Here is a 143886-nt window from a genome sequence, read left to right on the forward strand (position 1 = left end):
TTGCTAGAGTGGCCCTGGCTCACACAAACACGTGGTTTGTTAAGAGAAAGGATAAAGGGTGAGGGATGAAGGACGTTTAACCCCTGGAATGGCTACCTGGTCACGCATGGTATGAAGCTGCCATCAGTTACTAATCCAGTAAGTAAGTGGGTTCCCTGAGCTCTGGGAGCTGCTCTAGCAAGTTAGTGGAACCCACAGAGAGAATGTCCGTGTCCAATCTGTAGCCAGTCAGTCAGAAGCACAGTTAAAAACCTGGGCTTGTGCTTGCCGTCTGAAGTGGAGGGCAGTCTCGTGGGTCTGAGCCCCGACCTGTGGGATCTGATGCCGTCTCCAGGTGGATAGTGTCAGAGTTGAGCTGAATTGTAGGACACCCAGCTGCTCCTTGGTGGTGTGGGAACTTCCCCCAAAAAACACACATTGGAATTGGGTCCAAAACTTTATAATGTGTTATCTAAGAATGGTTAATGCAACTTGTAAAAAGCTGTTGCCTGTCTTTTTTTAAATCCCTGGAAAAAAATTTCACATAAAGGGCTAATTCACAGAGTTGTAAAGGGCATTGAGAATAAATAGAAGGAAAAGTTATTTACTCACAATAACACGCATTCCACTCTGCTATGCTGGGAATTCCATTTACATATGCAAAGTTTACATGAACTTCTTTGGGATGCAGCAAAAACCTTTGATTGTATTTAGAAAAAAGAAGAAAAAAACACCATGAAATAGCAAAAAGGAAAGAGAGGATTCAAAGATTCAAAGTGAATGGAAACTCTTGGCCAACTAAAAAATTTCACACACACCCCAACTCTTTCTCTGCCTCCTGAGGCAAAGCTCTAAGGCATGTAAACACTAGAAATTAGTGTTTCATGCAAAAGCCTTCTCAGAGTATATAAAACCAGAACAGAGTTCTTAATGAATTAAGAAACTATTGAGAGAGCCCAGCACCTTTGGAGTTACTAGCTCCTCAAAAGAAGGACTGTGTATTTTATTTCTTTCAACCTGCCCAGAGCACAATGGAAAGATATTCAATAAATGCTAACTGAATTGAATCTTGATAAGAAGCAGACGACGCCATTCTTCGAACTATTAGTTCTATTTTATGGGGCTAGCTTAAAAATTAATCCATGTAGATGGTGACATTAAGGTCAAGAATATTCTCCTTCCTCTTCCTCACTCGATTTGTGATGCCTTCGCAGCTTATTGTGTTCACTGTTCTTCCCTAAAATACAGAGACTGGTTATCCGAATTATCATAAAAAATTACAAACAAAATTGCAAAATTACAAAGTGCTCCTATTAAAAGTTTTAAAAAGTCATTTCATCAAGAGAAAAGACTTTGGTGTTCTCTTCAAGTCCAATAAAGGGCTTTGAGAAAAATACTGAGCAGTTTTCTTTGCTAAGGTCCAAGAAAGACAAAAGGGACCTAAAGTGAAACTCAGCTTGAACATTTTACTTATTCAACCTTCATCAGAAAATATTTCTAAGTGCCGACTGCATACCAGGCGATGTGACAACTAATTGTTCACACTGGGTTATCTGGGAAGTAGTATAATGTGAATCATTACAGATCTTTGATCTGCAGAAGCAAGATAGCTCTCTATCTTGGGGGGCTAACTGGAAAATAGCACATGGAAGTAGGAAAAACTCAAGGTGCCTCTGTCACTCTAACTCTCACTCCATGTTTATCATAAACCAAGAGGGAAAAATCTCAGACATTCTGACTTAGGAGGTGTTAACAGATCACAGTCTGATAGGGTGAAACAAGCCTTGGCACAGCTCTGTTACCTGAACTTCCAGTAATGAAATTAAGTGAAATGAAACTAAGCATTAGTGAATAACTTAATTCGGTTCAGTGAATCAGCTATTACAGTTACTCCAAAATCATAATGAACCAAATGGCGAAATTTTTCTGTCACTTGAAAACCCGTGATGTACAAAACTAGATCAAGTGCATTGCATTCTTAAGCAACACTGAAAGTCTGGATGAAAGACATTTCTAGACCCACTGGCTTCCCTAAGGATCTCTAGATGTTTAGACTCTTTCAGAGCTGCCGTGTGGGCCACCAGGGCAGACCTGGAGGACCATATTCTCAGGAATGAATCTAGGAGTTATACTAGGTAGGTGTAAATGGTTCCTTATCCTTTTTGCTACTCTGAATTTAATCTGGAATGACAGAATTAGGATCTAAAAGCAAACAGGCAAAATGGCATCCAAAGGTTAAACAAGGGATTGAACCTAACAAGGCAAGTTTGAAATGAGATTGGAGAAGAAAGCTGAAAATAGGCAGAAATGGGTCTTATTCGCTCCTATAAGGAGCCAGACAGTTACTGACATTTTGGGAGGGACAGTTCATCATTAGGGCATTCAGGTTAGGGTTTTTAATGACAGTGTTAGGGATGAAGGCCGCAGGGGGCCCGATAAGCTTGTGGACCTTCTTCTGATTGGCTGGTGGAGGGGTAACAGGGTGATGTCTCAGGAATCTCAGTCATCAACCTTCTGGTTCCAACCAGTCTGGGGTCTAGATGCTCGTGGTCAGCATGTGGTCACCATCCTCCACTAGGTGGGAATGGTGGGAGGGTCTTAGTTTCTAAAGAACAACCCAAGATCTGCGTCAGATTACTATCTCTATCCCTTCAGGAGGCACTAGGGGTCCTGTGACTCTACTGTTCCATTCACTAGTGGAGTCTGCTCTTTGGAACTGGGGAACACCTAGGATATGAAAGCCTTTCTTCTACAAGCAAGAAACGGGGGGACACAGAGGGGCATTTGTACCCAGGAAGACCCCTCAGTGTCCTGCTTGGTTTCAAGCCAAGTTCAATTTTCTCTTTAAAATTTTTAATCAGATTTTTTTTGGGAATTTTAAACAGATTCAATATTTAACATTTTCCTGAATACTTATCATTTTATTTTTCTTTTAATTGTCCAATGCAGAGAAAATGCAGTGGTGTTTTCACCAAGTCCATCCGGACGCCGTCTCCTCGTCCCCTGCAGGTGACCCGTGTGTAGATGACTATGCTACTTTCCATGACCACCGACCGGGACGTGAAAGGGCTGAGGAGCACAGATTTCCTTTGGTTGCTAGATAGAAACTTGACTGACGCATTCTGCTCCCAACCCTTCCATAAGGCAGGCCCCAGCTCTACGCTGGAGATGCAACATGTGGATGTCTTCTGCTCATGTATTTTTCAAGGGTTGATGGTTATTTTTGCCTGCAGACCCTTTACCCCTGCCCTCCTGGTCACTTCCCATGTGACTGAGCTGCCTCACCCCAGGGCCCCTCCCTGGGACAGCCTGAAGCAATGGGGTTTTGTATGAACCTCACTGTGGACGTGATCCCTGCCTGGAAGCTGCTGACCTGCTCTTCTTCCAGCCCTGAAAGCAAGGGCCCAGGTTTCTGAGAACCTGCAGCTGTTGGGAAAATTAACTCCTCTTTTCCATGGTGCACACATGCCCTTACTGTGCCAGGAGTGGTAAAAAACTAATTCCCCTAATTCTCCTCTTTGGCTAGGAATTTTCTCTTTCCTTTCCCACTGGGTCTCTGAAGGGAGGGGAGGTGGCAATGAATTTGCTTGTGTATTTATCACCAGTTGCAAGGCTGAGCTCTGTGAACCATTCATCTGGCAGGATGACTACACGTTAGGATCACCTGGAGAGCTTTAAAACCTTACCAATGCCTGGGCCAAACCCCAGACAAATGGGACTGGAATCGCTGAGGGTGGAGTTGGGGCATCGGGAGATTTTAACAGCTCTCCTGGTGTTTCTAGTTTTCAGCCAAGGTTGAGATCCCCTGCTCTTGGGGGATCTCAAGAACTAACTTAGAAAGATCTAAATTTCAATCTCCATATCAGTGGCGTAAGATTACACTTTAGAACCCTTGTCAAAAATGTTTACAGAGGGACTTCCCTGGTGGCGTAGTGGTTGAGAGTCCGCCTGCCGATGCAGGGGACACGGTTCGTGCCCCGGTCTGGGAAGATCCCACATGCCGCAGAGTGGCTGGGCCTGTGAGCCATGGCTGCTGGGCCTGCACGTCCGGAGCCTGTGCTCCGCAACGGGAGAGGCCACAACAGTGAGAGGCCCGGTGTACTGCAAAAAAAAAAAAAAAAATGTTTAGAGAATTCCCCTTCTTGAGCACCGTGTCTTTTTTTTAAATTAATTACTTAATTAATATTTATTTTTTGGCTGTGTTGGATCTCCATTGCTGCATGCGGGCTTTCTCTAGTTGCGGTGAGCGGGGGCTACTCTTCGCTGCAGTGCGCGGGCTTCTCGTTGCGGTGGCTTCTCTTGTTGCAGAGCACGGGCTCTAGGTGCACAGGCTTCAGTAGTTGCGGCTCGTGGGCTCTAGAGTGCAGGCTCAGTACTTGTGGCACATGGGCTTAGTTGCTCTGCGGCATGTGGGATCTTCCCAGACCAGGGCTCGAACCCGTGTCCCCTGCATTGGCAGGAGGATTCATTAACCGCTGCATCACCAGGGAAGTCCTAACTGTGTCTTTTTCTTGTCTCTAAACCTTGTAGGGGATTTTTGCACGCCTCCCTTACCTTGCAGGCCTAGTCTTCTGAGATAGACACAAGGAGTATAACTAACCTAAGTTAATGCCAGGGCAGTGTCAGACGGGTAAGACATTCCCTTTTTCAATTCATTCATTCCCTTTTCCAATTTCACTCATTCCCCTTTTCAAATTTGTTATCAGTTTATTCCACGAATATCAAATTATGTGCAAGGAAGTATTCTCATCTAGTGTGGGATAAAAAAGATCCTTGGGACACTTCTGTGGTCTTCAAGGGTGCTTTTGGTCCAGCTTTCTACAACTAGCTAAACCCACAGCGGTGTGTGATGGCTTGAGTGAGGTTCAAAAATTTTCTACTTTAGGAGTGGTGGAGTGAAGATAATAAGTAGAATTATGACTGATAACATTATACGAGGACATCAAAATTTCAGGAATTTTATAGTTTCTAGAAAATTTATATTAAAAAAGTCACCCTTATACTATGACCTAAGAAGGTTTATCATTATTTATTTTACAATACTTCCCATGTAATTCAATATACCAAGTAAGCTAGTTTAACATCTCTTCCCCTCCCCCCTCCTTTTTTTTTTTTTTTTAAATAAGGCAGGAGAACAAATCCTTTAAGATGTTCCAAGGGCCTTCTGGAAATCTCAAATTAGTTCAAGGGCAGAAAGACTTCATTTAGAATTTGAATTTGGGGAATTTTATCAAAAATATCAAAAAGGTTTGCACACTTGACTAAATAGGATCACAGACTATTATGAAACAATAATTACCCATTTAACCAAACTGACAATAAAAGATTTCAAAGGCAAATGCAGAAGGTTACCTAATTATGAGTAAAACCAATCAAAGACCTGATAAAGCACAGAAAATAATTTTGATAAGACACAAAATCTTTGCTTTCTAGGCAGATCACTTAAGAGGTAAAGAAAAACTTTTAATAATCTCTTATCAGGATCAGACCAATAATCTAAAAAAACTTTGTCCTTTTACAGAGAAAGAAACTAATTTTAATTTTGTACCACCTTACTTTTGATATTAAACTCATTTTTTAACTTAAATACATTAATTCCAATCTTAGCCAGCTTGACCACACATAAAATTCCTATCCCAAGATTTCAAAAAATAAGCCTTCTGTAATTTTCTATGTCTATTTTAGTTTGTTCTTCATTTTCTTCCTTCTCATTCTGAAATAACTGGCTTTTAGGACAAAATCACTTTTATTTCCTCAACAAAAATACGTCTCCATTCCTTACACATTTTCTTGCCGAAAACACGTACCCTACTTTTCTTGCATACAGAGATATTTCCCTTATTATTTCTAGTAGTTTTGATTACATATATTAATTAGAATTTTTAACCCTTAGAAACCTTAATTTCTAGTGAAAACTAAGAAGTAAGCAATTGTGTACTGTCTGTTATACCAGCATTCTTTAGGTGGACAAATTTATAAATATCTTTCATAATTTCTAGAAACATATGCCTTTTCATGCTGTGGGCTTTCAGTGTAGCACAAGACATGTTTACTAATAAACCCATATATCTTTAGTTCCTCTGTAATAAGACAAGAGCAGGTAATTAATGCTTCATTATTTTATCTTATTTGGAAATGATCTAGATATTTAATTACTATTCATCATTTACTCTAAATTAGCAAAAATTCTAAGGTTTCAAATTACCAAAGAGATGTGGAAAACTATTAAGTACGCGTACCGTAAAACATAATTACTATTAAAAACTTCACCTAAAAACTCTTATCCCACTTACATTTATCTAAATTATTTGCTCCCAGCAGTTATGTTTAAACTACTCATGAAAACTTCATGAGTCATTAGAAAGAGTCATCTATCATCCTAAGCTATTTTTCCTGCAGACAAATTTTTGCAACGGAAATAACGTGAACTTATTTGCCTAACAAACCCAGGTAGACTGTAAGTTGTTTATCTGCATTATATTGAATGCTGATAACTTTGAAAACATGTTTAATTAAACCAACAAACTTAAACTAGCTTTTACTTACCAAAGATTACTAGGGTTAAGTTGTTTCTGTTTTTTTAATTTAATTTTTATTTTTTTGGCTGCGTTGGGTCTTTGTTGCTCTGTGTGGGCTTTCTCTAGTTGTGGAAGGACCTGGGGGTGGTTTCCAGCTTTTGGCTATTAGAAGTAAGCCCGTGTGAACATTTAATTGTTTGCTGAATTATTTTTATGGTCGATGCTTTACAATCATGGTCAGATCATTCTGACACCTAATTCACTTTGGAGTTAGTGTCACTTGATTGTCTTTTCTCATTCAGGCTGTGAATTTCCTGGTTCTTTGTATGAAGGATGATCTTCCATTCTGTCCTGGACATTTTGGTGTCGTGTCAGGAGACACTGGGTTCTGTTGGAGCTGGGTACTGTAGCACAGGGGTCCCCAAACCCCAGGCCGAGGACCGATCCTGGTCGGAGGCCTGTTAGGAACCGGGCCGCACAGCAGGAGGTGAGGGGCGGGCGAGGGAGCGAAGCTTTGTCTGCGGCTTCCCACGGCTCCCATTACCGCCTGGACCACCCCCGCTCCCCCGTCCGTGGGAAAATTGTCTTCCATGGAAACCGGACCCTGGAGCCAAGAAGGTTGGGGACCGCTGCTCTAGCTTGCAGTCCCCCTGTTGAGGTTTGGCGAGCAGGCCCTGGCCTCCTGCCGTGGGCTGTGCTTGGGAGGACAGCATGAATTTCCAAGCCTCTGCGGTGCTGTTTCGGTTTGCTTGGTTTACCGCAGGCTGCTGGGGATGCTGCCTGGGGAAATGGAAGGAGCTTCCCCAGGCCGGGCCACCTTGGGATTCTAGGCGGGGGAAGGGATTCCACCTGCTGCCTCCGAGAAAGGGATGCTTCTGGAGGCAGGAGCCCCCGCCAGTGGGCAATGGGGGATGTTTCCTGGGCCTGGGCTCTTTGTGGCCGGTGCCTCCCAGCAGTAGAGTGTCTCTTGGGGTCGGAGAGGGCAGTTTCAGGGCCAGCAGAGAAGCAGTGTGCTTGCTTGGCAGGCACTTTATTGTGGTCCAATCCCCCCTTTGTGTGTCTTTGCACGGAGGAATGGAGTCTCAGCTGTGAAGGAAAGAATTTCCCAGGTTGGGTGCTCCTTTTGGTGACCCGTCCCTTGCCAGTGCCCCCAGTTACAAGATTTCTCTGTGTGAGGGAGGGGAGCCTCAGACCGGGTGGGGAGGGGAGTCCTGTTCAATGTGGAGGGAGGGCCCCTGGATGACAGGAGCCCTACAGCCAGCAGGGAAGGATGGCCGCTATTCCTTTACTGTGACCTCACCATTTGGGATATTATTAAGCCCCAGCTGCCTTCTCTTTTTAGAGTGTTTAGTCCTAAGGAGCAGGGACTGGGTTTGGGCAATGCTGTTGTCATTGTGATTTCCGTCGCCTTCAGCATTTTCTGTCCCCAGACTTCCTCTCCTTCCTCCTGAGGGAACCATGGAAGACAAAGTCATGATGGCCGCGGGTGGTGTGACAGATGCTACTGTCTCCCCGCAGTGCCCTTCCCCCTCCTGAGTGCTCCTCTTGGGGGGCCCTTCCTGCCACTTGCAGAGGGTCCTTCTTCTGTCACCCACACGTGTCACCCCACCCTCCTTGTTTGTCTCCCCCCATCTCAAATGCAGGCCTGCTCCCCTTCTCCCCCCATGAAACCTGTTCTCGGCCCGACCATTTTGTCCCTTTACCCCCTGCCTCTTTTATAGAACTGTTCTTGATGGATCTGGAGCTGAAGGGGACCTTGTGCTCTTTCCGGTGACTATGTACTTCTCCCAGGAGCCATGGGGTGTCAGGGTCCCAGCAATAGGGTCCTCTCCAGGGACACGGTACAGGAGATTAATGGGAATGTGGACTCAGTGGGTGAGGACTTCTTTTCCAGGGATGAAGACTGGGCTGTTTCTGACCAGGATCCTGTCCCTTAGACACCCACCTCCTGACATCAGCTCTGAGTTGGGCCAAGAAAGCTCCACAGGAGGTGTCCCTTGATGTGATGTCCCCTTGACTAGGATCAGTTCAGCATCAGCTAAGCAGCACAGTAGCCTCAGACTCAAGCCCCAGCCACCAGAGCTTCCAGAAGGGAGGTTGCACCATAGTGGACGTCCTAGGGCAGAACAAGGAGACTCCAGTGACGCCCTCACCCCACACACACTCACGGTGTCTCAGGGTACTGCGCCTGCTTGAAGTTTTTGACTCCTTGCAATTTCAAGGAACTTGTGCTTCTGAATCTCTCGTACTTTCTATTCTCCATTGGTATATTTAGGGTCCTTCCCAAAGACAAATATTTCAGGGGCACTCACTCAGTGTTTCAGTTTATCAGCTGTCAAGGGCCTTAAAAATTCAGGAAGGAGGATCTGTGTGCTCAGAGATTTTCAGCAAGCAGTACTTATAATTGTGGAAATTTGGAACCAAGGATTATGTCCAAAATAAGAGGCTGTCTAAATAAATAATATGCATGGATATGATGAACTATTACACAGAAATGTACAATGATGCCCATAAAGCATGACAAAAAGCTAATCATTGGATTTTGCTGGAGGGTATAGAGGTGTTCATGGTCCAATTTTTCCAACTCTTCTATACGTAGGAAAATCCTCATGGGAGGAAATTTGGGAAAGCCTTAAAAAACAACATTGTGGTTCATGCCCACCCAGGGACCTCAAAAAAGAAAAGAAGAACATAAAACAAGATCCATATACATTATGATGACCACCACGATGAGGCACACACCAGGCAGTATTCTAGGAGTAGGGAACTGCGATGCCAGGAAAGTATCTCAGGATATGGCTCTGAAGGAAGACACCTAACAACTATTATTTGGGAGAAAGAGCAGGTGAGAAAATTCTACTGGCAACAGGCCATCCAAAATAGCAATTCAAGTGATGGAAACACCCTTGCTTCCCTTTCCTTAACAGCCTTGTCTTAGCCCTGCCCCAGTTTAGTATGAGTTTTTCCTTGGTTTTCTTAGCCAATTAAGAAAACGAATGTTGGGCTTCCCTGGTGGCGCAGTGGTTGAGAGTCCGCCTGCCGATGCAGGGGACACGGGTTCGTGCCCCGGTCTGGGAGGATCCCACATGCCGCGGAGCTGGTGGGCCTATGAGCCATGGCGTCCGGAGCCTGTGCTCCGCAACAGGAGAGGCCACAACAGTGAGGCCTGCATACTGCAAAAAAACCCAACCAAACAAACAAACAAAATAAAACACGAATGTTCTCTTACTTTCTCCCTTTCTTTGATCCATATTGTTCACAGGAGGAAATCAGTGTGGGGGACAGGGAGGCAGGGATTAGGAAGATTAGGAAGGGCAAGGGGAGGGGTATTAGAGAGAGATTGATATATGATCACCAATGGCGGGACCAGGGCCAAAGTCAAATACAGCAGGGCAGGGCTGGTATATGTGTTGAAGACATGAAATGTGTTGGGGGGAGTAAAGTTGACGTTATTACTAAGCATTCTCTCTGGTTAAGATGGCAATTTATGTGGATGGTAAACCTCATAAGGATGTAGCCTCTCCTCACCACCATGGCCACTGTAATAGCCCCCATGCAGATCTTATGATGTCACCAAACTGCTGTTGCTCCTACTTAGAGCATTGTGCCTGGAGCTGGAGCAACGAGAAGGCCCAGATAATTGCCCTTAGGCACTAGAGAAAGGTATTCCAATAGGGGTCTTCACCCAGTCCCTAATTTAGTTCCCCTTCTGGCAAACTTTACAGGCACTGCTGTTCTCTGTTTTGTTTTAATGAGATGATGTTATACAAAATATTACGTGTAAAACACTTAGCACAGTGCCTGGTGCACACATGTATTTGTGTCAACTGTGGGCAGATAAAACTAGCAGATTTCCTTTCTTCTAAGTCCCTGGCACTGGGGTCAATGTAAGACAACGTTGGAAGGAATTTCAAAGAGTAATCTGCTGTTGATCAGCAGGACTAATGACCTTCTATCCACTTGTAGTCATATTTCAAACAGCAGTATCAGTGCTTTACTGGAGGCTCCTATGAGGTCACTACAAAGGATGGCTAAGTTCATACTTTTTACATTCACATTTGTACATCACATGCCTACTTTTACGTTTATACTTTTACTCTCAAGTCCTCTCATAAAAGAAGCCAGAACAGATTTCACTGTCTTTTATATCAAAGGAAGACTAAAAGTGGGGTCATAAGGATCCCTGGCCCCCAAATCCAAGTGGGTACAAAAGGAGACCTGGGAAATGTGGACTTACCTTGAGCAAGAACCACAACTCCCTGTAACAAAGGTAGCACGTGAGACTGGCAGAAGTCTCGTGGGTGGAGCTTCAGTACCACGCTAAATCAAAGTGAAAGGCTCGGCAGAGCCACGTTCAAAGGTAAAATGAGATGCCCAGCCTAACAGTGAAAACAAAGCCTGTGGTACCAGGGGTGGCGGGGGGAGCGGACAGGGAGTATGGAAGAAGTTTTATAGCAATGACAACAGAATCACTATATTGTTTTCACTTTTTTTTTTTTTCGGGAAAATCCCTTAGAAATCACTTTATCTAAAGTTTTTTTTACTGAAGTCATAAAGGAACTTATGGGTCTAAACATCATAATCAGAAATTTGAGGTTTTATACTCAGCACCTTTTTAAGAAGAATTTAGAAGCTTACTGTTGAATCACTCCAACCGCTTATATAATTTTGGAATGTGCAAAATCACCACCACTACTTAACAGCTGGAATTTATCTAAATGTTTTACAAGTGGTTGAAACAGTTGAGTCTTCATATGTGTTATAAGAAAACCAACTAGCACTAAGAGAATTTCTAACTTTTCTTTCTCCCCAAGAGCTCAGGAATATGAAGATCAGTGAAAGGAAAAATGGGTTTGTTTTGAAACATTTTCTTTTACCCTTCAAGCTATCTTACAAGCACTTTTGAATAAAAATTGACTTCCATTCTTGAAAAGAAAACTCATTTCATTATGGTCATATAATTTCTTACAAAGAAGGGATTATGTGTGTTTCTTCTACAGGAGGAAATGTTTAAGAGTGCCTCTTGCTTGCAGTAGGTACAAAGAAAAGAGGCAGTAGGAATGACCCAGGAAAATCTTAAAATATTAGACAATGTCTATTGATATCACACCCTCAAAGTGTTTGATAAATCTTGCAGTTGATATTAATATCCTTATACAAATGGCCAATAAGCACATGAAAATATGCTCAATATCATTAACTATCAAGGAAAGGCAAATCAAAACCACAATGAGATACCATGTCACATGTACTATGATGGAGATAACAAAAGAGACAGATCATAACAAGTGTTAACAAGAATGTGGAGTAATTAGAACCCTTATACACTTCTGGTGGGACTATAAAGTGGTGTAGCTTATTTGGAAAATAGTCTGGCAGTTCCTCAAACAGTTAAACATAGAGTTACCATATGATCCAGCAATTACACCTCTAGGTATATATGCAAAAGAAATGAAAACATATGTCCACACAAAGATGTGTACATGAATATTCATAGCAGCATTAGTCATAATAGCCAAACAACCCTAATATCCATTAACTGATCCATCTTGTTTATCCATACGACGGTAATATACGTTTATCCATACAATGGTAAAAATGTAATCCATACATTTTGAAACACTAAGAATAGAAACTATGTAAAATCTAAAAGGCATATTTTGGGCTTTCCTGGTGGCGCAGTGGTTAAGAATCCACCTGCCAATGCAAGAGACATGGGTTCGAGCCCTGGTCCGGGAAGATCCCACCTGCCGCGGACCAACTAAGCCCGAGCACCACAACTACTGAGCCTGCGACCTAGAGCCCGTGCTCTAGAGCCCGCGAGCCACAGCTACTGAGCCTGCGTGCCACAACTACTGAAGCCTGCGCGCCTAGAGCCCATGCTCCGCAACAAGAGAAGCCACCGCAATGAGAAGCCCACACACCCCAACAAAGAGTAGTCCCACTCGCTGCAACTAGAGGAAACCCTGCACGCAGCAACGAAGACCCAACGCAGCCAATAAATAAAAATAAAAGCCATATTTTTCCCCTAAACACTTCAATATGTATATCCATACAAAACAAAATGTGGTCTATCCATACAATGGAAAATTATTCAGCAGTAAAATAGAAATGAAGTACCGATACATGCTACAACATAGATGAAGCTTGAAAACATCAGGCTTAATAAAAGAAACCAGACACAAAAGATCACATATTGTATGATTCCATTTATATGATATGTCCTGAATAGGCAAATGTATAGAGAAGAAAGTAGATCAGTGGTTGCTTAGGGTTGATGGGGGGAATTATAGGAAATGAGGAGTTACAGCTAAAGGGTTTGGTGTTTGTTTTGGGGGTGATGTGAAAATTTTATAATGGATTGCCATAATAGTAGTACAACTCTACATATATACTAAAAACTACTGACTTTTGGCATTCTACAAATGGGTGAATTGTATGATTTGTGAGTTATATCACAATAAAGCTGTTTTAAAAATCTGATTACTAGAACCAGAAGTCAAAGTCATGTTTAACAACTCCTTAATATTATGAGGCCTCAGTTTCAAAAGCTACCACTTTTACAATGGAATCTGCACTGGAACTGTTCTTTGATTACTACCTGTTGCATCTCCTTCAGCACGAAATAAAACTTTTAAAATTCCTTTGTAGCATCAACAGAATCATGGAGGGAGTCCAAACTCTGTCTTACAGCAGAGATAATTTCAATTCAGCAGCCTGCTGTTATTCTCCACCCGTCTTTCCTCTTTTCCAAACGACTCCCTTTGTCATCACAACTTTGGTTTTTGGAGGCAATCCTTTTCTTTCTCATTCTCATTTAACCACATCCTTTCTCTTCCAAGTTGGTTTCCAATTCTCTGTATTTCTCAAGAATTTATCTACAATTGCCCTCTGCTAAGCCTTCCAGAACATCTTCAGATTCCTTTCTGTAAAGGTTTCCTATGCAGTTGCTAAACAAATTCCTCTATCCCAACTCTTGGCCCAGTTAGAAATTACAACATTTTTGTGTTGTAGGTTTTAATTTTAGAAATTCCTTCTCCTTCTTTGTCCTGCTCATATGACCTTATTCAAAAATTGGAGATCTTCTTCAAGTTGCTTCCACCTATAAAGTTGTTTGCTGCCCAGGATCACATCTTGATTCCTTGGGTGAATCGAGGTTGAAGTGTTTAGGGGAAAGAAAATGCCCTTTAGATTTTACATAGTTTCTCTTCTTTATTTTGTGTTTCAAACATATTAGCCAAGACATTACTGTGGATGGGATCTGGGTGTTATGGGTTTAAATTATAAACCTTTAATTTTGTAGAGTTTTATAAAAGAAAACATGACTCAGTGCATGCTTTTACCACTAACCATATTAATATGTGATGAAATTTGTTTTAAGTGAATTACAACTTGTCTTCCTGGAACCTCTAGTCCTTTTCAAGAATTTTCTCTTTTCTTTGAAGCGTAAAAGCCATAGTAGGCTATAAGAAAAATTGAAGAGATCGTTATATTTATGTCCATATTCGTTCTAAATGGCTAACTATATAATCTATAGATAATTTCTATTGAAGACAATTACAAGGGATAACTGGCAGATTAATATTAAACTCCACACGGTTTAAAAACCTTACTATTTCAAATAAAAAGGAAAAAGAAAAGAAAAAGAAAATGCCTTTATCCCACCGTCCTCATTGGTTAGTGACTCAGCTGAAAGGTAAGCCTGGGAATTGTCCAGAAGCAACAGTGCTCTGACTTCCCCTTCATTGTCCTAAAACATTCGGTTGACAATGCCTGACCTCAGGAACAGAGCTTTGAAGGAATCATTCTGAAAATGATTCTCTGGTGAAGCAAACATCTTTACTAGGTTTACAATCACAGACAACGCAGTGTCCTCTCGCACACTTCTGGGCAGCTTTACTTTGCAAATATGGATTGACCTTATCTTCTGAGAGTAATCTTCATTTGCATGTAAAAAGGTGGACAGGTGATCCTTGTTTATTTTCCTCCCAGGCATGCAGAGCTCTGGTTCCCTAGCCTGAGTGGTTTCTCACACTGACTTACAAAAGACGTCAATTTCATCCCCACTGTACAATTGAGCTACATACAGTTTCTCCTCTTTGATTCATATGGATAACTTCTGTCCAAATGGCACTGACAACCCGAGATATTCGGGTTCTTAGAAAGAGGCCTTCTCCAGAGGACTATGCTAAGCATTACAGAAGATATAAGACGAAACAAGGTTCCTCTCCTTCAGGGAAGCATAATGTAGTAGCAGAAACACGGGGTATGCCAACAGGAGACCAAAATTGGTCTAAAATCTGCCACCGGTAATCCAAGTGACCCTGCGGACGTCGCGTCCTACATCTCAATTTTTTTATATGTCAAGGAGAAATATAAGTGGAACCCACACCATACGGTTAAAACCTACCTAACAAGAATAAAATAATAATAGCTGGGAAGGAAGTGCCAGCGAACCAGACAAGGGTTTTAAAAATATAAGGGACTGTTATTCCTGATCTAGCGAGGGGTCTGACCAGGAGGACCAAAGGCCTCTTAACTTAAGGAGTCCCGGGACGAGCCTAGGGATGATTTTCGGGGTTGGTGGCCCTAACCAGGCGAACTTCCCGGTAGAAAGGGACACCGACTGCCAGAACGCGACGCAGGAGTAATCTGGACGCCACCCCGCAAGTCGGGGGTCCGAGATCACGGCGTCGCGCGTCAGCAGGCTGCGTCGTTCCCAAGAGACGAGACGCCTTTGTGGCATAGCTAGGCCTCCCGCGGGCCCGAGACGCGGTGACCAGAACTCTTTTTTTTGCATCTGGGGCTAAACCCGGGATGGGAAGGACCCGCAGGCCGCTCCGGACTCGCTAGGCTGCGACTCCCCAGACTGAGGGAGGGCGAGGTTGGGCGTGGCTGTCACGGAGCCACCGGAAACGCATTCTTCCTTTTCCGGTTGGGGCCAGTCCACAGCCCGCGACCCCAAAATGGCGGGTTGCGGAATGTTCTCGGGCCGCTAGTGGGATTGGGCTGGGGACTGAGCTGCCAAGGCCCCGCGCTCCCGGACCCCGGCGTCTTGGCGCGCCGCTCGCGGGGCCTCGCGCTTTCCCGACATCGCCCCCGGGAGCGCGGGAACCCGGACCTTCCTTCCTCCCCGCGGGGGCGAGAGGCGTGGCGACTTCATAGCCGAGCCCAGAAAGAGGGAAGTGGCGTCCACGGAAGCCGGAGCTGGGTGGAGGTAATTTGATTTTTCTTCTGGGTTTGGTCAGGAGGGCCCCCGAGAGATGCCGGCCGCACGCATCAGCTGCGTGGTGGCGAGCTGGGGTGCGGGCGCGCAGCCTTTTCCTTTTCGCGGTGGCGTCGCTGCCGGGCGGCGGGTCGGCCTGAGAGCCGGCGGGACCTGTTCTCAGCGAGGCCGGCACTCAGTCTCCTACAGCCACATCTAATCTCTGGAAGCAACCTCTTTGTACCCTGTGTGCAGATATAACCCAGGGCTGCTGCTGAAGCACGCTCGGAGGCTGCCGGTGTGCTGAGTGCACGCGGGCGCCCTCGCGGTCGGTCCCCACATGTAGGTGTAGATGGGGGATGGGACGTAAGGCCTACCAATGAGCCCAGCGAAACTTGCCCGTTTCCGCTGGCTTATGAGCATATCCCTGGAGAAAGGGTCATTTCAGCCTCCTAGACATTAGTTTTGGCTGACAAAGAAAAACAGGACGTGTCCCTGTACCTCCTGAGCCTGTACAGGCATCAAGGAACCAGCCAAATTATTTCTTTGAATACCGGTGGCATCCTTGAAAGAACTTTGTTGTTGTTTCTGCTGGATCACCTCCGAGAAAATCAGACTCTCAAGGCCGTCCTCAGCCTTGCTTAAAGATCTCTATGACCCTGAGGAAGTGTAAAGTCAAGAGGAGGCTTACGTTTACAAGGACCCTTCCTGTCTCTGAAGAACCTTAATCGTCACCGTTTCTCCTTTCCTTTTTTATAGTTTGACGTTTGGGTATCTTGTAAACAAAGCGAACTGTCAGTTTTAACAGTAAAGTAAGCAAAAAATTTCAGACACAGGTACAAAGCCGCTCAGTGCCCTTTATAAGTCTTCCCCCCAAAAAACAATGTTGACGCCATCTGATTGCTTAGTGGGGGGATACTTGCTGAGAGAAATAAGGTTACTTTTTCTCTAATTACTTCTTTTCTGATCTGGCCACCTCAGTTTCCTTTCCAATATTAATATGATGGAAAAGAGAATATCAAATGTTCCATGAAGCAAAGGCATCAGTCTCCATAATAGGATGAAGGGGCAGAGAAGTTGTTTTCACCCTGACTAAAGACAAAAAACTGGGGTGATCTATTACAATTTAGAGAAAGTCAGATGTGCCCCGTTTGTAAAGGTGGGACAGGAAGCACACAGATTAAGTATTGGATAATATCAAAGCTCGTTTTAGTGAATGGGTGCCAGTTTTTTCACCCATCAACCTTAAAAAATAAAAAGTGATCAACTGACTTTTGTCTTCCCTGAGCTGTGCTTTGTTTCAGAGTTGGGTAACAAAGGAAAGGGGAAAAACATGTCCAGAAGTAGTCTTGAGTCATCCTGAATGGCAGTTGATTTTAAAGACGAGGCAGGACAGGAACTTTTCTGTTCTTTCTTCTCTGATAACTATAAATAGCAAGTAAATATGTGTCATGTGGCTTTCTTCTTGACGTGTACTTTTTTTTTCTGCCCTCCCTCAGTGACCTTGGGGAGAAGATCCACTCATTGGTTTTGTACCAAGCCTGACAAGGCCTCAGTTGTCAAAGGTGGCACCAGGAGGATGTCACACATAGGAGTAAAACTATTCCTAGAGCAAATGATGATGAGACATCTGAAGGTGAATGCATGCTTGTACCCACACGTGGAGGCTTTGTGGGAGACTAAGGGGTCTGTGAAAGAGAGCTCCAGTCAGAGTAAGAAATCCAGCCCACAGATGGACAGTCTTGGTCCTGAGAGCGCTCGCCAGCACTTCCGGAGCTTCTATTATCATGAAGCACCTGGACCGCTTGAGGCTGTCAGCCAACTGCAGGAATTATGCCATCAGTGGCTGAGGCCAGAGATCCACTCAAAAGAGCAGATCTTGGAATTGCTGGTGCTAGAGCAGTTCCTGACCATTCTGCCCAGGGATATCCAGAACTGGGTGCAGAAGTATCATCCACAGAGCATCAGAGAGGCTGTGGCCCTGGTAGACCGTTTTCAGAAAGAACATGGTGGAATAAGTAATGAGGTGAGCAGAAAGATTCCTTACGTGTACACTGAAATAGGGTAAAGGTCCGGGGCGGGGGCTGCTAATTGGATAATGGGATGAATTAGGTCACTCTTCTGTTGTTGCTTTAGAACAGCTAAGTGCGATCTGAAATCACAGACTGGCAGCGACAGTCAGCCTCCAGGTTTCGGAGTTCCTGGGAGTCTTTCCTGGCCTTCGAGAAAAGAAATGCATTTCGCCCTCTTCAGGGCCAGGGTGAATTGAGGGTGATGGGCCTGGTCTAGCATGGCCGAGGAGACAGGACTTAGCAACAGAGAAATAAAAGGCAAGAAAGACTTGGGGAAGGAGAAAAAAACCTGAAAGCATGGACAGCAGTTAGAGGTCAAAGGCAAGAGAGGGTAGCAACCGAAGTATAAATCAAACATCTCTGGGGAGACTGCAAAGGAAGAGATAGAAAGAAAAAAGGGAAACAGGGATATGGAAAGAAGAAAAGTGCCAACAGAAAAATAGAAAGTGCTGAGGGGTGGTGCCCTCTGTGGTGGGAACACACATCTCAGGGCCAGGGGGAAAGAGCCCTGTGGCCTCCCTTAGTGCTCGGCCTTGGCCTTGCTGGTGAGTGGGGAACCAAGGTCTGTCCTTGGGAGATGGCAGCACACTTCCTTTCCTCGAGAGTCCACCTTGAGGAACACAGGTGTCTTATTACAACTGAAGCATATGGAGGAAAGTTAGAGTCCCAACTCTTCCCTCATTTTTTCCCTCCACTGCATCCCCTTTCTCCATGAAATCGTTCCCTGGACATGGGAGGATTGGAAAATCTGACTGACAGGAAAACCTTTTTTCTTTGCATCCTTATTGTTTTAGAGAAAACTAGAAGATACAAATCCACTAGGTCAAGGATCCAAGTCTAGAAAGCAAGAGAGTGGAGGCAGCGAAAGGACAGGCATCCTACCCCACCCTGCTCGTGGCCTGAGCTGTGACCATCTGTTGAGGGGTGGAGGCCAGCAGCAGTCACAGCTTCTCTCATTTTATCCTAATCTTCCCAGATCACGTGTATAGTTCCTTGTGAGGAAGCCATGGTGCAGTATCTCTTTTAAAAAATGACTTCCTGGGCTTCCCTGGTGGCGCAGTGGTTGAGAATCTGCCTGCTAATGCAGGGGACATGGGTCGAGCCCTGGTCTGGGAGGATCCCACATGCCGCAGAGCGACTAGGCCCGTGAGCCACAACTACTGAGCCTGCGCGTCTGGAGCCTGTGCTCCGCAACAAGAGAGGCCGCGATGGTGAGAGGCCCGCGCACCGCGATGAAGAGTGGCCCCCGCTTGCCACAACTAGAGAAAGCCCTCGCACAGAAACAAAGACCCAACACAGCAAAAATAAATAAATTAATTAAAAAATGACTTCCTTTAACGTTACATGCTCCCCAAACCTGGGCTCTAGTCTTGTTTGTTCCTCCACCACCACCCCAAGACCAAAAGTTCTTTGCTAATGAGGATGGGGATTATTTCTAGGTCACAGCCCATGAGCTGGGAAAGGAGGCATTGCTCTTGGGAGGAACAGCAGTGGCCCCAGGCTTTAAGTGGAAGCCAGCAGAGCCCCAACCAATGGGTGTGTTCCAGAAAGAATGTTGGAATACATACCGGGTACTGCAAGAACAGCTGGGCTGGAATACTCAGAAAGAAACCCAGCCTTTATATGGAAGAGGTGAGGAGCTTCATAATAATTCTCTTCTCCTGGGAGCTGTGATAGTAATTGGTTCAGCTAGAATGTCACGGGAATTTTCCAGCTGCCCAGCCCTGCTGGCACTTAGGATGTCTCTCTGGTGGGAGTATAGTAGGCCAGTGGTGGGTGAAGGTGAGGGTCATTCTGTGGTACAGAAACATCGCAACCACAGAACCCTGGTATTTACAATGTGGACCTTGCTCCTTAGAAATCTGAGAGGAGAGAGGAAGATACAGCAGGGACAGGCGGGGTCATCTCACCCTTACAAGTTAAAGGAGAAATTGGGATCAGAAATGGGCTGTCATTGGCAGAATGGGAAGATAATTGTACACCAGGAAAAAAGTAATAAATCTCCCACATTTCCTACCGTACACTGGAGGACCTGAGGCTTTCATTTTCAAACACCTCTAATTCTTGCCCAGCTCACCGAACAATTTATTTTATGAGAGGAAAACATAATGGATTTCCTTTTATTTCATGAAATCTGTGGAAAGAGTCAACTGGGAACCAATTCTGCGGAGTGGTGGATATTTGGTTCTTGTTTGCAAGGAGAAGGCCACTTCTGGCACAGCACATCACACACGCACGCACACACACGTGCGCGAAGATGAGCCATCTTTACCGAAGGAGTCCTATATTGTAGAAATTGCCTCAGGGTATTCATAAATAGAAAAGAGAAAGTTTTTCTGGCTCTTTTCCCCCCACAGCTGTGCCTGCTCAACAGATTCTAGCCTTTTCTGAGCAGGAAAGCACCCCAAGCTGGAAGATGGCATCTGAGCTCATCCTGCCTGAGTCCCAGGTGAGCTGTACTTTCCAGCTTTTCCAGGCAGCCTGAACGTGGCCTTGCCTGCTTTTCTCTGCTACCCATGACCCACCGTACCTGGCAGGTGCTCTGAGGTGCGTTAGCCCCAGGTGTTCGCTAGGCAACGAGGCTTGGCCCTGTGGGAATTGGGCACCTCCCAAGCTGTGTACTGATCTCTTTGGTGCCTTCCTTTTCTGCCATCTCACTTCTTTTCCCTTAAATATTATACTCTTAAGGTCTTCAGTGACTGGCCTCCCGTGTCATTCGGAGATGAGTGATAGGATGGCTTTTGTCGTGGCAAGTACTGAACTACAACTTATTCTCTTCTTTAGAGTCTGTTGACATTTGAAGATGTGGCCTTGTTTTTTACCGAGGAAGAATGGCAATTACTGGACCCTGCTCAGAAGATCCTCTACAATAATGTAATGCAGGAGAACTATGAGACTGTCATCTCTCTAGGTAAAGATTCTTCCTTTCCTTTGTGTAGAACTTGTGTAATCTGTCCCATCCTCAGTTCATGAAAAATGAACTCCTGTGAGAAAGTCCCAGTGTTCCAGTGGCGGGTTGGTTCTCAGCTTGATGGTGTGGGGAAAAGGAAAGGCATATCCAGACCACCCGGAGAGCTTTTTACGAATACACATCTCACTTCTTTATTCTAGGTAGAGTTCTTGATCTCTCATACTCCTGCCCCACCCTGCAAACCCACTCTTCCCATATCTTTTCCATGTCAGTAGCAGGCACCACGACTTACCCAGTTGCTCAGGCCCAAAACCTCTCAGTTATCCTTCTTTCTGGTCTTTTTGTTACACCCCCCAGCCGATCCGTCAGCAAGTGCCCTGAGCTCTGTCTTCAAAATAGGTCCTGCAACACCGTTAATCAACTATACTCCAGTATAAGATAAAAAAGTTTTTAACAAAAGGTGCTGAATACAACCATGTCTCAACCTCTTCTGCTCTCACCATCTGGTCTAAGCCACCTCATCTCTAAGCAGGTCTGCTGGAATACCACTGGACTCCCCGCCCCCTCCACGTCGTTTCCATCTGTCCTCCTTATAGGTTTAGTTCTTCGCTTCCTCATTGCATATCCACCTACAACCACAGCAGAGTATAAAGAAGATGTGGAATCTAAGATTCTGCCCGTTTAAATGTTGGGAGTAAATAAAAGTATAAAAGAGTCATTCACTTTTCCTGAAAATAGTCTGGAATTAAGATGGCAGTCCATGACCTCAAAGTTTTATTCTCAGAACATTATCATTGCACCCTAAACTTAAAGCGATCTGTTTAGCACAAGGGCAAGAACCATAGACCCGAGGTCCCCAAGAGTTCAAGGACAGTCTTAGAGAGTCTCCTTGAGGTAAGTGTATACATAGGAAGAGGAGAAGATTCCTTGATAGGAACCTTTATAGGAGCTTAACATTTTTAAGGTTCTGTTCCTGTATTTTTTTAATTAAACTTTTAATTGAGTTAATTGTAGATTCATATGCATATTTAAAATGTAATACAAAGAGAACCCATGTACACTTTACCCATTTTCCCTCGATAACTTTTGCAAAAGTATATAATATCACAACCAGGATATTAATACTGATATAGTCCACTGACCTTATTCATGTTTCCGTTTTCCCTTGTATGTGTGTGTGTTTAGATCTATAAAGTTTTATCACATGTTGAGGTTTGTGTATTCACCCCCACAATCAAGATACTGGACAGTTACATAACCACAAGGAGCCCTCCTGTTGCCCTTTTATAACCACACACACTTCCCTCCCACATCCCACCCCATCACCAACCTATGCCAACCACTGATCTGTTCTACAGTTTTTTAATTTTGCCATTTCAAAAATGTTATACGAATAGAGTCATGCAGTATGTAGCTTTGGGGGATTAACTTTTCTCATTCAGAATAAGTCCCTGGAAATTCATCTTAGCTATTGCGTGTATCGGTAGTTCAGATGAACTGCTGAGAAGCATTCCATGATATTGATATACCACAATTTGTTTAACCATTCACCCATCGAAAGGTATTTTTGCTGTCTTCAGTTTTTGGCTATTGCGAATAAAGCTGCCGTGAACATTCACGTACAGGATTTTGTGTAGAGATAAGTTTTGGTTTCTCTGGGATAAATGCCTTTAAGGGTGCAATTGCTGGTTCATATGGTAATTACGTGTTTAATGCCAAACTGTTTTTCAAAGTTGCTGTACCATTTTACATTCTCAGCCAGCAATGGATGTGATCCAGTTTTTCTACATTCTTGCCGTTGCTTAGTAGTATCACCATTTTTAAAAAATACTTTTTTGCCTTTCTGCTAAGTATGTAGTGTTATCTCATTGTGGTTTGGATTTGCATTTCCCTAATAGCTAATGATGTTTTGTAGCTTTTCATGTGCTTATTTGCTATCTCTACGTTCAGTGAAATGGCTTTTGCCCATATTTTAATTAAGTTGTTTTTTAACTGTTGAGTTTTGAGAGTTCTTTATAGATTCTAGATTCTAGTGCTTTCATGGATATGTGGTTTGCAAGGAGTTTCCCCAAGGCTGTGTATTTTTCTTTTTATCCTCTTCCCATGGGCTTCCACAGAGTAAAAGTTTTGAATTGTGATAACCAATTTTTTATTTTTTCCTTTTACAGATTGTATTTTTGTTATCAAGGCTAGCAGTCTGACTAGCTATAGATCCCTAAAATTTTCTATGTTTTTCCTAAAAGTTTTATAATTTTACATTTAAGTCCACGATTCTTATTGAGTTGATTATTATATAAGGTATGAAGTTTAGGTTGAAGTTCATTTTTTTTGCCTATGGAGGTCCAATTGCTTCAGCCTCGTTTGTTGAAGAGACTGGCCTTCCTCCACTGAAATGCTTTTGCACTTTTGTCAAAGATCAGTTGGGCATATTTGTGTACATCTATTTTGTTCCATCGAGCTATGTGTCTATCCTTCTGCCAGTATTGCACTGTCTTGATTACTGTAGCTATACAATTTAGGAAGCCTTAATATCTATCAGGTAGAGTGATTCTTCCCACTTTATTCTTTTGTCAAGATAAAATTTTATTTTAGCTATTCTAGGGCCTGTTCCTTTCCATGTAAATTGTAGAATAAGCTTATCTATGTCTACAATAAACTTTGTTGGAATTTTGCTAGAAATTACATTAAACCTATATGTTAATTTGAGGGGGAGTGATATCTTTACTATGTTGATCTTTCTAATCAGTGAACACAGTATGTCTATTTATTCGGGTCTTCTTTGACTTCTTTGATCAGCTTTTTGTAATTTTCAGTGTACAGATCTTTTGCATGTTTGTTACGTGTATGTAGAAGCTAATTTTCATTGGAGCAATTGTAAATGGTATTATTTTAAATTTGGTTTCTGCATGTTTATTGTTTTTGTATAGGTGTGCCACTAATTTTGTTTTGTTCTCTTATCCTGTGACCCTACTGAATTCACTTATTAGTTCTAAGAAGTTTTTTAAGTCTTTCACTATTACCTGTGATGTTAGTACAGGTTTTTTTGTTGATACTCTTATCAGGTCGATATAATTCCTTATTTTCTGAGTGTTTTTTTATCGTGAATGGATGTGGGGGTTGTCAAATACTTTTCTGTGTCAGTTAATGGGATTATGCTCTTTCAAAGCTCGTTGATATGGTGGGTTATGTTGATTGATTTCAAATGTTGAACCAGCTTTGCATACCTGCAGTAAATCCTACTTGACCATGGTATATAATTCTTAATTATTGTTACATTCAGTTTGCCAGTATTTTGTTGAGCATTGTTGTATTTAAGTTCATGGGAGATGTTAGTCTGTAGTTTTCTTTTTTAGTACTGTCTTTGTATGATTTTGCTATCAGGGTAATTACTGGCCTTATAAAATGACTTGGGTAGTATTTCTTCCTCTTGTCTTTTCTGGAAGAGATTATATAAAAGTGGTGTTAATTCTATAAATATTTGGTAGAATTCTCCAGTAACACTATATGAACCTGGAGATGTCTTTTTTAGCAGCTTTTAAATTATGAATTCAGTTTCTCTAATGGTCAGAGTGCTATTCAGATTATCTATTTCATATTGGTTGAATTATGGTAGTTTGTGGATTTTGAGAAATTGGCCCATTTTTCCTAACTTTTAAAATCCATGAACATAAGTTGTCTATAGTATTCCCTTATTATCTTTTTTTTTTTTTTTTTTTTTTTTTTTTTGGTTCCCGGGCCTCTCTCTCTGTTTTGGCCTCTCCCGCTGCGGAGCACAGGCTCTGGACGAGCAGGCTCAGCGGCCATGGCTCACGGGCCCAGCCGCTCCGCGGCATGTGGGATCTTCCTGGACCGGGGCACGAACCCGCGTCCCCTGCATCGGCAGGCGGGCTCTCAACCACTGCGCCACCAGGGAAGCCCCCTTATTATCTTTTTAATTGCTTCAGAATGTGTAGAGATATACCCAATTTCCTTCTTGACACTGATGGTTTATATCTTCTCTCCTATTATTTTTGTCAGTGTTGATATAGGTTTATCAATTTTATTTTCTTTAAGAATAAGCTTTTTGTTTGATTGTGATTTCTTTTGTGATCTTTATTATTCCTTTCTTCAACTTTTTAAAATTTTATTTTGCTTTTTTTCTAGTTTCTTGAGTTAGGAACTTAGATTATTTGAGACCTTTCCTCTTTTTTATTGTAAGCATTTAGGGCTATACATTTTCCTCTGAGCATTCCCTTAGCTGCATTCCACATACTTTGATATATTTTCATTTAACTATGTATTTTTAAATTACCCTTGAGACTTTCTGTTTGAATCATGGATTATTTAGAAGTATACTGTTTCATTTCCATATATTTTTAGATTTTTCTGTTGTCTTTCTGGTTTTGACTTCCAGTCTGATTCCATTTTTGTCAGATTGCCTTTTCTCACTCAAGCTGTGATTTTTTTTTTTTGGTTCTAGGTGTGATGTGTTATTTTCTTTATTGCATCCTGATCATTTTGTCTATTATGTTAGGAGAGTCTGGGTCCTATTTAAATATTTTATTTTAATGGGCAGTCACTCTGTTTTAATTTAGCACACAGGTTCTTTCCTACTTTTGTGGAGTATGTGTCTAGTGACAGTTTAGTTTTCAGAGCCTTTATAGTGTTATTGTGGTCTCCTTGGTTTATATGGTACTGCTAGGGTTCCCTTGCATCCCCGCTTGTGCTGCCTGATGGTGAGGAAGATATTTACCTAGGCCAGAGTGTCTCTCAGTGGGAATCTCTGACCTGTAGGGATGAAGAGGCTTCCTGGGCCCGGCCACTTGTGGCTAGGTCCCTCTTGCTAGTTCTGCATGCCTAATTTGGTGTCTCCTCACTGGAGTTCTAGTGTTGTCAGAAGGTTTCCCATTCAGATTTGGGAAGGAATAAGCCTATCCAGATAGCCTTCTGTTGCTAGGTTGCGGTTTGGAAAACACTAGATCTGGTTTGCCGCCTTTTTTGGGTGTGGGGATGTAAGACACCTGCTGTGTTACTCTTGTAGTTCTGGGGTCCCAAACCATTTTGCCTTCTTTTTACCACTTTTTAGAATTCTCTGTTCATTGTGTCTTGCATTCTTGAATGGGTTTGTTGTTGTGCCTAGCAAGGAGGATCAGGGAAAAATGGGTCTATGCCATTTTGTCCAGATTGGACCAGAAATCACTTGTTCTTGTATTTTTTAAAAGCTGTCATCGTTGATTTTTCTTTTCATTCCTGTAGTTTTCTTGTTCTGGGATCAGATGTCTGATTCTTCTGTTTATTTCAACAGGGTTAAAGCTCAAAAATGACACTGGAAATGACCAACCTATGTCTCTTTCTACATTAGAAATACAAGCATCAGGATGCAAAGTATTAAGAAAGGCCAGAATGAAAGTTGTCCAGAAAACAACGGGCAAAGAAAATCATGGTGGTACACACAGGGTACGGAAACGGCATCGAGCTTTTCCAGGGAAGAAAAGAAAGAAACTTACAACTTGCAGACAAGAGCTTCCAAAACGTATGGATCTTCATGGGAAAGGCCATGCAGGAGAGAAACCTTTTAAATGTCAGGAATGTGGGAAAAGCTTCAGGGTTAGCTCTGACCTAATTAAGCACCAGAGAATTCACACTGAAGAGAAACCCTATAAATGTCAACAATGTGATAAGAGGTTTAGGTGGAGTTCAGATCTTAATAAGCACTTACTGGCACACCAAGGAATAAAACCATATAGATGCTCATGGTGTGGGAAAAGCTTCAGTCATAACACAAATCTACACACCCACCTAAGAATTCACACAGGAGAAAAACCCTTTAAATGTTATGAATGTGGGAAAAGATTCATTCAGAACTCCCACCTTATTAAACACCAGAGAACCCACACAGGTGAGCAGCCTTATACTTGTAGCATATGCAGGAGAAATTTTAGCAGGCGGTCAAGCCTTCTTAGACACCAGAAACTCCACAGGAGAAGGGAATCGTGTCCAGTGTCTCCAGTCTGAAGAAAGCCAGCAGCTAGAGCTTGACCCTAGAGGTGATAAAAGAATACAAAATGATGAGGCACCCAGTGATAGGAATCTATCATCAACAAAATTTGGGAGGGGCACATGTCATGTTTCATAAAAAGGAATCTAAACTCTCTTTTATTCAGCATTGTATCCTCAGTGCCTCCTAGCACAAGACTGATCCATAATGACTTCTTTATAAATAAAAGAGTGAAATAGTTCTCATATATCTAAAGTTACCTATCTATCTATTTCTAACTATCTGTATCTGTCTGGTTACTCAGCTTCCCCACCCTCCGTGATCTAAATTCTTCAGGTATCAGGTGCTCAGCAAATATGTGATGGCCATGAGTCCTACTCCCATTCTTTCTCAGGAGAGACGGAAAATAAGTATTCAGGTCCTCTGAAGGGAGCTCAGAGAGAATTACTAAGTTTGAGGCAGTTTCTGTGGCTACCATTCTGGCTACATGAACAACCAAACCAGGGTTCAGGGAACTTCATTCTGGAATAGGAAGAGAGGGTTCAGTGTTTGCCCTGGGAGAAGTACCCCCATTCTAGTTGCCTCTCTCCTGAGCAGCCACTACTGCTGCAGTGTTTTCTGTCAAAGGAATTCCAAGCAGCATGCAGAGGCCTGAATGCCAGCACAGACCTAGGGACCCTGGAAGCACTTGATATCGTTCTTCCTGCTGGTCCTCTCAACACTGAGGTATTCAGAATGAAATGATGAAGGAGGTAATCGGGGCCCTCATCCAGGTATCTGTAGAAGGCAGAGGGCAGTGGTGAATGGCCTTTTTTTGACTTTCACTATGTGGACTGGAAGGCTTTCAAGTTGATGCCACCCTGCTCCAGGACCTAACAGGAGGCCCATTTTTATGGCTGTTCAGCCACAGCCCCATATACATGGATGCTTTGCAGGAAGGTCTGGAGATTTTGCAAACTGATTTACTAGAGTGGTAAGGAGAGCCACGTGGCCTCATGGCCTCGTAGCCTCGGTGAACATTGGATATGAGGAGGGAGTGTCCAGTCAGAGCAGGGTGAGGCCTGTGACTTAGAGTGATGGCTCAGTGAGAGCCAGGTCAGACAGAAACTGGTTTGTTCATGGTTCCTCTTCCTTCCCCATTGGCCTGAGGTTGCGCAGTTGGCCCTCTATATCCACAGGTTCCATGTGCACAGATTCAACCAACCGCGGATCAAAAAAATTCCAGAGCTTAGGAAAGGTAAAACATGAATTTGCTGCATGCTGGCAACTGTTTACGTAGCATTTACATTGTACTAGGTATTGTAAGTAATCTAGAGGTGACTTAAAGTATATGGGAAGATGTGTGTAGGTTATATGTAAATACTGCACCATTTTACATAAGGGACTTAAGCATCCTCAGATTTTGGTAGCTGCAGGGGGTCCTAGAACCAATCCCCTGCGGGAGAGACAACTATCTCCTGAGAAGACGACGTGATGTCAAGGGAAGGGCAGGGAAGTTGGAAGACATGGGTTTATACCTGTGTCAGATCCTAGTTTAGGATGTTGGTCAAGCCTTCTATATACTTATTATTTCATAAAATTTTACTTTTTAAATGAAAACGGCATTTTGTTTCATATGAGATTTAAACATCAGACAAAATTCCATTGTTTCCATATTACCCAGAGATGACCAACGTTCACTTTTTTAGAATAGGTGTCTTCAGATAATTTTTCTTTTTTTCTTCTTTTTTTTTTTTGGCCACACCGCACGGCATGCGTGATCTTAGTTCCCCAACCAGGGGTGGAACCCGGGCCCCGGCAGTGAGAGCGCTGAGTCTTAACCACTGGACCACCAGGGAATTCCCCAGATAATTTTTCCATGAAGAGTCCTTTCTAAGCTTGTTTACATGTTTATAAAATGGAGATAGTGATTCCTTCCTATCAGGGCTGCTGTGAGAATTAAGAGAGACTGGTGAGCATGCCTAACATTGATTGGTTACAGAAGATGGTCCATAAACATTTGGAACAGTCTATGTTCATGGTCCATAAACCATGTTACAGAAGATGGTCCATAAACATTTGGAACATGTTTCATCTTGTTTTAAAAAATCAACTCTGTCTACTTATTCAGCTTTTAAGCATCCTTACTGAGTTTTCCATCATTTCCAGCTGTTTCTTTTTTTATAAATTTATTTATTTATTTTTGCTGTATGCGGGTCTCTCACTGTTGTGGCCTCTCCCGTTGCGGAGCACAGGCTCCAGACGCGCAGGCTCAGCGGCCATGGCTCACAGGCCCAGCCGCTCTGGGGCATGTGGGATCCTCCCAGACCGGGGCATGAACCCGTGTCCCCTGCATCGGCAGGCGGACTCTCAACCACTGCGCCACCAGGGAAGCCCTGTTTGTTTATTTTTGCCTGTGTTTGGGTCTTCGTTTCTGTGCGAGGGCTTTCTCCAGTTGCGGTGAGTGGGGGCCACTCTTCATCACAGTGCGCGGGCTTCTCACTGTCGCGGCCTCTCCCGCTGCAGAGCACAGGCTCCAGACGCGCAGGCTCAGTAGTTGTGGTGCACGGGCCTAGACGCTCCGCGGCACGTGGGATCTTCCCGGACCGGGGCTCGAACCCGTGTCCCCTGCATTGGCAGGCGGATTCTTAACCACTGCGCCAGCAGGGAAGCCCCTCCAGCTCTTTTTAAAGCTGGCTCATGATGGTCAGAAGGGTAGCCTTCTGGTGTGACATTCCTTTCTAGAGATGCTCCTCTCTAGTCAGTGGTAAACAATAAGCTAATGTCCCCATTCAGCTAGATACACTGCTAATGAGTAACAACCACAATATATTAGATTCCTTAAACTTGAGATGCTTGAAAAAGGAGGGCAAGTGATGGCTAGGGGTGGAAATTTTGTGGACAGTATTTACACTATTAGGTGTATCCTCAAACTCATGAGAGGTGACTGTAGAACGGCCACTAAAAAGAATGAAAGAGTTAATCTCACAGGAGGAAGTGACCCGGAAGGAAAGGAGACCATTATACTGCAAAAGGCTTGGAGAAGGACTGCCCCACCATCCCTTCCAGGTCTCTCTGTGATTGTGCCCTTGGAACTAAGGGGAAGTTCAGCTTCCTGCAGAGGGCACTTTCTGTGTGAATCCATGTTTGGTAGCACCCTAGATAGCTGGTATCATGCTGCCACGCAAAGGACATTTATTTGTGTAGCTTTTTTTTTTTTTTTTAGCCGCGACACGTGGCTTGCGGGATCTTAATTCCCCGACCAGGGATCGAACCTGCGTCCCCCTGCAGTGGAAGCACGGAGTCCTAACAACTGGACCGCCAGGGAATTCCCTGTTTAGCATTTAGAAAGAAGAGATGGATTCAAAAGTTGAAGGAAGTACCGCGTGGATGGAGCCCGCAGATACTGCCCCTTCATGAGATTCAGCAAAGTTCCTGAAAACGGGTCAGCAAAAGGGCACTCTTTTCCCAAAGCTGCCATCCCGTTACAACACCTTTTAGCTTCAGAGCTCATCTTCCAGGTCCTCGTCTATGCTGACCTTCCCAGGAGAGGTCAGAAGCATGGAACATGGGTCCTGTTTTAGAGATTTTTTTTTTAAGGCAAGTGGCAGGAAGACCTTTAGATGTGAATGGGCAGAAACAGGAAAAGAATCGAGGATTCCTGGTTCCAAGTTCAGATACTCCAGCACCCTTTGAACACAGGGGCTCCAGGAAGAATGGACATTCTTGTCCCAGCTGTTGTGGCACAGGATGTAGAAGTTGGGGCTCCTAGCTGACTCATTAGTACCTCTTCTTCCCTATCAACCCTCTGCCACAGCCTCGCAGGGGCGCCTTGCTCATGCATCCTGACCACTCACATCAGCCCTCATCATCTCAGACAAAGAAGAGACGTGGGCACTAAGGAAGGAAATGGCAGGAGGGAATGGAGGGGAGATGTCATTCTGCTTCATACTCACCTGCCACCTCCCCAGCGTGTGGCTGAAAGACGAGAACTCTGATGCTTTTCTGAGGACACAACAGGAAGACATCACACAAAAGCCCGGGGGCTGGAGACACAGGCCGGATATTCACTCGGGATAGAATGGAGAGGCAGAACACTCCAACTTCAGATCCCACAGGCGGAGATGGCACTGAGGAGACGAAAGCTGACCTGAGCCAGGTGTGAGGGGTGTGGGCTCCTATCCCCACCCCTGTGCTCCGGCCCTCAGCAACTGAGGGACATCAGGGAAAAGATGGGCTGAGCAAAGAGGATGAGAAAGGAGCCAGGAGAGCAGAGGCCAGCGGTCCTCTTGCACTCTGATCGGTCTGCATTTGTGATGCCTGAGGTTGGGAGTCAAGGAGTCGGGGAGCAGGGGACCGCTGCCCGCTGTGGCCGAAACGCTAGGGCGTGTCCGCGTGTCCAGGCCAGATCTGTCCAGCTGCGTGCAGGGCCTGGCTCTTCAGCTTCTCCCTCCCAGAAAACAGCGAGGTGACTGCTACTCAAGAGCCTGTTGTGTGTGTGGGGGGGTCCGTTCCAGCCCTTCCCCCACTCCAGCGGCTTCTTCCTCCTTCATTGCCTGGCTCCCTCTGCCATGGCCACTGCCAATAGTGAGTGTAAACTGTCCCACTGTTCCCAGAGGAACGGCCACGGTGACTGAGAATGGGCAGGCAGGGCGGGAGAGAGAAGAAAAAAGGAATCATGGTCTCATCTTTGTCAGGAGATTTAAATGCTCTCCTTGCTACCTTCTCTCTGTGTCCTTTGAAAATCATTAAATGTTAGGTTGTCGGTCACGTAAAGGAGGGGACTCCCTGCCAAAGTCTGTCCCAGGCTCGGCAGCCGGACGTAGTCGCTTCTAAGCCCTTCCATTCCCGTGGCCGTCTTCGCCTCTCTTCCCTCCCTCTGTGCCCCCTGCTTCTTACTACCATCGTGGTGCCAGGCAAGGGATGCAGCTGTGGACAAAGTGACAGGGAGTCAGGGAAGCCCTCCCGAGGGTCGACAATCATGAGCGTGTGAGGGGGAGAGGGCGGGAGGCGAGGTGAGAGGAGTGGTGGTGAGCACCCTTCACCCTCAGATCTGGACAACCCGGGGGAAGGAGGGAGGGAGGTGGCCAGGCCAGCTTCCGGAGGGAGCTCTGCTCCAGGGTTGGGATTTAGGGGGGAAGTGGAGAGGAAGAGCCACGAAACACCAAGAAACATTTCCCTCGTCCCTCCTTAGGCTCTGGTATGGCCGTGTGCGACTTGGGGTGACAAGAAGGAACTGACTCCGACCCAAGGGCTGCAGACACCTCAGAGGAACTCGAGTTTGGTAGCAGAAGATGTCATGGCTGAGAGCATTCTCTCTTCAGGTAGTACCCATATATCTGCCATCCCCAGGCCTCCCTTGGGGAGGCTCTCAGCTTTCCTAAAGGGTGTTATTCTGGGTTTTCTTCTTCACCTTGTGCCCCATTCACTGGAGTGTCAGCACCTTATTTTTTGGGCATTCCCCCTGTTGGAGCTGGTGCAGGATCTCACACAGAGTAGAGGTAGTATGGGCGTAAGCTGTCTGCAGATTTTTGTGTGTGAGAGAAATAAACCTAAAGGGATAAATGTAACCCCCTGCCAAGATTGAAAAATAATCATCTCAACTCTATACATTGTTTGCTTTTAAAATCCTTGCTACAACAGGGAAGCGGGAATGTGAGCTGAGAAAAATACAGCAGCATAGGGCAGTCTATATGGATTATACTCTGCTTTGTCCAGTCCCCACTCCCACAGATCCTGACACAGTGGGTGAAATCTTCCTGAAAATTCTCAAGTATGGAGAAAATTCTCAAGTCTTCAGGCTCAGTGGACATAGGCCTACCCAGGGCCAGGCTCCTAATGGTCCTTGTGCAAAGACTCTCCCCCTCCCCTGCCAAAGGGATCCAAAGCCTTTTCCACCCATTTTGCTGGCAAGGGCCCCTCTGGGAGCTGGGCATACCCACGGGATAGATCAGCACACAAAAAAACATTGGATTGGCCAAAAAGTTCGTTCGGGTTTTTCGTAGCATCCTATGGAAAACCCGAACGAACTTTTGGGCCAACCCAGTATATCAGTATCTTTCCTTCAGTGGTCTTTGACCAACCTGGGAAGCAAGGCTTCCTCATCTGGGGGTCCGTGGATGACTTCAAAGGGCCTTCAAAGTTTTGAGTATGCGGGCAATTGTCCAAAAAGCTAGCCCATACCTTTTTGGGATTATCAAAAGTCTTCGTGACCCCCAAACATTTAGGCACAATTACAGCTGCAGTTACTTAAAGCTGTATCCCCGACTCCCTCAAGTCTTGTAGTGCATTAGGGTTGAAAGAGCCCTTGGAGAAGCCGTGGAGACCATGCCCCTGGTTTTACAGAAGAGGCAACTGGAGCTTAGGGGGTTTCCTTTCCAGGACCTTGAGGCAGAGGGGGGATTGGAATAGAGTCTCCCAAGCCCCAGGCCTGGAGACTAAGGTCCCTCTTTCTACACATCACAATACCTTCACCTCCTGGCAGTGGCATCTCAGGAAATGTTATCACTCTCAAATTATGATCTCTTGCCTGTCTCTCAGGGGCTAGGAATTCCTTTTTAGTGATGGTCTGTTCTGTTCTAGGAGGGCTCCAAACTCTATTCTTTCAGGATAACCACTCAGGCAGGGATTCCACTCCTGAGCTCTTTAAGAAAGGGCTTCCCTGTTAACGGGTTACTGTGTCCTTCAAAAGTACGTCTTGTCCCTGTACACAGACTGTGACCAGATAATCATCCCCATTCTAACGCCCGAAGGGGTCTGGGACTTGTGGGAGAGTCACAGGAAAAGCTGGACAAGAGGGGCATGTCCCTGGAGAGGCAGACTCTCCTCCAAATACCCCCTCCTCATTTTTTTTTTTGGCTGTGCCACGCGGCATGTGGGATCTTAGCTCCCCGATCAGGGATCGAACCCGTGCCCCCTGCAATGGAAGTGTGGAGTGTTAACCACTGGACCGCCAGGGAAGTCCCCCACCTCCTCGTTTCTGTGCTACATATTCATTAATTGTCCTCAAGCACCATGGTCACCAAGTCAACTCTTCCACTCAATTTTCAACAGCTCCCATATCGTTTAAGTCCCACTCCCTGCTTTGGCTCAGTAGATCACGTGGCTTCACATGATCGCCAACCCTCTCTCCTCTCTCCCAGCTCACATATTGTTGCTGCTGAACCAGGCTGTTAGTCTGTCTTCAATTATTCTTTGCATTTAGTCCCCAGTGTTGCCTCCTGGCCTGTCCAAATCCTTCTTTCAACATCGCATCCCCCCTTCCTCCTTCTACCTCCGCCCCAAACTCACTCCATACTGACTGTCCTTTCCACTAGAACAGTATTTAAAACCCAGATTTTGCTAAAACACTGATTGCTGGGCCTCACCCCCAGAGTTTATGCTCCAGTTAGCTGGGGGTAGGGCCAGAAAACTGGCATTTCCAGCAAGTTCCCCCGTAATGCTGATGTGCCAGCAACCCCACTTTGAGAACCTCTGCCTTAGAACCTGTCTCATGTACTTTCTCCTGAGGGCAGAGGTTGTCTTAGAAGCTTAGTAACTCTATCAGAGGCTGGCCCAGGGCTGCATAGCAATCGAAACTCCCTGAACATATGGGCCTGACCACTTTAGGGTTAAATGTGATCTTAATCTGCGCTTTATTTCTTTCTTTTATAAATTTATTTATTTTTATTTATTTATTTTTGGCTGTGTTGGGTCTTCGTTGCTGTGCATGGGCTTTCTCTAGTTGCAGCGAGTGAGGGCTACTCTTCGTTGCAGTGCACGGGCTTCTCATTGCGGTGGCTTCTCTTGTTGCGGAGCACAGGCTCTAGGCGCGCGGCCTTCAGTAGTTGTCGTGCGTGGGCCCAGTAGTTGTTATGCATGGGCTTAGTTGCTCTGTGGCATGTGGGATCTTCCCAGACCAGGGCTCGAACCTGTGTCCCCTGCATTGGCAGGTGGATTCTTAACCGCTGAGCCACCAGGGAAGCCCTGTATTTTTAAAAGTTATTTTCTAAGTGTTTACCCTGGGGACTACACTTGACATATTAAACTTTTAACAATCTAGTTTGAATTAATAGCAACCTAGTCTCAATAGTATACAAAAGCTTTGTTCCTATACAGCTCAGTCCCCACTCTTGTCGTTATTATTACAAGTTAAATTTCTATTTATTGTTTCCATTAACATAGATTTATAAGTATTGTTTTATGTGTTTGCATCTTAAATAATGTAGGAGAAACAGAGGTATTACAAACCGTAAATATGATAAAAGTGGCTTTTATATTTACCTGTATTGTTATCTTTACCACTGTTCTTTATTTCTTCATATGACTTACATTTACTGCCTAGTATCCTTTCATTTCAGCTGGAAGAATTAACTTTAGCATTTCTTCTAGGGTAGGTCTACTAGCGATGACTTTTCTCAGCTTTTTTAAAATATGGGGATGTCTTAATTTCTCTTTCCATTTTTTTTTTTCGGTACGGGGGACTCTCACTGTTGTGGCCTCTCCCGTTGCGGAGCACAGGCTCCGGACGTGCAGGCTCAGCGGCCATGGCTCACGGGCCCAGCCGCTCTACGGCATGTGGGATCCTCCCGGACCGGGGCACGAACCCGTGTCCCCTGCATCGGCAGGCAGACTCTCAACCACTGCACCACCAGGGAAGCCCTCTCTTTCCATTTTGAAGCATAGTTTTGCCAGATATAGAATTCTTGGTTGAGAGATTGACAGATTTTTTTTTCTGTCAGCACTTTAAATATGTTATCCCATTACCTTCTGGTCTCCATGGTTTCTTCTGAGAAATTGACTGCTAATCTTATTGAAGATTCCTTTCACTTGATGAGTCACTTCTTTCTTGCTGCTTTCAAGATTCTGTCTTTGTCTTTTTACAGCCACTGTGTCACCATGAGAGAGTTCTGAGTTGGGTGAGAAAAAACCTGCACCTTGTATCTGTCCTCAGGGAAACCCTAGACGGGTCAAAATAGACAAATATAATTCCTTGGGAACAAGGTCTACGCTGTTCCTCCAGAACAAGATACCTACACCAGGAATGAGGGCTACTGTCTTCAAGACTATCACCATGGAGGGGAGGGGAAGGGGGCAAGGCTCAGTTAAAACACCACAAAGCCCTCCTGTCGAAGGCTTCTTTTTGTTGATTCAGCATTCATTTGGTTGCTTCAAACCTTTATTTCCTAGAGTCTGACCAATTTAGTTCTGACAGTGTTTGCTCATTTTGGTGTTTCTGTGGAAGGACAGGCCCTTCAAATTCCCTACTCTACTACTTTTGTTGATGCCACTCCTCTGTATTCTACCTGTCTATTCTTGCCTGTTGTCTATTTTTTTTCCATTATAGCCCTTAACATATTAATCATAGCCATTTTTTTATTTTTAAAATTTTTTACTTTATTTTTTTATTTTTGCTGTACGCGGGCCTCTCACTGTTGTGGCCTCTCCCGTTGGGGAGCGCAGGCTCCGGACGCGCAGGCTCAGTGGCCAAGGCTCACGGGCATAGCCGCTCCGCGGCATGTGGGATCTTCCTGGACCGGGGCACGAACCCGTGTCCCCTAGCATCGGCAGGTGGACTCTCAACCACTGCGCCACCAGGGAAGCCCAATCATAGCCATTTTTTTTTCCTTTTGCAGTATGTGGACCTCTCACTGTTGTGGCCTCTCCCGTTTTGGAGCACAGGCTCCGGACGCGCAGGCTCAGCGGCCATGGTTCACGGGCCCAGCCGCTCCGCGGCATGTGGGATCTTCCCGGACCAGGGCACGAACCCACGTCCCCTGCATCGGCAGGCGGACTCTCAACCACTGCGCCACCAGGGAAGCCCGATAGCCATTTTTAATTCCCTGTTTGACCATTCTAAACTCTGTGCCATATCTGAATGTTGTTCTGATGTTTGCTTTGTCTCTTCAGACTCTGAATATTATTTCATTCTAACATGGATTGTAATTCTTTGTTGAAAGCTGTAATGATATATTAGATAACAGGAACTAAGGTAAATAGGCCTTCAGAGTGAGGTTTTATGTTAATCTGCCTAGGAGTTGGGCTTTGTTTAGTGCTTGCTCTAGCTGTAAGTGTCAGACACATCAATTTCCTCTAGCATCCTTATTTTTATCTCCCTTGTTGGCTTGGTTGTCCCTAAAAACTCCTTCTTAGAGTCTGGACCTTGCAGCCTTTTCCACTGCAGTGTAACAGTATAATAATCCCCTGTTCTTATACTAGATCCTGTTACTGTGGTGTCATTATGTGGGGGGAAGCGAAGTATTATGTTATCAATCACCAGATCCTATGGATTCTGCTTCCTTATGTTTTCCTTATCTCTTTTCCCTCTTCATCTGCTGTAGCACTATTTTCTTTTTTTTTGTGGTACGCGGGCCTCTCACTGTCGCGGCCTCTCCCGTTGTGGAGCACAGGCTCCGGACGCGCAGGCCCAGTGGCCATGGCTCACGGGCCCAGCCGCTCCACGGCATGTGGGATCTTCCCGGACTGGGGTACGAACTCGTGTCCCCTGCATCGGGAGGCGGACTCTCAACCACTGCGCCACCAGGGAAGCCCTGCAGCACTATTTTAATTCAGGCTTTCACTCTATTTTCTGTCTAGATTAATGTAGTGGACCTTATCTTAATCAGAACTCCATGCTTTTAGTCTAAGAAATCAGACTGTGCATATTAGTGCACAGAAATCAACCACCTTGTTTTCAATGGCTGCAGTGTAGTTCATGGAATGAACTCACCATGACTCATTCAGACAGGCCCCTATCGAGAGACATTGTATCAATCCCAATTTATATCTCGCTGGCAAGAGGGACAGGCAGGTTCCAGGAGGATGGCAAGAATGAAAAAAGAGAAAGTGAACACAGTCTAGTTTTTTCATTGAAGAAAGTAAACAAGGAAAAAGCATCTCGAAGGGTAGAATTCTTACTAATGTTTTGTTGAAAGAGATAACACAGAGAGATCCTCTAACTTGGTGTTTCTAAACTATTTTCTGGGAGAGTGGGGCCCACAACACACTTGGATCAAATAAAATCTTTCTTGAAGGTCCAATATGCAAAAATAGTGGACAATAGGAGCTGCTCTGGCAGAAGGATAGGCTAAGCTTAGAGCCACCCCTACCAGCTTCCTGCAGATAGACTTCAGGTAATCTATGAAACCTAAGAGAGAGATAGGAAGTTATTGGTGCATGTGCTTTTTCACTAAGGAAATCCATAATCCCCATGGCCTATAATTTTCATTTGATTTTAACAAGGAACACTGATATGCTAAAGTTTAAGAATCTGTTCTCTAGGGGTTCAAGGGGCATATTTTGAAAACCAATACTCTAGTCCAAATCTCTACCCATTTATAAATTAGAAGGCTAATAATGCTTGCATTTGGGTTGAATGGCTTATTTCGTTCATAGCTCTTGCTGTAATTGGAAATTGCTGTCTCTTTATGTATGGTGTGTGACCCCCCGCCTCGCCCTAGCCTGTGTGTTAAGCTCACTGGAGCAGGGATCTTGCCTATCATGTTCACTGTTAAACTCATGGAACATACAACTGGCAGTGTGAGGGGTACATAGGAGACTTTCAATAAATATTTGAGGTAAACGTGAATGAATAAAGGGCATTATCAAGAAAGTGAAAGAGCAACCCACAGAATGAGAGAATATATTTGCAAATCATATCTATTAATAGAAGCAAGGGTCTAGTATTCATAGCATTATTATTTGACGAGATTGGGGTGTTCCCTGGAAGGTTCCATTTGCAAACCTGATTTTATTTGTCCTGACTTGGAGTTAACCCAGGGTGAAAAGCCTTTCCTGAGGCCATTTGTCGAAAAGAAAGTTACTGGCAATTGGCTAATTTTATGGCTGCCTGAGGCTATGGTACACTTGAGAAGGCTGATGCTTTTGCTCTGGCTGATCTTGAGTTTCTGTGTAAGCAAGAATTGAGACTAAAGTAGACTTGTAACCTGTCTACATGTGCATTGAAGGTATGACCTAACATGAACACAAAAGTTGGGAGACTTATTGATTCAAGATATTTAATAAAATCTATTTCCAGTTGTTGGTTCACCACAAAGGTAACTGAGAAGAAACTTCAGTGACCGCAAGTGACAAAGAATACAAACAGTAAAAATTCATTCGGGAAAGTCACTAAACAAACAGCAACAACAAAAACGATAAAACAAACAAACTCCCAACAACAACAAACCTGGAAGAAGGGGAAAATGTGACTTCCAGAGTTGGCACATTATAGTATTTGAAATGTATAATTTAAGCAAAATGATCGAGGCATGCAAAGAAGCAGAAATGTGTAACCAATACAGAGGGGAGCAAAGCAGTTCATGGGAACTGTCCCTGACAAGGCCCAGATGTTGCCTTACTAGATAAAGCCTTTCAAGAGCTGTATTGAATGTGTCCAAAGGTATAAATTAAAACATGCTTAAAAATGAAAGGAAAGTAGGAGAGCAATATCTCACCAAACAGAGAATATTAATGAAGACGGGGAAATTATAAAAAAAAAAAAGAACCGAGTGAAAATTCTGAAGTTGAACAATACAGTATTGGAAATGAAAAGTCCCTAGAGAATCTCAAAAGCAGATTTTTGCAGGCTGAAGAGAGAATCAGCAAGTGTGAAGACAGCCTAATGGAGACTATCCGGTTTGAGGAATGGAAAGAAGAAAGGATGAAGAAAAATGAATAGACCCTCAGAGCACAGCAGAAGTGATGCTTTATGAATTCCAAGGTGAGGTCATGTAAGACCATGGAGTGTGCATTTTATTTTTCACTAGGTATACAGTGGAGAGATTTTGTGCCCCAATTAAAGAGTCTGTGGCTACATTAACTTAATGCTTGTTCTTAATCTGTATGTTTATATTTACTTTGGAGGTAGAACCACACTGTTTTGATTACTGTAGCTTCGTAGTAAGTTCTGAAATCAGAAAGTGTGAGCCCTCCAACTTTTCTTCTTTTCAAGATTGCTTTGGCTATTCAGGGTCCCTTGAGATTCTATAGGAATCTTAGGATGACTTTTTCTATTTCTGCCAAAAAAAAATGTATTTAGGGTTTTGATAGGGAGTGCCTTGAACGTGTAGATCACTTTGGGGAGTACTGACATCTGAACAATATTAAGTCATCCAGCCCATTTACATGGAATGTCCTTCCATTTATTTCTTTAATTTCAGCAATGTTTTATAGCTTTCTGTGTACAAGTCCTTTGCCTTCTTGGTTCAGTTTATTCCTAAGTATTTTATTCTTTCTGATGATGTTGTAAGTGGAATTGTTTTCCTGATTTCCTTTCGGACTGTCCATTGTTAGTGTATAGAAACACAATAGACTTTTGTGCTTTGGTTTTGTATCCCGCAACTTGGTGAACTCAGTTATTTGTTCTAACTGTTTTGTGGGGGAATCGTTAGAGGCCTCTGCTTTTTAACTGTCTTCATATACTATACCTTCAAGAGAGATTTCTTTGACCCAAGTGAACTGCAGCCTTTACCCATCCAAAAAGTAGCTTAGAAATACCCACCTAGATATATACCCACCTATCCGTCTCTACTTATAGTTCCAACATTCCATTTGTGAAACTCCTATGCAGCAAGATATTTTCTCTATTTACTTTCTTCTTTAAAAAAAAAAGATTGTGTTCACCTGCACTTTTTCAATGGCCTAATGGCAGTCTCACTGGCACTATTTCTCTCAGATCACTCATCCTGCTAGAACATGCAGCTGCCCACCACCCTGGCCAATGTGTTACAAATTGGAAACACTTAAGTGAATATCAACAGAGGCCTCCCTGAATAAACTATAGTGAATCCATTCCACAGACTACACTGAAGACACTGCAAACAATGTGATGGATTTCTGTGCACTAATGTGCAAAGATGGCCATATATATTAATGAATGAGAAAGCAAGTTTGGAAGACAATGTACATAAAATAATACCATTTTTCTTATGCTGGAAAAATATTTTTATGTTGAAATATCTGCATGGATACCCAAGATATAAAAAGGGCCCCTCTAGAGAGTAGAATTGGCGGGGGTGGGGTTCAGCTTGTACTTTTCACTCTGTTCGCTGCACATTTGATATTTTTCAGAGCTACTAAAAGTTTTATGTCATGCTAAACATAGCCCATGAATATACATATATTCAGTGTGAACCAAAAAATATAGTCAACTAAATGTCAGAGGGGACCTTTGATGTTTTTCTCTGTAGCTCATATAGCCTTAACTTGTTAAAATCTCATTACTGAGATATTTGCTGCACTGGGATGCAGAGGATTCAGAAAGTGATTGTGAAAAGCAGACAGTGCCCATTGAGAAACAAATTTGTGAAGTTTTCAAACTAGGATGGAACTGCGTCTCAAGCTCAAATAAGTGACTTTGAGCCATATGGAAGTAAACAGAGCACAGACCTACCTCCAGATTGTCAAAGACTCTCCTGTGTCTTTCCGTTGGTAAAAAGGGAGGGTGGCAATTCGTGGACGCTGCAGTGAGAGATGTCAGCTAACAGCTCCGCAGCAGCCTCGCGTCGCAAACTTCACTAAGCCTCAGCCACCTCTGCGGGGCTCCAACTCCTCGAGCTCTGCTGGCAGAGAAGCTGCAGGGAGATTCCGGCACCTGGAAGCCGGGGCCCTGCTGAGGGAATAATGCTGCTCAAAAGCCGTCTCTGGGGGCTTCCCTGGTGGCGGAGTGGTTGAGAGTCCGTCTGCCGATGCAGGGGACACGGGTTCGTGCCCCGGTCCGGGAAGATCCCACATGCCGTGGAGCGGCTGGGCCCGTGAACCATGGCCGCTGAGCCTGCGCGTCTGGAGCCTGTGCTCCACAACGGGAGAGGCCACAACAGTGAGAGGCCCGCGTACCGCAAAAAAAAAAAAAAAGCCGTCTCTGGCAAACTGCCATCCTGAGCAAACGCCCGGCGCACGGACTCCCGCGCAGTAGGCGCCCGGGGCGAAGCGCAGAGGTCAGGAAGCGGCCGTGGGGCTTCGGGGCCGCGTGAGACTGGCCTGTGCCTGCCCTTCCCTGCCTGCGTCTCCCGACCCCGCCGCCGAATGGACTCGGAAACACTGCGACTTGTCTCCGGGAGTTGCTTGAGGGTTAAAGGACGTGGATGCCTCTCAGGCTCTGAGCCCAGTGGTTGGCACAGACGAGCGCTCAGCACCCACGGAATCAATGCAACCAGAGCACGGACGCCACCCTCCCTAGCAAACCTCAATTTAACAGATGCCCGCCAAGAAAATGACGTCTTCTCAGTGTCCCCCGAGTCATCCCCTCGGTGCCAGACTCTGGGGCAGGTTTCTAGGGCACAAAGGTGAGCAAGTTAAACACGGCCCCTGCCCTCCGATGGGGACAGATATATGATTCCTCCACTTGGCTTCAAATACGCGCGCGTTTGTCAAGTAAAATCAGGGTCACCCTCAGATGGGGCCGATGCACCGTAGGGGAAATCTGGAAAGTCATCTGCTGCAGGAGCAGCTGGGGAAATGCAGGGTCGGGAAGCGCCCCCATGGGCCTTCTCTGCGAGGGTGCTGTGGGGGGACAAGGGGACTGAGAGGTACCTGGTGGGAGCGCTGGCTGCCCTGGGCATTCCCCCTCCGCGGGGTCCCCCTCCTCCGGAAAACGGGCACCGCCCTGGTCAGAGGCCTGAGCCTGGTCACCACAGCCTGGGCACGCGCCACACGAGATGATGCACGAGGCTGACGCCGCTGCCTCGCGGATGCCCTCTGGCCACAGCGACCTCTCGGGGCCTGAGCCTCCTGCTGTCTGTCCTCAGCCTCGGTGCCCCCAAGGGACCCAGCTTCCACCCTAGTAGGTGACACGGGCCCCATGCTCCAGTGTGTGGGTTCATCACATGCAAGGCCCACCCCTGTGGCCGTCCAGCCAATGAGGGTGCAGCTGGCGGGCTCCTGTGGCAGCTCTCTGGAGCTATCCAGATGCGGGAGCAGCCTGTGCAAAGCTTCTGAGGCCAGAGTGTGCCTGATGTATTCAAGGAAAAGCCAAGTGCTTGGAGCAGTGTAGGTGAGAGATAGAATAGTAGGAAGTGTGATCAGAAAGAGAATAAGGATTCAGGCTTCTACTGTACATGAGATCTGAAGTCCCTGGAGGGTTTGGATCCTTAGAGAGGATTCTGTCTTATGTTTTGGAAGGACGCCTGTGGCTGCTTGACTGTGAACATGTTATAATGGGCTGAAGAGTGAAGCAGGAAGGCCAAGTAGAAAGGTACTGCTTCATGCCTGGGCACTGTGGCGGAAACTGTGCGCCCTTCATGCCCTGCAGAGGGAGACGGCAGAAGAGCTGCAAAGAGGATCATCTGATGGAGGAGATGGAAAGGGAGATGCCCGAGAACCAGGGGAGAGCAGTGTTCGGACAACGAGGGGAGGTCTATAGGGCGTGGGGGGCATGGTGTTGAGTGCAGGGGGCTAGAAATGTCTACTGGGCTTAGGTGATCACCAGTGGCTGTGGGATGGATTTGGGCAGCAACAAGTCACAAGGGGAGAATAGAGAGTGTGGTCTGTCCTTTCAGCAAGTGGCAGCATGAAAAAAAATGAGAGAGATGGGGAAGAATAAAGGCAAGGTTTTTCCTTAACGTACTCGTCATGGTTGAGCCTTTAGAGCGTGTGCTCTGTGCTGGTACTGTGCTGAGCGCTTGACTTGCGGCAACTGATTTCATCCGCCAAGTTTTTCATGGTAGGTGTTATTATTATTATCCCCACTTTATAGATGAGGGTCCTGAGGCTAAAGGAAGTGGAACAACTTGCCTGACGGTGCCAGCCAGGGGGAAATGGGATGTGGGCCTGAGCAGTCTGGCTCCATCATTGGTGCCCGTGAGCACAGGGTCACGCTCAGCGGCCAGAGCCTGGAGACACCCATCCTTCTACTCCTTCCCCCTTCGTTCCAGAAACACCCCCCAAGAGAGTGGTGAAGACCCAGCGGAGAGGGGTTGGTTGACAGATCAGGAGGAGGTCTGGGGTGTGTGCTAGCATCTTTCCCTGGCTTTCTGATCCTTGTAAGCTGTGAGTCGGTGTATTTGCTTCTTGCTCCAACTTTAGGGGCAGTGGTTTTCCTAAATTTAACACCTGATGTATCTGAAAAGAGTTGTTGATTTTCAATTTGTTCATCTTTTTTCTTGTTATGAGGATGAGAGTCATGACTTCCAAGCTCCTTACTTGCTGGGCAGGAAACCTGGTTTTATTTTTATGTCGGAGAATGTTCTGGTTTTTAGGATATATGTGCTAAAAAAAATTTAGGAATGAGGTGTCATGAGATTAGAAAATGTCTTTGAAAAGGTTCAGCATGTTGGGGAGGAAGAGATTTTCCTCTACCCTTCTAGCTTTTTCTGGCTGGTCTAAGAATTAAACTTTTTAAAATTTTAATTTTATTGGAGTATAGTTGATTTACAATGTTGTGTTAGTTTCAGAAGTAATAAGACTTAAATTGACATGAGACTGATTAACAGGAGAAAATCACAGAAAAGTTTAATAATGTGTATACATGGGAGAGACCCCAGGAGAACTGAGTAATTCCCCCAAATGGACAAAACCTTCATCTTAAATACCAACTTCAGCTAAAGATAGGAAAGGATGTTGGCGGTAGGGGTTTGGAATGTAAAAGGGGAGGAAGGCATTCCACATGAAGATGGAAAAGCAAATGTTCGGTAAACAAATGTTTGCTGGGCCCTGCAGAGACAATGGGACCCGGGGTGGACTCTGATCTCTAAGAGTTGCCCCCCCCCAGACCTAGCCCATATTCTTACAGATGTCTCTGGTGATAGTTCTATTCTGAGAACAAGCCCTGTATCTAAATTCTTTAGGTGGTTAGGGGGAAAGTCAAAGTTTCTTCTTGAGTCTTTTGGACCTAAGAGACATTTTGGAGTGGCAAATTTTGCTCTCCTATGTGCACAGTGTTCATGGCAAGAATGTTAATGATAGTTGTGTTTAGATGGTGAGTATTTGGGTGTTCATGGTGCTATTCTTTCAATTTCTCTGTATATTTAAAATTTTACATATCATTTTGAATTTAAAAATCAAAAGGAAAATAGGAATCTAATCATGTGAAGGAGCATGGAAGTGACTATTTCCCTAAGGGAAATTGTCAGCCTGGTGAGGTTTGACTTCCTTAACTGACAAGGTGAAAGAAACCAGAGGCACACAACATGGGGATTCTAACTCTGCCAGAAATGATCTGGGCCCCCAAGTTGTTATGATCTAACGGCTGGGAGGAACAGGAAGTGGACTTAATATTGGGTGGAATTATAGATTACTTTCAAATACCCTGGTTTGTGTAGGGGCCTCAAGTTTTGCACTTGGTTTTCTTGGACCCCATCTAGAATGACCCCAGGCATCTGGCAGAAGCAAATAAAAATCCTCTCTGGAGTAAGCTGCTAGCATTCTAGGTCTCAAGTTATTCTTACCAATATATTTGAAACACAGTGGACAGCAGGAGTGCAAAAACACGTAGGCACAGATAGAAACAAGTCTCTGTGAATGCAAAACCAGCAGAAACGGAGTCACTCTACCCAGTTTGACAGGCACTTGCCAATAGGTTTTGTTTTAGTCTGTTCAGGCTGCTCTAACAGAATATCATAAACTGGGTGTCTTATAAACAACAGAAATTTATTTTTCATAGTTCTGGAGGTTGGGAAGCCCAAGATCAAGATGCTGACAGATTCAGTGTCTGGTGAATGCTCACTTCCTGGTTCTTACACAGAGGTTTTCTTGCAGTGTCCTCACATGGCAGAAGAGAACTCTGGTCTTTTCAGCTCCTTATATGGGCACTAATCCCATTCGTGAGGGCTCTACCCTCATGACCCAATCACATCCCAAAGGCCTCACCTCTAAATACCATCACACTGGGGGTTAGGATTTCAACATCTGAATTGGGAAGAGGGGGAACACAAACATTCAGTCCATAAGTTTGTTTTGTTTACTCTGTGAAGGTCTCTTTGCCACTAATATTTTATTTTCTCATTATCATATTCTGCTTCACAGGAAATAGTTTGCATAGTCAAAGAAGGAATTACTTTGGTGATTAAAGGCTGTTTAAAAATGCAGATTTTAAGTAGGTAAACATCAGGTAGATCTGGGTGGGCCATATTCCAAGTCTGGCAAAATCCACTATTAGACAAATTGTAAAAGAGGCAGAGAAGAAAAAGACATTAGGTAATAAACTTCTAATTGCATATTAATTACATGTTGATCATGTAATATTTACTATGCCTGGAAAGCATCTCCAAACGACTTATTCTGTAATGACTGAATAATAGTGATGTGGTTAGTGCTTTCATTTGCAAGAGTGTATCTCCAATACTGAATAAGATAAGCCTGTTCTAAAATTTTAAGGTATAAGTAATATTTTAAAAATATTATACTTGATTATACTTACCAAAGGAACATTAATTTTTTTATAATTCTTTTTTGAATTTTAGAATTTTATTTTTTTATACAGCAGGTTCTCATTAGTCATCCATGTTATACATATTAGCGTATAAGTGTCAATCCCAATCTCCCAATTCGTCCCACCACCGCCACCATCCGCCACCGCCGCTTTCCCCCCTCGGTGTCCATACGTTTGAGGAATGTTGTTTTTTTCCCTTTGTATTAAGTATGGATTTAGTCTTTTACCTAAAAAGGAATTAATGTGATCAAAGTGATTAACTCCCGGGACTTCCCTGGAGGTCCAGTGGTTAAGACTCCGCACTTCCACTGCAGGGGGCGCAGGTCCTATCCGGGGTCGGGGAACTGCAATCCCTCATGCCATGCTGCAAAAAAAAAAAAAAAGAAAAAAGAAAGAAAGATTAATTCCAGCCATCACTGTTGATTCATACCTAGTATCCAATCAGTCGCTGAAACTTTTGCTTCTGTCCTCCTCATTGCACGGTTGCCGGAGTCAATGCGTTCAGGTGAATTTGGGGGAAGACCAGTAGGAGGCTCCACAAGAGCTACAGGAGGTCCTTTCCTCAGGCTGCCCTGGTGTTCCAGAACCTCTGGGTCTGCATAATGGCTCATGGCTGGTAATTGTGTGTAAGGATGATTCCAGGGCAAGGTACACTTACGTCCTTGTACAGTTGACTTATAATTTGCACCTGACTATGCTCAGCTGGCAGAAAAACACGGACACAGTGGGTTAATACTTCCACATATTTGGGGGGGGGAAGTCAACCCATAACCCCCTGTTTTAATTTATATTGGGCTGTATTAACTATTTTATGTGGGATTGAAGGTCCAAGGGCTTCCATTTTGTAAAACCAATTGTGCCAAAGACTTTATCTTTCATTGAATCAGAGCATAGTTTTGGGTAATTTGACTATGGGGGAATTTATGCAAGGCAACAGTTCTGATGGTTAGGGTGAGGCATATTTTTGTCCTTTATTTTGTGTTTGATAACTCTCTCCTAAAAGTATAATTGGTACCTTTTTAAGATTTAGTGAAAATCTCCAGGTATAACTGTGTTCGTGTCCTAAGTCTGATGCTGATTAAGGCTATGAAGCTTTGCCAATTGGTACATACTGAGATGCTAAAGTTAATTCAGAACCTCTCTTGTAGAAGTACAAAAGCCAGTTAGCATAATTTAATCTTTTGTTGCATAAATTCTTTTAGTAAATTTTGGATTTCCAATTGGGTAAAACTATGAACCTCTGTTTTAGTTTTTTGTCCCCCTCACCATCCAGTGTTTTGCTTTTTGAGTAGTTACTGGATACTTCCAGTGTCCTCTCTGTTCTGCTTAACCCCGAATTTGGTTTAGATATCAAGACAGGTTACGCCTTACATGCATTAAAGCACTAGTAACAGGATCACTACTCACATATTGAGGCTTTCTTGGGAGACCAGGGCAGCCTCCCCAAGTAGGTCTGAAAATGGCTTGAGTGAACAGGGAAAGGAAATTGACTTTGGGGCTTTATTATGCTTAGGAGATGGAGCTGGGGTGAGGGATTTTGCTTCCACTGGGTGGGGCTGGCATGGTTTGAACTTCTGGCTTGCATCAAAGGAGGGAATATATGTACCACATCTTCTTTAAAATGATGTGGTCCATATATACAATGGAATATTACTCAGCCATTAAAAAGAGTGAAATAATGCCATCTGTAGCAATATGGATGGACTTAGAGATTGTCACACTGAGTGAAGTAAGTCGGACGGAGAAAGACAAATATCGTATGATATTACTTACATGTGGAATCTAAAAAAAATGGTACAAATGAACTTATTTAGAAAACAGAAACAGACTGATACACTTAGAGAACTGAACTTATGGTTACCAGGGGGAAAGGGTGGGGGGAGGAATTGGCTGGGAGTTTGGGATGTACACACTGCTATATTTAAAATAGATAACCAACAAGGACCTGCTGTATAGCACAGGAAACTCTGCTCAATATTATGTTTCTAAGTGGGAAAAGAATTTGAAAAAAAGTTGTAATAAGAGGGAGAAATTGGGAAATGTATTCCACAATGAATGCATAATCCATGTACACAAAATGCTAAATAAAAACTAAGAAAAAACAGAGACATATAAAAAAAGGAGGGAGTACTCAGGCTCTCTTATCAGCTTGCCCACATGTAGGGGAGAAGGGGAAGGGGTAGTAGTAGGGCTTAAAATCTCTCAGCAAACATTCAAACCGAAGTAGAACACGTTACTACAGACGTTTCCTTGACAAACTCTGGGGTAGGAGCAATTATGACCTTCACTTTACAGATGAAGAAATGTGGCTTAGATAAATCATATTGTCACAGTGATGGGATTTGAGCACACATTTATTTTATGTCAGTCAGTGCTTGTGTCTTTAACTGATATAAGGTAAAGTGGGGAACATTTGCATTAACAACAAGTTGATTTCCAAAGCACGTGAGCAGAGTGTTCTTATTATGTCTGGATTCCTGTAAATTAATGAAAAATGTTGCACCAGTTATGTACAGTATACAATTACCCTTTAAATTTCAGGATGTTACTGCTGGTATATGAATCCTTATTCCAGTTGGACATGAAGTTCACCTTTACCTCAGTGCCTCGTACTGCATTAATGAAAATGTTCTGGCCTGAGGACACACATGTCCCTCGCTGCCACCAGCAATGCTGTAGACAGAGGCTGTAGGTTGGTGTGTCTGTAGGCTATGGAACTTCACAGTCTTGTGCCTGACTTGGGGCAATGACTCCCTGATCACCATTAGTATCACCAGCAGCAGTGCTTCTGGCCTAGATGCCCATACTGGCACCCATCCTGGTCACAGGCATACCTCGGGATCCCCAGCGCCAGCGAGAACTGGAATTGAGGTCATGCATGGCTGCAAGAGTAGTTGTCCTAGCTCTCTGGGAATATGGCACATGCCGAGTTATTCCAGCAATGCTTCTCAACAGCAGATGCTAGCAGAACTTTCAGGGATACAAATGGAATGTTCTCTCCTGAGAGAATACAAGTAATTGCATAGCCAAGGACTTGACCATCAGCGTGATGTGGAGACCAGCTCAAGACTCGGGAGCCCCAGCCCTTCTGATACTGCAAGGAGCATGAGCTTTGCCTCACTCCAAGACCTCTTCTTTGGAAATGGGCTGGAGAGGAGGGGAACAGTGCCACTGGGGAGATGAACTTTGAAGGGATTGGATATACAGTAGATCCAACCAAGACTGAGCCAAATCAAAGAGGTTGGCTGAGATGAGCACAGTGATGAATGCTAAGGTCATCTGAGCACTCCCTGCATGCCAGACACTGTTCTGAGCACTTTAGTAGTATCGTCTCATTCAATCTTCACAAACTCTTAAGGAAGGAAGTGTTGTCCTCTCCGTTTTACAGAGGGGGAACTTGTGGATCAGAGAGTTTAAGGGACTTGCCCGAGATCCCACAGAACCGGGATTGGAAATTAAACAGTCTGTCTCCTGAGCTTGTACTCCTAACACTTCTGTGTGCAGCATCATTTTCCTAATGTGGACAAATGGTACTCACATAACTATTACCCAGCAGGGCTGGAGTTTATCAAGCCAATTCATTTTGTGATGGCAGATAAAGATGCTACGTTAGCTAGATGTATCTGAGTGTTTTATCCCAGGAGTTGTTCTGATAAGCCACATTTCTCACAGCAGTAACAATTGGTCTGGAAGAGAGAGCAAAAAAGGGGAGAAAAATTCTTTTGCCCCTTCTCCCACTACCTTTCTCTAGGTCCCAGGACCTGATTCATTAGGCACCAAGAGGAGTCATGGTGACGCACAATGGCTCAGAACACTGTGGCCACGTGCAATGGCAAGATCTGACAGTGGCTGCCACCACCTGAGTTACTCCATGTTCAGGGCTGAATACACTGAATTAGAGGTGCTGGAAGGCAGGGCAGACATTACCTATGTTTGGGTACCACCTGTGTATCTGTTGCCTGGACACTCAGCTCTCTTCTCTCAGGCTTTTCCTTGACTTGAGCAAAATCTCTCCATTAAAACTTCTCCCATGGGAGGAATTACAAAAAGTGTCCTAACAGTGTTCATTGCATTTCAACAGGTCCACTGGGTACTGTCAGCGATTGTGGTCTCAAGATCCAATTACCCCGTGAAAGCTGCAAGGCAATTCAGTCCCAGGTAGGATTCTCTACACTTCCTTGATCTCTGGATCCAGCCTTGGCAATGACTCTCAAATGACTGCTTTTTGTTAAACACCAATTCACATAAATGGGGTGTTTAATTGTAGAAGATATGGTTGTGAGTGGTCAGACTTCTCACGCCGTATTACCTTGTGAGTGTCTGATATAGAACAAGTATATAGTTAACATTAAAGTGTGTGACCCATGTGGATATTGTCTAGAAGTAGGACATGGATTTTTACAGGATGTTTTTACTAACAGTGAGGACAGGGCTTTGTGTTTCTTACAGTGCTGCTGTTTAAGGAACTAAAATGACTATTATGATGAAATGTGCCTTGCCCCCATATTGGCTGTCCTACTCAGTCTCACATAACAACTGAGGAAATTGAGACACATATGTGGAAGAGGGATCCAGGTCACACACACCCTTCCTAGAGTGCAGGGAAGGCTCAGTCATCCAGGTTTCTTCTCACCCATGTAGAACCATGTAAAGGCACTAAGATACTGTTTTCAGTGTTCAAAACAAATAGAAGGAGGGGAATTGTTTCTTTGTCTTCCACAAGGATCAAGAGGAGGCAAAATGAAGGGGTGGAAGGTGGGGGCTCTGAAGCCAAACAAATTGGGTTTACACCCTGGTTCTGCTACGCACTAGCTATGTGACCTTGGGCCAATTACATGCCTTTCCCGTACCCCAGTGCCCTGCTCTGGGTAAATGGGCATGACAGTGGCACTCACCAAACCTGTTAAGACATGAAATGAGCCAGTGTATGTTAAGCCCCTTGGAGAAGTGCCTGGCGGGCAGACTCCCTGAGCAGACGTCTGCTGCTGCTGCTGTTGCTATTCTTATCATGAGTGTATTCCTGGTAAAATGGGGAGGACAAGGAAGCCTAATAGACTGGAGAATGGGTGTCATCACCTCCACTTTCCCTCCTGAATGAGAACCTCTTAAAGCCACAGACAGGTAGAGAGTCTTCCCTGGCTAAGTCTGTGCTCTTGCCTTCAACTCCAGTTACAGGTTGGTTGACTCTTTGTTTGGGGGTTTTGATGTCATTCTTCTGAGCCCCAGTGCCCTTCCCATGGAGAAAACAGGCTGAATCTGCGTCAGTCTGCCTTGGTGTTTGCACCTGTCTGCGTCTCAAATGTATGCTTCTGAGGAATCTTGTTTTATTTAAATAATTTTACAGAATTGACTTATATTTTTACATTCCTATAGAAAATACAAGTAAGAATTACATTTATAGAGATCAACTAATAATCCATCTCCCCACTCCTTTCTTATATTCCCCCATCTTACACACCTACACCAGAAGAACTGCCATTAGCAGTTTGCTGTAAAATTTTCAGATCCTATTCTTTGCATTTACTTTTATTGATATAGATGACTCTGAAGAAAGACAAATGGGATGATAAGACACATTGTTTTTCGAGTTTCTTTCTTCAACTACCATTTCTTGGAGATCTTTCCAGGTCAGTACATAGAGGACCCCTTTATCATTTTCAATAGCTGTAATTTATATCATATTATTGATATACTATAATTTATGTACATAAGGAAATTGAAAAAATTGCCTTTGTCTTCTTGAGTGTCTCTTTAGAATAACAAGTCATTCAACCAGATATTTTGCAAAAAAGTAAGATTGGATACAAGTTAAACACAGAAGATATTACATACTTGAAGAATAAAATATGAAATAACAGAAATGATATGTCCATTTCACACTGGCCACAAAACACATGTGAATATCATTTTTTAAACTAGAGGGAAATATGCTTGAAACGTTTTTATGTTTCCTGTTTTGAGACTAAAAATACCATTTCTTGCAGGATAGGAAAACTAATTATTGTCATCGTATCAATTCTTCCCAAAATACATCTATGAATTCAGTGTAAATATAGTCATGAACCTCAACAGGATCTTGCCATGAAATGAGCCGACTGAAGAGACTCTATGTGGAAACAGCCACGATAGTGAGCTGTTTCAAGATATGAAAATCTACATTATAGATTTAGCAATTAAAACAGGAATCAAAAATTTGTCCATGGAACAGAACAGAGATTCTCGACACAGACCCATGTATATGACAGAATGAAGGAAATGATAAGGTTGACATTTCAAATCAGACTATGCCCCAAAGCAAGGTCTTATGACCACTGCTGGAAACAAGTGTGTGTGGTGGGGAGGTGGCCGGGGGGCGGGGCAAGAGGCCCCAGGGTCCACTGGATTAAGTGGGTTTCATCATCTCTTTCAGGCCACCTCGGTCGGTTGTGCTCTCTTCCTGAAGCTGCCTGTGGCGTCAACCAGTCATGGATAAGGGAGCCTCTGAAGTCACTCCCAGGACGCCCCACCCATCGTCAGAAGGATGACAGATGAATACCTAAAACCCTCCCTGGCCTCCAAAAACATAATGAGTTTTTTACTCGGTAGGCAACTGGGGAGGCACAGAAATGATGTGGATTTGTCCAAATGGCTATGGATGCTGACACGAGCTGCACCAGGATGGAGTTGGCCATTGCCAAAAAGTCGTATAACCTACCCGCTTATGCCTATCTGTAATTTTGGAAAATGAAAAAAAAATGTAGAGGACTTCCCTGGTGGCACAGTGGTTGAGAATCCGCCTGCCAATGCAGGGGACACGGGTTCGAGCCCTGGTCCAGGAAGATCCCACATCTGTGGAGCAGCTAAGCCCGTGCACCACAACTACTGAGCCTGAGCTCTAGAGCCCGCGAGGCACAACTACTGAGCACGCGTGCCACAACTTCTGAAGCCCGTGCACCTAGAGCCCGTGCTCCACAATAAGAGAAGCCACCGCAATGAGAAGTCCGTGCACCGCAACGAAGAGTAGCCCCCGCTCGCTGCAACTAGAGAAAGCCCGTGTGCAGCAACGAAGATCCAACACAGCCATAAATCAATAAATAATTGTAGAATAACAAACTCCTCCCTTGTTTCACCTGTTAAAATAAAAGGTGCCTGTCACTCCTTTTCATTTGATATGTTGTTATGTCGATACAGTTTTCCTGGGTTACACTGGAGAGGGGATTCTATTCCTCCTAACAGTCTATGCAGGGGCTCTCAGACACAGCGGAGATGGTGAGATCACACTGCATGTCAGATTTCTTCAATCTTAAATCTGAAAAAAAATGTAATAGTTATGTAGTTCTAGGTCACTCAAGGAAGACATCCACTGCGAAGCAAGCACACTGCTTCTCTGCTGGCCCTGAAACTGCCCTCTCCGACCCCAAGAGACACTCTACTGCTGGGAGGCACCGGCCACAAAGAGCCCAGGCCCAGGAAACATCCCCCATTGCCCACTGGCGGGGGCTCCTGCCTCCAGAAGCATCCCTTTCTCGGAGGCAGCAGGTGGAATCCCTTCCCCCGCCTAGAATCCCAAGGTGGCCCGGCCTGGGGAAGCTCCTTCCATTTCCCCAGGCAGCATCCCCAGCAGCCTGCGGTAAACCAAGCAAACTGAAACAGCACCGCAGAGGCTTGGAAATTCATGCTGTCCTCCCTAGCACAGCCCACGGCAGGAGGCCAGGGCCTGCTCGCCAAACCTCAACAGGGGGACTGCAAGCTAGAGCAGCGGTCCCCAACCTTCTTGGCTCCAGGGTCCGGTTTCCATGGAAGACAATTTTCCCACGGACGGGGGAGCGGGGGTGGTCCAGGCGGTAATGGGAGCCGTGGGAAGCCGCAGACAAAGCTTCGCTCCCTCGCCCGCCCCTCACCTCCTGCTGTGCGGCCCGGTTCCTAACAGGCCTCCGACCAGGATCGGTCCTCGGCCTGGGGTTTGGGGACCCCTGTGCTACAGTACCCAGCTCCAACAGAACCCAGTGTCTCCTGACACGACACCAAAATGTCCAGGACAGAATGGAAGATCATCCTTCATACAAAGAACCAGGAAATTCACAGCCTGAATGAGAAAAGACAATCAAGTGACACTAACTCCAAAGTGAATTAGGTGTCAGAATGATCTGACCATGATTGTAAAGCATCGACCATAAAAATAATTCAGCAAACAAATGTTCACACGGGCTTACTTCTAATAGCCAAAAGCTGGAAACCACCCCCAGGTCCTTCAGTGGGTGACTGGTTCAACAAACTGTGGTACATCCATACCATGGGATGCTACCCAGCAATAAAAAGGAACAAATAATTGTTACACAGAAGGATGTGGATAAATCTCCAGTGAATTATGCTGAGTGGGACAAAAAAAGCCAATCTCAAAAGGTTACAGACTATATGATTTCATTTATAAAACATTCTTGAAATGACAAACTTCTAGAAAAGGAGAACAGATTCGTGGTTGCCAGGGGTGAGGGGTCTGGGAATGGGCAGGAGAGGAGTGGATGGGAAGGACAAGATGTGGCTGTGTCTACAAAGGGGCAGCAGGAGGGCCCCTTGCAGTGATGAACTGTTCTGTATCCAGACTGTATTCATGTCAATATCCTGGTTGTGCCTTGTGCTATAGTTTTGCAAGATGTTACCTACCACTGGGGAAAGGAGGGAGAGGGGAAAGGAGACCTCTCTATTTCTTTCAACTGCCTTCCACTCTACAATAATGTCAAGATTAAAAGTTTAATTTAAAAGAGGGACTCTACTAAGAGATATTCCCCAGCCCCCTTCCAGAAAAACCCCAAACCACCATTTCTGAGGTCTTTCTCTCCGCACTGAGGAACCTTGACTTCAGAAACTCTTTCTTGTTAGCATCCATGCTCCACCCTCCCGGTGTCAGTGAGGCCATTCCACAGCCGTGACTGCTGACCCTAATATGCAGCTAACAGATTTGGCCACGTGGCTGTGGGATTTTGGTTCCCTGACCAGGGATCGAACCCGGGCTCTCGGCAGTGAGAGCGCAGAGTCCTAACCACTGGACTGCCAGGGAACTCGACGGCTAAGAGTTTTGTTTGTTTGTCAGGGCGGGGGTCTTGCTCTGTTGCCCAGGCTGGAGGGCAGTGGCTAGTCACAGGCGCCATGTGGCTACTGATCAGCAGGGCAGTTTTGACCTGCTCCATTTCAGACCTGGGCCTGTTCACCCCTCCATAGGAAAGCTGGTGGTCCCCCGCTTCCTGGAGGTTCCCAGATTGAAGCTGAACTTAGTGCAGACACGCGATCACAGAGCGCCCTACAGCCCGGAAGTCCAGGGCTCAAGCGGTTCTCCCGCCTCAACCACCGGAGTAGCTGGGACCACCGGCGTGTGCCGCCGCACCCGGCCAGCTCACAGTTTTAAGCACTGACTACGTGCCAGCAGTGTGATCAAAATGTACGCGCTGCTCTCCCTTTAATCCTCAAAACAACACCAGAAGCCATTTTACCAAAGGGGAAACTGAGGCGCAAAGAGGAAAGTAACTTGTCCCAAGCCACGGAGCCAGTGGGCAGAGGGCAGAGCCAAGATTCGAACCCCTGTGATCCAAGCTGACACTGGCTATTGCAGCAGTGACCTGCCTCCCTGTGGAAACAGGCCCTCTTCACTGTTCCCTCTGTGCGCTTGGGGGGAAATCTGGAGGATGGAAGTTCCAGACTAAACTACAAAGTCACTTGCCCGTGTAGTTCTACTCAGGGCAATCAAGAGACTCCGGGTGGGGAAGTACGACACCGTGATGTCCCAGTCGCGGCCACCAAACCGCACATAAAACATCTCTGTCTCACTCACTCACCTATTCCCTCCCCTCCGTCTCGCAACCTCTGTCTGCATGCATTTTAAAAGACTCACAGCTTCTTGGCAAGCTGTGCGGGTGCAGCTTCTGCACGCTGTTGTGGATCTCCTGGGACAGGATAGTCGGCAGCTGCTCCAACACCAGCAGCGCCAGGACCTGCTTCATGGTGCACATCTCAAGCCAAAGCCACCCAGCCATGGCAAAGCTCCAGAAGCCGCCTGAGGGTTTCTGGGGGACCAGCGGCAGAACACATAGAAGCGCAGATGACATGCTTCCAAGCTGGGCCTCGCATGGCTCCAGGCGCAGAAACTACTCTGCTATCACAATGAGGACTACTTTTTACTCCTGGGAGTTGGGGTCAAACGCAGACCATCTTGGTCCGGAAACCAGCTGCGACAGCTGGCGAAGGCGCCTGGCGCCTCACCCAACAATACACGGAATCCGCAGGAGTCGGCGTACCCCTGGGGCCACCCAGTCCATGAGCCCAACTCCAGCCCAGGCGGAGCAGATTCAAGTGCCTTGGCCTCTGTAGGCTCGCGACAGCGGGGCGCCTGCCCCAGGTCTCGCTTCCACCAGAGCCTCTGGGAGGCACAATCGCAGGCAGCTCTTTCTTCTCTGTCTTGGACCAACACTAAACTTTGGCGTCCAGAGACACACACACTCACAAACTAGCTCGGGACGAATGTGAGGACTACATCTCCAGAATGACATCATCGCCTCTGGCCTGGCCACAACTCACGGCTGACCACCCAGAAGGGAAAATTTGACTCCAGGGGCGGGACCTGCGGACGACCAATTGGAAGACAAGAGGAGGGGCCATTTGGGCTAACCTAAAGACCCAAGAGCCCTCTGGTGGCGGCCGAAAGCAGAGAGGAATGCACGGGGTAGTTTCGTCGAAGCTCGGTTCTTTACGAGAAGAAAATAGAAAGGTAGCTAGGCCACTGTGACCCGGGAGCGGAAGATCAGAGTCATTATCCCCAGAAAAGTTTATTGAAATGCAAATTCTCGAGTTCATGCGAGATCCAATGAGTATGGGTGTCGGGGTAGAGCGCAGAAATCTGAATTTTTAAGATTCTCGCAAAAAAATTCTTCCTAAAAAGAGAGGTTTGAGAATCACTGATACAGTCATAACAGATTTAAGGATGTCCCCAGTCGCTCCGGTTACTCTAGGGCTGACGGGAGAGAAGCCCTCACTAGGATCTGGAGCACGCCCCACCCAGTCCCCGGGAATCTAGAGTCGCTTAAGACCGGAAATGGGATCGCTTCCAAAAGCGGCCTCAGGCCGAGGGGAGACCAAGGAAACTCCCAGCCTCTCCCGCGTCAGCATCCTTAGGGGCCGAGATCTTTAGGCGAGTGGCGTGTAGCCTGCCGGGGGTTGTAGTCCGCAGCCTGGCCGCGCGCCTGCGCCCTGGGCAGCTGCCCCCGGTGAGCCTGGGAGAGCCGTGGGCGCTGAGGCGGTGAGTCCCGGAGCGGTCAGAGGGCGTGGCCGTCCCTGGGGCGCGGGCGCGGGGAGCGGGGCTCCCTTCCCGCTCGGGCTGCGCTAACCGGCCGCTTCCAGCCCCGGTCCGGGTGCGGGCACGGGAAGGAGCGACGGGCGGCGGGCCCCTGTCCGGCCCGGATCCCCGCCGCCGCTCCCTGCGACCCGGCCGGGCCTTCCCGGGCTTCTCCTGGGCGGGGAGCGCCCCTCCGGGCGGCGGGACATCCTCCCCGGGGAGCTCGCTCGGGCCGCGCCGCGGCCCCCCGATTTTAAGCCGGCTTTTAGGCTTGTCCCCCTATCCTTTCCCCGAGTGCCCTCTCTTTACACCCTTCTTCATCCACGGGCCCTGTGGGCCGGCTTCATTCAGGAGGCTTTGAGGAGAAGCCATCAGCCCCGGGGTGGAGTGAAGTTTTCATCCGGAAGGGCCGACGGGGAGAAAGGCGGAGGGTCAAGTCCCTGGTCGGCGTGGTGGAAGGTTGGGGACCGTCCGCGGAGGGCTGCCCAGCTGTGAGGCTGGAGCGCATTCAAGGCGGGTCCATAGCACAAACCAGCACGGTCCCTGGATGCCCTCCAGCGACGGTTAGGTGCCTTGGCGGGGTGGGGTGGGAGGAAATAGAAGCTTCCTAGGAAATGAGCTTTCCTGAGCGCTTCCTCTGTGCCAGGCACACTGCTGTTCCTTTCCCTGCGCTGGGATCCGCCTCAGGAACTTCTATGAAAGAGATGCCGTGATTATCTCGTGTTAGCGACAGAAGCCCTGGGCGTCAGGGACTCAGAGCTAGCATGTTATCACGAGATGGGTCTGCCGCTGAAGCCCAGGCTGCCATCAAGATAACGGTGCTATGGGGGCAGTAACCATCTGGCATGACTGGGTGGGATCATGAGCATATTTTTCCTTGTCCCACCACTCCAAGGAAGAGGACAGGTACATGAGGCGTCCTGGCAAATGCAGACAGAGTGCAGCCACAGCACACGGGGCGGTGGGGGGAGTGGGCACCGGTGCTGAGACCTGTGGGGACATGTACGTGACGGCCTCTGTGACCTCAGAGGCTGCACTCAGAGAACATGTGGATGTTTGGGACGTGAGCAGTGCGGGAGTCTGTAGATTCCAACCTCCTCCCCACTTCCCTCTGACGTTTACTGTGTGACTTGGGACAAAGTTATTCCGTCCTCCTCAGGTTCACCTCAGTCCCCTCATCTGTATTCAGGGCACAGTACTAGAACCCACCTCCTAACGTTGGGTGAGGGCTAAATGAACCGATGCGTGTGGGAGGCTTAGAACAGTAGCTGGCACAAGGCGTGATGAATGTGACAGATGTTCTTGGTTATTAATGTAGAACTGATTCCTGCTGGCCTGCCCTGTTGCCATGTGTTTTGCTCATGAGAAAGTCACTTAGAATACTGTTTCAGGATGAGGGTCACAATGATGTTGCCTGAACTATGCATAACCTCCAGTGGAGAGGAATGAGGGACTGATTGGTGGTTTGCTGTCTTTGCAAGGCATGGCCCTAGCCAAGATGCCCATGGTTGAAGGTGACTAAGGGTTACTCAAAGGTAGATGGACTTTCATGGTTCTTCACCATTGTAAGTATTGCTCCTCCATTTCTTCTGTGGCCTAGCTATATTCAGAAACACAAGACATTTGAAATTAGGCTGGGACTGGGTTTAAAGGCCACTAAATCTGTAGGGGTTCACTGGGTCCATGGAATTCTAGAGCAGAGCTGTCCAATAGAACTTTCTGCAAAGATGTCTCTTTTTTAAAATTTTTATTGGAGTATAGTCGATTAACCATGTTGTGTTAGTTTCATGTGTACAGCAAAGTGAATCTGTTATACATATACGTATATCCACTCTTTCTTTAGATTCTTTTCCCACATAGACCATTACAGAGTACTGAGTAGAGTTCTCTGTGCTATACAGTAGGTCCTTATTAGTTATCTATTTTATATATAGTAGTGTGTATGTGTCAATCCCAATCTTCCAGTTTATTCCTCCCCCACCCCTTACCCCCCGGTAACCATAAGTTTATCTTCTACATCTGTAACTGTATTTCTGTTTTGTCCATAAGTTCATTTGTCGCCTTTTCTTAGATTCCACATATAAGCGATATCATATATTTGTCTTTGTCTGACTTACTTCACTAAGTATGACAACCTCTAGGTCCATCAATGTTGCTGCAAATGGCATTATTTCATCCTTTTTTATAGCTGAGTAATATTCCATTGTATATATGTACCACACAAAGATGTCTCTTGAGCACTTGAAGTGTGGCTAGTATGAATGAGAAATTGAATTTTTAGTTTTAATTAATTTAAACTTCCACATGGGACTATTTTATTTTTACTGAGGTGTAGTTAATTTACAATGTTGTATTAGTTTCAAATATACAGCAAAGTGGTTCAGATATATATGTATTGGGTCAGCCAAAAAGTTTGTTCGGTTTTAAGTGAAAATAAAGGACACATTTTTCATTTTCACGAGAAACCTTATGGAACAACGTATTCACTAACCAAACGAACTTTTTGGCCAACCCAATATGTACATATATGTGTGTGTGTGTGTATATATATATATATATATATATATATATATATATGTTCTTTTGCAGATTCTTTTTCCATTATAGGTTATTATAAGATATTGAGTATAGTTCCCTGTGCTGTACAGTAGGTCCTTGTTGTCTACTTATTTTATATATAGTAGTGTGTATCTGTTAATCCCAAACTCCTAATTTATCTCTCCCCCGACCCACATGGGACTATCGAATACCATATTGGATAGCACAGTTCTAGAGAATCCGTGGATGGTCTTGAAGATTTTGTAAACTTTTTGAAATTGAATGCAGAATTTGCTGTGTAGTGTATCTTTCTGGAAATTGTCCATGACTTTCATCAGATTCTCAAAATCCCCCAAAAGATTATGATCTGCTTCTTTAGGGCTTTGGAGAAAAGTAAGCAAGTTAAGGGAGGTTAGTCTGCCCTCTGGTAACCACTGCTGTTTCTCCTTCCTCATTTTGTCCCGTCCTCAGCTTGTAGGTGGCTCTGCCCGGAGGATAACACAAAGAAAGAAATTGGAATCTGCCGCTTCGGGACCCAGATAAATTGTACAGTGCTGGAAGTTGGCGATGGCTGTGGCCCTGGGTTGTGCAATCCAGGCCTCCTTGAATCAGGGCTCGGTGTTTCAAGAGTATGATACCGACTGTGAGGTCTTCCGCCAGCGCTTCCGGCAGTTCCAGTACAAAGAAGCATCTGGGCCTCATGAAGCTTTCAACAAACTCTGGGAGCTCTGCTGTCAATGGCTGAAGCCAAAGATGCGTTCTAAGGAGCAAATCTTGGAGCTGCTGGTGTTGGAGCAATTCCTAACGATTCTGCCCACAGAGATAGAGACCTGGGTGAGGGAACATTGCCCGGAGAACAGAGAAAGAGTTGTGTCACTGATAGAAGACTTACAGAGAGAACTTGAGATACCAGAGCAGCAGGTGAGAAAAGAGGTTGGGATCTTGGGAATTAGACCAAAAGAAGTAGCAGAGGCAGCTGGGACCAGATCAGACATTCTGTCTGGTGCCTCAGGATTTCCCTGCAGGGCTTTCCATTTTTTCCTTCTGCTGGAATTGGCATATGTTTCAGTGATTCTCAACTATTAAACCCAACTCCACTTCTATAACAGATATTTGGTAATGTCCCCTTTACTGTGCTAAAATGAAATTTATAGATAATATAACCTCCTTATATACACCGAATTAGAAAAAAATCAATATAATAAGTGCTCTATGGGCCAAATATTGGACAAAGCCTGTTTTTATACAACCCATGAGCTAGTAATGGTTATTACCTTTTTGAAGAGTGGTTTAAAAAAAAAGAAGAGGCAACAGACCAATACTACCCACAAAGCCTAGATATTTCCTGTCTGTCTCTTTACAAGAAAATTTTGCCAACCCTGAGTCAGGTAGAGTCTAGAAGGAATATAAAGGAAAAGGAATGTGATTTCTTATGAATTAATAAGCATGTGAGCGTGCACATATTTGGACTTGACTGCACCAAAACTTCAGGAGGTTGTCATTTGCTTGAATCTATGCACAGATACATTGGGAAGGCGACAGGCAGAACTTCTGACTGATGTGATACAGCTCAAACACTGTGAGCGGTGTTGCTGTTGGTCATATTATTTCTCAAAGTGGCAAACAACTCTTGGTCAGTCCAAACAATAAGTAGTATAGTCTTCATTTGATTTCCAAAGTAATGCTTTCCTAGAGCATTCAAGTCATGCTAAAATATGCAAAAATATTTTGTGTTTATATGACCAACAGGGTGAGGTCCTTGAAAGGTTCTTTTTACCTACATGAATGTTTGAGGGAACATTCCTAAATTGTTTGGGAGGTGGAACAATTCTGCCCTGTGAATTGTTGGGTTGGCCAAAGAGTTTGTTCTGGTTTTTCCATAAGACGTTACAGCAAAACCCGAACGAACATTTTGGTCAGCCAAGTACATAGACTCCCACCTCTGGCTCGTTACATTCTGATAGCCACCACCTGCCATCATAGGTAAAATGCCCCATGGGGGCGGTGGCGCTGGCCTCTGTTCAGAACCATCCAGTGAAAGCCATAGCTGAGCACGGACAGAATCTTTGGGAGAAGAAAGTGTTTGTTGGTGGGCATTAGGGGCACTTCTGCCTGGTGTGTTGATGGGGTCAACTCTCCTTGGAGTCATCCAAGGGTCCCTGTCCCCCTAGGATAGAATGAATTTATGGTTTCCCTTCCTTTCTCCATCTTCTCGGTTTAGCTTACCACATAGATTTTATCTTTGTATGGTCTAGTCGCGCACCACCCAGAACAGTAGCCACTAGCCAGGGGTGGCTCTGGGGCACTTGCAATGTGGCTAGTCCAAATCGAGATGTGCTGTAAGTGTAACATGCACAGCACATTCCAAAAACTTAGTGTGAAACAAAAGTCGGTGTAATATCTCGTAACAATTGTTTATATTGATTACATTCTGAAATTATGATATTTTAGATATTTTGGGTTAAATACTGTGTGTTATTAAGATCAACTTTACCTATTTCATTTTTTGTTTCATATGGCTGCTGGTACATTTAAAAGGACATGGGTGGCTTGCATTATATTGCTACTGGGCAGGGCTGGTCTGGACTTCAGTGACGGTTCTGGCATTTCCCCCAGCTCGATAGGCAGGAAATGCTCTTGGAAGAACTGGCACCAGTGGGAATGGCACACATACCGCCAAACATCCACCTGGAGTCACCCCCACTCCAAGTAATGGGACCTGCCCCGGAGGTCCCAGTGGCAGAGGCGTGGATCCCACAGGCAGGGCCGCAGGAGCTGAGCTTCGGTGCTGCTGGGGAAGGCCAGCCCTTTCTGGACCCTGGTAAGGCAAGGGTTTTATTTCCTTTCTTTGGTTTCCATTTTGAGAGCTCAAGAGCTCTCCAGGGTTGAGGTTGCTTAGAATACCGATAACCTGATGGAAACAGGCCACTCTGATCAAGAGTAGAAGGAGGAGGGACTTCCCTGGCTGTCCAGTGGTTAAGACTTTGCCTTCCAAATGCAGGGAGTGTGGGTTTGATCCCTGGTCAGGGAGCTAAGATCCAAATGCAGGGAGTGTGGGTTCGATCCCTGGTCAGGGAGCTAAGATTTCACTGGCCCCGTGGACAAAAACACCAAAACATAAAACAGAAGCAACATTGTAACAAATTCAGTAAAGACTTTAAAAATGGTCCACATCAAAAAAATCAAAAAATAAAAAAAGAGCAGAAGGAGGAAATATCTCTCTGAGAATAGCTGGGCACAAAGCACCTTCAATCGAATGGGATTGAAAACCCCTTAAGCTAATGACCCTGCTCAGGAAGCCTATTTTTCTCTTTTCAATTTTTTTTATTGTGGTAAAATACCCACGACCTAAGATTTGCCACCTTAACCATTTTTATGTGTACAGTTCAGTGGTATTGAATACATTTATAATTTTGTGGAGCCATTACCAATATCCATCTCCATAACTATTTTCATCTTGTAAAACTGAAACTCTAGATCCATTTAAACAATAACTCCCCATTTTTACATTCCACCACCGCCCCCAACCCCCGGCAACCACCATTCACCTTTCTGGCTTATTTCACTTAGCGTAATGTCCTCAGGGTTCAGAATTTCCATCCTTTTAATGGCTGAATAGTAATCCTTTGTATGTATATATCACATTTAGCTTATCCATTTTCCATAAACGTATACTTGGGTTGCTTCTACATCTTAGCTATTGTGAATAATGCTTCTGTGAACATGGGTGTAAAAATATCTGTTTGAGACCCTGCTTTTACTTCTTTTGGGTATATAACCAGAAGTGAAATTGCTGGATCATACGGCATTTCTAGTTTTAATTTCTTGAGGTACTTCCATTCTGTTTTCCACAGAGACTGTACCATTTTATGTTCCCACCAACTGTGCACAAGGTTTCCAATTTCTCCACATCTTCACCAACACCTGTTTTGTTTTTTTTTTGATAGTAGCATTCCTAATGGGTGTGAGGTGGTATCTCATTGTAGTTTTGACTTGCATTTTCCAAATGATTAGTGATATTGAGCATCTTTTCATGTGCTTATTGACCATTTGTAAATCTTCCTTGGAGAATGTCTAATCAGGTCCTTTGCACATTTTTGATTTTTTTTTTTGGTGTTGTTGAATTTTAGAGTTCTCTATATATGCTGGATATCCATCCTTTATCAGGTATATGATTTGCAAATATTTTCCTCATTCAGTGGGTTGCCACCCTGGGGTCTCTAGTACACAAGACAAAAAATCAGTCCCAGGCACCTTGGAGCTTCAGCTCCTATGGATGATTCAGATATGAAAATAGGATGGTTAAATGATGTATTGGAGGGAGTAGGATGTTATGGGAGCTCATAGGATTGCCACCTAACCAGCTTTTTGGCAGAGAGGGAAGGCATCCCTGAGGAAGGGGGATCTGGGTAGACACCTACAAGATGAATTGCAGTAAGCCTGCTGAGTGGTGGAAGTGGGGAGGGGAGAGGGCTTTGGACAGAATGGGCAGCCTATGCAAAGGCTCAGAGGGGTAGAGAGCATGGCATATCTGAAGACTTCCTGCTGCAGTGTGAGGGCGCAGAGGATAAGCAGAGGAGCCAGAGTTCCACTGAAGAGGCTGGAGAGAGAAGCAGGGTCCTGGATCTTGAAGAACTTTGTCAGCCTTGTTGAGAAGATATACTTTATTACCAGGACAGTGGGGAACCACTGGATGTTCTTAAGTAAGGCAGGGATATACACAGATTTGCATTTAGAAGGTCACTCTGGCTACAATAAGAGAGGGAAGACTGGAAACAGCTATCCTGCAATCATCCACCTTAGAGAGCATGATTTTCTGGTCTAAGATTGTGTCGGTGGTGGTAGAGAGAAAAAGACCAATTTGAAAGATAGGTAGGAAATAGAAATTATGGGACTTGGTGATTGACTGGGTGTTGGATGAAGAAGAAAAAGAGGTTAAGGATGGTATCCAGGATTCTGGCCAATGAACTGGGAAGATTGATAATATTATTCACTGACACAGGGAACAGAAGAGAGGATCAGATTTGGTGGGTCAATGTGAGTTTAGATTTGACCATGTTGACCATGTGGAGTTTGAGGTGTTTGTGGGTCTCTAGATATTTTAAAATAAAGGTGACAAAAAAGAAAAACCGACAACTACATATGTATGTATATTATGGTCAAAGCAGAACTATATAATATTGTCATTTACGTTCCAATCTTTACATTACCTATAGTCTATAGTCTGTTTAAAAGTTCTAAAAAATCTGTAATTTTGTATGTATGCCAGCAACAAGTAGTGAAACTTAGCTAGAAATATTTAATGATAAATGTTTTTGCACATGCACTCTCATTCCCCATGTTAATTTGCTCCTCTTAGCAACAGTCCCAGGTACAAAGATCACAGGTGATGCAGAACAGCAATGTTGCTCTTGATTGTAATACTTTACTCTTTAAAGCACGGGAATGTCCAGTGTGTTCAACAAGGAAGAGATAGAATGAATTAAACAAGTAAAATATACCAATTTGGAGGAGAGGAAACTACCCCTTTTTCATCACTGTTAAAGTGATATATTATGCTTTGCAAAATGATGCAAGACTTATTGTTCTATAATTTAAAGGTTGCTTATACTTTTACTGGTTTTTTTTTAAATGAAAACATCTTCGGTATATTACATGAAGCACATCATATTGTAGGCTGAGTGAGTGAAAAGCACAGGATGCTGGCAGAATAGAAGAAATTTCAAAGTAATGGAAGAGGTCAGTTGATTTTATATTAAAGTTTGGAATGTATTCCCTGTTAGCAAAACATTAAGTTGTTGGGTATATATAAAATGGAAAAAATTATATGTATATACACACATATATTCACCTAATGATATTCATTTAATGTGAATACAGAGGGGGGTGGGAAGAGAGAATAAGAGGGAAAAGAACTTAAGTAGAAAATATAAAGAGATCTAAGAAATACATAAGCTTTAAAAAATCCCTTATTTAAAAAAAAATCCCTTATTTGAATTTAAGCCAGACACGCCAGATGTTAAGAGATAGGCAAAAATATTAGAATGTCTGCAATAAGAAAGAAAAGATGTGCTGGTCCTAAAAATATAAAGTATACCATGCTTATCTTTGAAAGTCTGGAGTTCAAAATTAGTACACCAAATTTGGAACAATTTTCATTTGCCGAAGCCTCAGGTTTTTAAAATTTAAGTGCATGAGCTTACACTAGGAAATTGTATACAAAATGTCAAAGGTCACATCTTTTTGGTGATGCAGGATATGAGAGATGAAAATTTAAAGTAAAATGTAGGGCAAAAAATGCTGTCTGTAAAGCAACAAAAGAGTCTTGTAACTTAAATTTCTTCAGATTATTCTTATACTAAATGATGTATCATTAGCTAATATCCAGCCCTAACAATAGTAATGATATTTCTTGGTACAGTGGAGACTTTATGACACAATGTTTGATAATGGGGCTTAATGAAGTCATTCCCTGAGCCTGGGATGGGGGGAACATTCATCAATCAAGCACCTTCTTTGTTAACCTCAAGTTGCTTTTTCCCTCTTTGTATTAGATAGCTTTTGCTGAATAACAAATTACCCCCCAAAATTTAGTAGCTTAAAAGAAAAAGCACTTATCACTTCACAGTTTCTGAGAGTCAGGAATTTGGGAGTGGTTGACAGGGTGTTTCTGGCTCAGAGCTGCTCATGTAGTTGCTGTCAAGATGTCAGCAGGGGCTGGCAGGAGACCTCAGTTCCCTGCTAAGCAATCTTCTCCATAGGCTGCCTGAGTGTCCTCACAACACAGCAGCAGATTTCCCCCAGAGCAAACGAATCAAGAGAAAGCAAGGAGGATGCCACAATGTTTTTGATGAACTAGTCACACACCATCACTTCTACCATATTCTATTCATTAGAAGAAAGTCACTAAATCCAACCCACACTTAAGGGGAAGAAAATTAAACTCCACCACTTGAAGGGAAAAATATCAAAGAATTTGGAGCTATATTTTAAAACAAGTATGCACCTATGCTTCCCTGTCCCTACTAGCCTTTTACTTTATACTTCAGTTTTTTTAGGTCAGAAAGTAGTTTTTAAATTGAAGTGTAGTTGATTTACAATATTGTGTTAGTTTCAGGTGTACAACATAGTGATTCAGTATTTTTATAGACTATACTCCATTTAAAGTTATTATAAAATATTGGCTGTATTCCCTGTGCTGTACATTATATCCTCGTATCTTTTTTTTTCTTTTTCTGCAGTCAATTTTTCTTGAGTAAATTTCTTCAGTTAATTAGGTCAAATAAAATATACCCATGATGAGTCTCTTGGCTATAACCATGAGGTGAGTTTAACATCCTGGACAACACATTATCATCACTTGGAAACTAAGGTCTAAGGTTCTAGACTATAGTCTAAAAGACAGAAGCAATGGTTGAATTTAAGGTAATAGGCTTTGGTTTCTATTTGTAGGACCCTCTTATTTTATACCAACTGAATAGCAATTGATGTTTCTTCTATTGCTGTAAAACCACTCATCCAATGGTAATAGCAGCTACACAGACTAGTCTGCATTGAGGGTGAAGAGAAGAGCCCCCTGACAGAAGTAGAAATTAGAGCCTGCTTTCTGACTGCCATTCAACATTGATTCAAAGCCCTGGAGCCAAGCTGTAAAATATACAGTGAGCATCCTTGTGTATATGCAGGTGTCAATAGGCTAAATTTCTAGAAGTGGGGTTGATTGGTTAATGGGTATTTAAAACTTTAATAGATATTGTCAAATTGTCCTCCAAAATTGTTGTACCAATTTATTTTCCCATCACAGCATATGAGAGTGCCAAATTCTCCTTGCCTTCACTTATTCTGTATCATCAAAGTGTTTGATCTTTGCTGTGTAAAAGTCATAACTGTTATCACCATGTTAGCAAATAGAAGGAGGGCTGATATCTGTGAAAACCTTTTCAATAAGCGTCCAATTCATTCAGCATCTGTGATGGTATACTATGGAGTGTGTAAGAGTAGAGGACAGGAACTAACATCAGAAGGGTGGAAGATGGGTCAAGGAATGGTCAGTAGCCTCCGCTGACATGGGTCATGAGCATAGGTTGGGAAATGCAAACTGGTTATAGTGTCAGGAGCAGGGCTCTGAGAGTCCAGGAAGTGGAGGCTGAGTGCACCAGAGGCACAAGGATCTGAATGTTATGTAGGATGTAGGACGACAAGGTGAGTGGGGGGCGAGGTTGGTAGATAATTAAGAAGTTCATCCAAGAAGAAGCTCAAGTATGAGCACATGTTCTCTGTATCCAGAGATGGTGTAAGGTGCAAAGTTAGGTTATTGAGATTTTTCTTCCTTTCTAATATAGGCATTCATAGCTATAAATTTCCCTCTAAGCACTGGTTTTACAGTCCTAAGTTTTCATTTTCATTTCATTTCCATTTACTTCAAAATACTTCTAATTTCCCTTTTGATTTCTTCTTTGACTGATTGGTTACTTAGGAGTATGTTGTTCAATTTTGAAATATTTGTGAAGTTCCCAGTTTTCTTTCTGTTATTTATTTATAATTTCATTCCATTTTGGTGGGAGAATATACTTTGTAATTGTGATCCTTTAACATTTTTTATAAATTTTTATTCATTTATTTATTTTTATCTTGGGGCTGCATTGGGTCTTTGCTGCGCGCGGGCTTTCTCTAGTTGTGGCAAGCGGGGGCAACTCTTCATTGTGGTGTGCGGACTTACTGCGGTGGTTTCTCTTGTTGTGGAGCATGGGCTCTAGGTGTATGGGCTTCAGTAGTTGTGGCACGTGGGCTTCAGTAGTGGTGGCACGCAGGCTCAGTAGTTGTGGCGCACAGGCTTAGTTGCTCTGCAGCATGTGCGGTCTTCCCGGACCAGGGCTTGAACCCGTGTCCCCTGCACTGGCAGGCGGATTCTTAACCACTGCGCCACCAAAGAAGTCCCCTTTAACATTTTTGAACATTTGTTTTACGGTATAGTATCTCAACTGTCCTGTAGAATTTTCTCTGTGCACTTGAGAAGCATGTATATTCTGCTGTTGTTGGTTGGAGTGTTCTATAAATGTCTGTGATGTTTAGTTGGTTTATGGTAATTTTTAAGTCTTCTGTTGTTGATCATCTGCCTAAATTTCCTATCCAATAGTGCAAGGAGATATTGAAGTCTCCAACTATTACTATTCAATTGCCTATTTCTTTTACTATTTCTGTCCATTTTTTCTTCATGTATTTTGGTATTCTCTTATTAAGTGCACGTATGGTTATAATTGTTACATCTTCCTGATGGATTGATTCTTTTATCATTATAAAATGATTCTATTTATCTCTAATAACTTTTTTGTTTTAATGTCTATTTTGTATGATATTAATATAGTCATTCTAGCTGTCTTGTGGTTACTACTTGCATGATATATCTTTTTCCATTCTTTTACACTCAATCTGTTTGTATCTTTGAATCTGAAATGTGTCTCCTTAGACAGCATATAGTTGGATTTTTAAAAATCCAGTCTGACAATCTCTGCCTTTTGATCGAGTTGTTTAATTCATACCATTTAACCTTATTTTTGATATGGTTGGATTTATATCTGCTATTTCACTTTTTGTATGTGTCTCATATCTGTTTTGCTCCTCTATCCCTCACTTACTGCTTTCTTTGACACTAAGTAAATATTTTCAATGTAAAATTTATGTACTTTAATGAATTTTCACTATTGTTAAAGTTATTTCCTTAGTGGTTACTCTAGGATTTATTATGTACATCTTAACTTATCATAATCAGCTTCGGATTTATACTAACAATGTCAGTGAGCTATAGAAATATTTCTCCTATGTAACTCTATTCCCTTTTTCCCCTTTTGGGCTGTTACTGTCATACATATTATATCAAAAATGTTACAAACTCAACAATATCTTGTTATAGTTATTACTTTATATAATTTTAAGACTTTTAAAGGAGCTGGGAGAAGAAAGGAAAACAAGTATATGTTATAGCTTTTGTTATATTAACATTATTTATCATTTCTGATTTTCTTCATTTTTCCTGTGGATTCAAGTTACTAACTGAAGTCATTTCTTTAGCCCAGTACAGCTTTCTCCTACCCACTTCATTTGTGCTGTTATTGGCAAATAGAATACATTTCTATATGTTATTTGCCCAACAATATACTACATACATACTGTTTTACATAATTGCTTTTAAAATCTTTTAAGACAAGAAACAGAAATTTGTATTTGTACTATCTTTTATAATTAAATAATTACCCTTACTTGTGCCCTTTGTTTTTCCATGTAGATTCAGGTACTGTTTGGGATCACTTGCTTTCAGACTAAGGAACTTCCTTTAGTGTTTCATGTTAGGCAAGTCTGCTACCAATGAATTCTCATCAGTTTTTGTTTATCAGAAATGTTATTTCATATTCATTTTCGAAAGATAGCATTTCTGGATATAAGATTCTTGGTTGACAGTTTTTATTTTTCTTTGAACACTTTGAATCTATTATCCCACTGTCTTCTGGCCTCTGTTGTTTCTGATGAGAACTCAGCTTTTAATCTTGCTAGGGTTCCCTTGTAAGTGGCAAGTCATTTTTCATTTGCTGTCTTTCAAGGTTTTTTCTTCTTATTTGGCTTTTAGGATTTTTACTCTGATATGTCTGTTTGTAGATCTCTTTGTAGTTATTGTACATGGAATTTATTGAGCTTCCTAGGTGTGTATATTGATATTTTTAAATACATTTGGGGAGTTTGGGGCCATTATTTCTTCAAATATTTTTTTGGCTCCTTTCTCTCACTCCTCTCCTTCTGGTTCTCTCATTATATATCTGTTGGTGCACTTAATGGTGCCCCACTTTTCTCTGAGACTCCATTCATGTTTCTTCATTCTTTTCTGCCTCTGTTCTTTTCATAGCATAACCTCTATTGATCTGTCTTCGAGTTCAGCAATTCTTCTGACAGTTCAGATGTACTCTTGAGCCACTGTAGTGAATTTTTCATTTCAGTCATTGTACTTTTCAACTCCAGAATTACCACTTGATTCTGTTGTCAGACCCAAGTTTTTGTGCCTGGCACACAGTGAGGCCAAACAAACAGAAGTGTCGGAGTTTGGAGGAAGGAAAGGTTTATTGCAGGGCCAAGCAAGGAGAACAGATGGCTCATACCTAAAAGACCTGAACTCCCTGATGGGTTTCAGGGAAGAGTTTTTAAAGGCAGCATTCGGAGTGAGGGCTGCAGGGTGCATGACTTTCTTCTGATTGGTTGATAGTGAGGTAGCAGAGTGATGTTTCAGGAATCTCAGTCATCAAGTTTCTGACCAGTCTGGGGTCTCAGAAGGTAGTTACCATCCTCCACCTGGGTGGGGAACCTTAGCTCCTGCAGAACAACTCAAAGATATGTATCAGATTATTTTATACACACACACACACACACACACACACACACACGTATATCTCCCTCCCTTGAGGAGGAACTAGGACTCTGTTTACTGAACTATTGTTTCTTGACTGCTTTTCCTTTGTTTCTGCATTCCCTCACTTCCCTAATTAGTAACCGCTTGAATTTGCTCTTTGGAAGTCAGGGAAGGCCTAGGAGACTAAAGCCTTTTTCTACAAACAAGAAATGGAGGACACAGAGAGTCCTGCTTGGTTCCAATCCCCCCTTTGCATTGATACTCCTCAATCCTGAGGGGAGCAGGTGCCAGACAAGAAAGGGAATAAAATTTTGGATAGAGGGGTTAATCATAAACTCAGCAGAGGAACTCAGTTTTAGGGCGACTCAATTTCAATTATTTTTTTAAATAATTTCTATTTATCAATATTTTTAAAATTTAATTATTTATTTACCTTTGGGCTGCGTTGGGTCTTCATTGCTGCGCACGGGCTTTCTCTAGTTGTAGCGAGCAGGGCCTACTCTTTGTTGCGGTGTGCAGGCTTCTCATTGCACTGGCTTCTCTTGTTGTGGAGCATGGGCTCTAGGCGCACAGGCTTCAGTAGTTGTGGCACGCAGGCTCAGTAGTTGTGGCTCACGGGCTCTAGAGCACAGGCTCAGTAGTTGTGGCGCACGGGCTTAGTTGCTCCACAGCATGTGGGATCTTCCTGGACCAGGGCTTGAACCCGTGTCCCCTGCATTAGCAGGCGGATTCTTAACTACTGCGCCACCAGGGAAGTCCCTGTTTATCAATATTCTCTATTTGATGTGATGTAATGCCATCATAATTTACTGTACTTCTTTAATCATGGTTTCCTTTAGTCCTTGAAACATATTCATAATGCCTACTTTGAAGTCTGTTAAATTAGATAGCTAGTCAATTTCATAGGCAGATTCTGTTGCCTGCTCTTTTTTTTTTTTTTTTCAGTGTAGGGGTCATACTTTCCTGTTCACATACATGTCTTGTTTTTTGTTGGAAACTGGACATTTTAGATTACATACTGTAGCAACTGTGTGTCCTTCTTCCCACTCTCCAGAGTTTATTTATTTGTTTGGTGAGTGGCTGGATTATTTTAGTGAACTCTAGTTCACCCTGCAATATTAAGCATTTGATATTGCCCTCGTGGAGCACAGCCTTGGGTGTGCGCATAGTCACCCTGGAATGACAGTAGTTTTTGCAGGGCTTTCTTTGGCTGTCTCTTGCCGTGACCAGCCCCAGCTATTAATTGTCAGCTAATTGCTCTATTGCATTCAACAATGCCCTGGAGCATAAATTGCTCTGTAGACTAATTCAATCAAATTCAGACACCTTAGATGGGCTAGTTCCTGAGGTCAGTTTTTGAGATTTGTTCTGATCCCAGGAGGGCTCCTCCCAGCTGTCTCTTTCCCCAGTTCTCTTCTGCAAACTAGTCAGCCTACAGTTTAGTGTGTATATGCAATAAATCTATCACTCTTTCCAATTGCCTTTCATTACAGCCTCCACTCTTTTTGAGAGTATCCTTAGGCTTGAACGTCTCCTCTCTCTCTTGGAAATGAAGTCAGTTTCTTTGAGAAGACTTTAGGAGCTACCTCTTTTAAGGCCTGCTTGTCCTCTCAGGCCAAATCTCAGATGCATTGCTCTGGAGCTGGAGGTGGGGACAATAATGTGCTTATCCCTGAGTCACATTGCCACTTTAGGAGCTGAGCACTAAGTCTGAGCCTCAGGTCTCCTTGACTTGCCTTTCCAGGCAAGAAACCACTGCCTTACAATCACAGTTGCCTTACAAAACCACAACTGCCTTGCAAGGGCAATCAGGGCCCTAGTATTCTCAGCAGTACTACACCCAAGGTAGATAGATCCTCTATCCCACCAGTGGAGACTGGGTAGATGAAAGGAGCCCTCACCTCTCAGCCACAGTGGCCTGGAATTTAGACTCAACTGTAGATAGCTAAGGGTAGGGTGACAAATGCTGGGGTCCTGCCCCTCCCAGGAAGATATCCCTCTGAATGGGAGCTGGGGGAAAGAGTGCCCCAGGCTCTTGGCTATGCCAGTCTGTAGTGGAGCTGCGAGAGGGACCAAAGAGAACAGTTTTGGTTTAAATGTGTAAGACTCTTGCTGTTCTCTGTAAATTTTAGCAGATTTTTTAAAATATTGGGCTGGCCAAGAAGTTTGTTCAGGTTCTTCTAGAACATCTTATGGAAAAACCCGAACGAACTTTTTGGCCAACCCAATAGATGTTTCCTAATTTTCTAGACCTTGAACGTTTCTTTGTTATTTTTAGTAATTTTCACCAGTTTCACTAGGAAATAGGTCTGCAAAGCTCCTCATGGTATCGTGTTGGAAGTCTGTCTCCCTCCCTGCATTTAGATTATAAATTAGTGTTTCACACCTAGGACTTTGCTACTCTCTCTGCTTATTTCAAGTTTCAGTTTGCTCCTACTTTTTTGTAATTGCAGCTTTCCTTTGATCTATGACCTCCATTTTTATTTGACCTCGGTCTCATTACCCTCTCATCCTATTCTTAGCTTTGAAACCCAAACAAAAACAATATAGTGAATTTAAAAAGAATTTTATTTGCAACGCATTTTTGCTTCTTAATCTTAAAAGGTCCTTTTTTCCATGAAAATATAAAATAAGGTATTTTAGTCCACTTCCTCTGTTTTGACATGTTTTAAATTTTAAAGTTTCATCAAATTAACTTGCTGATATTATTTTAATGATGCTAATATTTAAACATCATGCCGCATTTTGATCTCAGATGAGCCACTTGCAACCCAAACTTGATGGCGGACCGGTTAACTTGGCCAGAGCAGAGGAAGGCGAGGAAGGGGCATGGAGAGAGGATGGGAGTCAGAGTGGCTCTCCTCAGTGAGGAGGGGGTGGTAGGACACAGCAGAGCACTGAATGTAGAAACTTCTCTGGTTGTCCTTAGCTTGACAGTGAGAAACACCCTTTGATGGTTACTTGGGTTTATTTCAAGAGGATCCACTTCTAGTCTTCAGCTGAAACAAGCATAAAGACTGCTTTTCTGGTTGCTAACCCAGTCCGTTTCCATTATAATTTGAAAATCTCAACTGAAATTATTCCAGGAAGCAGTTGTATAACTTCTGGCTTTACCTCTCTCTCCTTACGTAGTACTCAACGTCAGCATTTCTCAGTTTTAATGTGCCAAAACTTTATGAAGATTTACTTCATATTTTGGCTCTAACCTAAATAAATCTATTATCAAAATAGATACAGTAGCAGTTTATTGTATTGATTTCTGCACATAATTGATTTACTCTCTTTCCATAGGTTAGAAGAGAATAGCCTTGTTTTGTTCTTGTCTTAAAGAAAAATAAGACTCTTGCAAGAGATTCCAGATGACATAATAGTAGTTGAGGAGGACGTAGATATTAAGGGCCATATGTCCAAGATATCAGCCTCAACTCTGGAAAAATCTTTGGTGACCTAAACTATTATGCTTCTCATCTTTCTTCTGGCCAGGATATCCAATACCAAAACTCGACGTGAGCTTTCCATTGGAGCATAGAGAAGAGGCATGGGTGAAGGAACTACAGGATTCCAAAGAAATTAAGCAATTACTCGATTCCAAGTTAGGTAAGTAATCATTCGTTGATAACACAGAAGAAAGAAAAGAAAAAACTCAACTTTGAACAAGGTAAAGAGTTTTGGATTCTATTGTACTTAAGAATGTCTCTATTTCTACCAGTGGTTTAATATAACTCATTTTCCTTCATGTTCTTTTCAATGTGGGACACAGTGACATCTGCATTCTGTTTCTTCTCTCAGGTTTTGAGATCGGGATAGAAAATGAAGAAGCTACTTCAGAAAAACAGAAAAAAATGGAGAATATGTATCCATTTATTGTTACTTTAGAGGGGAATGCTCTTCATGGCCCCATTTTGCAAAAAGACTATGTACAGTTAGAAAATCAATGGGAAACCCCCCCAGAGGATTTACAGAGAGATTTAACAAAACTTGTAGAGCATCAGAACCCCTCAGCAGGAGAGAAACCTGAGAGCTCCAACTTGGAAGAACCCCTCAACGCTAGACCCCATAAGAAAAAGAGTCCAGGAGACAAACCTCACCGATGTTCTCAGTGTGGGAAATGTTTTGCTCGGAAGTCACAGCTTACGGGGCACCAGAGAATTCATTCAGGAGAGGAACCTCATAAGTGCCCTGAATGTGGAAAAAGATTCCTTCGTAGTTCAGACCTTTACAGACACCAACGACTTCATACCGGGGAGAGACCCTATGAATGCACGGTGTGTAAAAAGCGATTCACTCGGCGGTCACACCTTATAGGGCACCAGAGAACCCACTCTGAAGAAGAAACATATAAATGCCTTGAGTGTGGGAAAAGCTTTTGTCATGGATCAAGTCTTAAAAGACATCTGAAAACTCATTCAGGTGAGAAACCTCATAGATGTCATAATTGTGGGAAAAGTTTTAGTAGGCTGACAGCTCTTACTTTGCACCAGAGAACTCACACTGAAGAGAGACCATTTAAATGTAATTACTGTGGGAAAAGCTTTAGACAGAGACCAAGCCTTGTTATTCATTTAAGAATTCATACAGGGGAGAAGCCATACAAGTGTAGTCATTGTTCTAAAAGCTTCAGACAGAGAGCAGGCCTTATTATGCACCAAGTCACTCACTTTAGAGGTCTTCTTTAAGGATTGTTAAAGGAAACAAGTCCTACAGAGATTGACAGTAACTCAAAAAACAAAATCTTAAACCTGCAGCATCCTGTTTGTCTTGGAAGAATTTTTTTGTTTGAGCTTATAAGAACAGCTTTTTTTTTCTACTTAAAAAACCCATCTTCCAAGTCATATGAATTCTAGAGTATCTATCTACTCTTGCAGTTTTCCTAGATTTGATTTATTCTGTCTCTACAACTTTTATTTTTTTATTACATTGAAAAATTTTGTGAACCAAGCCAACCGTATCGTAGATGTAAGCATAAAAATAATGGCAATCCTTTTCAGGGTAGGGTCAACATAATGGATAATCATATTTATCTGACATATCTATTATAGCAACACTATAATTATTCTGCTGTCATTATTAAAGGTGATTATATTAGTTTAAAGCTTTATATGTGTCCCAAGTGGCAAGAAAGGAGACAGTGTATTTTATGAAATAATGAAAATGTGTTAGGAACACATGGATGAAGACGATTTCATTTGCCTGGTATGAACTGGGTTCTTTCCATTGAAAATTTTATTTTTGAGGAAATTAGAATTTTAATTTTTACTTTTGAATTTTGCAAAGGTGGCTAGTCTGCTTAGCTGCAGCCGGGGGTGGTGCCGCTTAGAGCTGAGTATTGATTTGATGATTTATTTTGTTCCCAGAATAAGTCAGCTCTTTGTGGAAGAACCCATTTGACAGTTGAAGCTATACAAGTGGAATCTAATTTAATTTAGATTGACTGAGGAACCAGTGTCCATTGCTTTTCACTCTCCTTTGCTATCCAGCTATGTATCTCTCAGTGCTTTTAAATTTTACCCATCCTTTAATTCAGTGTCTCCCTAAGTGTGTGTCATAGAACACCTAGTTATACAAGATAGTCTGCAAATAAGTTTGGGAATCACTTCCTGCTGTTTCTGCTTTGTAGATTCACAGCGCACATCAGCATATAAGAATTCTGAGAGGTCCTCTGGTAAAGGCGGAAAAAGCACCTCTTTTGGCTCAGTGTTTTACAATCCTGTTTGAGCCCAGAACCCTTTTTCATGTATACCCAGTAATGACCCGCAAAGCTAGTATTCTGCAAATATGCTTTGGAACACACTGCCTTTAACAGATATTTCTATAGCTATCTGTATAGTCTGATTGTTCCCAAGCCTAGTTATCTCCAGTTGTCTCAAGGGTGTTATGAAAAACTCTTTAAACTTATATGTTTTTTATGTAACACACACACACATTATTTAAGGAGGTGAAGGTCACTAATTCAGATATTTATACGTTGCTCAGTGATTCACAGCCTCTTTGAATTTTACTTATAATCTCACACACACACATTGCTACTTATATAAATGTTCTCATATAATAGTGGTAATGACTCAAGTTCCTGTAGCAAGGGAAGAACTCTCTTTGTCAGTTAAAGCTGTTAATACATGAAAATATTCATTCAGCCTAGTTCCTTGTAAAATACAAGAAATAGGACATTCAAGTATTTCCCCTTTATGAGGATACCAGTCATCCTTTCCTTAAACTAGAATTATGGAAAGTATATTTTTTTCTATTCCATTGAAGTTCTTGGAAGTGATATTTAATAGAAGCATTTTGGGGGTATCTACTATGTGCCTAACTAGTCCTGTTCTAGGCTTAATGAAAACTAGTAAAGAAATTAATTCATAAAGAGTTTATAATATCTTTAGTTAAACAAGAGTTGGGAAACAAATGGAGAGCAATGCAAGAGAGTTTGTAGTTAAGTGCCAAATCATATCAAGTGCTAGAGCCAGGATGTGTCTTTCATTTTTGTCATCTAGGTCCCAGTATGATGCTGCTATAAGTTTGGGGTTAAAATTGAGATCCCAGTAGCAATAAACATGGAACATGGGAGGAGTCTGAATGTAGAGGTGAATAATACCGAATGTAATGGCTTCTCTTTTCTCTCTTGTGGAATTGCATTCAAACCAGGACAGTGCCTTAGAATGGATGTGCCCAACTGCTCTGTATCTATGCAATATTTTAATAAAGTGGAAATGTATGTGCCCTTCCTGCTTCAATCACATTAACTAATTGTTTGAACAACTTAGAGATGCTTCCCTGAGCAGTGGCAACAAGCACCACGATGGACTCCTGCCCCCAACCTCAGTTGGAATCACTTTACTCCCTGCAACCATGGTGCTGGGTTTATGTACCAGTTTTAGCATTTAATACAATCAATTTAGCTAGTAGTGTTAGTTGCAATCATAATATGAGCTGTATCATCTATATCATAAACACACATGACTGGATTTTACAGGGTAGAGAACATCTATTATTCATTTCTTTGTCATAGCGTCTTGTATATAATAAGCACTAATAAATATTTGTGGCATTGAATCAAGAATTATGTGAAATAGTCCTTGGAAACATATCATAGTTAAAACATTGTGTGGATGTGCCTAATTATACTTCTGAGCATTTCAAAAAGATAAGGGCAAAATATAGTACGTACCTCCTAAGTATTACGAATAGCAAAACGCAGTACCCACCTCATAAGTACTACGAAGATTAAATGAAATATATTTTTTTCAGGCCTCACACAGTGTACACTTTCAATAAATATCCAGCATATCGTATCTTAAGTATTTGTTGTTTAATGATAAAAGCATTTAAGGCTATGGATTTTCCTCTAAATATGTCTTTAGTCACATTCCATACTTTTTATATATAATGCTTCTATTAGCCAGGATTCTCCAGAGAAACAGGTAGGATGGGTAGGTGGATATATATATATATATATATATATATATATATATATATACACACACATACATATACATATGTGTATGTATTTATATATATATATAAAATTCGATTTATTATAGAACTTCACTCATACAGTTATGAAGATTGATACATCCCATAATCTGCCGTCTGCAAGCTGGGGGACCAGGAAAGCTGGTGGTGTAATTCAGTCCAGGTCCGAAGATGTAAGAACCAGGGGAGCCAATGGTTTAGCTCCCAGTCCAAGTCCAAAAGCCTGAGAATGGAGGATGGGGGGAGAGCTGCAGGTGTAGGTCCCTGAGTCTAAAAGCCAGAGATAGATAACTAATGAGAACCTACTGTATAGCACAGGGAACTCTACTCAGTGCTCTGTGGTGACCTAAATGGGAAGGAAATCCAAAAAAGAGGGGATATATGTATACGTATAGCTGATTCACTTTGCTGTACAGCAGAAACTAACACAACATTGTAAAGCAACTATACTCCAATAAAAATTTAAAAAATAAATAAAAGCCAGAGAACCAGGAGCTCCAATGTTCAAGGGCAGGAAAAGGTGGACATCCCAGCTGAAGAAGAGAGCGAGGGAATTCGCCCTTCCTCTGCCTTTTTGTTCTATTCAGGCTCTCAACAGATGGGGTGATGCCCACCCACATCGGTGAGGGCGGAACTCTTTACTCAGTCACGGAATGAATGCACATCTCTTCTGAAAACACTCTCACAGACATGCCCAGAAATAATGTTTTACCAGCTATCTGGGAATCCTTTAGCCCAGTCAAGTTGGCACATAAAATTAACCGTCACAATGTTATTATTGATGACTTCAAAATTATTTATTATCACAGTTTTCATTATAATTCCTCTTTGACCCAAGAACTGTACAATATTGGCATTTTCCTCTTAATTTTTGGTTCTCCTGCCCTGTGATCAGAAAATGAGGTTCACTCTATTTCTACATTTAAAGTTCATTTAGGTTTTTTAAAAAGACACATATTTGGGGCGTCCCTGGTGGCGCAGTGGTTGAGAGTCTGCCTGCGGATGCAGGGGACACGGGTTCGTGTCCTGGTCCGGGAAGATCCCACATGCCGTGGAGCAGCTAGGCTAGGCCCATGAGCCATGGCCACTGAGCCTGCGCGTCCGGAGCCTGTGCTCCGCAACGGGAGAGGCCACAATAGTGAGAGGCCCGCGTAACGTAAAAAAAAAAAAAAAGACACATATTTGACAAAATTTGCTAAGTATCCTAAAAACCCTAGAGAATCAGGATTCTATTTGTAAGGCACAAATTTAGAATACAGTCTTGGACCTCTAAATTACTTTAATGCCTTTGGCAATGCCCTTGGTGTGTGTGAAGAGGCAGTAACTTAGAGGAGATTGCCTTGCTCCCCGTTCGGCCCCCCTGCAATTTTGTACTCCCCATTCCCTTGGTAAGAGTTTTATTGGGTCCATTTTATGGATGTTATATGGCGATTCTTAACAGCTGTGCAGCTATCAAGGCTGGCCCTAAAAGCAGGAGGCTAAAAGACCTCGGAGAGACTTACCCTTTCCCAGCCAGGCTGAGAAAGCTCTCCCTCGGGATTCCACAGTGGTCTGTCCTGAAAGCAGCGAGAACCTGCGATGGGCACTTTGAGGTTTTTGCAACAGTGGCCCTGCTGAATCAGCAGGGATTGTTTCCCAGTGTGCTGGCGAGGTTGTCTAGGGAACATACAGGTGAATCAGTGCCCAACTGGCTCACCATCAGGTGGGTGAACAGAGACATGAAGCTTTGCCCTCTTGCACCTGCATCACCATAACATTCTGAAAAGAAACCGTCTTAGGCACTTCCAGGAAACTGCATGCTCTTTCTTTCTGCAACCGTCTCTCATTTCTAGCCCAGTGTATAAACTGAACATTCTTAAGAACCAAAGCTTACACTTAAGCCTTGGGCAGCTCCTGCTTCTTTTTGAGTCCTCTGTAACAGATATGGAACAGATGAGAAGACAGCTCATCTCTTAGTCTTTCTTCAGCATTAATAATCAGCTTAGTCCCCCATTTCTGGAAATTCAACTACTGGGATTGGGGGCGGGGGGGTTAAGTTCTCTCCTCACCAAAGTGATGTGTAAGTTAGTCACTATCTAGTCTTTTTCAGCTTGCATTGTCAAACAGGACTTCTCAGAGGTCTAGCATGGCCTAGATTCACATTTTTTAAGGATCAGAAGGTATTAAAATGTCATCTTTCCTCTGAGCGAGTGAAGCCCATCACAATCTCCAACATGATACACTGATTTTCAAAAACAAAATTTTATTTCCAAGGATTACCTGGAAACCTGATTCATATATTAGAGAACCAGTTTACATTCAAAATATATATAACTCCTGAGTCACTGAAGAATTCCTCTAGATATTTATTAGAAATAAACAACGTTAGTAGTCCGGGTTGATTGTATGCAACCACTTACTGCTGCACTCAGAGTTTCCTTTCAACACAACAATGATGAGTCCGTCCGTGGTCTTCCCTCTCCTGGATACTCCTACTGCTGTCTTAACCTTTCACTGTGGCCTGCATTTTGAAGTGCTTAGTGCTAAAGGGAATGTTACCGAACTCAGGTTCGGCTGTTCACCACTTGAAAAGTCAATATTAAAGAGACAAGAGTTGGTTGGAAAGGAAATGTTGCTTTAATCAGGAAACCGGCTACCCAGGGAGAAGGTGGAATCCCAAAACCAACCCCAAAGACTCTGCTCAGTCATGAAAGTTTTTAAAGGGAAAAAGGGGAAATAATCTCAGTTAATCATTAAGGTAGAGGGTCAGATTCTTCGTCATTTTTCTGTTGCGTGCAGATCTGCTGACTCGTGATCTTCCTTTGGATGCTATCTTGTCCACGTGGTTCACCTGCAAATTTGCTAACGGGGAAATTAGGAGTAGAGGGTCAGTCATTCTTCAACTATTTAATTCTTCATTCTTACTCCTTAGAATCCGGGAAATGACTCAACACGTTAGGGAAGGCATGGTGTACATTCAGAAGAGCATAAGTCAGGAGTTAGGTTAAACGTTACCTAGTGATCTCATTTTTATAACTAAGGTCTGAGGGGAAACAGAGATAGACAAACAGAAAAGGGGCAAAAGAGCTGCTTACAGGAAGATTGTGCAGGATGAATAATATTCTGTACTTCGCACCACACTTTATATCCCTTAAACCACTTGCTTCTTCATACTCCCTTTCAAAACACAATACCTTTCGGCTCAGTCTTATCAAAGCCCCTGCTCTGACTCCTACATACACTGACCCAGATTGGATGCCCCTAGAGAAGTCAAAAGCATGAAATAGAGAAGCCGGACCACCCTTCTTCATGCAACTTCACGCTTATCCTTCAACTACTCCAGCTGCTGAAGAGCTATAGAAGTTAAAGAAATCTCCCTGTGTTGTGTGTGCAGCACCTTGCCTGAGAGCGATTAAGTCAAGCCAGGCTGCTTCCCCTGTCCAGCTCAGCAAGCTTCGGGTTCCATTCAGACCTCCTTCTTCACACACTGAACTCTGAACAATAGAATCTCCAAGCTTCCAGAATTCCCTGGCAATCCAGGGGTTAGGACTCTGTGCTTCCACTGCAGGGGTCACAGGTTCAATCCCTGGTTGGGGAACTAAGATCCCGCAAGCTGCGGGGCGCGGCCAGGAAAAGAAAGAAAAAGAAAAGAATCTCCAAGCTTTGGAGTCTGGTTTTCCACTTAGAGAGCATTATCTTAACTTTCCCACACCACTACATTCCGATTCACCTCTCTAAAGGCCACTGAGATTAAGAGCATCAGCTAGCTCTTGGATTAATATATATAGCTGTACCAAGACCCATATACAAGGGGAGAGGTCACCCATATTGGTAAAGGTGGGACTGAAAGTTCAATTCTATGTGATGCCAGGAAACCTCTTAGTAGAAGTCATTTGGTCATAGTAAAGGTGCATGTCGCTACTAGATTTAGCTGCCTAACAGCTTTAATATGGAGAAGTTGAATTACCCTCAAGAAAATGGCTCACTCTCCTTTCTTCTCTGCTAAAAGCCATTGGCTGTTGGTCGTCTGAACACAGTTGTCAGTTTGACCTTCTTGGAGGGGCACCAGCTTTGCCTCAAAAGGGCGTTGTTTACCACTCTGCATTCCACTCTACAAAATGAATTGCAAGGTTTCCCCTTGTCCGCACCTTATAGTGTGATGACGTTGCTCCCCTAAGGAGTAAACAATACATGCTTTAAAGTGGACTTGCAGGATTTGAGTGTCTTTCTTTTGATTTGAAACTACATCAGATAAACTTGTACAGAGGTGGTCTGCTTCTGAGTCACAGCTTATGGTTCCTGGGATAATTATATTTGATGGGGGCTCCACGTGGTTCAGGGTTTGGTAGTTGTCCTGATCCCAAGCCTGTGCCATCTTTGTTATTGTTTTTTTCTTTAACTGGAGTATAGTTGCCTGTGCCATCTTCGTAACCTAACCTTTTCCTGCCTTTGAGGCAGCCCACGGGTATGTGCCTTCTTAGGCACTGAGGAATAGTAGGGGTTTAGCAGCCAGTCTGGAGACCTGATCTGGGAGAGAGCCAGGCATTCAGTTTCATCTACAAATGCCCGTTAGGATTCAGAGTCGACCATCCTGAAAAAGGGTAAGGTTCACAGTAAGACAGCATGAAGCTGGCCTTGGGATAAGTTCAAGTTAAAAATGAGATAAGTATAAGGGTGTTCAGTGGAGTAAGTTTAAGGTTTATTGGGAGACAATGAGAATGATGATAATACCTGGAACTGTTACTGGTCAGGAGACAAAAAACATTAAGACAAAGATTCGAATAATGTTAATGTCATGTGTGACAACAGCATAAAAATGACTGCTCGGGGTCCTGGCTCAGCGGGGAAGCGCGGTTGCACGTCAGAGCTGAGTGCGGCCGACACAGGGCCGCCTTCACCGGGTTGCTGGGCAGTGGCACGCCTCCCAAGGGGCAGTGGGTTCCTCATCTCCACACCCTCCCGTCCGTAATCAGTGACCAGGGCCACTGCAGAAATCACATCGTGGCAGGATAAATGAAGAAGGAAACGGGGAAGGGGCAAAGCATTGATTGCAAATGGCAAATGTCTTAATAATGAATAAATGTGGCAGGAAAAAAAAATAGAAGACAACTGACCATGGGAACAGTTGAATCCCAGCAGGATGGATCAGATTCTGTGTGACAGAGAGTGAATCTGCTCATATGCAGACTCAGACTGGTCAAAATTCAATCCCTGGTTTAGCTCATGTTTCTGTAGCTGCATCAGGCACCAGAAGAGGCTCCCCAGCTGTCACTCTAGTGCTGTCACCTTCTGGCCAAATGGTACATGCCCAGGGAATAATAAATGAGACACCACAGCCATCGGTTATTCAGTCACCACGAATACAAACTGTTCAGACAGCAGCGATTGCAGAGACAGATGAGTCTGCAGAATCAGAAGGTGTGATTGAATCTCGTAGAGAAATACTTTCACGAAGACCCTTTATAGAAAAATACTGAATGAACTTTTCTCTGATGTGCCTAGTGTTCCCAAGATTGAGGAATAAAATGCAGAGGACCAAGGAGTGTCCCCTAGCCTGATTACCATGGCAGTACCAGCTGCCATATATCAGACTAGCCAGCGCAATACAGTGTGTAAGATACAGTGTTAGGTTAGGCATCATTAATACCTAACCTGTGTATATAAAATTAAAAGTGAATGTTAAAGTGAGACATTTGCACTGGTAGCTGTCATATACTATTGAAAAGTAAAAAAAAAAATTATTACTGAATATAGAAGAAAACTGGGGGTAAAAATAAACAAGGGACAGTTTTTCCTATTTATATGTTATATCTACCTCTCATGAAAGTTTTAAACATGTTTTATGTTGTCTTTATGATGCACGCAAACATAAGGTGTAAATGTCTGTATTTCATTCTTGTTGGTTTTGTTACCAACAATTACATATCATACATACTAACCTAAAATAAGCACATTTGATTTCAAAATTATGTTTTAAATGTAATTCTGTTTTCACTACTTTCTACTGAGTTACTTTGTGCTGCACTTTTTTCCTAAAAGAGAATGGAAAAATGATCTACTTTTTAAAACTATAGCAATTGGACAGATCATTTTATTTTAAATGTTAAGCACCAAACAGATACAGTCACATTTACTTTTCACATGACTTACATGAATTATATTAAGGTTCAGAGTGAGACAACAAGCATAAGTGACACCTGGAATAAAGTTAAGGTTCAGTATTTGATAACAGGAATATAGATCTTCTATGGTTCAGCATGAAACAACACACATAAAGGGGACCGCTGGAATAAAGTTTAAGATTCAGGCTGAAACCACAAGCACAAAGACAACTATTTGTTCAGTGTGAGACAAAAACTGGAAATTTTCACTGGGAAAAGGTTATGGTTCAGTGTGAAAAAACAATCCTGAAGATTGGATTGGAATCTTCAATCCTCCTTCTGCTGGAATGAGGTCAAGGTTCACTAGGCAACGCAAGCAATTAGATGACTGCTCAAATAAGATCACGTTTCAGTTTAGTGTAGGAAGCATAACAATGAATGGCAGAATTTATTCTTCAGTGTGAGACCAAAAGCATCCAGCTGACTGCTGAATGAGGTGAGTTTGGTGTGCGACGAGAAAGAAGATCACCAGGGAAATAAGTATAAAGCTCAGTGTGCCGCAGCATTCCTGAACATGACGCTGGAATTAGGTAAAGGCTTAGAGGATGACAAGCTGGAAGGTCACTGCAGCAATAGGATAACGTTCAGTGTGACACAACCACCACGAAAATGATGGATTATTGTTAAGGATAAGAGTGAGACAAGAGCGTGAAGACTCCTGGGAGAAGGTTAAGGCCCAGTGTGAGATGCAATCAGAAAGATAAACACTGGACGAAGGTTATTCTTCAGTGTGGGACAAAAAGCTAGAAGATGAGTGCTGGAATAAACTTAGAGTCAATGGGAGAAAACAGGCCTGTTGCTGACTGCTAGAATAAAGGTACACACGGTTCAGTGTGACCTGACAAACATGTTGGTGACTGCTTCAATAAAGGTTCAGGATGAGACCGCCAACCTGAAAATGACTGGAAATATGGTTAGGATTGAAAGGGTGACGATGTGTATGAAGATGGCTGCTGGAATAAGGCTAAGGTTCAGTGTGCAACAATAAGCAAGTGGATGGATTACAAAAATAATTAGGCTTCAGTGTGAGGCAACAAGCAAGAAGATGGCCTCTGGAATAAAGGTCAGTTCAGTGTGAGACTATAATTATGAGGAAGACCACTGGAATACAGATAAGGTTTATTGAAAAACGTCAAGCATGAAGCTGACCACTGCTATTCCGTTACTGTTCAGTATGAGTCAACCAACGTGAAGATGACCACTGATATAAGGTTAAGGTTAAGTGTCAAACATTGTCAGAAACATGATTGCTTGAATGAGGTTAAGGTTGAGTGTGGGATGGCAAGCATGGTATGACTGCTGGAACCAACTCAAGATTCAGTACGAGACAAAATGCGTGAAGACGGCTGGTAGACTCATGTCTTGCTATGATGTGTGATCAAGCATTCAGTTGACTGCTGGAAGAAAGTTAAGGTTCACCAAGCCAACACAAACAAGATGAGTCGTGGAAAAGTTAAAGTTCAATGTGACACCAACAAACATTAGCACAGCCACTGGAATAAGATTAAGATTTAAAGAGTGTCAACAATCTAGAATATTACTGATGGAACAAGTTAAGGTTCAGTGTGACACAACTACCAAGAGGATGCCTGTTGGAATAAGGGCAACATTCAGGTGAGTTAAGAAGCATAAAAACAACAAGGTCCTGTTGTATAGCTCAGGGAACTATATTCCATATCTTGTGATAAACCATAATGGAAAAGAATATGAAAAAGAATGTATATATCTATAACTGAATCACTTTGCTATACAGTAGAAATTAACACAAAATATTGTAAATTAACTATACTTCAATTAAAAAAAAGATGCATGAAGATGACTACTGGAATAAGTTTAAGTTTCAGCATATGTCTGACCACAAGCATGATGATGAATGCTGATAGAAGGCAATTATTCAGGGTTTCCCTGGTGGTGCAGTGGTTGAGAATCCGCCTGCCAATGCAGGGGACACGGGTTCGAGTCCTGGTCCGGGAAGATCCCACATGCCGCAGAGCAGCTAAGCCCATGAGCCTACAACTACTGAGCCTGCGCTCTAGAGCCCGCAAGCCACAACTACTGAAGCCCACGCACCTAGCGCCCGTGCTCCGCAGCAAGAGAAGCCACTGCAATGAGAAGCCCGTGCACCGCATCGCACACTGCAACAAAGAGTAGCCCCCGCTCACCGCAACTAGAGAAAGCCCGCGCGCAGCAACAAAGACCCAACGCAGTCATAAATAAATAAATTTATATTAAAAAAAACAAAAACCAAAAAACAAACGGTTCAATTAGAACATGACAGAAGACATTTCACTAAAGAAGACATACAGATAGAAAATAAGCACATAAAATGATTTTCACCATTATTAGCCATTAGAGAAATATAAATTAAAACCACAATGAGATATCACTATACACCTATCAGAATGTCAAGAATAAAAAATAGTGATAATACCAAATGTTGATGAGTATGAAGAGAAACTGGATCTATTCATAAATTGCTGATGGGAATGTAAAATGTTACAGCCATGATGGAAAAGTTTGGCTGAGTCTTATGAAACTAAACACGCACTTACCATACAACCCAGCAATTGCACTCTTGGGCATTTATTCCAGATAAATAGAAATTTTTGTTCACACAGTAACCCGTGAACAAATATTCACAGCAGCATTATTCCTAATAGCCAAAAACTGGAAACTCTGGTGTGCTTCCTGGGTAAGTGGTATACAAACTATGGTACAACCATACCAAGGAATACTAACTCAGCAATAAAAGCAGTGAACTATTGACACTTGACATTCCCAGCAAATTGGATGACTCTCCAAAGAATGATGTTGAGTGACAAAGCCAATCCCCAAATGTTACATACTGTATGAGTCCATTTGTATAACATTCTCAAAAAGACAAAATTATAGAAATAGACAACAGATTAGTGATTGCCAGGCATTAAGGAGGAAGGGCAGGAAGGAAGTGGGTGTGGCCAAAAACGGGCAACACAAGGGATCCTGACAGTTATGAAACTGTTCTATATCTTGAGTATGATGGTGGATGCATGAATCCACACGTGATAAAATTGCATAGAACTAAACACACACACACACACACACACACACAAAGTAAATTGGGGAAATCTGAACAAGATAGATAGATTTGTGTCAATATCCTGATTTTGATATTGTACAGTACTGCAGTTTTGAAAGATGCTACCACTGTGGAAAACTGGGTAAAATGTACATGGGATCTCTCTATTTTTTCTTGCAATTGTATGTAAATCTACAATTATCTCAAAAGAAAAGCTTTAATTAAAAAATCAATTGCAGTTCTATATACTAACAATGAACATGTGGAAACCAAAATTAAACACACAGTACCATTTACAGCCACTCTAAAGGAAATGAGATAGATGTAACTCTAACAAAATATCTACAGGGTTGCTGAGTAAGTACAAAGAGGTAGCCCAAAGCAGTTCTTTTGTGGTGATGGAATATTTTTGTATCTTGATTGTAGTAGTGTTTACATGAATCCTGACATGGGATAAAATTGCTAGAGCTATACATGCACACACACACACACACACACACACACACACAAATTAACGCAGGTTAGAAAAATGGTGAAAACTGAATTAGGCCTGTAGTCTAGTCAAGAGTAATATACCAGTGTCAGTTTCCTGGTTTTGATATTATACTCTGTCTACAGAAAATGCCACCATTGGGGAAGCTGGGTGAAAGGCACAATGTCTTTTTTGTTCTATTTGTGCAACTTCCTGTGAGTCTATAATTATTTCAAAATAAAATGTTAAAAATAAATGAGATGAGGCCAAGGAGAGGTTTCAGAAATGATTGGAGGGAACAGGTTCTGCAAATGAATGACGCTGGATCCAGTCTGGAACAAAGGGTTTCTATAAAGCATAAGTCTATATTCCTGTGCCCCTTCTTTTTCAAATAATTTTTATTGCATTATACAAGTAATACTTATAGATATACATATGGATATACATACATATACATGGAGAATAAAAAGTATGTCCTCCTTCCTACTGCCTTAACCAGAGTAAACAATGTTCCGTAATTTGATATATATCTGCCCTGGTGTTTTTTATGCATTCATATCCATGCATGGTTATATTGTTGATAAAATCATGATGCAATCCAATAACCTAGTGCCTCTCAAACTTACTTTTCTTCCTTGATCATGCAGGTAGACATTTGCTCAGTGTATATGAATCTGCTGGGTTCCTTAAACACTTATACAGAGGCTACAGAGATATTCAGTGTGATGGTGAACAGGCATTTTGAGAGGGACTATTAAGGTATTAATTTAGGCCAGCCCTCCTTGTGAAAATTGGGATGAGGTCTTCGTGAATCAGCTTCATGCAGACAGCTTTTTAAAAGTCCTGACTATAATGAAGCATGCGCATTTCAATAGTCTTGAAAACGTGACGGAGTTTGGATTGGATGTGGTTTAGAAAAAGATTAGACGAAACCACGAAAAGGCTTTAAAGCCCAACAGCAAGAAAAAGGCAATGAATGAGAGCAGATTAATACCTGAGAGGACCTTGTGCGGTATCCAGGGCAAAGATAGACTAAGAGGAGTGCTTAGAAATCACTACGGAGTGAAAGGTAAGGAAAACGAGGCAATGGAGCAATTCACGAATAAAGAAATACACATGACCAGCCAATATACCTGAAAGGAAAAACATGCGCGTGTGGGTTTGGTGAAACTCCATAGTGCAGAGTTACCATAAACATGTGAATTCTTAGAAAAGTACAGTGGGTTGGCTGGCCCGGTTTTCTGTGGAGACAGGGAGGGAGAGGAGATGGTGTAAACGGGGCAGAGGGTTCAGGGTGGGCCTTCTGTGCAGAATCAGCCCAGAGGTCCAGACCCTCACGGCCTCTACTCCTCTGCTCTAGCGCATTCTGCAAAAGGATCCCAGGGCAGCAGCGCCTTACAACGCGCTCTGGCCCTCTGGCTCTGTTCTTGGGAGTCGGGGAGGAGGCGGGGCTTGCCGGCGGGGCGTGTCCCGTGGGTGGGGCTGAGTCCGCGGCGGCCAGTCTGTAGCCCCTGAAAGGGGCACGGCCACGCTAGGGGCGGAGTTAAGCTGGCGGCCGCCACTCAGGGAGCAGGCGAGGGGGTGGAGCTGTCTGTGGCTGTGGCTGCTGCTGCCTCGGGAGACGGCGGAGCGGGCGGGGCGGGCTGTTGCCTCCAGGCCTCACGTCCACCTGCCCACCCGCTCCCACTGCGGTCAGTCGGCGGGGTGTGCGCCGGGCCGAACCCATGGCGGCGTCGGCGGCCCTGTCTGCGGCTGCGGCGGCTGCCATGTCGGGCCTGGCTGTGCGGCTGTCTCGCTCGGCTGCGGCCCGCGGCTCGTACGGCGCCTTCTGCAAGGGGCTCACGCGCACGCTGATCACCTTCTTCGACCTGGCCTGGCGGCTGCGCATGAACTTCCCCTACTTCTACATCGTGGCCTCGGTGATGCTCAACGTCCGCCTGCAGGTGCGGATCGAGTGAGCGCCCGCAACCACCGCGCGGCCGCGACGGCAGGGGCGCCGGCATGAAGCTCCGCGGGGCCCAGGGCCGCCGGGACGCGGCGGGGGAAGGAGAAGGGGCGGCCCGGGCCCCCGGACCCTAGACCTCGGCGGAGGTCACGGCCACCGAGCCTCAAGCCCCGGCTCTGGTCACCCACGTCGCGGCCGGTGACGAACTGCACAGAAACTCGCGAAACGGGCCCTTTCCATCGAACTCGAGAAAATTACTTGAGTGCGGCCGACCTGTTGCCTCACCTTGGGCGAAGTGGGGAGCAGAAGGAAGAAATTCTGCAGCAGGAACGTGAATGACTGGCCCTGACCAAAGAGGTAGGAGGCCAGAGGTTGTACTTCGGGCTGTAGGGAGGCGGTTGCCATGACATGTAGATGTCCAGGCCCCTCGGTGGTTTGGGGGAGACGTGGAAGGGGCCCGAGAAAGCCAGCCCGGAAAGCTGCCGAGCCGCGAGCAGGCAAGGCAGGGCGGGCGCATGCCCTGCGGAGTCCCTTGTCATATTTCCAAGATGGGGGTGAGAGGCGGCGGCCTCGGCATCTTGGAGGGTCAGCCCATCACCTCCCGGCCACGGCCCCAGTGGTGTCACCTGAACACGGGGGAGTGGAGGGAAATAGGCTCAGGGAGGCCCAGGGGAGGCCCAGGGAAGGCCCTAGAGGAGAAAAGATGCTGCTACCCTTGTCCTCTACACGCTGGGGGGCAGCCTGGAAGGGTGGCTGTGTTCTTGGCCAAAGCCCAGGTCTGTCTGTTTCTCAGCGCTTTGCAAACCGGCCCCCTGCCTGGTCTCTGCGGCCGGGGAACTGCTCTCTGCCTGCTGCTGCTGGCCCTGTTGCTCCCCTCTCCGCTCTCCTGGGGCATCCTCCAAAGCTCCGCATCTGCGGCCACGGAAGAGCAGGAAAGGTGCATTCCTCCCCGGCCCTCCCGCCATCTCAGCCACGCTCCCTCCAGCTCCTCCCCGTGCCCTCCCGGTGCCACAGCCCTGGACGGCCTCCAGCAGCCCCCGTGTCCCAGAGGATTTGGGAAAGTGGGGATCTCCTTGAGCAGAGGGCAGCTCTCAGGCTGGAGGGCAGATGGAGAAGGGGCTTGTAGAGGAGTTGACACTTGGCGAGACAGGGACCTCTCTGGGTGGGGAGGCAGCTCTCAAGTCCCCATCTCCTTCTTTGTCTCAGGAACTGGTGTTATAGGAAGTGACCTGCCCCTTCTCTGGTCTTGTCAAGAGAGTGCCTAACCCTAACCCTGACCCTGACCCTAGAGCTGCCTGGGGAGCAGCCTAGAGAAGGGCCTGACCCATGAGGACAGGAAGGGACCAGGCAGAGACCCCGAGGGAGGGGGTGGCCCAGTGGTCCGGTTCTGGCATGGGGAAGGAAGGACAGACCTAGCGACACTCTGCGGGAGCTCTGTCCTCCCCACCTACTGGGGCTCTGTGAGGGGAGCGCTTTGCCCTTATCACACAGGTAAGAAGTGGTGGAGCCGAATCTGCCTCTGGGCCTGCACTCTCCCACCTTCTTCTGAAAGACCTAGCGCAGTGGGATGGGGGAAGGGAGCAGAGGCTCCCAGGGGACCTAGAGACAGAGGGGCCCATGGTAGGGAAAGTGGAGTGTATGGGAAGTCACAGGGAAGACCGGGGAACAGTCTGAGCTGAGATGGGCACGGGAGAGATGAGTCCCAGCACCCCCGGGGAGCAAGGTCCTCACCCACAGAGCTGGACCTCCCCACCCTGCCGCAAATCCCACCCAAGGCTGGACCAAGGGCTCCTCAGTGTTGAGTGGCACAACCCTCTCAGTTTGGGTGGCAGGACGGGAGGATGGGTGGCTCCTGGGGACCGTGTCACCAGGAGGGGAAGGGACAGTGGTGGGTCGGATGGGGCTGAGACCCACGCCTGACCCCATGTCTCTGTCCCCAGGCTGGCCCCTGAGCCCAGCATCTCACGGGAGAGTCTCCTCTGGATGGGCCTGCATTGGTCCTGGAGGCCTTGGCTGCGCTGCTGACTGACGCCCCAGGAGCGGTGCAGAGGGGAGGCAGGAGAGACCCTGGCCCTCACCCCACACCGCTCCCACGTCTGCTCGGGCGGTGGTTGCTCATGGTCGATGCACTCAGAGTTCCTGGGGCTGAGCACCGCAGCAGCCTGGTTGCCCCCAGGACAGAGCGGCCGAGCCTCACACCATGTGCCCTCCTCAGCTGCCCAGCTGGAGCCCGGGTCCCAGGTGAGGATCTCTGCCTGCCTCACCCCGGGGCCGGAGGCTGCACCGCGGCCACCACGTGCCCCCCACAGATGCCCACTGATGGGGCCTGATGGCTTCCTTCCTTGTGCCAAGTCACCCGGGAGCCCTGGTCCTGGTGGCCCTCCTCCAGCCCAACTGTGCCCACCCAGGGCCACTTCTGGGAGCCTGCCAGCCTGCGGACTGCATCCCCGGAGCTCTGGGGACAGCCTCTGAGAGACTGTGCCGCGGGGCTGCATGGGAGGAGAGCAGAGGACGAGGGGCCTCTTTGGGGCTGATTCGCAGACGTGCCCCTTTCAAGCCCAGCTCTCACCCTCCGGGTGGCTCGATCCCCAGCTTCAGCCTCTTGCTGGGCCAGCCTGAGAGGGCCTGAGAATGGCACAGGAGAGGCTCTTCACTGACCGCGTGGGTGCCCGTGCGTGAGTGCGCATGTATGAGTGTGTGCGGGTGTGAGCGTGTGTGTGTGAGTGAACGTGCGGGTGTGAGCGTGTGTGTGAGTGCTTGTGCACACACACGAGTGGCTGTGCGTTGCAGCGGGCACGGAGCTGTTGAGCAGAGTGGGTTGTTCAGGGTGCCCTGTCCTCCCTGGGCTCGGGGCTCAGCTAGAGCTGCCTGGGGCTGCTTCCCAACAGGGAGAAAGCGCGCTGGAGGCCCAGGGGCCCGGGCTTAGAGACCCCCCTCCCACCCATCGTGGGAGGGGCACGGCGGTGGCCCTGGCGGGGGCTGTCTGCGCTGTGAGGGGCTGGCCGTGGGAGGGGCTGGGGACGCGTCCTTAGCATGCGCTCCTGCCGCGGCTGTTCTTACGGTTCTGGCCCTGGGTCCTTAGCTGCTTCTGCTTTCCCACCTCTTCCTCGTCTCCCCCACTGGGCCCTTGCTGCTTGACGGGCTCTCAGAGCACTTTATTTATTTGCCGTCTGTTTCTCAGGCAGTGGAGCTTTTACAAAATCAGACACCGACTTGAATAAGACAACTTCCACTTTCCTGTGTGTGAATGTACTCTGCACCGGGCAGCAGCGTCTGGTCAGAGAAATGTTCTTGTCTCGGGTGTTGTCAAATCTTGTTGTCTGTCTCAGTTAAGAAGAAAGTCCTTTGAGTTCAATCTAATAAAACCTGGAGGCCTCCTGTTTCTGCCGCCTCGGAGGAGAGAGGGGCGGCGAGCTCACCCCACTCTGGTGGCCGGGAGCTGGGGGAGGGGAGCACCCCGAGGGCTCTAAGGGGGCGGGGCTGAGGGCGGGGCTGGTGCCCGGTCAGAAGATGTGGCGAGACCCGAGCTGACCCGGACCACTGCTCCCGTGAGGGGAAGGCAGCAGCACAGGCCTGGCCCAAGAGGTGGCACTTTGTCCCATTCACAAACTTTATTTGAATCAACTAACGCCTAGGCCTTTTCTTCATCTTAGAGGCTGGTGTTAGAAGGCGCGTAATTCAGCTGAACCCCGAGGGTGGGCTGCGGTAGGCGAGGTGGAATGGACTGTCTGCAGATCATTTTGTGTCCCCGAAGGCCCTTCCGCAGCCGCAGGTGGCAGGGTCTCCATCACCTCCCAGCTGGCCAGGTGGTGCCTGAGTTTTGGAAATCAACCTCTGGGACTGGAAACCTGCCTCCCTTACTCCCACCTTAGACGCAAGCTGTCCCGGCAGAGAAGCCAGGGCGGGGGCTCTGAGGCTGCTGCAGGGGGAGGGTGGGCCGAGGACAGAGGGCTGGGGGAGGGGCACCTGCAGGGGAGGGCAGCACCCCCCTCGGAGGAATGCAGGCCCATAGGACCCAGGATAGGGGTGTCCTGAGGACTTGGGGTGTGGTCACGCGAGGAGCGCAGCCTGGGGTAAGACACCTGTCGCCAAGGGCTCCGCAGGGGTCAGAGCAACTTGACAAGAGGGCCTCTTCCAGCATCCGCCACCCTAGGAGGGAGGGGTAGACCCCAGTCCCAGCCAGAGCCCCAAGCTTCCCGTCCCTTGGTCCAAATGGTCCTGTTCAGTCCCTGATGGTTCTGCACCCACTTCAGGGACCAGGTAGCCTGGCACAGCCAGATGGGAGAGAGGATCCAGCACCCAGGGGCCAAGGGACTGTGATGAGGGAGGACCGTATTCCCCCGCGAGGGAGGCAGGCAGTCTGGCACATCACACTCTGGTTAAGAGGGGCGCCTAGGAGACCAGAGACCTGTGCGCTGAGCCCAGCTCTTCCACTGACCACAGCGGAGCCCCAGGCCAGCCACGGGCACTCGTGCATTTTCAGGAAGGAGCCTTCAGGGTGCTGTGGGCCTTCAGTGTGAGGATGTCTCTTCAACAAATGGCCCCAGGTCTTAGCCAGAGCAGCTCTGTCACCATGAGGAAAGGAAACGAACTGGCAGGTGATGAGAGCCTGCCGAGCTCCAGGCACCATGCCTTTACCTCATTATCCCCATGGCCACCTTCTGGAGGAGCTCACCACTAGGATGTCACTGAGGTTGAACCTCGAGCTGGCCTCAGGCCGTCGGAGGCTCCTCACCCTTCCCTGCTCCTTGGGATGCACGTTCTGCCCACTGTTCCCACAGCCAGAGCCCTTTTGAGGACGCGGCCTTGAGAGAGTAAGGCGTCTCTGGGACTATCTGGACTGAATACGTGACTGAATTCCATTAAGGCCTCTGTAAAAACTTTTAAGATTCTGGCAGGTGGGTGGGGAGATCTGCTTGTCTTGTGCACTCAAGACAAGCCTCATCTGTAAGTTCATTTGCTTAGTAACCGTGCCCCCTTCCCAATCTGGAGTGGTCTGCTTCTTTCTAGGTCTCTCCTTGCCTTCTGTGTACAGGACCAGTTTGCAAACCAGCACCACCGTTATCCCCATTTTTTGGAGAGACTGAGTCTCGGAGCCCAGTCTGAACTAGAAGCCCAAGCAGAAGCTGCTTTCCTGAGGCCCCAGTGCCTCTTGCAGGGGCAGGGAATTAGGCTGGAGGGGTGGTGCAAGGACACAGTCTGAAGGCGACCCTGGTCTTTCTGGGTAGGGGCCAGGGGACAGATAAGAAACCCAGGGCTTGGGGGCGGAGCTGGGAGCCTTAGCAACGTGGAGCTCCCCATTGGAGCAGCTGGGGCCACGCTGAGGTGGGGCCACCTGTCTTCTTGCGAACCTCCCACCTCTGGAGACTGACTGGGATCCAAGCAACTGAGTCAGGGGAGGGCGAAAGAGCAGCTGAGAGGGCAGTTCCAGGAGGGCCAGTCAGAACCCAATACAGTCAGAACACGAGAGAGAGAAACGGCATACAGAGTCCCAGCCCAGCCCACCCCGAGGGAAACTGCCCAGTTTCGGATGAATTTTCACTTTGTGTGCATGTCCTTTATATACGTAAAATTAGGAACATATGACTTTTGTCACGTTATGACATAAATACTTCCTGCTCACCTTCCTGTGTGATTAAGTACGCTTCTGCTTCCAAAGCCACAGAGTACCTCTGGTATGAAGGTCTCATGTATTTCGCACTGCCTCTTGCTTGTTTTCCTTTGTTGTTGTTTGTTTGGGGGGTTGAGTTTGAGGTTGTTGTTGGCTTTGGTTTGCTTTTGTGGTTTTTATTGGGTTTTACTGATGACGCGGTGACAGGTGTTCTTGTGGATAAATGTTGTGGTGCAGTCATGGTCGATCTCTTACCATACACTCCTGCACGTGGGCGCAGGGTAGGCACACCTCAGGGGTTTGACACCCTCCAGAGCAGCGGTGCCATGTTACTGTGCTCATGCCCCTCAGGAGTGACACTGTTGTCAGACGAGGGTGGCAATTGTGGGTCACAACACGTTTCAAAATCTGTTACTGCCTTTCCTGCCTCAAGCTGGGTGCATTTCTCTCTCCTCAAGATCAGTGTAATCTTTCATTTAACTCATCATTTCCCTCAAACTCTTCCTTTCCCATCATCCCCAGTTCACGACTAGAATTAAATCCACTCTCCAGTTGTCCTGGGATAAAGTCGTGGTTCCTTTCTTTCTGCTCCTCACCTTTGCCTGTAGCGAAGTCTCAAGACAGGTTTTGAATCTCTCAATTGGATAAGCCAAATTGTTTATTTTGATATTTTATTTTGCATGCCTTTCAATACGTATGAAGATTACATTTTTTTCATATGTCCATTGGCCGTTTGTAGTTTTCTTTTAAATTGTAGGGAGTAATTTTTTATTGAGATATAATTGACATATAAATTGTGTACCTTTAAGGTGTACACATGTTGGTTTGGTACATTTATATATTGCAATTTGATTACCACCAGTAGTGTTAGCTCACACCTCCATCACATCACATAATTATCATTTCTTTTTTGTAGTATGAATCATTAAGATCTAGTCTCTTAGCAGCTTTGAAGTTTATAATACAATATTGTTGACTATAATCACTATGCTGTGCATTAGATCTCCAGAACTTATTCATCTACTTGTTGCAAGTGTGTATCCTTAAATAACTGATCCCTGATTTTCCCGCCTCCCAGCCCCTGCTAACCATCATTCTACTCTCTGTTTGGCTTTCTTGGATTCTACATAATGTAACATCATATAGTATTTGTCTTTTTCTGTTCTTGTCTCACTTAGCATAATGCCCTCAAGGTCCATCCATGTTGTCACAATTGGAAGGACTTCCTTCTTTTTCCACTACTGAATAATATTCCTTTGTGTGTGTGTGTGTGTGTGTGTGTGTGTGTGTGTATCTCACATCTTCTTTATCCATTCCTCCACTGATGGATAATTAACCTTTTTTATTTTTAATGGCCACACCACGTGGCTTGTGGGATCTCACTTCCCCAACCAGGGATTGAACCTGGGCCATGGTAGTGAAAGCCCAGTATGCTAACCACTAGGCCACCAGCGAACTCCCCACTGATGGATACTTAGATTGTTTCCATATCTTGGCTATTGTGTATAATGTTGCAATAAACATGGGAGTTCAGATATCTTTTTGACTTCCTGTTTTCATTTCCTTTAAATATATACCCAGAAGTGGAATTCCTGGACCATATGGCTGTTCTGTTTTTAAAACCTAGAACCTAGGGACATGGAGTTGTCCTGGTGCTGAGGCCAGCCTGCCTGTGGTTCAGGGTGAAGTCGGGTGCTCACTTCCCTCTCCTGCCAGGGCACAGACAAATACTCAACAAACAATAGAATTAATGCAATCAGCACGGATGCCACCATCCCCAGCAAACTTTCTCAGTTTAATGGATTCCCACCAACAAAATGACGCTTTCTCAGTGTCCCCCAAGTCATCCCTTCAGTGCCAGACTCTGGGGCAGGTTTTTAGGGCACAAAGGTGAGCAAGTTCAACGTGGCCCCTGCCCTCTGACCGGGGACAGATCCATGGTTCTTCCACTTGGCTTCAAATACACAGGCGTTTGTGAAAAAAGATCAAATTCACCCTTAGCTCAGGGTGATGCACCATAGGGGAAATCTGGAAAGGCATCTGCTGCAGGAGCAGCTGGGGAAATGCAGGGCCGGGAAGCGCCCCCATGGGCCTTCTCTGCCCCCATCTTCCCCACTGGGGATCAATGCACACAAGACGGAGCCGCCTCTGCCGCCCAGACCAGGGGTGAGGGAGCCCCTCTGGCGAGGGTGCTGTGGGGGGACAAGGGGACTGAGAGGTACCTGGTGGGAGCCCTGGCTGCCTGGGGTACTCTCCCTCTGCGGGGTCCCCCTCCTCCGGAAGACGGGCACCGCCCTGGTCAGAGGCCTGAGCGTGGTCACCACAGCCTGGTCACGCGCCACAGGAGATGATGCACGAAGTCTGCTTCTGTCGAAGCCGCTGCCTCACAGATGCCCTCTGGTCAAAGTGACCTCTCAGGGCCTGAGCCTCCTGCTGTCAGTTCTCAGCCTCGGTGCCCCCAGGGAACCCTGCTGCCACCCTAGGAGGTGACACGAGCCCCATGTTCCAGTCCCTGGGTGTGCAATGTGCAGGGCCCACCTCCGTGGCCGTCCAGCCAATGAGGGTGCAGCAGGTGGGCTCCTGTGGCCGCTAAGAGGAAGTGGGCGGGGACATCCTGGCTCCTCCCATCATTGGTGAGGGCGCCAATTTGGTGGCCATAGGGAAATGGGCTGGGGTCTATGCCCTGTGTGTGCTTCAGGGGGATGAGGGGCTCCTCTGTGGTGTCCTTGGGAGGATGGGAGACTGGCATGGAAGGTGTGGCTTTTTGATCAGAGATACAGCCCTAGAAGAAGCTGGGGGATCTGCACCCTCCTCACTATGATTCTCTTTTTTCTGCTTCATGGATCACATCCTCTGTGAATGGGAAGTAGGGAGACCAGCAAAGGCCTGGTCTAAACCCCCTAGACATACATACCATGACTAAGTGGCATTTATCCCAGGAACGCAAAGTTGGTTTAACATCAGAAAACTAATTAATGTTATACTCCATATTAATAGAACAAAGGGGTAACACATGATCATTGAAATAGGTTTAAAAAATGGATTTGATGAAATCCAACACCCATTCATGATATTTTTAAAAATATTTATTTATTTATTTAGGCTGCGCCAGGTCTTAGTTGCAGCCTGCGAGATCTTCGTTGCGGCATGCAGACTTCTTTGTTGCAGCATGCAGACTTCTTTGTTGCAGCAGTCATGCAGGATCTAGTTCCCCAATCAGGGCTCGAACCCAGGCCCCCTGCATTGGGAGCGTAGAGTCTTACCCACTGGACCACCAGGGAAGTCCCCCCATTCATGATTTTAAAAACTTTTTTTTAAATAAATTTTTAACGTTTTTTATTGATTGCTGGGAAGATGTTTTACTTATTTATTTATTTATTTGGTTGTGCCAGGTCTTAGTTGCGGCTCACTGGCTCCTTAGTTGTGGCAGGCGGTCTCCTTAGGTGTGGCATATGAACTCTTAGTTGCAGCATGCATGTGGGATCCAGTTCCCTGGCCAGGGATCGAACGCAGGCCCCCTGCATTGAGAGCATGGAGTCGTAACCACTGTGCCACCAGGGAAGTCCCTCATTTTAAAAACCTTTAACAAATTTTGAATAATAGGAACTCATTCATCCCAGCAAATAGTGTCTACAAAAACCTCAGTGTGCATAATACTTAATGGTGAAAGAATGAGTATTTTCCCTAGTACTGGGAACAATGCAGGGTGTTCACTTTTGCCATTTCTATTCAACATTGTACTGGAGGTTCTAGCCAGTGGAATAAGCCCCCTACCTCACTGAAATAAAGCCATCCTGATTGGAAAGGAAGAAATAAAACTGTATTTATTCACAGGTGATCCTATATGGAGAAAATCCCAAGAAATGCACACACACAAAACAGCTAGTAGACCCACAGACAAATTTAGCAAGGCCATGGGACACAATATCAACATCAAAATATCAATTGTATTTGTATATACTAGCAACAAAACTCCAAAAACGAAATTAAGAAAACAATTTGATTCACAATAGCCTTTAAAAAAGAATAAAACACTTAGGGATAAATCTGATAAAATATGTACAAAACCTGCATACTAAAAGTTACTACAAATTACAAAACATTGCTGAGAAAATTTAAAGAAGTTCTTAATAAATAGAGATAGTTCATAGATTGGGAGACTCAATATTGTCAATATGTCAACCTTCCCTAGATTTATCTGTAGATTGAACACAATACCTGTCAAAATCTCAGCTGACTTTCCTGTAGAAATTGACAAGCAGATCTTAAAATGTGTGTGGAATATACATTTATATTACCTTAAACAGCCAAAACGTTTTGAAAAAGGAAAACAGTTGAAGGACTTACCATACCTATTTCAAAACTTATAAAGCCACAGTAATTAAGACAGTGTGGTACTGGTGGAAGGATAAGTGTGTAGATCAGTGGAACAGATTGGAACATAAATCCTTAAATTTATGATCAATTGGGTCTTTTATTGTGGCAAAATACATATAACAAATGTTGCCATTTTAACCGTTTTAAAGTATAGAATTCAGTGGCATGAAGTACATTCATAATGTTGTGTAACCATCACCATTATCTAGTTCTAGAACATTTTCATCACCCCAAATGAGAACACCATGCCCATTAAGTGGTCAGTCTCCATTCCCTCCCTACCCCAGCCCTCGGCAAACACAAATATGCTTTCTGTCTCTATCTATGTGCTTTTCATGGATATTTCAAAAAAATGGAATCATACGATATGTGACCTTTTATATCTGGCTTCTTTAACTTAGGATAATATTTTGGCAGTTCATTCACATTATTGTATTATCAGTACCTTTTTCCTTTTATGGCTGAATAATATTCCATTTTATGGATATATGACGTTTATCCATTCATATGTTGATGGACATTTGTGTTGCTTCCACCTTTTGGCCATTGTGAATAGTCCTACTATGGACATTCAAGTACAAGTTTGTTTAAACACCTGATTTCAATTTTGGGGGTCCACATCTAGGAGTGGAATTGCTGGATCACTTGGTAGTTCTATATTTAACTTATTGAGAAACCACCAAACTGTTTTACATAGAAGCTGCACCATTTACAGTCTCACTCAGTAATGTATGATGGTTCCACATGCTCTCTAACAGTTGTTCTTTTTCTTTTTTTAATTTATGGCTATCCTAGTGTGTGTGAAGTAGTATCTCATTGTAATTCTCATTTGCATTTCCCTAGGGTTAATGATGTGGAGCATCTGTTCATTTGCTTGGTGGCCATTTATACATCTTCTTTGCAGAAATATTAAGTACTTAGGGATAAATTTGACAAAAGGTCTGCAAGACCTGTACACTGAAAACTACAGAAGAAATTAAATAATACATACATAAATAAATGGAGTGATATACCATGATCACAGATTTGAAAACTCAGTGTTGCTGGATGTCACCTCTACCAAGCTGATCTATAGATTCAATGCATTCCCAATAAAATCACAGTAGGACTTTTAAAAGAAATTGACAAAGTGATTCCAACATTTCTATAGAAATGCAAAAGGCTAAGGACAGCCAAAAAATTTTGAAAAAGAACAAAGATGCAGGACTTACACTACATTTCAGGACTTAGTATAGAACAACAATAATCCAGGCAGTGTGGTATTGGCATTAAGATAGATTTAGAGATCAATGGAACAGAACAGAGAGTTCAGAATATACTCACAACTATATGGACAATTGACTTTTGACTGAGATGCCAAGGCAATACAATGGAGAAAAAGATAACATTTTCAACAAAGTACTGGAAACATTGGAAAAGCACATCTTTAAAACCAAACTTGACTTAAAAATTTTTTTAAATTTATTTATGCATTTATTTTGCTGTGCTGGGTCTTAGTTGCAGCACGTGGGATCTTTGCTGCCACGTGCAAAACTTGACTCTTAACTCACATCATATACAAAAATTAACTCGATATCATGACATACATATGAGATAAAACCATAATACATGCCACCTGTGAATTACTGCAGTTCAGTATTTCACTGCTGGGTGCCCTTTCCCCGATGCCAATTTTAATAAAAAGTTAGATTCTATCACCCTGGGGATCACAGCGGAATGGCTAAAGCAGAGGCTCTACAACCTCACATTGACACCCACTCCCTCCACTCCCTTCCTGTGTCCCAAAACCTCTCTTCTCTTTCTTCTCTTTCCCTTATCAAAACTGGCTGTGCACGGGTGCTGTCCCCGTGTCTGAAGGCCTTGGCAACACAACACCCTCCAGCGGTTTCTGATGTAGTTCACGGAATCCACCAGGAGATGGCGCTGCTCCACTAGCGCCGGCCAGCCTCGGGCTGGAGCGTGGAGCTTTCACCCAGCTTTGGCAGAATTCGCTTTCTGTAAATGAACAAACCATGAGGACGAGATATATAGGTTTTTGAGTTATACGAGGTGCAAGATCTTGGGCAAATAAGAACCTATGAACTGATTACGTGCTCCCGATTTCCATGCACGCTACAACAAGACTTGCAGATGCATCCGGCGGGCAGGGCATCCCAGTAAGTCACCAGGGACTTTTCAGAACACCATCAGTACTGGAGATGGGCCGTCCCATCTTTAAACCAGACGCACGGCGGGTGGAGCAGGCTTGGGAGGGGGAAACCAGCTGGGCTTGAACCCGGCGTCTTCAGGTTACGAGCGGAGTCACTTTGGCCAGGTCCTTCAGGCTCTCTGCGCTTCGCTTCCTTCATCTGCGAGATGATTAGTAATTCCCAGGTTCTCTGAGGAATCGGTGAACTAACGCACGTCAGTCAGTGAACACCGAGCACGGTGGCTGACACGTGGGAGCGGTTCGAACACGAGGACTCGCCTTTATTAGTGATCAGCCTGATTCGGAGCTGGTCGGACGAGCTGCTCAGTCTCAGGACGTCAAAAGGCAGCACTGCGTCAGGGTCAAGGGCGCAAACTGTCGTTGGACACAGCAGCTCTACCACTTAATCAGGGCGGCGGGATGGCCCTGGCCTCTCTGAGCCGCAGCGCCGTGACCGGTCCAATTGGCGTGGGCAGCACCCAGCTGGCGGGCTGTCGCGGGGTCCTAGGCGGCCGCGAGCGTGGGGAGGGCCTGGCTCGTGGGAAGGGCTGGGTGGGTGGCGGTTGCCGTGGGAACCCGGCCGCACGGGCGGTGCCGCCGCGCACCGCCCGGAATCAAAGGTCTCCTTGCGCCCGGTCCGCGCCTAGTTCCCCCAGTTCTCCTCTGCTCGCCCTCAGCCACACAGAGGGGGTAGCCGAGCTCCAAAGGGAGAAAAAGAAAACGGGAAACACAGGCGATTCTATCCATCAACATTTCCCCGGATTTGGAAAAGACAAAGCCACCCTGTGACTTTGATGGCGGTACTACCGCTGAAATCCGCGGTGAGCCTCCCTGAAGCTCACAGCCTGCCTCTGCTGCCTCCCAGCTTTGCTGGAAACGTCCAGAGGCCTAGTTCGCCGGAGCCTTTAACCTCGCACCGCCTCTTAGGGCTGTCTCTCCTCGCCAGTGCCTCTGGGAGGACAACTGAAGGACAAGAGCCCGGCCACATTCCTGTCCCCACTCCGTCCTTCTTGTGACTTCACCTTGTCAGGGAGAAGCCGGCCTTGTAATGCTTTGTGCAGTTCCCTGTCCCTGCTTCCCGAGGTCGCTCCAAACCGGGCCCAGTTGTCCATTCAGTCCAGCCAGTGAGGCTCTGGAGCTTGTTGGTAGTGCGAAGAATTTTGAACCCCAGCATTTCAGAAACCAAAGATAGTCTTCAGGTTCGCTTGTAGTTGCTTTAAACAGAAGGCAACAAACAAACAAATCAACCAAACAGATTTAACAAAAAGTCTGGTTTGGTTTCATCGTCATCGCTAATAGTATTGTGACCACCTAGAGGGGTGGGATAGGGAGGGTGGGAGGGAGACGCAAGAGGGAGGAGATATGGGGATATATGTATATGTATAGCTGATTCACTTTGTTATACAGCAGAAACTTGGACAACAACGTAAAGCAATTATACTCCAATAAAGATGTTAAAAAAATAATAATATTTATTGGACCCTGAAGAGGAACAAGGTTCTGGCCTAGGCACCTCATAGTACTGGATTCTACAACGCTCTTTATAGACAATATAGATGAAACAGAGCAGCTTGTGTCAGATAAACATAAGGCATTCAAGGAACAACCAAGTTTTTTTTTAATCTTGAAAGCTTTCCCCCCCACACAATCTTTTAAATCTGGCTTCAAGAAGAGCAATAGAATAAATGTATTAAAATTATGCCAGAAAGATGGTAGTTGGAGGGGAGGAAGTAGGTTAGACAAGGAGAGGCATTTTATAGCCACATCCTCAATCATTTTCCGGGTCCAAGCTGTCCTCATGTCTTGCCTGGATGATGGTGACAGCCTCCTCCTACCTGGAAGCCTTTTGCCCCTCTACACAGCAGCAAGGTTGAGTTTTTTAAAATGTGAATCACGTTTCTTCCCTGCCTAAAGCCCTAGGATTCCACACTTAAACTACGCAGCAAACACCATCCTTGTGTTCTCTCGTGCTCCCCCAATGCTCCTGCCGCATGTGCCTTGGGAGGAGCTGTCCCTTTTGAACCCCGATCATCTCATGGGACCTCCTTCTTGTCATTCAGACCTCAGCTTAACGTGACATCTCAAAGAGGCCCTTCCTGACTACCCTCTGCTTCATTTGCTCAGTTCTTCGTCGCACAGGACTTATTTGAGATGAGTTATTGATCATCTGGCTCTCACTAGAGAGCGTGTATCCCAGGAGGGCAGCGTCCTTGTCTGTCCTGCCCCCCAGCTGTCCCCAACACTTAAACGGTGCCTGAGAAACAGTGGTTTAATGATGATCAAGATAATCCCACCACCTTTTCCCCTTTCCCTAAACATACAGTGATTTTCCACCTGGTTTTGTGACACTTCACGGTGACTTTACGCTTGTAAGTGGAAAAGGGAGCCGGATGTGAACTCTTGTACTTGAGAAACCTTAGATAAGTGCTTTGACTTTTTGAGACTTCAACTTGACTTACACTCTACTTACCCTGTGGGCTGTGAGGACTAGATAATAAATGTGAAAGCTCTTATGAACTGCAAAGCACTGTACAGTAAATCCTTGTTTGTTAATCCCAAACTCCTAATTCACTCCGCCCCCCGCTCCTTTCCCCTTTGGTAGCCATAAGTTTGTTTTCTATGTCTGTGGGGAAAGGAAGCCAAGAAAAAAAATTCTTTTAAGTGATAGCAAGTCAACAGAGATCTGCCTACTGCACCCAGCTATAAAGCACAAATATTAAACAATATGTAAATGCATTGACTTTAAGGAGACAAAATTCCAATATGCTTTTAGGAGAGGGAATAGGTGTTGAACAGTGTTGAAAAACTTCTTTCAGTGGATATTTTCCTTTTTAAAATTGTTCTCTCCTGTTTGTCAAATTGCTGGGCCTTGAGAATTTAAAATGAGCTCATAGCAGCCTTGTTTCCATGTTTTTCAGTCCTTCGCCTTCCCTAGAGTCTACACTACATGAACTGCCTTCAAACAGACAATAGTATTGCTCATCATCTTTGTCTTCTGTAGTTTTTTTAAACCCGGGATAGAATTTTTTGAAATTCTATTCACATAATCAATTACCCCAATTATTTTAAATTTCGATAGTGACTACAGAATTATGTTATAATGTAATGGAAATGTCTTGATTCTTTTAGGCATTTGCGGCTTTTCATAGAGACAACCTAGTGGTTCCAGCACTGTAAGCTCTGGGGTGAGGTGCCCTCGGCTGGAATTCCAACTGTCATGTTGGGAGGATTCAGTGAAAATCATATGTGTGAAATGCCTCAGACACAGTAAATGCTCAGTCATAACTATTCTATGGAATTTTGCCTCATCTTAGAATCTTAGATCAATAAAATGTTTAATGTTCTCCCAGATACATTCTACATGTGTCATTCAGTAGTTTAAACATCTTAACTTACCAGAAGTATTAAAAAAACCAAACACATAACTAGTTTTTACTGCATAATAATGTTAAAGTGTACTTAAGAGTTTTGAAGGACACTGTCCCGCATATGAGAAAAATCAAGTTTACCATGAAACCTGAATTATATGACATTGCAAACTGAAAAAAGAACTATCCCCAAACCACCACTCACTCATTTGTTTAACTTGCCATTAGATTCCATTTCAGTCAGAATAATCTTTATTTCAAAATATCATTTTAATTATACAAAACTATAAAAATCTAGCAAAGCCAGAGATATGGATATATTTTCCTAGAGGTTCACATGTCAATTTTTATTCACAATCTCTTTTTCAATACAATTTACAACCTCATCCCCATTTCCAGTCTGATTATACAAATGCTAAGTGGCAGAAAGGTCTGGAATAAATATATCAAAAAAAAGTGGGGTGGGAGGGAGCTGTGAAACTAAGTTGCATTCAACAGGTTCTATGAGGCTGGGAAATAAAAAAGCATAAGACACATAAAATAAGCTACAAGGATATATGTAACAATTCAGGGAATATAGCAAATATTTTATAACAGTAAATGGAGTATAACCTTTAAAACTTGTAAATCACTATATTGTACACCTGTAACATATAATAGTGTATATCAACTATACTTCAATTTTAAAAAAGAGTAAGACAAACTACTATATATAAAATAGATAAACAACAAGATCCTACTGTATAGCACAGGGAACTATATTCAATATCTTGTAATAAAGTGTAATTAAAAAGAATAATATATGCATATTTATACATATATACATATATGTATAACTGAATCACTTTGCTGTACACCAGAAACTAACACAACATTGTAAATTAACTATAGTCTAATAAAAACATTTTTTTAAAAAGTAAGTAGAAGTTGGTTTTTTGTTTTTTAAAGATTTTTTTGATGTGGACCATTTTTAAAGTCTTTTATGGAATTTGTTAAAACATTGCTTCTGTTTTATGTTTTTTTGGTTTTGTGGTCCCAAGGCATGTAGGATCTTAGCTCCCTAACCAGGGATCAAACATGTACCCCCTGCATTGGAAGGCAAAGCCTGAACCCCTGGACCGCAAGGGAAGTCCCTGGAAGTTTTTTGGTTTTTTGTTTTTTAATTTTTTAAAACCATTTATTTATTTAGGCTCCTCCGGGTCTTCATTGTGGCATGCAGGATCTTAGTTGCAGCACGCGGGCTTCTTAGTTGCGACATGTGGGATCTAGTTCCCCGACCAGGGATCGAACCCGGGCCCCCTGCTTTGGGATCATGGAGTCTTACCCACTGGACCACCAGGGAAGTCCCAGTAGTTGGAAGTTTTTAGCTAAAGTTCTTTCAATGTCTTCTTTGCCTTTTGCTCCAAGTTTAAGAATGCACATGAACTCAGTTAAATGAAAGTTTCCCTTTTTGTCAATTGTCTCTGAACAGCTCATCCACTTCTTCATCTACCAACTGATCTCCCATTGTCGTCAGATCTCTCTTGGATAATCCTCCTGAACGGTGCCTACTGCTTCTTTATCAAAGCAAGCAAGAGCATTCTTCTGGATCTGCACCATTTAACTTCTCACCAAACACCGGGAGGAGCAAGGTGAAATTTATGGGCCCTGGGACCTCATTCATCATGGCATTGAGGTATGCATCAGCTGGATTCTTCCCTGGAGAACCAAGCACATCACACAAGTTTTCCTTGATGAAACCATCTCTGTTCTGATCAATTACATTGGAGGCCTCTTTGAACACTTGAATCTGTCGTTGGTCAAATATGGCAAACACATTGGAGGTGGCGAATTGAGGACATTTCTTGGTGGTCTTAGTCTTTGCCATTTTGCTCTATGTGGTGGCTGTTTAACTCTGGGAATCGGTCCTTCAGAAGTTGCAGTTAATCTTGTCCAAACTCAGTCCCATTAAAGCATGAATGAATATCTCAGTCAGCCACTGTAGAAGTCTCTTCAACAGATCCCAAGTCCAGACACGAGAGCTGCCCTGTGCCCTGTTTTTTTTAAGTTCCTATCAGTTGGATATGAAACGAGATTGACAAATTGCGGTACTTGTTGAATCTTAGTAATGGGTACTTGCGAGTTTGTTAGACTTTTCTTTTGAATTTGTTGTATGTTTGAAATCTTCCATAATAAAAATAGGTTAAACTATCCTATCCCCCCAAAGGGCTGCAATTCAATGGTTGTCAAGCTCTTAAAAAAATAAACAAACTGACTCCTTTTATTTTTCAAATAAAATCTTAGGTGGAACCCTAATACGTAAACCAAATCAAAGGTGAGGTGCTCTGGCTGAAGCTAGGGTGTGGAGTGACTAGAGTCCTGCCTCTGGCCTTCCATCCACACCAGCAGTGAGAGCCCTTGAGCCACTTCTGTAATCTATGCTTACTTGCTACTCAAAGTGTGGGTCAGGGACCAGCAGCACGAGCATCACCTGGAGGCTTGTGACTCTGAGGCCTCCACCCCAGACCAACTGAATCAGGACTTGCACTTTCATAATGTGCCCAGTGATTCCAGTGCACATTAGAGTTTGAGAAGCACAACTCCGTGGTAGCTTGAGGCTGGAGAGGCTAAGTGAGCTATATTTTACAAATGAACTAAGGAAGGCTCACAACAATGTGCACAAAGCCACACAGCTAGTGGGTGGGAGAGCCAAGGTTAGCAGCCAGGTTGCCTGACTTTCAGCTCAGCCATTTCTGCACTATTCTTGTCAATTGCACCCTATGGCAGATTCCCCTCTGGTCCCAGGGGACAAGTTCATGCTTTGTTTCTGGGACCAAGCCCCTGTCTCGTGTCCTTGCATCTAAATCCATGACTTGCTTCCTTACCTAACATCAAGGTGCTCCAGAACTGGGGTCAAGGGGCTTCCCTGGTGGCACAGTGGATAAGAATCTGCCTGCCAATTCAGGGGACACGGGTTTGATACCTGGTCCAGGAAGATCCCACATGCCGCAGAGCAACTAAGCCCGCAAGCCACAACTACTGAAGCCCGCGTGCCTAGAGCCTGTGCTCCGCAACAGAAGAAGCCACTGCAATGAGAAGTCCTCGCACCGCAATGAAGGGTAGCCCCCGCTCGCCTCAACTAGAGAAAAGCCCATGCGCAGCAACGAAGACCCAACACAGCCAAAAATAAATAAATAGATAGATAGATTAAAGAACTGGGGTCAAACTTTGGTCCCCACTATTCCTTTCTCCTGACACATTCCTCACCCTGGTCCTTGCTAGAAACTGTCTTTGGAGTCTGACAGCCTGATAGGAAAAGGTCTAGGATGGTAGGCATTTGGCACTGTGATGTCCCTAAGCTGGTGGGAATTCAAGGCTAGGATTCCAGTTTCTGGCAAGGACTGGCATGAACAATATGGGGACCGCTGTCCACTTCTTTGGACATGTGATCACCAATTGCTTCTGCTTCTGCTGTCAGGCAGGGCAGCTGCCACATACAATAAACATTTCAGCCTTGTTCCTTCTAAAGACCATTTTAAAATATAACAGATGCACCGAAATACTCTTTTTAAAAATTATACCTAATAAAATAATTTTATTTTTAATTTTTAAATTTAAGTATTGTTGATTTACAGTATTAGTTTCAGATGTACAACATAGTGATTCAATATTTTTATAGATTATACTCCATCTAGCATTATTATAAAATATTGGCTATATTCCTTGTGCTGTATAATATATCCTTGTTGCTTAGTTATTTTATACATAGTAGTTTGTACCTCTTAATCCCCTACCCCTATCTTGCCTCTTCCCCGCCCCTCCCCACTGGTAATTCCCCGCCCCTCCCCACTGGTAACCACTAGTTTGTTCTCTATATCTGGATACACCAGAACATTCTTAAACAGAAAGCCTTAGTTTCTTTTTTTTTTTTATTCACGGCTTGCGCGATCTTAGTTCGCTGACCAGGGATTGAACCCAGGGCCACGGTAGTGAAAACATGGAGTCCTAACCGCTGGACCGCCAGGGAAGTCCCAAGCCTTAGTTTCTTAATTCCTGATCCCAAAACCACTCTCACTGAGGCTGGGAATGCTTGATGTAGCCCTTGTCCTCGGCCACCCTGGCCTGGGTGAAACAAGGAGTAGGGTTTCATGGTGCTTGTGGTGTGTCCTGGCCCAGGACTGCAGGAATGGATTCCTCTGCAGAACCTTGGCACCTTGTGACCAGCAGTAAGTAGGCTGGCACTATTTATTTAACTGGACTCTGCATACACATCTGAAATTCAACAATCTACCAGCAGATGGCGATGAGGAGGGAAGGAAACAAATCCCAGGACTTCTTCCTTCCTCCTGGGCTTTATTCAATGAAAACTAAACATCTGAGTAATGATGGCTTTGCCCACCGAGTAGAAGGAAAGGCTGGGAGGGCAGGGGAGCCTTCTGCGTAGTACTAAGGTATATTTTTCTCAGCATGAATAGGATGTGGTTATGGATCAGGGGAGAAGCACCCTACATTTTGAAATGACTTAGAGCTTTTCTGGACATGACTTGCTGAAGATGAAAGATTTACTGATATGTTAAAGAACTGCTGTGAACATTTCCAAAGCTCAAGTCCATGCACGTGTCCGGTTGTGGGAGTAAGAAAAAAGGCTGGAAAACTGGAATGTTCATGCGTGCTTTTTCTATACCTTTCCTGGCCAGCCTGATGCTGTCTCATGTACAGTACCCATGAATGTAAAATGCATGACTTGGACTTCCCTGGTGGCGCAGCGGTTAAGAATCCACCTGCCAATGCACGGTACATGGGTTCGAACCCTGGTCTGGGAAGATCCCACATCCTGTGGAGCAACGAAGTCCGTGCGCCACAACTACTGAGCCTGTGCTCTAGAGCCCATGAGCCACAACTACTGAGCCCACGAGCCACAACTACTGAAGCCTGCGCACCTAGAGTCCATGCTCCACAACAAGAGAAGCCACCGCAATGAGAAGCCCGCACACAGCAACGAAGACCCAATGCAGCCAAAAACAATAAATAAAAATAAAAAAATAAATTTTAAAAAATAAAATATTAAAAATAAATTCTTTCCTCACCACCTGGCCACTTTCCAGCAACTACCAGGAATGAAAGACTTCTGGTTTCTGTGGATCCTAGAAGATATTCGTGAAAACTAACTCCATTAGTGCAAGCCCCTTAATTGTCCTAGAGGAAGGGTGTCCACTCTGAACTGGGGCCTTGACAGGGAAAGGGGCAGGCCAAGGAGAAGTAGGGCAAGAGTCAGGAGTCTGGGGACAGGTTAGCTGGGTCCTCTGCTCTGGGTTGAAACCAGACTACTATTTTCATCTGAGGCTCAGGATCCTCTTCCAAGATCCCTGGTTGTTAATAGAATTCCTTTCTTTGTGGTTTTATGACTTTCTTGCTGGCTGTCAGCTGGGGGTCGCTCTCAGGTTCTAGAGGCTTGCCACAGTTCCTTGCCAAGTGGCCTCCGTGCTTTTTTTTTTTTTTTTTTTTGAGGTACGCGGGCCTCTCACCGTTGTGGCCTCTCCCCTTGCGGAGCAACAGGCTCCGGACGCGCAGGCTCAGCGGCCATGGCTCACGGGCCCAGCCGCTCCGTGGCATGTGGGATCTTCCTGGACCGGGGCACGAACCCGTGTCCCCTGCATCAGCAGGCGGACTCTCAACCACTGCGCCACCAGGGAAGCCCTCCATACTTTTGTAAAAAGAGAGAAATTAAAAAGGCCTGGACAGTGATGGGAAGTCCGGAAAGGCAGGGTGAGGACGTCCATAAACCTGCTCCTCCATAAAAGCAAAGAAACACTGGCAGAACTTGTCAGTATCCACTTGTTCAGAACTCTGGAAATTAACCAAAGGCTTGCAACACTCTGACATGCTTCTATTCAAGCAAAACTGCTGAATCTCATAAGAACAGTGAGAACAGCTGGCTTTATGGCTTTTTAACTTGGACTATTCCCATCCCCTCTCCCCAGCTTCACGGGACCCTTAAAATCCAGCAGCCTCAACCATCAACCTGAAAAATGAACCAAAAAAAGCCCAAATGGAAACAGCCCAAATGTCCTTCCATTAATAGTGATTATCTATGACTGGGGAGTGAGATTTGAGAGACTTTTGCTTTTTTACTTTATAGCACTTCTATACAATTAAATTGTTACAAGAGTGCTACTTTAAAAATAAACAACAGTAATAAAGATAAAACAGAGGAAGAGAGGGTTCCTAAAAATGCTGTAATGATCAAGGAATGGTAGATGGAAATTGTACAGAACTCTTCATGGCTCTTTCTAAATTAAAACCTATATAAAACATTGACGTTCTTTTTATTTGATGTGCCATCTTTAACATTTCATTTTAGCGAAAGCCAAAAAAAATGTTTCTAAGAGCTTTTATAGACACAGATTTGACTTTCGGTTCCTGATTCTACTTTCCATGTAAGGTTCTAAGTTCATCAACTGTAAATTCTCTTACCATGATGGCTTTCAGGGACATAACCATAGCAAGTGGGGAGAGACTATGGTACAGGACTTTATCTGGCAAGCTTACTTTGCTACTCTGCAAAAATAACTATGTGTTAACTCGGCTATAATCTTAAAAGCTAACCCAAAGCAATTATAAGCAGCTTTTTGTTCCCAATGTTAAAGCCCCTCCTGGAGACTGAAACTATTTTTGTCAGTGCAGGATAATGTATCCCGCGCCCAAGAGGTACATTAATTAGCAGGAAGACTTCGGGTAGCCACCTACTGTGATAACATCCCTACAGTTCTCTAGGAGGCCATCCGTGTGAATGAGCCTAGGAAAAAAACCTGCCACGAAAAATGTCCCCCACCTTCCACTCCAGACACAACAATTATCCATGTTTTGTTTGAGACAAGGAAGTAACCTGCAGGGTTCAAATTCTCCCCATGATTATTAGAAAGTATCTCTGCTGAAAACTAGGATGTAACCGCTGTGATCGGATCTCTTACCATTACCCGTTGACCTTGGATGGGATTCAGATGGTCTTTGATGGCCTTGAAATTGTAGGTATAATTTTGTGCTAATGTGAATTTGAGAGAGTGTCTGTTGCTTTCACCAGTTTCCTAAGGTGGCCTGTGGCCAAAAGAAATATAAGATCCACTGATCTAAGGGTTTCCTGGATTGAGACTAGAAGTAACAGACTGATGAAAGGCATTCCTTCCCCCCCACTTCCCCCCCCCCCCCCCCCCCCCCCCCCCCGCCGATTCTTCAAAGACAGCTCTGAGTCTGGGGTTATCCCTGTACCTGCAGTTTCCTTGACACTATATCCGGGCAGAGGATGGAAGCCCTGAGGGGAGGGCTGGAGGAGGGAAAACATAACAATGACAGAATGGTATTTGCAAGCTCCTGAACTGAAAGGGTCTTCAGGGAGAAAAATCTGTCCCAGCTTTGAGAGTAGCCCCAGTCTGAGCCAAGCTGTGGAGCCTAGAGGAGAGGGAAGCTGGATGTTTCCGGATGTGAGGACCAGGCAATGAGCAATGACTGCCATGTTGAGAACCACCATAGTCCCAGTTTCTAGTGGCATCACAAGTCCAGAAATCTCAGTCCTTGGCTAACTGTGTGCACTTGGGCAAGACCCTTAAACTTCGGAGATTGTATTTTCTTCTCTGCAGACTGTGAATTTTGGACTAATGACACTCACAAGCATGTATCGTTTTGAGTTTCGGGTTTAAAATTTTGTTTAGGTTTCCAAAACTTGGAAAAGCCTGACTTAGAAGCTAATTTGAACCAAATAAGATGTGACTAAGGTGATCACCTATATAGAGTACCTACCTGGGACCCTGAGATGCCTCACACCACACTAGAGTAGATTTTGATGTCTCAATTGCTATCTTAGAGTGTTCGGCTTTGAATGAGATGCCAGGAGGAAAAGGCAGGAAGTGGAATGATGCTCTGAGCTGCAGCCAGAAAATCGCTGTCCGAAGAGAACTACGTGCATTAATCCCTCTGGTGGCAGCAGAATTGATCAGAGGGAAACTACAAGAAGATTCTCTTTGGGTGTGCAGCTTTATCACATGGATCACAAATAAACTTGGAGGGATGATTCTTAGTCAATCTATGTAGAGGATAACCATAGAGGCTTGCCTATTCCCTCAAAGCTCAAGGCTATATTTGTGGAGCATTAAATTTCAGAAGTAGTTGATGAAATATATAGGAACACTCTCCTATGTTACTGGTAGGAATGTCAATTGCTCTAACTCTTTTTGGAAGCAGTTTTCAAACATTTAGTAAGAGCCATGAAACTATTTGTACCTTCTGAAATTCCAATTTCGGACACTATCCTTAGGAAATGATCCAAATGATTGGAAATTCGTCGTGCACAGATTGTCAGCAAGGTGACATTGATCCTACTAGAATATGGGAAAATGATGCATAAAGTCTGTAAAACAACTGATGTTCACTGTCGTCTAACCTCTCCCCCCTTCCCCAGCCCCCAGCAGCTGCCTAGCACCCACATGCACACTCTTCTTTCCATTCATTTACTTGCAAAAATGCTCCTTATCATAATGTCACTATGTCACATGCGTTATGCCAAAGGCACTCACCCCCCTCTCAAAGGAGACAGCCCAAAGTCTCATCCTTGTTTTACATCGAGCTTCAAGTGCAGTACCTCGGGGTGATTATCCTCCTTCTTGATCCTTTCTGGATGCGGCACCTCATAATTCAAAGACCTACAGTTAAAGGATAACATTAACCGTCACTAACAGTCACAATACAAGATGAGAATAAGATACCAGAATACCTGCAATACAATATCCATTTAGAAAGGGGGCGGGGAGAAATCACCCTCGGTGGTCCCCAAATTCTCACACATCTCACATTCCGCTGGACAAGAGAAGCAGGGCCTCCCCACTCTGGCAAAGGCGTGAGTTTCTTAGGCGACCTTTCTGCTGCTCCTGGTTTCTGCTCTCTGGGAAGATCAACCTTGTCCATTTTTTGTCGTGGCCACATCTGAGGAAGGCATGGGGAAGCAGTCCCCTTCTGGGATGCAGCACCCACTTCCAGGTGGTAAGCTATGTGCATGGTGGGGTAAGCACTCACACGTCCTTGATGGTGAAGCTAGAGGTTTCTCCAGCAAGATGACCCCTTTGTCAACTGAGGAGGTTAGGCATCTCTTTGCTTCTGATCAATTCTATAGACTGATGACAAAAGCAGACAGTTACCAAGCACTAGATTCCAGACTGGGTGGTTTTGTCTCTTAGCATCAATCTGTGTTGGCTAAGCCCATTCCCTTGTCTCTGAGTTTAATGACCTCCTTGGTTTCTGCTTTAGGACAGTTCACAAAAATACCCTGGGATGGAGAGGCCCCGTGAGGATAATTGGTATCTTTCCCAGGCCTATCTTTCCCAGGTGTTTGGGAAAGACTGAGACGATCAGGCTCTGGCTCCCCCGAGGTCTCCGCCTTCACTGGTCCTACTTCACCTTGGGGCAAATAATTGGGCTTTGTTCACCTTGTACAATAGTCATCACTCAGCCATCTTGGAGTGTAGGCTACAGGGCTTCTATTAGGAGAGCTGTGTTTTCTTCCCTCTCTGCTTTCAGATGGATCAGTTTCACCACCCAAAATTTGTCTCTTGCTTGTAGAACCTTTCTGAATGCCACAAGGAGCAACTAAATCAACACCAGTATCTCGATCCTCCACAAAATCCCATAAGGCCCTAGCCTTACTAGGCACACAGTTCACAAAAAATGACCACTTTGAGGCCATATAACTGGTCTGCCCATTTCCCAACTCAAGATAGAGGGCTTTTCACTGCCATTCACCCAACCTTGCCTTAGACAATTCCACATTATTTGGCTTGTTTCTTTTCCAGGCCCTACTTCTAGGGACCAATTTCTGCATAGGAACACTTTAGTTGCCTGTGACAGCAAAACCTAATTGCTGTGTTCTTGTGATAAATTCAGCTGAATGGGTGTCAAGTAATGCTGGCTTGTGAGATGGGGATGGAGGAGTGAAATTTTTCCATACTTCATTTTTAGTCTTTCTGATGCCTATCAGCGCTTCTTATGCCCCAATATTTGGGTAACTTGGAAGTGTCATGCCCTTCAGGCAATGGTCACCAGGAGCACACCTGCAGTCAGATGAGTTGGGTTTATTACTCACTTTGCAGTGAGGAAGAATGAACACCATGGAGAAACAACGAGGTCTTTCAGTAAAAGAAGTGTGATGGAGTTCTTCCAAGTATGTAGGACTGAAGGGTAAAGGGGGCCAGAAAGTGATATTAGCAAGAAAGTAATTGAAGGGTTGGACCTTGCAGTTCAGGCTAAATAAGAAGTCATGTGTGAAGGATAATTTTGAGGGCGGGGGAGAGGAGGACAGCAATCAACAATATCCAATACTAGGGAGATGACCAGAAAGAAAAAGACCATTTTGTCAAGACCGTATCAATTGAATGATGGGGGTAGAAGCCAGATTGCAGTAGTTGAGGAGTACATAGGAGAGTAAGATGTGAAGGCAGAAAATATAGACAATTCTTTGGAGAAGCATGACCTTGAAGGAAGAAGAAAGGGCAATAGCTAAAGATGGACAGAGTCGAGGGTGCTGATTATGTTGGTGTTATTTTAATGGGAAAGACTTGAATTTGTTTAAATGTTGATGAGAAACATTAAAGGGTAGAGAAGGGGTTGAAAATAGAGAGTACAAGGGAGGAATGGAGGAAAGGGGTCAGGAGAGGATTCCTTCAAATGTTTGAGGGGCTACAATTTCCCTCACACTATATAGGTCCTGAAAATGCAGTAATAATCAAAACCCAAAGCCCAGGTGGAGAGACTGGGCTCAGAAAGAGTGACCCCTCTTCCTCTGTGACAAAAAGAGAGGAGGCAAGGCTGGCTGCTGTAATGAGTGGGGTTTTAGTGTCTTGAAGGTAGAAAGCTGAGGGGCTTCCTGCTTTAAAACATCCATTTTCCCTGAAGAGTAAGAAGCATCTTTTACTGAGAGTTAAAAGTGGGACATGGAAAAATGTGATGGTTAATTTGATGTGTCAACTTGGGTGGGCCACACTGCGGTGATATTTGGTCAAACACTAGTCTAGATGTTGCTGGGAAGGTATTTTTCAGATGAGATTAACTTTTAAGTCAGTACACTTTGAGTAAAGTGGGTTACCCTCCATAAAATGGGTGGGCCTTATCAGTTGAAGACCTTAAGAGCAAAAGACTGAGATCCTCTGAGGAAGAAGGAATTCTGTCAACTCAAAGGAACTGAGACTGTGGACTCAAGCTGCAACATCAACTCTTCCCTGGGTCCCCAGCTTGCTGGCCTGCCCTGCAGATTTCAGACTCGCCAGCCCTCACAATCGTGTGAACTAATTCCTCAGAATCCTGATAGATAGGTAGACATATGTTTACATAGAGATATATCCTATTGGTTTTGTTCTCTGGAGAAGCCTGACTAATACAGAGAGAGACTGAGATTGGGATACAGAGAAGACTGCTAGATGGCATCCAGGACTGAGTTCGGGGTGGTGACCAGGAATTTGTAGTGGCCAGCACCCATCCACATGGTGGCAGGGTTTCCTCTTGCAGCACTCAGCAGCCCTCCAGTAAGAAAGCAGAAGGAAGGCGGGTGCAGTTGGATTGATCCAGGATTGGAGTTCTTCTGGGGAAGTGGAATGAAAATATAAGAGGATACGGAGTCATTGAATTATGTACCACAGTCTGTTCTGGATCGGGAAGGAATTGAAGACAGAGGTTAATTGACTATGACAACATGGAAGCGTCAGAGGACTGAAATCTGCTGAGATTAAAAACCAAACCAAAACAACAACAACATACACGTATGTTATGTGTTGAATTGTGTCCACTCCAAAAAAGATACGCTAGGGGCTTCCCTGGTGGCGCAATGGTTAAAAATCCGCCTGCCAATGCAGGGGACACGGGTTCAAGCCCTGGCCTGGGAAGATCCCGTATGCCACGGAGCAATGAAGCCCTTGCACCACAACTACTGAGCTTGCGCTCTAGAGCTCGCGTGCCACAACTACTGAACCCACATGCCACAGCTACTGAAGCCCGCGCCTAGAGCCCATGCTCCGCAACAAGAGAGGCCGCTGCGATGAGAAGCCTGCACACCACAACGAAGAGTAGCCCCTGCTCACCGCAAGCAGAGAAAGCCCGCGTGCAGCAATGAAGACCCAACGCAGCCAAAAATTTAAAAATTAATTAATTAATTATTTTTTAAAGATGCTGAAGTCCTAATCTCCAGTGCCTCAGAGTGTGACCTTATTTGGAACTAGGATCTTTATAGAGGTAATCCAGTTAAAATGAGGTCATTGGTATGGGCTCTAATCCAATATGACTTTATACGTCCTTATAAAATGGGGAACTTTGGACACAGAGACAGGCACGTATAGAAGAAAGACAAAATGTAGACACAGGAAGAACATCATGTGAAGAAAGAGGATTGGAGTGATGCATCTACAATCCAAGGAATTGCCAAAGATTGCTGGCAAGCCACCAGAAGGTAGTAAGAGGGAAGGAAGGAATCCCTTAGAGGTTTCAGAAGGAGCACGACCCTGCCAACACTTGAATTTCAGACTTCTAGCTTCTGGAAGTGTGAGACAATAAATTTCTGTTATTTTAAGCCATCCAGTTTGTGGTACTTGTTATAGGAGCCCTAGCAAGCTAATACTAGCTATATGGAGAGGAAGGGAGTCAAAGAGCCTGAAGGATCAGAGTTGAGTAGAGAGTAGACGCTAATTGAGTTCAGACCCCTGAAGCAGTTAGGACGTTTTGAGGGGATGTACAGAATAATCGGTTGCCCCAGAGTTTCTGAAAAACCCAGATTTATAGAGGGTGATACCAGGTAACTAGGGGGCTTCACTGGAGCCACTGGACTCTTTCTTATCTCAGCCCAAATCTTGCTGGTGGTCCTAGGGCACCCCAGAGAAAGCCAGGGGTTCAGAATGTAGCCTCCCCAAGGTAACCATTTTGGGATCAAATGATCACTCTCTCGCTTTCACCAAACATTGCTACAAGGGCATTTTGTGTGAAACTGTAATGGCAAACAGACTTTCAGTTCACCAGAGGGTGACTTCCTTTGGCCGTCACTAGGCAACAAATCAAGATGGATCCATCTGTAGCCAATTATATGCTCTCCAAAAAAGACACTTTCTTTAGGAAGCAAACCTACAAGTCCTGTACAATACCATACCCACAGCAGAAATCCTTTACTTTGCTAAAAGCACTTTCACCTTTTGGAGTTTCTTCAAAATGAAGACGAAAACTTCACACCGTACACTGGCTTATACGTGTAGCTAAGACACTCATTATTGTATGAGGAGTGTCTGGTTTTGTTTTATAAAGCGAGGGTGGCAGGTGACCCATTTCATTGACCTACTTTCAGTCTAAATCGAAAGTGTCAACTAACACCCATCTCATGTCAGTTGCAGAGATCTGTCTTTCAAAATTGAAGTACTAAAGAAAAACATTACTTCAGGTTTCCTCATAATCAACAACAAATGTCTACTGGACATCGACTCCAAAGATGAATAGCACACAGTTCCTGCCCTCAGTGATATGTGCTACAACCTAGTTGGGGAGACAGTATATGTAAATAGAAAGATAATAATCAAAAGTAGCATAGAGATGATCTCATTTAATCCTCAGAAGAATCTTGTGAGGGAGGTACAATTATTGTGGCCATTTTACAGATGAGGAAATCAAGGCACACAGAGGTTAAATAAATTGCCTAAGAAAACATAACTACCACGTAGTACCTCCAGTGTTTGAGTCCAGGTAGTCTGGTTTCAGAGTCCACACTCTTAGAACCACATGACAGTAAAAATGAATGACTCTTTTAATGGCAGCCTCTTAGGTATTCTAAGTCTTGGACTAGGACAAGAAGATGGATTATTAAGAGAGAAAAGCCTTTTGAACAAAATTTCATATTCAGGTTCACAGGAGCTTTAAAATATGCATAGCTTTTTCAAAGTACACTAAGTTGTTATAAATAGAAAGTCAGCCAGTACTAATCAATTATAGAAATCATAGGTGAATGCGATGAAGGCTCTGGCTTCTTGCCTTAATCATGTCCATCACTGTCCTCTAACTCCACTGTGATGGTTGGCCATCTGGCCACTTGAGAAAATACTACCACCAATAAGGAACATGCAACCTTCCATTTGCATTTAAAGAACAATAGCTATTATGACTATGTACAATAGCCAAGACATGGAAGTAAGCCAAATGTCCATTGACAGATGAATGGATAAAGAATATGTGGAATATACATATATATATATATATATAATGCACACACACAGTGGAATATTACTCAGCCATAAAGAGAATGAAATAATGCTATTTGCAGCAACATGGATGGACCTAGAGATTATCATACTAAGTGAAGTAAGCCAGACAGAGAAAGACAAATATCATGTTATATCACTTATACGTGGAATCTAAAACAATGATACAAATGGACCTATTTACAAAATGGAAATAGACTGACAGATATAGAAAACAAACTTATGATTACCAAAGGGGAAAGAGGGAGGGATAAACTGGGAATTTGGGTTTAACAGACATACACTATTATATATAAAATAGATAAACAAGGACCAGCTGTATAGAGCAGGGAACTATATTCAATATCTTGTAATAAGCTATAATGGAAAAGAATCTGAAAAAGAATATATATATATCTGAATCACTTTGCTGCACACCTGAAACTAATACAACGTTGTAAATTAACTATACTTCAAAAACAAAACAATGGCTCATGCATTGAGCATCATCATGTATCAGCCTGTTTGTATATATTATTTCAATCTTCATGAGAAACCTATGGAATTAGTATTATCATTACCCTACTTGATGTCTGAGGAAACTGAGGCACAGAGAGGTTAAAGTACACACAGCTAGTGAGTGGTGGCTGGGACTTGAACCAGGTCTGACTATGGTCTGTTCTCTTAAACACTGCACCCTAATCAATTCCATACAATATTGAACGAGAAAATTATGTCTACGCGTCAATTGACTGGGCTGTTTTATATTCCTATCAATGTTTATATGTCCATTCTGCATGCCTCTTTTTAGCTTATTTTGAATATCATTGCTCTAGGACTTACGGTCATTAATTTTTGTGGAGAAACCAGAACTCCCCTATTTCTATAATGTATGGCAAACTTCTCTAATTTGGGCTAACTCATTCAATTCATCCACTCTTTCTATTTAGGGGTGTGCAGGTGCATGTGCACCAATGTGTGTGTGTGTGTGTGCGTGCGTGTGTGTGTGAAGCAACAAGTTAGATCAGCATATCTATCAAATGAAGGACCGTACCTATAACAGCCTTGCATTTCTAGATGCTATTGCTGTGAGAGAGCTACTACTACTACTACTACTGCTACTACTGCTACACACACACACACAATGTGCCTCAAGTTAGCAAAGTCATCCCCACCTTAAGGTCAGTTGGGGAAGTGGCCTTGGGAGCCCCCCATGCTGGGACTTATGTACAGGGAGTGCTGGGAGAAAAAAATAAGTGTCTGACATAGAAAAATCAAACTTACCTGAGGCTCCCTAAGTGAGGTTGTAAAGTGCTCAGAGACCAGCTTCTCTGGCAGCCGCTCTTCAGCATCCACTGTCAATCATCGTGCTCTGTGACTCCTTTTCCCTTTAAAACAATCTTGGCATGCATTTGAACTTGACTTTTTCTGGGTTTGAAAAACAGACTGCAATGATCAGAGATGGCATTGTGAGGTGATTTTCTGAGGATCCTGGTGATGGGGACTTAAAATGTTCTGTCACCATCTATTCTTCTCCAGTCCCACCACCTCCACCACAGCCCGGGCTCCCATTTTCTCCTGCCTGCTGGATCACTGGGTGGCCTGGATAACCACAATGACTCCCCGCTTCAATCCATCCCACATACCAGATACCCGAGTAATAATCCTTAAATATCCACACGTGACACTTACTCCTCTGAGTTAAACTTTTCAATGGCTCCCCTGATTTCCAATAGCAGAAAGTCTAAACTTACCTGTTAGTGGGAACTCTGCTCAATGTTATGTGGCAGCCTGGATGGGAGGGGAGTCTAGGGCAGAATGGATACATGTATATGTATGGCTGAGTCACTTTGCTGTGCGCCTGAAACTATCACGTCATTGTTAATCAGCTATACTCCGATATAAAATATATACATACATACATATATATATATTTGCTTTGAAAAACAAAAACTTACCTGTTAGCCTATCCAGACCTTCCCCCATCAGGCCTCATCTCGGCCTCCACCTACTCTCACTTCCCAGACTCCTAACACGCCTCTTCTACTCTGATCAGGTCTGTCCCATCGGTGTCCCATGAACCCGGCAAGCACATTCATTCACAGGTTGTCATATTACAATGAGATGTTGTATTTGTTTCATTCAAAAACATATTGGAGGCCTGCTCCGTGCCAGAATCTCAATCAGCTTCTAGATCACAAAGTTGAACAAGATGGTCCCTAGCCATCTGGTGGAGGTGACAGACAGCTAACCGGGCAATCAGATTGCAGCGTGATGGGTGGTGTGATGAGGGAGGTCCAGGGAGCTGTGGGAGCCCAGAGGAGAGGGCCCTAACCCAGGCTTGGGAGAGCAGGGAAGGACCCAAGTTCTGGAGGCATGAAGGATGAGTGAGAGCTCACCAGGCAAGGAGCTGGAAAGGGGAAAAATCCCCAGAAGAAAAAGTAGCATTGACAAAGGCCTGGAGAGAGATCCTGACCTGTTCCCAGAACTGCCAGTAAGTAGTTCAGCCTGGCTGCAGGGTTGAGAGTGAGGGCGAGGAGAAAGGGTTATGAGAGCACACAGGAGGAAGCATTCAGTCCTGTCCACTGGGTAGCCAGGGGGATGGGGGCTAGGCAATCAAAGAAGACGCCAGAGGCAGTGAGTTTGAATATGTTTCAGACATCTTTGCACTGTGCGTGCACCTAGCCCTCTCCTGGGCACACAGGAATCACTTAGGAATTAATTCTTAGTTGGACATCAGCCTCTTCGGCCGATAGGCCATATAACATTCATTTTGGCCAAGGGATGCTGTATTAGTTATGCCTTGGTAACGAACAACGCTAAAATCTCAGTGGCTGACGTCGATAAAATTTAATTTCTTGCCCTCGCAAAGTCCATTGCCAGTCCAGGTGACACTCTGGAGCAGCTTTCCCCCATGTGGTGACTCAGTGATACCTGCTGCTCTGATTTTGTGACACCTCTGTCTCTACCTACGCTTCCACGATCACTGTGGGAGGCAGAAGAGAAAGTGGAAGGGCTCGCACCGAAAATTGAAATATGTCATGAAATATGTCACTTCATCTCACAAGTCATCGGCCAGAGTGAGTGACATGGTCCCTCCCAACAGCAAAAGGGCATGGAGAAGTGGAACCTCCCAGAGTACTCAGAAGAAGAGAACCAGCTCAACTAACACCAGCTAGGTGAGGGCGAGACTTCTCCTAAGAATATTACTTAGGATTATTGTGTGCTAAGTGGGTCTGTTGGCTTATTGTTTTCAGAGGGCCAAGTACCCAAATGTTTGGGCTTAGATGGTTTTGTTACAGTTGTTACTTTTCCTAGCTGGAATCTATGCCATCATCCGCTCTTGGGTGTGAGCCATTTGGCAAAGTGATACATTACTTGAGCCGCAGTATTAGTGAAGTTGTTGTCACCATTTGGAAAATGCAATTTGTCCATGGTGTGAATGAAGCAAGACAAAGAGGTAAGCTGCAGACCCAGGACAGATGCTCTGCACTCGCTAGGTATTTATTGCCTGATGAAGATCTTCTTCATCTATGGCTTTTGACGGGCAATACGGCTGTTTCCTTGGATCAGGCTAGTGTGTAACCTATGTTACACTTTTATCCATTTTTATCTATATTTCCTATATACAAACTCTATGAAGTAATATGTACAAGGCATATGTCTGGTGTGTGCTCCCAGAGTGGGTACCTAACATGGCAGCTCCTGCAAAATGGCCCTCAGAACTTTCTGAAGACATTTGCAACTTATATGGAAGAATGATAGAGACCAGTTAACACTAGGTTCCTAATTCACTCTAAATATGGATGCTTACCATATATGCATTGATTGTTGGAACAATAAGATATCATTTTTTGTCCATCATGGTAGGAAAGGTTTAAAAGTTTGATAATATTAAAGAGGATGTGGAAAAGCTAGCACACTCTTGCTGGAAGTGAAAATTGGTATAACATTTTCAAAGGGCAACTTGATAGTATCCATTAAAAGGTAAATTTCAGACCCAGTGATCCACCATTTCAAGTGCTAGAAATTTATCCTATAGAGACGTCGCCACAAATGTGCAAAGATTTATGTACAAGGATGTTTATGGCAGTATTGTTCATAAGAGAAAAACAACCCAAATGTCTATTAATAAAGGAACTGAGAAAATATACAACAGTGCATTAAAAAAAACACCTAGATAGATCTAATGTACTAATATGGAAAAATGTTCATGTTGTACAGATCAGTGAAGAAAGAAAGTTTAAAAATAGTGTGGGACTTCCCTGGTGGCGCAGTGGTTTAGAATCTGCCTACCAATGCTGGGGACATGGGATCAAGCCTTGGTCCAGGAATATCCCACATGCCGCGGAGCAACTAAGCCCATGCGCCACAACTACTGAGCCTGAGCTCTAGAGCCGCGAGCCACAACTACTGAGCCGGCATGCTGCAACTACTGAAGCCCATGCGCTCTAGGGCCTGCGTGCCACGACTACTGAGCCCGTGCGCCTAGAGCCCGTGCTCCGCAACAAGAGAAGCCACCGCAATGAGAAGCCCGGACACCGAAATGAAGAGTAGCCCCCGCTCACCGCAACTAGAGAAAGCCCGCACGCAGCAACGAAGACACAATGCAGCCAAAAATAAATAAATAAATAAACAAATAATAAATAAAATTTTAAAAATAGTATGAATAGGTTGTTTAAAAAATTGTTTTGTCTTAAAAAATGCTATTATACATACAAGAAAAATATTTGGAAGAATAGATACCAACTCAACAGTCGTAATCTTTGTAGTGCTGGGACTATGGGATACTTTCGCTTTCTAGAATACTTGTATGGCTCTGTAATGATTTTGGAATCAGGAAATGACATTATTTTTTTTTCTAATTTAAAAGACAATGTAAAAACTTCCTCTGAGAAAACATATAATAGCATTCTTTGAATAAAACCTAACTTCTGAGAAAATCCTGGTTTACTCTATAGATCAGGGAGTAGATTTGACAGCACTTAACTTGACCAGTCATGTGTAACAGAGTAGAGTTTAGCAAAAGGCTCTGAGCAATTAAAGCTGCAGCATAATTACCAGGCATCAGAGCTTCTGATGGAACCCAGGCCTTTGCACTGTTGTCTTTGATCTGCTCTCAGGGCCTAATGTTCTAAGCTTTGGGGGATGAGAGCACAGTTCACATGAGACTACCTTCCTTAAAACCTTCCATGGCTACCAGTTGCCTACAGACTAAATCCAAATCATTTAACATGGCATTCAAAGCCTTATGCCATTTCCCAACCCTAAATTCCCAACCCAGTCAAAGGGCTTATACAGCATAATGTTTAAGAGTTCAGGCTTTAGATCTCCAGCCAGATCTAGGATTGAATTTTCTGCCTCAGCTCCCTTTCAACAAACCCTAAACTATTTGTAGCTCAAAGCCAAGTTCACCCATCCTTTCTCCATACGCTGCCCTTCCCAGATCCCCATCAGAAAGCATTAAACTGTTTTCCCCCTAAACTCTTGCATAGCTGTAACTGCACTGCTTTCATGGTATGCACTTACACTATCTTACAGAGTGGTTTTTTTGTGATGACCTCCCTTAAAGAGGTCAGCCCGATGAAGTTAAACCCCATAGTGCACAGCATATTGCTTGCACATGCCAGGCTGATAGCAAATATTTATGGAATTGAATGAATAAACGAATGAATTTCCCTTTTAATAACCACCCGGCGAATTCATACCTGCTGCCAGCAGGTGGCGGTATTCTCCGTTGGCTCGTACCATTCAGCACACTGCTGTTCATCAGAGCCTAAAATCATTCTGCAAGTCGAGCAAATCCCAGTTTAAGATAGTTTGGCAGAGATGAAAGTTCTGAACTCAGGGTTAGGTAACCTGGCCTTTTAGCTCCAGATCTGCCACTAACTACATATGTGACGTTCAAATCTGTTCCTTCACTTCCTGGATCTGTTTCCGTGTCTCCAAAATGAAGTAGTAGGATGGGATGATTTGCATAGCTTGACATTCTGTGATTTTCATACTCTGCAAACTCAAGATAACTAGAGGTATGAGATCCTTGGATAGTTGCCACCATTATTTCTCATGTATTCTAGAATGTTCTTGTGATAACAATATGGTCAGAGGCATTTCCTTAGAAGTCCTCTCCAAATACTCTTGCCTTGTTTGGATATAATGGGCTACACCAGGGCCTGATCATCCTGAGTCTCTGACTAGTGTTGACTCTCAGGAAGAAACTGGGTAATGATCCTTAGAAGTGGGGGAAAGAGGTGGATGAGGGGAGGAAACTCAGTTCAAGAACTGTGGAGTCAGCCAAAGCCTCTAATAGTGGGAAGAAACTCTGTTGCATGTATTTTGAAACTGCTTTTCTTCTGTATAAATGTGTTTCAAAAATCAGATTTTGGGGGAAAGGAGTAGTTACTTCTTATCATTACTATTATAATTCAGCTGTTTAAATTTTTTAAAAACCACAGTTCTACATCAGTTAAGCACTGTCCCTGCCTTCCCAGTTGGGGAGTAGACAGGAGGCCTAGGGAAGTACAGGTGGGACTAAGGAGAAGAGAAATTCTTATTGTCCAGGTCAGGTTTTAAAGGCAAGAAAGGACAAAGGGCTGCCAAGTTATTTAAAGAAAAAGATGTACATAGACAGGGTTTTATATTTGGTTACCAGAGTTAATAGGCATTGCATTTAAAATTTTGTTACTTATAAACTTGTCATAAAGAGATATATTCTTTTGATAAAAAGTTGAACTTAGTGTAGAAGTCCAATTCTAGATCCAAGGGAGAATCTTCACCCTTGATGAAATTTGGAATAAGGATCTCCTCTGAGAGGGAAACTAACAGGTAGGGGAAAAAATGCTTCCTAATTACAAAGAAAAACTGCTTAAACTTTAGCTGAATCAATGATCTTAATGCATCTAAAGAAATGATGTCTTTATAGATGACAGCAGGAGAGAGAAAGAGAGAGAGAGAGAGAGGGTTTTTTTTGGTACATGTGCAGCACTAAGGGACAGAGAGACTGAATCTCATGATATTAAGTGAAAAAAAAATAGATTTCAACCTCTATACACAATATGATCCATTGTCTTTCATTGTAGTGTATACACACAGAAAATGAATGGCAGAAAATATAAAAAATATTCATAGCAATTATGATGGAATGACAGGTGATAAGCAATTTTTGTTTTCTTCTGTATAATTTTCTGTATTTTCTCAATTCTCTGTGGAACTTGTAGAATCTTTACAATGTGAAAAGTGAAACGAACATCAAGGCCTATTATGTTAAGAGTGGAAAAGGCAGGTAAGGTTAAAGTTCTGTGGATCCTTGAAGCCCATCTTACTGCCCAACCCCACAGATTCCCAAGGGTAAGATATAGTCACAAAGATGGTCCAGGAAAGAGCCTACTTAGTACTGAATCACTAAGTAGTTATGTATCCTGCTAAACTGACCTGCATTACGTGTGAGGTGAAAAGAGCCCTTTTGCCCCTTGAGCTTAAGGAACTTAGGTCAGAAGCAGGCCTCAGCAGAACTAAGGTAGGCCTACTTTTTTCTCCTTGGTCCACCCTGCTTTCGTCTTTGGGCAAGGTCAAAGGTGCCTGCTCATAACAGGAGGTGACCCTGGTCTGTCATGTCATAACAGCCCAGAAGATGCAGGGGTTAGGGCAGTGGTCCCCAACCTTTTTGGCACCAATGACCTGCTTTGTGGAAGACAATTTTTCCACGGACCGGGGATGGGGGCTGGTTTCGGGATGATTCAAGCACATTACGTTTATTGTGCACTTTATTTCTATTATTATTACGTTTTAATGCATAACGAAATAATTATACAACTCACCATAATGCAGAATCAGTGGGAGCCCTGAGCTTGTTTTCACTTGTCACTCACTGATACGGTTTTGGTATGAGTCTATAAGCAATGGATTTATTATGGTCTCTGTGCAGACAAACCTCTCTGCTGATGATAATCTGTATTTGCAGCCGCTCCCCAGCACTAGCATCACTGCCTGAGCTCCACCTCAGATCATCAGGCATTAGATTCTCATTAGGAGCGCGCAACCTAGATCCCTCACATGCGCAGTTCACAGTAGGGTTCGTGCTCCTATGAGAATCTAATGCAGCTGCTGATCTGGCAGGAGGCGGAGCTCAGGCGATAATGTGAGCAATGGGGAATGGCTGTAAATACAGAGCTTCGCTCGCTCGCCTGCTGCCCACCTCCTGCTGTGCAGCCCGGTTCCTAACAGACCACGGACTGGCACCAGTCTGTGGCCCGGGGGATGGGGACACCCCTGGGTTGAGGGATAACGTGGAGAGAACTTGCTCCACACTGAAGAGCAGTCCCCAGTCCTCTTCTAACTAAAATCACTTTACCACACCCCCCCTGAAAAATCTCCAGCCCCTAGTAGAGGGGGGGAAGGGGAAAAGTAGGGGCTCTCAAACTTTGATGACAATCCCAGTACACACATAGCACACACTCACTCACACACCTGGAATAAAATATCAGAGACAATACCTCCTTTTTTTTGAAGTATAGTTGATTTACAGTGTCATGTTAGTTTCAGGTGTACAGCAAAGTGATTCAGTTATACATATACCCATTCTTTTTCAGATTCTTTTTTCCCATATAGGTTATTACAGAATACTGAGTATAGTTCCCTATGCTATACAGTAGGCCCTGTTCCTTATCTATTTTATATATAGTAGTGTGTATATGTTAATCCCAAGATCCTAATTTATACCCCCCTCCCCCTTTGGTCACCATAAGTTTGTTTTCTATGCACAGACAATACTTTTTGATCAGGGCCGGCTGCCTAGGCATGTGACCTCTAAGGTAGCACAGGAGTCCGTGCTCGGGCCCACATTTGATTTAATGTCCTGCTGTCACTGTCTTGAAATTCTGAATAATTTGATTTTTGAACTTGTGCTTTGCAAGTGAAGTCAGGTGGAAGAGTAGAGCATGGCTGCGAGCAGACGCCATTCAGGCGGTATGTGTGGGTGCTGCCACCTCTTGCTGGCCCACTGGCACGTAGTGTTTTTGATGCCCTGTAATCAGGGAACTGCCCTGGCCTGCGACGCTTGGGAGTTCAGCAAGGCTGAAAGCAAGGACAAGGTGAGTGTGCTGAGGAAGGTGGGGCTGAGGTGGGGGAGTAGTGGTGGTGACAAACCAAAGAGGCCCTCCTTTCCTCTCGCTGGAGAGGAAACTTGTTTCCAGCGCAGAAGGCATGCAATCGAGTTCTGAGAAACATGAAGGCCGAGAAACCGTATCACATCCTATTGTGTTACTTTCCTATATTAGCTAACCTCTTATGCTGGAAATGATGACAGAGAAGGAAAGCGGACGATAAGGTAAGGCTTTCCCTCTCATCGTCCCTTACTCATCAGTCAGCTGAAGGGAGGGTGTGGGTAGAAGCCTTGTGTGCGAAGAAGTGCAGAGTGAAGTAAGTCAGAAAGAGAAAAACAAATACTGTATGCTAAGACATATATATGGAATCTAAAAAAAAAATGGTCATGAAGAACCTAGGGGCAAGAAGGGAATAAAGACACGGACTTACTAGAGAATGGACTTGAAGATACGGGGAGGGGCAAGGGACAAAGCGAGAGAGAGGCATGGACATACATACACTACCAAACGTAAAATAGCTAGCTAGTGGGAAGCAGCCGCATAGCACAGGGAGATCAGCTCCGTGCTTTGTGATTGCCTGGAGGGGTGGGATAGGGAGGGTGGGAGGGAGGGAGACGCAAGAGGGAAGAGATATGGGAACACATGTATATGTATAACTGATTCACTTTGTTATAAAGCAGAAACTAACACACCATTGTAAAGCAATTATACTCCAGTAAGGATGTTAAAAAAGAAAAAACAGTTGAATTAGTTTTGTGCAGAGCCAGCCCATTGCTCTGGTAAGAACGACCTACATAATATATATGCATGTATGAGCTGTAGAATTATGTAATTTTGGTGATTTTGCATATAAGTTAGATGCTCTTACATTTGCGTTTATTTTATTTTTTAATTTTTATTGGAGTACAGTTGATGTAAAATGTTGTGTTAGTTTCAGGTGTACAGCAAAGTGAATCAGTTATGCATATATGTATATCCACACTTTAAAAAACTCTTTTCCAATATAGGTCATTACAGAGTACTGACATTTGCATTTTAAACTGGCATTGCAAGACAAAAAGATGTAAGGGAAAATTCCCGTTAATAATGAAAAACATCTTTTTAACTTAGGATGACAATCAATAGCACATGAAAAAATACTATGACAAGTGAAGCGGGAGATTGTGGAAGAAAGGAAAAATGCTTATATTTGAACAACTTTAACAATACTTTTTATCTGCTTTTTGATAAGGGAGTCCCACATTTCCATTTTGCTCTGCAAACTCTGTCACCGGTCCTGCTTACAGTGTGTGAGGCCTTTTGATACTTGCTACTCTGGTCTCCTCTATTGGTTTTCAAATGATTTCCTGACCCTGAAAGGGTTGTGATGGGCACTTGGGAGAACACTGCATTAGAGGTTACAGTGCGTGGTCTACATTCCCCCGAACATTTTTCTCCTCAACTAAAGCAAAGGGCTTAACAGCCAGGCCTGGGGTCAATCAGAGGTGGTATTGTTCCCCCTTGAGGGAGATAATCAAAGGTATCAGAAAGAGTCCTGCCAACATCTTCACAAGACTGCTTGATTCATTACCGCCATGGCTTCTAGAACCAATGAGATGGGTAATTTGGTGCCTCGAGGCCTTATTCGCATCTCTTTGATCTTACCTCACCTCAGAAGTCTCTGTAATCCATCAAAGTAATGCTTCAGTTACGTTTATCCCAAAGCTATTCCAGGTACTAGGTCAAGAAGTCACCCTCTATTCTATTTCCCATTTAAAATCATGCATGATTCTATGATCCCAGTAAGGTCATCAGACAGGATTATACAATATGTGCCAGTATTAATATACTGCGGAGGACACTACATTTCTAACAAAACTAATACTATGGTGTATAAAGCATAGCTTAGGAGTCAATTAGATGAAGATACTAATCCCAGCTCTGCTCCTCTCTTAGGCATGTGACTTAACTTTTCTGAGTTTTTATTTCCTCATCTGTAAAATGGGAATATTAATACCTACCTCCTAGTGTTACTGTGAGGATGAAGTAGTTCATGTTTACAAAGCGCCTGATAGGGCTTAGTAAATGATAGTTGTTGTCATTTGTATTTTCAACTGAGAAATTTAAGTAAAGTTACCTACAAATACATATTCCTTATAATACAACTTTCATCCTGAATTGTTCAGTCCAGCCAAAAGGTTCTTTCTGGAGTGTCTGTCCAGTGGTTCTTTTATTTTTTTTTTCAATACGCTGGCCTCTTACTGTTGTGGCCTCTCCCGTTGCAGAGCACAGGCTCCGGACGCGCAGGCTCAATGGCCATGGCTCACGGGCCCAGCCGCTCCGCGGCATGTGGGATATTCCTGGACCGGGACACGAACCCGTGTCCCCTGCATCGGCAGGCGGACTCTCAACCACTGCACCACCAGGGAAGCCCTGTCTGGTGGTTCTTGATCAGCGGTGACTTCGCCCCACCAGGCGATATCTGGCCATGTCTGGAGACATCTTTTGTTGTCACGTGTTGGGGGAGGTGATATCTAGCTGGTAAAGGCCAGGGATGCTGCTAAACATCGTACAATGCATAGTACGCCTCCCGCCCACACACAACAAAGAATGATCCAGTGCAAAATATCAAGAGAGGCGAGGCTGAGAAACCCTGCTCTGGTTGAAGCCTGGGTTAGCATCTGTAGGAAGGTACAGAGCTCCTTCAACGCCTCCACAATTGGATTATGCCAGCCCCACCACTCCAATCTTCCAAAGTTCCCAGAGCTATCAGAATACATGGCACGTGATGTAGTATCAAAGAATATCCATAATTATCTGAGAAAGTTATTAACACCCTCCTTTTTTTTCCAGCTTTGTATCTATATAAGTCCTGATTTTTTTCACATACTGTAACCAAAACAACATATGACAACCGACTCAACACAGAGCAGATATGTGAATCTAGCTGTCTTTTATTATACCAGACATTAAAGAGATTTTTAAAAATGCAAAACAATGTCACTTTTCTCCCTCATGTTTTTAGTTTTGGGAAATGTAAGGTTTTAAAGCAATTCATTTTACCAGTTTTGAGAAAAACATATACTCTCTATGAAATTAAAATCACAAATGAGACACAGCCTTTATCACCTACCTGGATTACCATCACATCTAGGAATCATTTTTCCGTAAGGAAACATATTCTAAATAAGAATCTAGCTGACTTTTGTCATCTGTTTTGTAGGGATAGATACAACTGGAGTGAGAATATGAGTATTCTCACTCATATGTGTGAGTGTAACTGGAATTGTTTGAGATAAAAACAGAATGGCATTCCCATGGAAAAGGTTAAAAGATTTTATGGAAAGGAATTGATAAATAGAAGGGTAATAAAGGTGGAATTTGAAGTAGAAAATGATGAGATAAGGCTAAAAAGTGAAAAATGAATTGAAGCTGGACCTTGGTCTACTAATGAAACTGGAGACAGACTGAAAGTTAACTAATGAGAAACCATTCAAATTTTCATTAACAGGATGATGGGTGAACAAACTGTAGTGTATTCATATGATGGAAAGCTATTCAGCAACAGAAAGGATGACTCTCCACAACATTGTGATGAGAGAAAAAAGCCAGACACAAAAGAATATATACAGTATGATTCCACTTATATAAAGGTAAAAAACGGGCAGAAATAACTGATGGGGACATGATTCAGGACAGTGGGTACCTACAAGGCAGTAGGGATTGCCTGGAAGGAGGCACAAGGGGACTTTCTGGGGTTACTTGGGTAATAGTAACATGGATTTTTACATTTCTCAAAGATCATAAAACTGTACACTCAAGGTCTGTGCCTTTAACAGAATTAAATTATACCTCAATAAAAAAATAAAAATAAGGTAACCAACCAATGGACCAGTAATGCTTTGAAAGAATCTGTCACTGATTTCACCTAAGATGCTGGTTTCTTTCCAACTGAAATGGTTGAAGCAAAGCTGTCGCATCTTGTGGTCTGTTCTTGTGTGTTGGCATGTCTAGCCTTATGGGTACGTGCCACTGTGTCCTAACAGGGAGCTTTATACGACTTCTCCTTCTTAGAGTACAGAGAGGGCTAGAGTGGGGGAAAAGACTCATTTTTCCAGCAAAAACATCCCAAATCATCTATTTCTCCCCTCCTCTGCTACTCCACCAGGGTACACTAAGAGCCTCCCATGGGAATCCCCTGCTTCCCATTCTGCCCTGCTACAATTTTGGTCTAGACAGCAGCTGTGTGAATCAGATCACGCACTTCCCCCACGCCAACCTTACACTGGCTTCCCACCACATTCAGGAAGAAACCAGGCTCCTTCCTCTCTCCCACAAAGCCCTGCATGAACTGTCCCCCACTGCACTCCTCATTAGCTGCTCCGCCACGTGTTACTGTGTTCCAGCCTTCTTTCAGTTCAAAAGCACCAAGTTCTTCCTTGACACTGGACACCCACGTTGGCTATTTCATCTGCCTAGAAAGCTCTCCTCTGCCACTCTTTTTTTCAAAGTTTGCTTTGCCAAGGCCTACAGGTCACACCTGATAATGCTTATCATTCCCAATTTGGCTGTGATTTTTTATTTATTTATTTTTGGCTGCGTTGGGTCTTCGTTTCTGTGCGAGGGCTTTCTCTAGTTGCGGCGAGCGGGAGCCACTCTTCATCGCGGTGCGCGGGCCTCTCACTGTCACTGTCGCGGCCTCTCTTATTGCGGGGCACAGGCTCCGGACGCGCAGGCTTAGCGGCCGTGGCTCACAGGCCCAGCCGCTCCGCGGCATGTGGGATCTTCCCGGACCGGAGCACGAACCCGTGTGACCTGCATCGGCAGGCGGACTCTCAACCACTGCGCCACCAGGGAAGCCCCGAGTTCTGTTTTGGTTTCCCACTCCGCTAAGGATATACCGACTCTAGGAAATAGCCTTTCTGTTCCTATATAAGAGTTAACCCTCTAGCTTCCTCTCTCTGCTCCTAAGTGGCCCTGCAGAGTCCCTGCTTCCCGTCCCCAGAGTTCTCCAGGGGCTCTGAGCCCAGCGCTGGGCATCTGGAGGGAAAATGAAGGAAACTGGCCTCACACCTCCCTCCGCTCCTTTCTTGGGTGTTCTGTCACTGTGATGTGGGGTCAGAGGTCAGAGGTCAGGCAAGTCCGCCTTCACCTTTGGCCTTGGGGGTCGGGGGTCAAGGCGGCCGGAAGCGCAGGGGCTTCCGGGAAGCGTCTGTGGCTGACGTGGCGCAGCTGTGGGTGCGGCAGCGGCGGCTTCTCCTCTAGCCGGGAAGCGGAGACGAAAGCCCTAGAATAAGGTAAGAAATGCACGTGGCCGCGGACAAGCTGCGCGGAAGGTGAAGCTCGCTCCTTAGGGTCTCAGAGCTGCACGGGGTGGCTGCGGTCCCTAGCCTGTCCTGTCTCATCTCCCACCAGGGGAGCCCGAGCCCTCGATGCTCTCCGGGATGGGGTTGTCCCGCTGCTGCTGTCCCAGTGACAGAGCAGCCCACAAACTTCTGAGGACAAATGCCTGGCCACTTTTTTTTTTTTTTTCTTTTGCGGTACGCGGGCCTCTCACTGTTGTGGCCTCTCCCGTTGTGGAGCACAGGCTCCGGACGCGCAGGCTCAGCGGCCATGGCTCACGGGCCCAGCCGCTCCGCGGCATGTGGGATCTTCGCGGACCGCGGCTTGAACTCGTGTCCTCTGCATTGGCAGGCGGACTCTCAACCACTGCGCCACCAGGGTAGCCCTCCTCTGCCACTCTTCAACTGACTAACTCTCAGACATTTTCCAAATCTGCTGGAATGCTGCTTCCTCAGAGAGGCCTTCTTCAATCTGTTAGTGTCTCCTGTTATTCATCCTTACAGCACATCACATTCTTTTCTTTCATGGAACTTCTTATGATTTATAGGTATATATTTATTAGTGTGTTCATTTGTTTGGTGTGTGTATTCCCTACTAGAATGCTGTTTCTTCAGGGTCGAGGGCTTATTCATCAAGAAATATTTGGTGAATGAATGGATGCTTTCATCCTGCGAACTACTTTGAAAGGGTTTCATAATGGAGTACTTTGGAGGATGCTATGAAGACTGGATTAGTGAAAAAGACATGGGAATATCAGTAGAACTACTCTGGACAGAATAGAAAGAAAAGCGGTAGTGCGATAGGGCAGGGTATCTGTTGTTTCAATGAGTGATTCTGGGGTGATTTCTCAGGTGATTCTGGGGCAGATGATCCTAAAATGGGGCTTATTCTTTAGTTGATGATACAAACACATAATTAGCACTGGGTGCTGGGGATACAACAGAGAACAAGATAGATAGTCCCTTCCCTCACGGAGTTCACATTGTAGTGAGCAAATGACTGTCTAATACAATGTGCTTGGGCTGTAACAGTGGCTCTTCCTACTGCATCTCCACCCTTGCAATTAGAAGCCAAGCAAGGACCAACAAGTACGGCCCTCACCTGATCATGTTGCTTCTTTCTGCCTTCTCACTGTTTTAGAGTGAATCCTGACCAGGTCATTGCCCTTCCTATTTTCACTGTGTTTCCCAACCATGAATGAACAACAAAACTGTTTAGAGAGCTCTTGAAAATACTGACATCCTGGGCTCAGACATTGTTCTAATTGTTCTGGGGTGTGGTCTGGGCATGTAGACTTTTTTAAATCCCCAAGGTGATTCTAATGTGTAGCCAAGGTTGAGATACTTCATTAGAAAGAATACTGCAAGACATAATAAAGCTTGGGTATCTGTGATTTTAACAAGCCCTCTGCCTTGCCTGAACACTTCAACCCTAACCGGAAGTTCTCCATGTGCAGTACTCTTGAGTGCCTGAATGTGCTGGGGAGCTTGTGAAATGCAGACTTCTCGATTCTACACCCAGAGTCTGAGATGAAGCCCATGTGCCTGCATTGAAACAAGCATTCTCCATGGCTCTTAGGCACACGACAGTCCGAGAACCTTGGGTCTTAGAGACTGACCACTCCCACCAACAGTGGGTGCAAAGCCCTGTTCTAGGTGGTGTTGTGGATTACAGAAAGAAAGAGTACATTAAGGACCTCACAACCTAGTAGAGGAGAGGAAAGCTGGGTGTGGATAGCTGAAAGTCAAGGTACAGTAACAGAGATGACATAGCAGAGATATTTAGGTAGAAAAATATTAAATTGCTGATATTCAAATATTTTAAAGATGGGGAAAACTTTAATAGGTCAAAATAGGGCTGGAACAGGGAGGCCCAGACACCCTCACCAGCCCCCTTTTCTGGTCTGGTGCATTGGGTCTCAGTAGTGTCAGGTTTTAAGGGTGGAGTTTTCATTTCTCTGGGATAAATACCCGAGTGGCATTTATCATGGGTAATATGATGAGGTTTTTTTAAAGTCTTTATTTTTGGCTGCGTTGGGTCTTTGCTGTTGTGCGCTGGCTTTCTCTGGTCGCGGCGAGCAGGGGCTACTCTTCGCTGCGGTGCGTGGGCTTCTCATTGCGGTGGCTTCTCTTGTTGTGGAGCACGGGCTCTAGGCGTGCGGGCTCAGTAGTTGTGGCGCGTGGGCTCAGTAGTTGTGGCGCACAGGCTTCGTTGCTCCGCGGCATGTAGGATCTTCCCTGGCCAGGGCTTGAACCCGTGTCCTCTGCATTGGCAGGTGGATTCTTAACCACTGTGCCACCAGGGAAGCCCTATGATGAGTTTTAAAGAAATTTCCCAACTATTTTTCAGAGTGGCTATGCCACCTCACATTCTCATCCACAATATGTAAGTGATTCAGTTTCTCTGCATCCTGGCCATTGTTTGGTGTTGTTACTTTTTTGTTGTTTCAAATTTAGCCATTCTGATAGGCGAGATTTCATTGTTGCTATAATTTATATTTCCCTAATGGCTAATGATATTGAGTATCTTTTTATTTGCTTATTTTCCATCTTTGTATCCTCTTCAGTGAAATGTCTGTTCATGTGTTTTGCCCATTTTCTAATTGAATTACTTGCTTTTTTACTGTTGAGTTTTGAAAGTTCTTTATATATGCTAGACACTAGTCCTTTGTCAGATGTGTGGTTTACAAGTATTTTCTTTCAGTCTATAGCTAGTCTTTTCATCTTCTTCCCAAGGTCTTTCACACAGCAAACTTTTTTTTGCTTTTTGATGAAGTTCAATTTACTGATATTTTCTTTTTTATTTTTGGCTGAGTTGGGTATTTGTTGCTGCACGTGGGCTTTCTCTCGTTGTGGTAAGCAGGGGCTACTCTCCGTTGCAGTGCACGGGCTTCTCATTGCAGTGGCTTCTCTTGTTGTGGAGCACGGGCTCTAGGCATGCAGACTTCAGTAGTTGAGGCTCACAGGCTCTAGAGCGCAGGCTCAGTAGTTGTGGCGCCTGGGCTAAGTTGCTCCGCAGCATGTGGGATCTTCCCAGACCAGGGCTTGAACCCGTGTCCCCTGCATTGGTAGGCGGATTCTTAACCACTGTGCCACCAGGGAAGCCCCCATAAAAATTCTAGAATAATCTTGTTTATATTTGCCAGAAATCTTGCTAAGATTTTGAATCGTGTTAAAGCTGTACATCAATTTGAGGAGAACTGAAGTATTTGCTATGCTGAGTCTTCCAATCCATGAACACAATACTCTCTATATTTATTTAGGTAGTCTTTGATTTCTTGATCAGTCTTATGTAGTTGTCAGCATACAAATCATAGTCCTTTACATGCTTTGTTAGATTTACACTTAATTATTTCATTTTTGAGCAATTATAAATGGTATTGTATTTTTAATTTTGGTGCCTACATATTCATTGCTAGTATACAGAAATGCAATTAATTTATATTCTATCTTGTATCCTGGGAACTTGATGAACTTACTTATCAGTTCTAAGAGTTTTGTGGTAGATTCCTTGGGATTTTCTACATGGACAATTATATCATCTGCAAATAGAGACAGTTTTACCTCTTCCTTTCTGATCTATATGACTTGTTCCTTTTCTTGCCTTATTACATTGTAGAGAACTTCCAGTACTATGTTGAATAGCCACAGTAAAAGCAGACATCCTTGCCTTGTTCCCCATCTTAGGGAGAAAGTATTTATTCTTTCCCCATGAAGCATGATGTTAGCTGAAGACTTTTGCAGATATTCTTTATCAAGTTGAGGAAGTTACCCTCTATTTCTATTTTCCGATAGTTTTTTAAAAATCATAAATAGTTGTTGGATTTTGTCAAATTTTGTCTGCATCGATTGATATGATCATGTGATTTTTCTTCTTTATCCAGTTATTATAGTGGATTACATTGATTCATTTTTTAAAACTACTGACCCATCTCTGGAAAAAAAGTCATTTGGTTAAGGTATAGACTTGTTATATCTCTGGATTCTATTTGCTAATATTTTCTTAAGTATTTTTTTCATCTAAGTTCATGAAGGCTATTGGTCTATAATTTTTGTTTTTGTTTTTGCAACCTCTTTGTCTGGTTTTGATATCAGGGTAAAACTGGCCTCATAAAATGAGTTGAAAAAGTGTTCCCCTCTTCTATTTTCTGGAAGATGTGGTGGATTATTAGCATTAATTGTTCGTTAAATGTTTGGTAAAATTCTTGAGTGAGACCATCTGGGCCAGGAGATGTCTTTTAAGGGAGACTTAAAATTACAGAATCAATTTCCTTCATTGTTATCGTGCTATTCAAATTATCTGTTTCATATTGGGTGAGTTTTGGCAGTTTGTGCTTTCCAAGCAATTGGTCCATTTTATCTAAGTTCTCAAATTTACGTGTGTAGAGTTGTTTGTAGTATTCTGTTATTATCCTTTTAATGGCTACAGAGTCTGTAGTGATATTCCCTGTTTCATTCCTGATATTAGTCATTTGTGTCATCTCGCTTCTTCTTCATTCTTGCTAGAGGTTTTTAAATTTTATATACTCTTTAAAAGAACCAGCTTGTCTTTTCATTGATTTTCTGTAATGTTTTTTCCATTTTCAATGTCACTGATTTGTGCTCTTTATTATTTCCATCATTCTTGCTTTGGGTTTATTTTGCTCTTCTTTTTCTGGGTTCTTAAAATAGGAGCTTGGATTACTAATTTGATACTTTTCTTTTTTTCTAACATAAGCATTTAGTGCCATAACTTTAGTGGCCCTTTAACACTGCTTTAGCATGGTCTCAAAAATTATATGTTGTATTATCATTTTAATTTGGTTCAATGTATTTTTTAATTTCCCTTGAAACTTCTTCTTTGATCTATGAATTTATTTAGAAGTGTGTTCTGTAGTTTCCCAGTGTTTAAAAACCTTCCTGTTATCTTTCACTTATTAATTTCTAGTTTGATCCCATTGTGATCAGAAATCAAACTCGATTTGCCTTCAGTTCTTTTACATTTATTGAGGTTTGCCTTAGGGCCCAGAGTATGGTCTGTCTTGTTATTATGTTCTATGGGCGCTTGAAAAGTAGATGCATTCTGCTGTTGTTGGATGGAGTAGGCTCTAAATGTTGATTAGACCCTTTTGGTTGATAGTGTTGAGTTCTTCTGTATCTTTGCAGATTTTCTGCCTGGTGGTTCTATAAATTGTTGAGAGAGTGCTGAAATCTCAACCATAACTGTGAATCTGTCTATTTTTGCCTTTCAGTTCTATTCTTTTTCTGCTTTACAAATTTCTCAGCTCTGCCATTTGGTGCCTACACAGTTGGGATTGGCTCTTTTATCATGTAATGATCCTCTATTCCTGCTACTTTTCTCTGTTTCATTGTTCCTGCCTTCCTGTGGTTTTTAAAACATTTATTAGAATTCTATTTTGAGTTATCGATAGTGTTTTTAGTGTATCTCTTTGTACAGCTTTTCTAGTGGCTGCTCTAGGTATTTTATTATGCATACGTAGTTTATCACAGTCTACTGGTATCATCATTTTACCAGTTCAGGTGAGTGTAGAAACTTCATCTCCCTTTATGTCCCTTTCATTTCCCCCAACTATAATATAATTGTCTCAAATAATTGACAACCAGGTCAAGGTAGTGTTGTAGTTTTTGCTTCAAACATCAGACATAATTTAGAAAACTCCAAAGGAGACAAAAGTCTATTGTATTTACCATATTTTTTGTTCATTGTGTTTTTCTCCCTTCCTGATAATCTGAGACTCCTTTTATTATTTCCTGTCTGTTTATAAAAGTTTCTGTAAACATTCTTTCCCACTGGCATCATATTCTCTTAGTTTATCTTCATCTGAGACTGTCTTGATTTCACCTTCATTCCTGGAAGATATTTTTGCTGAAAACAGAATTTTGGACTGCCAGTTCTTTTCTTTCAGCACTTGAAAATGTTGTCACTTCCTTCTGCCCTCCGTGGTTTCTGATGAGAAGTCTGCTGTTATTTGAATTAGTTTTCCCCTGTTGGTAAGGTGTCATTTCTCTCTGTTTGATTTCAAAATTTTCCTTTTGTATTTAGTTTTTATTGTGATTTATCTTGGCCTGAATTTCTTTGGATTTATCCTGTTTGAGGTTTGTGCAGCTTCTTGGAGTTGTAGGTTTGTTTCTTTTGCAAAATTTTTTGGCATTATTTTTTAAAATATTTTTTCAGCTCCTCCTTCTTCTCTGTTGGGACTCTATTGACATAAATGTTAGATCTTTTGTTATAGTCCAAATGTCTCCATTATAAGAGTTTTTATAAAAGGAAATTTTTATTGCTCTATTTTCAACTTCAATGCTTCTTTCCTCTATCCTGGCCATTCTGCTGATTGGCCATCAATTGCATTTTTTATTTTTGTATTTTTCAATTCTAAAATTTCAATTCTTTTTTTTTTTAACTTCTTTCATTTCTTTTCTGGGATTTTCTTATTTTTGTTTCAAATGTGTCCATAATTGCTCCTTGAAGCATTTTTATGATGACTCCTTTAAAAGCTTTGCTGGCTAATTCTAACATCTCTGTCACCTTGGTGTTGGCATCCACTGATTGTTTTTTTCCATTATGGGAGAGCTTCCTGATTCTTTGTATGACAAGTGATTTTTTTAATGGACATTTTTGTATTATGCTGTGAGACTCTGGCTCTTATTTAAGCCTTCCATTTTAGCTAGTTTCTTCTGACACTGTTCTGGCAGGGGAAGGGCAGACACGGCCTCTTTACCTACAGATGAAGGTAGAAGTCCAGGTTCTCCACTTGGCCTGCATTGACACCTAGGGTGGCTCCTCATTACTGTTATGCAGGGATGCTAGTTCTGCCTCTCGGACTCTTCACTAGGCTTCCTCTGACTTCACCCTAAAGGGGGGTCAGGAGCCTTGTTACAGGCTGTGGAGGGTGGAAGTCTAGGTTCCACACTAGGCCTTCACTAGCATGGGTGGGTTGGGGCCACAGTCTTTTCTGTGGGGTTTGGCTGCAGTAGAGCGTTCATTGTCTGAAAGGTTTCTGTCTTGCTAGGCTGCCCCTCTCCTTGTCCTTTGGCTGGAGAGAGCAGGCTTTCCTTGGGCCTTTTCTGTCTTTGTCTTTTCTGCCTGTGTACCCATCCTGGGATCTAGGAGGCAAAAAGAAAACCAAGACAATTCACCATTGTTTAGAGCCTTGCATCCTCCAGGTTCCTACTCCTTCTGCCTTTTTCTCTCCACCTTTCAGTGTCTTCTTGGGTTTGTTTTTATAAAAAATGTCCAGAGTTTTAAACTGTACTTCGTGGGAGGAAGAGGGGAAAGCACATCTATTCCATCTTTCTGGAAATGTGTTTTGAAATTCAGAATTTGGGGTATTTTAAGATGTCAATTGGATGCACAGTGGTTCTCACACTTGAGTGTGCATCAGAATTGCCTGGAGGGCTTATTAAAGCACAGTTTTCTGCCTGCATCTCTCAGAATATTCTGATAGGGGAGGTGTGGGGTGGGGCTTGGAAATTTGTATTTCTAACAAGTCCCAGCCAATACTGCTGGTTCAGGGACCACATTTTAAGACCACTCCCTTAGGGATATCTAGCCTGATTATTCTCCATTCTGGATGCCCATTAGAATCACCTGGTAAACTTAATTTTCAAAAAAAGCATGTCCAGTCATCACCTACCCCCCACCCCTCAGATACTTTTATTCCATTGGTCTGAGGTGAGAACTGGGAATCTGGTAGTTTTAAAAGCTTCCCAGACGTGAATGTTCACAGCAGCATTATTCATAATAGCCCCAAAGTGGAAATAACCCACATATGCATCAACTGGTAATTAAAATGTGTTATATCCATACAGTGGAATAATATTCAGCCATGAAAAGGAATGAAGTACTGATAGATGCTACAACATGGATGAATCTTGAAAATATTATGTAAAGTGAAAAAAGTCAGATACAAAGGGCCACATACTGTATGATTCCACTTATAGGAAAGATCCAGAATGGGCAAATCCATAGAGCCAGAACTTAGGCTAGTGGATGTCAGAGCTGGTGGGATTGGGAGAAAATGGGGAGTGACTGCTAATGGCCATGGGGTTTCCTTTTGGGGATGATGAAATGTTTTGGAATTAGAGAGTGGTGATGGTTGCACAATCTTGTGAATATGCTAACTGCCACTGAATTGTACTTTTTAAAAAGATTAATTGTATGGTATGTGAATTATATCTCAATTAAAAAACATTCTTCCTGGGTAACACCTAACACATTCCAACAATTGGCAGCATTATACTTCACATGAAGTTGCAAATGCTGACAGGAGTTACAGAGATTTTAAGTGTCCAGGTAAAGGGTTTGTGTTTATTTCTGTAGATCACAAATTTAGTTTTCTGAATATGTCTGATTAGAAGAATTATCTGAGAGCTTGTTAAAACTACAGAATCCCAGACCCCTTCAATGAAGATTTAGATTCTGGGTCATAATTAGATTCAGATCTGGGGTGGTGCCTGAAAATCTATCAACAATACCCAGAATGATTTTGATGTTCAAACAAGTTTGGGAAATACAGTCTTAAGTGATGGGGAGCCATTAAAGGTTTTTTCTCTTTTAATTGAAAATTATGTTATTTTCTGACATGTCTCCTTGTTTCAGCAGCTTATTTGAATAGTGTTAATTTAATCAGAATTTTGATTTACCACAGATGTTTGCCAAAGAGCAAGGAAGTGTTCTTATATTTGAGCTACATTAAACAATGGGAAATGGTCTGTGTATTTGTAAAGTCCATTTGATGTTAAGTCTAATTATGTCTCTGTAGTCAGCTCCCACAGTTAACAGATGTGAATTGATGTCAACCGTAGTTTTCTAACTGCTTTCTCATTGTTTCCTCCATCGTGTTCCTTTTTTCTTTTATCCATGTGTAGCACATTTCTAACACTCACATCATTCATGCAGTGTTTTTCTAAGTGAAAAAATCTCTCCCTTTTCTGACAATAATAGAACAAAATTTTTAACTATAAAGAAAAAAATTAAAGTTCTCCATAGACTTGCCTACTTCACAGAAAGAACTATTAAAGCTGTGGTATATGTACTTCCAGACATTTTATGCATATACATAAATGTGGAATCATACTATGCCTTCTGTCTTTTTCACTTAATTTGGTAAACAACTTTTTAAAAATTAATTTATTTTTGGCTGCATTGGGTCTTCGTTCCTGCATGCGGGCTTTTCTCTAGTTGCGGTGAGCAGGGCCTACTCTTCGTTGCGGTGCGCGGGCTTCTCATCACGGTGGCTTCTCTTGTTGTGGAGCACGGGCTTTAGGCGCGCGGGCTTCAGTAGCTGTGGCACGTGGGCTCAGTAGTTGTGGTGCACGGGCTTAGTTGCTCCGCGGCATGTGGGATCTTCCCGGACCAGGGCTCGAACCTGTGTTCCCCCCATTGGCAGGGGGAT

At 44.1% G+C, this 143886-nt stretch overlaps 3 protein-coding genes, 1 long non-coding RNA gene and 2 pseudogenes across 8 annotated transcripts; 5 read left to right on the forward strand and 1 right to left on the reverse strand.

Annotated features, from left to right (window-relative positions):
- The first annotated feature begins 15423 nt into the window (after nucleotides 1-15423).
- Nucleotides 15424-26909, forward strand: ZNF75D (zinc finger protein 75D). Of its 4 annotated transcripts, XM_029241286.1 has the most exons (6): nucleotides 15458-15714; nucleotides 17202-17728; nucleotides 19214-19406; nucleotides 20132-20223; nucleotides 20559-20685; nucleotides 25970-26906. In XM_029241286.1, the coding sequence occupies exons 2-6, from the start codon at nucleotides 17282-17284 to the stop codon at nucleotides 26677-26679; spliced, it is 1569 nt and encodes a 522-aa protein (XP_029097119.1). In that variant the 5' UTR covers nucleotides 15458-15714; nucleotides 17202-17281; the 3' UTR covers nucleotides 26680-26906. The 4 variants fall into 4 exon arrangements, with proteins under 4 accessions (XP_029097118.1, XP_029097119.1, XP_029097115.1 ...); XM_029241282.1 differs by lacking the exons at nucleotides 19214-19406; nucleotides 20132-20223; XM_029241284.1 differs by lacking the exons at nucleotides 15458-15714; nucleotides 20132-20223 and having other exon boundaries at nucleotides 17613-17728.
- Nucleotides 26910-29286: 2377 nt separating this feature from the next.
- LOC114905587 lies at nucleotides 29287-53118 on the forward strand. The gene is made up of 5 exons (XR_003796304.1): nucleotides 29287-30800; nucleotides 31836-31965; nucleotides 50068-50144; nucleotides 51525-51613; nucleotides 52396-53118. It is a non-coding gene; the product is annotated as an uncharacterized LOC114905587 (long non-coding RNA).
- A 4075-nt stretch (nucleotides 53119-57193) lies between these two features.
- ZNF449 (zinc finger protein 449) lies at nucleotides 57194-78252 on the forward strand. Of its 2 annotated transcripts, none has more exons than XM_029240025.1 (5): nucleotides 57194-57252; nucleotides 60298-60747; nucleotides 62443-62647; nucleotides 74702-74815; nucleotides 75008-78252. In XM_029240025.1, the coding sequence occupies exons 2-5, from the start codon at nucleotides 60394-60396 to the stop codon at nucleotides 75892-75894; spliced, it is 1560 nt and encodes a 519-aa protein (XP_029095858.1). In that variant the 5' UTR covers nucleotides 57194-57252; nucleotides 60298-60393; the 3' UTR covers nucleotides 75895-78252. The 2 variants fall into 2 exon arrangements, with proteins under 2 accessions (XP_029095858.1, XP_029095859.1); XM_029240026.1 differs by lacking the exon at nucleotides 57194-57252 and adding an exon at nucleotides 58776-58853.
- A 1860-nt stretch (nucleotides 78253-80112) lies between these two features.
- LOC114905896 lies at nucleotides 80113-84296 on the forward strand (annotated as a pseudogene).
- Nucleotides 84297-90082: 5786 nt separating this feature from the next.
- On the forward strand, nucleotides 90083-92387 carry LOC114906138 (small integral membrane protein 10-like protein 2A). Its single transcript, XM_029240736.1, has 2 exons — nucleotides 90083-90660; nucleotides 92244-92387. The coding sequence occupies exon 1, from the start codon at nucleotides 90083-90085 to the stop codon at nucleotides 90314-90316; it is 234 nt and encodes a 77-aa protein (XP_029096569.1). The 3' UTR covers nucleotides 90317-90660; nucleotides 92244-92387.
- An 11015-nt stretch (nucleotides 92388-103402) lies between these two features.
- On the reverse strand, nucleotides 103403-135601 carry LOC114905897 (annotated as a pseudogene).
- Between the last annotated feature and the right edge of the window lie 8285 nt (nucleotides 135602-143886).

Source organism: Monodon monoceros, unplaced genomic scaffold, assembly GCF_005190385.1.
Source record: "Monodon monoceros isolate NGI ecotype Baffin Bay Population unplaced genomic scaffold, NGI_Narwhal_1 Super_Scaffold_22, whole genome shotgun sequence".
Classification (NCBI taxonomy): domain Eukaryota; kingdom Metazoa; phylum Chordata; class Mammalia; order Artiodactyla; family Monodontidae; genus Monodon; species Monodon monoceros.

Excerpts from the sequence above, each read along its gene's own strand:
- ZNF449 (XM_029240025.1), top strand. The coding sequence starts at position 60,394 with ATGGCTGTGGCCCTGGGTTGTGCAATCCAGGCCTCCTTGAATCAGGGC. Across the intron at positions 60,748-62,442 it reads TTGAGATACCAGAGCAGCAG|CTCGATAGGCAGGAAATGCT; the intron begins GTGAGAAAAGAG and ends CATTTCCCCCAG. Across the intron at positions 74,816-75,007 it reads ATTACTCGATTCCAAGTTAG|GTTTTGAGATCGGGATAGAA; the intron begins GTAAGTAATCAT and ends TTCTTCTCTCAG.
- LOC114906138 (XM_029240736.1), top strand. The coding sequence starts at position 90,083 with ATGGCGGCGTCGGCGGCCCTGTCTGCGGCTGCGGCGGCTGCCATGTCG.
- ZNF75D (XM_029241286.1), top strand. The coding sequence starts at position 17,282 with ATGTCACACATAGGAGTAAAACTATTCCTAGAGCAAATGATGATGAGA. Across the intron at positions 19,407-20,131 it reads CCAGCCTTTATATGGAAGAG|CTGTGCCTGCTCAACAGATT; the intron begins GTGAGGAGCTTC and ends TTCCCCCCACAG. Across the intron at positions 20,686-25,969 it reads TGAGACTGTCATCTCTCTAG|GGTTAAAGCTCAAAAATGAC; the intron begins GTAAAGATTCTT and ends TTATTTCAACAG.